The following is a 144,179-nucleotide window of genomic DNA, read 5'->3' as shown; positions in this document are numbered from 1 at the left end:
TTTGGCCACAAAGCTCACCACTGGCATTCCTGCAGGGCACAGGAAGAGAGGGTATGTGGGTGCTTCCCCATGGACAATGCAGTCCACCCTCATGATCCTCATTTCTAAGATAGAGAAGGAGAATCCCAGGGTGGAGGCTGCAGAGGCCAGCTCCAAGCTCACCAGAGGTGCGCCACGAGGAAAAGAAGGCCACCTGCTCAGAAGAATGGGTGCAAGGCCATCCCAGCAGGGACACAGAGGCTCTAGCAGAGTTGGGGAGCAGACCATCTGTGGTGATGGAGTGGCTTATGGTTGCGTCCCTTGTCAGCTGATTCTTAAGGCCTTTCCTCTCCTGTGTGAGCCATCAGTCATGATCTGGAAAAGTGAAGGTGATCTAGAAAGACGAGCCCCTCACCATGGCTGTATGCTCTGGGGAAACCTCTCTCCACTCTGCTTGTGTTCGTTTCACAGGGCTGCCGTAGCAAAGTATCACAAATTGGGTGGCTTAAAACAAAAGTAGGTGGTTCTCTCACAGTCTTGGAGGCCAGAAAATGAGATCAAGGATTCGGCAAGGCCCGGCTCCCTCAAAGGCTGGAGGAGAGAAGCTGCCCCCTGCCTTTCTCTGAACCTCCAGTGTCTCCAGCAGTGTTTGCTGCTCCCTGGCTTTCAGGATGTAACTGCAATCCCTGCCTCCATCTCCACATGGCTGTCTCCTTCCTGTGGGTGTCTGTACCCAAATGTTCCTTTTCTACTGAGGACATGGGCTACGTTGTGTTAGAGTCCACTCGAACAACCAACAGCATCTTGGCTTCATTACATCTACAAAGACTCTATTTCCAAATAAGGTCACATGCACAGATACAGGGGTTAGGACATCAACTTCTCTCTTGGAAGAACAGAATTCAACTGATACAACACCGAAGGGGTGAAAACAAGACAGAGAGAGAGAGAGAGAGAGAGCTGAGGGGCCCGCACATGCCCTGCTCATCTCAGAACTTCTCGAGAAGCAAATCTAACTTGCAGAAACTTTGAGAAAGGCAGGAGAAGCAAAAAAGCAAAATGAAATTGTTTTCATAACTTAAAGAGGCTGAAAATGATGGAATTGGGCTGAGGTGTGTTACAGGAGCCTACACAGCTAGAAGGATAGATTCGAGGTCATGCTTTGAGCAAAAGCCATTAAAATACGTACATAACATTGTATCACACTTTCGCCTCTCAAGCCAAGACTGCCTCTAAACTGACTAGCCTTACAAATATCCTAACAGAAAACTATCCCTAAAACCTAGAAGGCCATATTATGCTTCAGCAATCATCTGACCATGTACAACAAATGTAATGAAAACGGTACACCTGAACCAAGGCAAACCCAACAGTTTAATTTAAAAACTCGAAGATACTAAGTATTCCCTTCAACTGGACATTCAGAAACTTCACGTGGCTATGTTGTATTTCCCCCGACAAGTTGCTTCAGAGTTGTGAAATTCACTGGACTGTGGAGGACGCCTTAAACCTTTGTGGGAGATTGACATCTAAAGTACCTGAGCTTTTCTGGTTCTGCTGACCCTCAGTCTCCCGGACCCTAGGTAAGTGCCTGGGGGACTACACCCCTGATCAGTTGAACTCACTGTGGAATTGTTGCTTGTGAAAGTCCAGGGGTCCAAATTCTATGTCTTTAGAGAAGAGTATTTTCTTACTTTGAGTCAATGACTATTTCATATGCTTTCTAAATATTTGAAATGTGTTTTGTAATATTTTTGTGTATTTCTGCATAATGAATAATCTCTTCCATTCTATTCCTAACTCATCAACTTGAAAAACACAAAAGAAGAATCAGACCCATCCTGCAGTCTCATTTCTAGAAGCCTAGAATAAAATGAAAATTGTACAGACGAGAAGAGAGAAATCACTGTTGACAACACATTTTACCTAGCAGTCCAACATTGTTTATCAGCATAATAAAATGTGCCAATACTCACCAGCATTCTAAAATATGCACTAATAATAAACACAGATATAGGGCATAATATGGCCAATGATGAGATATAAATTTATAGCTTCTGGGGGAAAATGATGGGAGACCTCACAATGGGGAAAGTTGGCTTTGGATAAAACTAAGAACTTTTCTCCTTTGATAAGCATCAGATGAAAATAGCATTGATATTTTTTTAGTTATAAAATCACAATCCCTATTTTGTATGATCAAGAAACAGAAAAATATTTCCACAATATTACCTTTCAGCTCCTATATATTCCATTTTTTCTTTTGTGCTTCCCCTTGATAGTTTAAAATTAATGGTTTTATAGGTAGGATAGAGCTCAGTATCGTACATGCTAATCCTTGACCTGAAACATCATCAACCACAACAAATTCTTTCTTCCATTCCCTAAAGCAAAAAGCAATGAAAGACCTTCAAAGTAAGTTCGCCATTACAGCTTCCTGTAATACCTGGAGTCTCTGCATTTTCCCCAACTAAATGTTCACCCGTATCCGAGGAGACAATGTAAATGTTGCTTATCAGCAACTGGAGACAAGATCATAGGTCCCAGTTTTCCTTTTTGTTTACGATGGCAAGTTAGAGCCCCTGTGTGATTGGTAAGGAGATGATCTAACCATGCCTGACTTTTATATGAACATTTAAGTTTGATGCTAAGTTTCTTTTATGGTCTCCATCAAAACTTAATATGTAAATATTAGTGTCACATCTTCCTTCCCTCTTAACAATCTTTAAAGTCAAATTTGAATTTTTAGAATACTGCAGCTATGAGTTATTTTTCCAAATCACATAAGCAGCATGATCATTTCACATTTTACGTTTTGTTTGTTTTCTTTGTACAGGTGAGCTAACTTGCACCTATATCCACTGAACTTAAGCTTACTAAGTTTTCAGTTGGTTTTCCTTGAAAATGTCATTTGCTAATTCATTATTTCATGTTCTCTCATCCTAATATGGTAAAAAAAATATTCTAAGCAGATAGAGAAATCTATCAGTCCAGTCCAATTGGAATCTTTGTACTTTAATAGTTTCAACATTCAAATGTACAATTATTGGTAAAGAGATCATTTTGTTCCGAAACCACAACTAACCATGATAGAACTAACTCCTTCCTAATCTGAATGTATTAAATGCCTTATTTTATTTATCCAAGAACTAAAATGGTGCCTTTTACAACAAAAAGTAATAGCCAACAAGAATAATAGCTAATTTTTATTAAACACTGAAAACATGTCAAGTGCTCTGCAAGAATTATATGCATTTTTCCTCTTTAATTCTCACAGTAAATGTAGGGCATAAATTCTCAATGAATTCTCACTCAGACAGATGGCACAACGTCATTCTGTCGGTCACAAAGATGTTGGTTGCTGTGTGCTCACAGGACATGGGACTTCAGGCTTTTCTTTTTTTGACAATGTCTGGCTCTATCATCCAGGATGGAGTGTAGTAGCATGATCATAGCCCACTGTAACCTCCATCCACCTCCCAGGCTCAAGCCATCCCCCCACCTGAGCCTCCTGAGTAGCTGGGATTACAGGCAAGTGTGACCATGCCTAGCTAATTTTTGTATTTTTTTGTAGAGATGGGTTTTTGCCATGTTGCCCAGGCTGGTCTCAAACTTGTGAGCTCAAGAGATCCACCTGCCTTAGCCTCCCAAAGTGCTGGGATTACAGGCATGAGCCACTGAGCCCAGCCGACTCCAAGCTTTTCTAATGAGGTTTCTGGGCCACAGAATGGAGACGGTCCCTATCCTCAAAGGATGCTACCATGCATTGTCAAAGACCAATGCATCAAAATATTTATGGAAGAAAGTGCCCAAAAGTTTGAAGACAGTTATCTATAAGGGAGGTGTAAGAAAATCACCTTGGAATACCCATTTCGGAAGAACAGGTGTGAATGCCCTTGAATCACTTGGAGAGCTTCTCTTCGATGTTAAATTATTGTAGTATCACCAAGCTTACCACCCAGAATGATGCAGTCAGCCTCCCCTGGAAGGAATAAAGGTCGTAGTCTCCTCTCCATAGATGTGTCTCATTTTCCACTTAAAAAAAAATGTGAATTCAAGCACTGTGTTTGAAAAGTTCAGCAGCAAAACAAATGTCCAGTCCATGTCCTGGGTCCTAGGGGAGGGCAGCAAATGGGCTCCTGGCCCATGGTGTGGCACACACACGCCCTCCTCTCCTGGCTGCCTTGTTCCCAGGCCCAGCCAGAGGCCTGAAATGTGGCCATGTATGGCAACGTGGACCATGAAGCCCGGAGATCTGCAGCATCAGGCCCCATGCATGAGGGAAGAGAGCACTGACAGCAGAGGATGGTCCTCCCTCTGAGAAACATGGTTCTTATAGGGTTGGGGACAAGAGGCATTCTGCAGCTGGGATCAGCCTCAGCTTGGCAGGAGAGGATTGAGCACCCTGGGGGACTCAGTGTGGCAGGAAGAACTCAGAACTCCATCCTGTGGCTGCTCAGCGGCTGAAGCAGAGGCGCTGCCTTTGGGCTGTCCAGTGCCCTCAGGACTTTGGATACAGTGAGTCTTTCTGCTAATGAGGCATGTGAGGTCCTTGGGCAGTTGTTTAAAATAAGAACAGGTGACCATATTTGCACCCCAATATGAGGAAGGGTTTGCAAAGCCTTCCATTATTTCCACAAAACTGCAGAAACAGGCCTCGTGATTCAGGAAACTGAAGGGACTTGGCGGACAAGAATAAGAGCCAAGTGAATCAAAGGTTTCTTTAAGGGAACAAACATCAGGACGGAATTTCAAGATATGGTAACACAACTAGAAAGGAGCATAAAAAAATCAATGCATCCCGCTCTTGTATAATGAAGACCCTGTAAGGGGTAACAAGACTCAGTCAAGGTCAAGTGAAGCAGATGGGTACAAATGCGAGTATTTTGACTTCTCCATTCTATCAGGGAAATTACCTCATTCTAAACCATTAATGAAGGAAGCATAACATAACCTATTAACATCTAACTCTTCTTTCAGAAGTGCTAATCTCTTACTCTAGAGAGAGAGATTCTAGAATTTCTAGAGATTTCTAGAAGTTAGGAAAATTCTAATAGTCCAATTGTATTCAGGCTTCAGAAAACACATGCACTTTAAAATTTTTTATTTTAATCTTTGTGGGTACACAGTAGATGTATATATTTATGGGGTACACAAAATGTTTTGATTCAGGCTTGCAATGCATAACACTACCTTCATGGCCAATGAGGTATCTGTCCCCTCAAGCATTTATCCTTTGAGTTACAAACACTCCAATTACATTGTTTAAGTTATTTTAAAATGTACAATTAAGTTATTATTGACTACAGCCACCCTGTTGTGCTATCAAATAGTAGGTTTTATTCATTCTTTATATGTTTTTGTACCCACTAACCATCCCCACCTCCCCCTACCATGTACCCACTACCCTTCCCAGCCTCTGGTAACCATCCTTCTATTCTCTATGTCCGTGAGTTCAATTGTTTGGATTTTTAGATCCCACAAACAAGTGAGAACGTGATGTTTGTCTAAGGCATGCACCTTATTTGGCCGACTCAAAGGTCTTCAGGAGGAACCTGAAGGAAATTCTTGGGCAATAGGACTTTCATCATGGCAACCTCCATTCGAATTAGCAGAGAAACATATTAGAGGATATCTGTCACTTATTTTGCCCTAAAACAACTGGACGTCATATCTGTCATGATAGGAAGGAGTGATACTGCAAGGAAGATAACAGAAGTCAGATTCCAGGAAGGCTTTCGATCCACCAAATTCAGCACAGAATTCAGGTGTGTGTGAACCTGCCCACTGTCCGAGGACAAGGTCTATGGCATCCATCCTTCTCCAGAGGGATTTGCAACCAAAAGAGGTCAGCAGAGGGCACGGACCAGAAGCATTTGTCTTATGACTCCCACTGTGCTTGCCTGTGTCTTTACAAATGGGATACAGGCTTTAATTTTTTAATTCCCACTGTTTATTCTGTAATATTAATTTTTAAAAAATCAAAAACAACTAAAAATATGGAAAAGACAATTCTAATATAAAAATTAAGGCTATTCCTAGGGCTATACAAGAAGGTGCCAGTTTTTTTTAAAAAAAAAAAGATTAGGAAATAATAACTAAAGCTGTATGTCTTATCTCTTCAGGTAAAAATATCTTATGAATAATATAATCATTGTCTCTGGTTATTGGGTATGAAAAAGATAAGTGTACCCAGCACAGTGTGATGGAGGGAGACATTAACACTTTCACACGGCTGGATACGGACTCGAAAATGAGTTAGGAATCACCGGGTCATCTAAGTGGAGGATTATTCCGTACAGAGGCCCCTAGGTCAATTTAAATTATTAAATTTATCTCAGTGGCCGCAGGGGCCAAGATGTGTTTGTGTTCGCTCTTTATCTTTCTGTCCTGTTAGCATGGGCTTAGCAAAAGGGGATCAGCAATGACAGAAGGAAAAAAAAGAAAAAGAAAAAGAAATGAAAAGAAGGAAGATCCAAAATTCCTGCTCGGGCCTTTAGATGGTTAATGACTGAGTTGCAAGGGAATCAACCTATATCGTTTCAAGGGCATTTTCCTGCTGAATAGCTTTACTTGTTGCTTTTTACTTCTGTTTTGACCTTGACACACCCATGGTGCCTTTGGTGCTCACAGGCTGTCCATACTTGAGGAGAAGGGATGACGTGGGTCATTCATGGGATGTCACTTAAAATCTGCGATTTCTTGGGATTGCCCCCCGCCTCATTTGTGAAGGTTAGGAGAGCCCTATTTTAGGGTCATGCAGGCTGCTGTTCCGTGGTCTTGAGCCCCTTGACTGGCTGCTTTTCCATACAAGTTCCCATGTACACAGCCCCTTGGGCTTCAGTATGCCTGCGGGGAGCACCATGTAAAGAAGTCCTAACAATTCCCTCTGTGTGTTGCTCCAGAGGAAACCCAAGCTGAGACATCACATTTGCGACCTTGTGTCAGGGGAATTCTGAATAGAATATGCCCATAATCCTAATGTATTTTAAAAGCTTAGAAATCATGATGTTTAATTCTTCTCCTATAAAAGGACACATTTTCAACCCACAACTTTTCTCTGGAATCTGTCCACCTCTCTCTGGGCATGGCGTGGCAGTGAAGGAGGCACCTCCGTGTGTCTCTGGCCCATCTCTTACCGTGGAAATCTCACATCAACCAGCCCTTCCTCGCACCTAGTCAGATTGCCATGGCCTGCAAAAATATGAGGCTTTGTTCCTTTCATTTTAACAGAAAAGTGCAGATTGACTGAAAAACATTTGGCCTCATGTTTTGCCTCTCGCTTTCCTTATCAAGGCTTCTTAGTGGCTCCTTCTGTGCCCTGGACCTGTGATGAGGCCCTCAGATGCACTATCCCATTTATTCCTATAGCAACCCTGTGAGGCCAGGTGTGGGAGCTCACGCCTGTCATCCCAACACTTTGGGATGCTGAGAGGAGAGGATTGCTTGAGCACAGGAGCTTGAAATCAGCCTGGGCAACATACCGAAACTCTATCTCTACAAAAAATACAAACAATTAGCTGGGCATGGTGGTGCACGCCTGTAGACCCAGCTACTCAGGAGGCTGAGGCAGGAGGATCATTTGAGCCTGTGAGGTCGAGGCTGTGGTGAGCCGTGATCACGCCACTGCACTCCAGCCTGGGAGATGGAGTGAGAAGCTGTCTCTAAATAAATAAATAAAACAACCCCATGAACTAGGATTCACTGGTACCATTTCATCCCACAGATGAGGTCCCGAGGCTGGTAATGGTAAGTCAGTGGCCAAAATTCAGAAAACCTGAGCTGACCCATGACAGGGCCTCAGATTTTCGGGGCCCCAGCCAGGTCTGCTGCTCCTCCTCTCCCTCTGTGTGGGCCCAGTTTACCACACGCTGGCTAGAGCCCAGCACCCTATAGAGAATTCCAAGCCCAGCCTACACCCTTAGGGCCTTAGACTGTGCCACCTTCCAGAACCCATGCAGGTTTGTATTTCTGATAAGCCAGGCACCTTGCAACAGAATCAGGAGTCACTGTGGCCTCTCAGACCCCAAGGAAGTTTAGAAAGAAAGTTTGCTTCAAAACTTTTATGGGCTTACCGACACTCAGGAAAGTGTGGGAACAGGCTGGGCTGGGCTGCGATTCTCCTCCAAAGAGCAAAGTTTCTTAAAGATGTTGCAAACCCTGAGACTAGTGGATTTTTTTCCCCAGTCAACTCATCCAATCCTGTGGCTATCAACACCGTCTTCACATCACCTCTCCAAAATTTCATTTTCAATCTGAATCTCTCGGATTGGCATGTCCAACGGAAGCCTGGAAGCTCCTCTCAGATGCCTCCCAGTGCCTTTCACCTGACGTGACTAACTCAAACAAAGCTCTTGACCTCTCGCCTCAGACCTGCTTCAGGTGTCTCCACTCTGATACTTCCAGGCACTGCCGTCTACACGGAAACCTGGTGGTTATCCCGGAAACTGCCCTCACCCTCTGTCCTAGGTTGAATAGGGCCCCTCAAAACGTACGTTCACCTAGAACCTCAGAATACGATCTTATTTGAAAATTGGATCTTTGCAGATGCGATTAGGATCAGGCCCTAAATTCAAGGACTGGTGTCCTTGTAAGAAGAGGAGAGGACATCGTGACCCACACGAGGAAGAACCATGGGATGATGGAGGCAGAGCGCAGAGGGACGCAGCCACCAGCCAGGAGCACCTGCAGCCACGGGGACCTGTGAGAGAGGCGGGGAAAGGAGAAATCTCCGAGAGGCCTTGGAAGGAGCCGGCCCTGCCCACAACTTGACTTTGGACTTCTGGCCTCTGGAACTATGAGAAATTAGACTGCCCTTTCTCCATTGCCATTACCATGGCCACCATCCAAGCCTCCGTGAATCTGGCCAGGACCTGTACCACAGCTCGCCGAGGGATTCCCCACATTTATTCTTGCCTCCACCCAATCTGATCTCTGCAGAGCAGACACTGTGTTCTTGGGAAAACACAAATTGGATGACGCAGATCCCTCGTTTGAATCATTCGGCGGTTTTGCGTTACTCTTAGGCTAAAATCCAAGATCCTCGGCACGGCCCCCAAGGCTCTGCTCGCTCCGGCCCCTGCCTGCCTCTCCAGCCTCATCTCACCATCCCTGCTTTGCTTCTCCTTTGTGAAGCTACAACCACACTGACCTTCCTTCCATTTCCACACGGAGCCGGACTCCACCCTGCCCTGGGGTCTTTGTTTCCACTCCTCCCTCTGTTGGAGACACTTGCCCCATTTCTCATCAGAGTGATCTCCCCACCCTTCAAGTCCGGGATAATTATCACTCCCTCACGGAGGTACTTTACCTCTAACATAGATAAAAATGACAATCTCCATCTCCCTCACGGAGGCACTTTACCTCTCACATAGATAAAAATGACAGTCTCTGTTACACTTTCTTAGTCCTCTGTATTTTTTTATAGTTTATCAAAATTATGATGATCTATGTATCTCTACAATTATTTGGCTGGTATCTCTATCCTCTACCATGCTATACAACCCAAGATGGTGAAGGCTTCAGCATTGTATGTCCAGTACACAACACAGTGCCTAGAATGCACATAGTCACTGCTACAAACATGTCTGTTGAATGCACATTGGTTGACAACTTGAGTCTTCTCTGAATTCCACACTTCTACCTTAATAATGTAACTCCTATCACAAGCAATAGAAGGGGAAATGTTTGCTATTCTTTCCAGAACTTTATTTTCTTTCTCATATCTAAAGTCTATGCCAACCAGATCTTCCACTCTTGGCTGCAGGGTTGTGCATGGAGCCCCTAGGTTTTTCGCAGCTTGCACCCTGGCCCTGGACAAGGAGGACCTACCGACCTACCAGTGATGACATCATCGGCCCCACCCATGCCAGACATCTGAGGCTCTTCCCCTTCATCTCTGCAAGTCATTGTGGTTGGAAAATCTTAAGTTGCCTAAATCAAACCTGGGAGATAGTGTTTCTCAAAGTGCCAGAAGAGACAAGTCAGAACATGTAGAAGTGGTTTTCTAAGGAATTAACTGCAATCAAATTGCCATTACGTAAATACTGGGCACTTCAGCCTATGGCTTTTTTTTTTTTTTTTTTTTTTGAGACAGAGTCTTGCCCTGTCACCCAGGCTAGAGTGCAGTGGCACAATCTCAGCTCACTACAACCTCCTCTACCTGGGTTCAAGTGATTCTCCTGCCTCAGCCTCCTGAGTAGCTGGGACTGCAGGCACACACCACCATGCCCAGCTAATTTTGTATTTTTAGTAGAGATGGGGTTTCACCATGTAGGTCAGGCTGGTCTCAAACTCCTGACCATGCGATCCACCCGCCTTGGCCTCCCAAAGTGCTGAGATTACAGGCATGAGCCACCACACCCAGCCAGCCTATTGCATTTTTAAAATTTTTAATTTTCAATTTTGAAATTATTGATTTGGATGTTTTGCAAGTGGCAAAGGAGAGGCATTTTACGGTTTTCTGCCACTGAGCACCAATGAGCACCACACGATGACTTCAAAGTCCTTGTAATTAACACTCCTAATAAAACTACACACCTAGTATAACCATTAAGCTGTGCCAGCCTGTATTCACTTACTCAACTCATATTTATTCCTACTCTAAACCAGGTATGTAACTGCAATGGGATAAGAGGCAACTTACCTCATCTCATTGAGCCTATATTCTAGAGAAGGGAGGACATGAAAAAAAAAATCAGAAAAGTCATCTTGAAAAGGTGATAATTGACCTGAGGCCTGAAGTCACCAGGAAGCACAGGAGGCTGGTGTGCCCAAGGAGCAGTGAGGAAGCCGGAGAGTCATGGGATGGAGGTCAGGGAAGTGGCTGGGACCATATCATTAGGGGCCCTTGTGCACTGCTAAGAACTCCGGATTTTTAACACAAGTGCAATGCAAGCAATTGAAAGGAATGCCGTGACCTGACTGCCGTGGTTAGAGGACTTCTTGTGCTCAAGCACAAAGAACAGACCATAAGCAGCAGCTGTGATCCAGGGAACCAGATAGGAAGCTATTGCCTGGGCCAGGTCAGATGATGCACTGGAGGAGGATCAGCAGAGATGATAAGAAGTGATTTGAGTTTCATTCTTTCAACATATGTGTGATCACTGATTTAAAGTTTGTGATAAATCCAACATCTGGTCACCCTCAGGGATATTTTCTAGTGGTTGCTTTTTTTCCTATATATGGGCCACACTTTCCTGTTTCTTTGTGCATCCCATAGTATTTCTTTGAAAACTGGACATTTTAGATAATAGAATGAGGCAACTCTGGAGCTCTGATCCTGTCCCCTCCCCGGGGTTTTTTATTGTGGCTGTGTTTTGTTTTGTGTTGTTAATTCCATAAAGTCTGCATTCCCTGTTATATGGGACTACTGAAGTCTCTGCTTGGTTAGCTTAGCATTCAGCTAATGACTGGTCAGAGTTTTCCTGAGATGCCTTAGCCAGCAAGTCTTCCGAGAGCCCTTTAATACCATTGTGTGTGTCAAGCATATCTTCAGTGCCCAGACCATTCCCAAGTCTCCCTTAGCCTTTACTTCCTGCTTGTGCAGGTTCTCAAGGTCAGCCAAAGGTGAGTGGTTGTGGACTCCAGGTCTGTCCTGAGCCTGGCCAAAGCCCTGCACATGCAAAAAGCCTGAAGACCTTCTGTAAGAAAAGCACAGCTCTTCAAAGCCCTCTGTGGACATCTTGATCCCCAGAATTTTTTTTAGTACGGCTCGTTATTTTTAACAAATGCTCTGGAGATGAAACTATTCTCATGGAGCTCTGAGTCAGGTCAAATAACAACAATGCCCTGTGGATAGGGCCTTTCTCAGGGAACTGTGAGATGGATCCAGTGGGGATAATGCCTTGGGGATGGACCTTTTTGAGGTGCTCCAAATACACTCTGCCCTGCCCAGTAGCTGTGAGGCTGTTGGATTTTGTGATTGCTATGATTTTGAGGTTCCTGGTTTTCAAGGATACTGTAGGACTCAGGACAGAAGGAGGGGAGTAGGCCAAGTTAAAACACAGCTCTGCTGTTCTTATCAATGTTTAGTCATTTTTCATGAGTAAATGCTTTTCAAGTTGTTGTAAACCTTTGATCAATTTCCATAGTTCTGGATGTTGTTGCAAAAAGGCTGATGTTGATAATTTTGTCTGTATTGTCATTGCTTTTATGGAGAAATGCATTTATGGAAGTCCTCACTCCACCATTCTGAAGGTCCCTCCTCCAGGAAGTGATTAGATTGTAAAGATACATTTGAAGCAGAGTCTATAGGATTTCTCAAAGATTTGGATGTGAAGAATGAGAGAAAGAAATGAACTGAGGGTAATTTTGAGGCTTGGGTCCTAAAAATTAGAAAAAATTTAATTCCTATTTATTGAGATGGGTAAAAATGGGAAGAAAGCAGATTTTTGCAGGATGATCAAATGTTTAGCTTTGGACACATTAAATTTGAAGTTCAAATTAAGCATTGAGGTGCACAGGCCAAGTAGGCCATTGGATAGACAAATCCGGACTAGACAGACTGGAAGATATTGCCTATAAATGATAGTTACAGCAATAGAATACAGGCCTACGTGAGAGGAATACATGTACACAGAGGTCCTAAAACAAAGCCCTGGGGTGTTCCTACACCCTGGGGCAGGAAAATGAGGAGCATTCAGTAGAGGGAAGTGAAAATAAGTGAGATAAAAAGAGAACCAAGAGGAAGTGATGTCTCAGAATTCAAGTGAAAACATTGGTACAAAGAGAAGGATGTCATCAACCACATCAAAGCAGCCAACAGTTGAGCAAGAGCAAGTCCAACAACCAACCACTGGATTTACCAACATAGAGGCTGGGAAGCACCTTTAAAAAAGCAACCCCAATGGAGCAGTGGGGTCAAATCTGTAAACGGATTCAAGGGAGACTTGTTGGGAAGGCCATGGGGACAGTGAGTGCAGACAGCTTTTCTAGTTGTTCTATCAAAGGAAGCAGAGAAATGGGGTCCCATCACAGTGGTGCTGCTGGGTGAGATAGTCAAAGCAGACCCTGGGCCCTGCTGCCCACACAGAGTATGAGGGCTTTACTCAGGAAGCCTTGGAGAATCATGTGGGACTTGATTTTCACTGATACCCCAATCAGAAAGTGACTCTTCCACATATGGGAATAACATATAACATGGCTACCCACTTATTTTGGCAGCAAGTGTGTTAGTCTGTTTTGCGTTGCTATAAAGGATTATCCAAGATCTGGTAATTTACAACGAAAAGAGGTTTATTTGGATCACGGTTCTGTAGGCTGTACAAGCATGGCACCAGTGTTTGTTCAGCTTCTGTTAAGGCCTCAGGAAGCTTTTACTCATGGTGGAAGGTGAAAAGGGAACAGGTAGGTCATATGGCAAGAGAGGGAGCAAGAGAGACATCAGGCTTTTTTAAACAACCAGCTCTCATGTGAACTAATAGAGTGAGAACTCACTCATTACCATGGGGAGGGCAACAAGCCATTCAGGATGCAGACAACTCCCACCAGGCCCTACCTTCAACGCTGGGGATCACATTTCAACATGAGATTTGAAGGAGACAAACATCCAAACTATATCACCAAGCATCTGTGCAGCACAGCTCTTCAGTTAGAAAGAAGGATAGGCAAATGCAAATAATAAATAAATCTTGTAGACAGGGCTTTAGTCTATGGAAGGATAAAAGCCTTCATAGAAACCAATTGCTGTCACCTATACCTAAAGTGATCCTCAGGTGATTTGTGTGATTAGAGACATGGAATAATCAGAAACCACAATTAGGGCTCGACAGAAGAGGGCTCCAATACCAGAGAAGGTTTCCCAGGACAAGCCTAGTGAGAGACAAGGAAGACGGGCAGCTTTCAACAATTCTTGCCAATCTCCCATGAAGGGTTTTGGGGTTTGGGCCAGGTTTTGTCTGCATTTGTTTGTCTGCGTGAATTCATATATTGGGTGGGCGGTTCCAGCTGCTTAGTGAAGAAGAGTTGAAATTTATGTCAGACCTCATGGTTCCTTTTTTAGAGTTGCATGCATTTGTGATTACACTCATAAATCATAATACAAAGATAGGCCATGTTAGAGAAACATGCACAGTCCCTGTCCCCAAATACTGAGGTCATCTGAAAACACTCTGAAGTTGTAACACCTTCCCCCAACTATTGGGCCCCATGATTACAGTCAATTCCTGGCTCCTAGATTATGCAAAGCAGGAATGTGGACACCCTACGGACATTGTCTTACTACCTTTTTTTTTCCATCTGGATATGCCACATGTTAGAATAACTTAGGGTTCCCTCTTTGTATCAATCATCCTGAAAGCAAATTGCTAAGCCTCTTGCAATTTAGCACTCCCAAAATGTGTTTGATATAATGAACCTTACTTTTTTTTACCTCAAATATTCTTGAAGATGTTTTCATTTATCTCGTCTCTGAAAATTGCGTATCTCTTGCCATGCTGTGAAAGTTTCAGGCTGTCTTTCCTCCTCTCTGCCATCAGCAGACAGAATGGAGGCTGGTAACAACTGATGCACTACCCTCGGTTTTTAACTCCCCAAACACACCTCATTTACTGCCCAATCAAACTCAGTAGTTGCAGCAGTTAGCCAGGCAGGCCTTACCCTGGAGTTTAAAATTCCCTTCCCACAATATATATAGTTAGTCTTAATAAATAAATGACTTGGACCATGCATTATATATCACTCAAATCCACGAGGACACAAATTATGTATAATACATCGGCTGTGTAATTTATTTATTAAGCAAAACGTGAATTTTCCATGCTTGTGTTTGGAGGCACAGTTTGTCACACGCAGCTAAATGATGTATTCTTATTAGTCCCACTCAATTACGAAGTCATCCCTCTGTGCACGGTGTATTTGTTAATGATAGTGCTACGACGCTGCGTCTACAATACCTGTGATTCCAGTGATTCATAACCGCTCACTAAAACTGTGAAAATGATAAATTGACTGCTGTTGATTAAATGCCGCCAACAGTATGTTTCATATATGTTTGTCGCAGTTAGGAGTTAAAGAAACAGTATTGCTCAAAATCATTTAAATATCTAATTAAGCCAAGCCCTCACTAGACATAAAGAACTCATCAGGATACGAAAATAAAAAAATAAAAGAAAGCTCGGTGGCAGAGGAGGGAAGAAACGCCATCTGTAGACCCTCACCAACACAGCCTCATTGATGATAAAGAGACCGTCATAATAACCATTTGAAAGGGGCAATACTCCAATTTTAAAAAGCATGGGAGTTAGCCCCTTCTGCTAACCAGCACAGCTGCCGGGCTATCTGATGACCGGCCCTCATCTCTGGGATTAGTCTTGGGCAATAGTGGATTTCAATGACGTATTTGGAAGCCCTGGGTGATAGCCTTTGAAACTGGAGCACATTCACAGAGGCTTGGAAGGAGGGAGACGCGGAGGCAAGAAAAAGGGAAGGAATATTTTCAAGCAGTTTCAAATCACATCCCTTGGCTTCCACTGCAGTGAAAGGGTTTGTTAATGCTTCCACATGACAAATGGCAGCAGAAAGGAAAATATCATTCCAAACAAAGATTAATTATCCTTATGGCTTTAGCTAATTTTTTTCTCCCCTTAGATTAATCCATATAGAGGTCTTGTTGGTAATATTCAAAGCAGTATAGAACAAGCCCAAGCCCAGAGAATGCTCCAGTGCCGGCACCTCGGCTCCTAATTTAGGCTGCTGGAGTGAGTATTCAGGGTAATAAAAATAGATACCCGGTGAAGCTTGGGAATCTTATTAAGACCAGCCAGGAGGTGTTTATTTTCTTTTTTTGCAATTTTGAAATCAATTGAGAAATGTAAGTGAAAAGTGCATGAATTCTTTTAGAAATCAGTCTTAAATTAGACCATGTCTCCAGAATGTTTGGAGCAGAGTAATAACAACAAAAGTGGACTATTTTTAATTTTAAAATTTTGTTTGTGCCTTATACACTTTTTAAATTTTCCTCATAAAGATAAAACTTAGAGCAATGTCCCCATGGCTTTAAAATTGTTTTAAAATTAAGGTGGAACATTGATTATTAACAACCCAGATCTATAACTGACCATGAAGAAAGAACCATGTCTTATATTGTCTTTGCAAAAGCCAATTTCACTTTTAAAACTTAAAACTCAAGAGAGGGTGGTATGCTGAAATCTTAGATCTTTTGAATGGCTGATAACAACAGTCATGGTATGAACTTTTATAGGCGTGGCAGAGGTCATTTTCAAATTCTACAACAGAACTCAAACCCTAACACATATGTATCAATTTAAACATACTTAGTCTTGAAAGTTGGATGATTTCCTTCATGTCAAATATCCCTAGGGTACCTTTAATGACATATAAAAATTTTACTCTCACATCTGAAAGCAATTCCACAGTGTCCTGACAACTGGCATCTTAAGGACCCATTGAACCCTTACCAGTTGCTTGGATGCCTTGTATGGCAGTCACAGAGAGTCATTCCCTCATTTATAAGGGGTTTGTTTTATTTCTTTCCTTTTATTTCTACTGCATCAAGTACAGTTATTCATTTATTTCCTGACAGAACAAACTGACTTGATATGCAAGTTTGTACAGTGATGGCCAGAGGGCACCCAGATTCAGAATCTCTTCTTCTCAGGTTCACTGTAGTGGGAGTGGAAAGATCCTATGTCCTCATTTTTGTTCTTAATTAACTGCAAAATGTTGGGCAAGTAACTCACTCTCTGCATCTTAGATTCCACACTTCAAAAATGACAAATATTCAGATTGGTGACAATCTGTTTCCATTGATAAAGATGGAATCCTAACCTTTAGATTCGACTCTCCCTCCTTCTCTGGTAGCACCAGGACCTCTGGTTTGCATGTGGCTCAGCATCTATTGGGCAGATCCTGGGTGCAGCCCAGGTCTCCAGCACTCCCAGTGTGTCAGCCCATGCTGGGGCACACGTAGGTGGCACCCCAGGGAAGCATCACTTGGGAATCTTCACCTACCAGATCACATAAATTAAATGGGACCTAGTGTCCATTTCACGTCTGCATGTTCTCTCCCACATCCTTTGCAGATTAAAAGGCCTAATCATTTTGCATAGCCCTGTAGCAGGTGCCCTCTGATTACTCCTTCTCAGGGCTCTTTGTGTAACCACCATACCCTGGCATTTACAGGGATGTTATTATGACCAAGAATAAAACAGACGTGGCATGTTGAAGTCATAGTAGGGAAGAGACTAGAGAAACACCAAGCCTCACAGGGGCTGGCATTCTTTCTCAGCCCCCTTGTGAATTAGATCAAGACCTAGCCATATAGGCATCTTCTAGAAACTTCTGCCCCTTCATCAGTGATGTCATGAACCATTCTCCTTCTTAAGCCTCTTGCTTTCTTTACCAAATTTGTACAAAAACTTTTAAATGTAAAATAGCTTAAGAAAAAACAAACCTGAATTCTATTAAATGAAAACCCCAAAAGCACAGAGTGACGGCGTACAAGAGTGCTGTCATTTTCCACAAATAAAGTTGTTCAGGAGCCCTCCTGTGAGACAATCGCACAGCAAAATGGAAATGGGAAATTTCTGCAGGAGCTGTTCAGCTGTAAAGAGTAAACCTGTGAACAATCTTTTTACCACCAATGGTAGCTATACAATTAGAAGGGGTCTGTTTTATCGAGCAGCTGTGCAGATGAGCAGACATCATGCTCCTGGAATTACGTGCTGATTTTTCCAACAGTAATAATAATCAAAGTCCTTTGGAACAGTCCTTTTGCTAGTCCTGCACTGACGTCTTTAGGTATAACTTTTGAGATGAGCTTTCACATAAAGACCTCTAGTTTCAGACATAAGGGCAGGAAGCCTGGATGGTTTATTATTTCTGCAGTGAACCAGGGTTGCAACAGAGGGGCAGGACTGAGGGTTCTCAGCACTCTGTCTGAAGGGGCTTTGATGCCACCTCTGATGTTTCATGGATAGGGTGGAGACCGAAGCTCAGGTTCTGGATGGCAGCATCCTGGGTACTGCTGGTCTAGGCACGTGACCTGCCCACATTGGAGCCAGCTCCCTCCCCCAGCACAGTGGGACTGACCACACCACCTGAAGCTGGGACTGGGAACAGCTATACCCTGAGAAAGCACCCCTGGTCAAAATGCCATTTTTTTTTTTTTTCACTTCCATGATTGGAAATTAAGCAATTTCTGTTGGTTTGTTTTCAAATGTCTATTTGAAAGTACAAATATTTCTGGGAATATTAGCCTGCATTAGTGGTCATGTATCTCTTAGGATGATTTAGTTTAGAACAAAATTTTCTCCCTAATAACCAGCTGATACGGTTTGGTTGTGTCCCCACCCAAATCTCATCTTGAATTGTAGCTCCCATAATTGCCATATGTTGTGGGAGGGACCCAGCTGGAGATAATTGAATCATGGGGGTGGTTTCCCCCATACTGTTCTGGTGGTAGTGGATAATTCTCACGAGATCTGATGGTGTTTTAAGAGGTTTCCCCTTTTGCTTGTCTCTCATTCTTTCTTGTCTGCTGCCATGTAAGACATGCCTTTCACCTTCCGCCATGATTCTGAGGTCTCCCCAGCCACATGGAACTGTTGGGTCCATTAAACCTCTTTTTCTTCATATATTATCCAGCATCAGGTATGTGTTTCTCAGCAGTGTGAAAATGGACTGATACACCAGCTGAGATCTTTGTACTTGGAGAAAGAAAAAATGTTGGGAAGTATGAGGGGCAAGACAGGGTAATCTTGAGGGATGGGGCTCATTCTAGGGAGGGGACAGAGAGAAGTGGGCAACTGTTCTTGATCCAATGTATCCTATAGACAGAGTTCTACTTATTACCTGTAAAGAGGTATAGTATCACCATTTAATAATTTTAAAAGACAAATGAAAAATAGAAAAACATTGAGATAGAAAAAAAATCAATCAAAGTCAGAGGCAGAGGTAATACCAAATTTCAGGCCTCCTGATTTGAAGGACAATGGTTTTTAATGATAAGTAGAGACTTACAAGGTAATTGTACACGTGCTAGGCCTTTTACAATTGGCAAAAATGGTATCCTCGAATTCCTTGTCAACTTTATGCTAATAGTAATGTACATGATACACAATGCTCTGTATTTTCAAAAAAATGAGAAACAAAACTCAAAGCTGGACTACAAGACCAAGCAATGCGAGCAGTTGGAAAACATCCCATCCATTGAGATAGGCGAAGGATGGGGTAGGCACCTTGGAAAAGCTATCATGATTCATCTTTATTGCTGGGCAAAATAACACAGCATTCTGCATCTGAAATGTAAGAAAGTGAAGAAAGATAGCAGAGATTAAAAGGAAGCAGATCTAGGCATAAGGACAGGACCCTTCTAAGTAAGCACCAGCCAATGTAGTAAGATTGTTTTTCACTTCTTTGTGAGTTAATCTTTGAAGATATGGTGTTTGTAGAGCCCTTGGAGGTCAACTGTACTGATGGTAAAAATATTTTCAGATGAAGCAATACAGTCCGGGATGTATAATAGGGTCAATGAAACTTAGAATTAAAGGGAGACTGTGTCAGAAAATCTGAGTTATGTGATCACTGCCAGTATAACTTGCGTGTTTTCTTCTTATGAGGATTTATCATACCACATATAACCAGCTGAGTGAGGAATAATAGAAATATTAAAATTATAGTAAAGAGAAACAATAAGAGACTGTTTTAAATTCAGAGGAAGAAGAAAGAATGAGAAGGGGAAGAATGAGGGAAAAGAGAAAGAGAAGAAAAAAGAAGCGTTTTTAACAGATTGCTTGTACAGCCATCAGCGGGCCAGATGGGTTATGGCTCATGGTGAGGAAAAGGGGCCGAGATGGAGAAAAGGTGATGTGATTCTGAGGATGGGGACGAGAAGACAACCTTGGGTTTGAAACATGCCAGGCAGGAAAATCTGAAAAATTAACTGAAAGCCAGGGAAGTCCTTGGCAGAGAGGCATTTAGGAACAACCGCACATCCCCACTTTGCTTCCAAGGCCCAGCGACATCTGCTCAGCGTGGAAACAAAACTGCTGGTGGTCAAATAAGCAAGGAGCACAAATTCACTAATTCGAGGAGCAGAAGATCATTTTTACAGGGCATTTAGAGTTGGAAGTGCCTCACAACATGTCAGGCCTGCAGGCATTTTTAGACTGAGAGTGCAAAGGGGAGCATACTCCCTGGTCTCTGGGGCCCAAACGAAGGTGACTTGAAGCTCTTGTGTTATCGAGTAGAGTTCGAAGAACATGAAACAGCCATCCTACAGAAAAGGTTCCTCAAGGACTGTGGTGTCGAGAAGAGATTAGAGGATCAGATCCCCATTAGGGGATCAAAGGGTAAAAAGGAAGGATCCAGGAAGAAGGGTAATAATTTTAGACTTCCACGAGAAAGACTAGAATATTAAGGTGCTAATGGCATACAGCCGGCAAACAAGACTGCAAATAACTGAATGGAGGGAGAATCATCAGGGTGATATTTACAGTGAGAGAGAGAAGGAAACTAGTGAGCTAGTAAAGAAGTAGATAGCAATGAGAGGGGAGGCTTGGGCTGGAAGGAGCTTTCAAGAGACACCTTCCCTGGAAACTGAAGTTTTCTGTACATGGTAACCTTGGGAAAGGCTAGGAGTTTGTGGTGGGATCCAGCAGGAATGAAGGAAGGACTATAAGTGATAAATAGCAAGACAGCTTTTTCTAATAAGTCAGGCTAGCCCATAAGCTTGATTGGCAACAGAAAGCAAGATTCCCGTTCTCACTCCTCACTACTTTTTGGCAAGGTTGACTCTCATTTGCTCTGAATGGCCAATTGAGAGTCAGGTCCACCTCACTTCAGAGTATACTCCACTGCTTCTGCCATTTCTGCATGGATGATGCCAGAATTGAAAGTTCTCTTCAGAGTCTTTCACCCTCTGCTCTCTGGAGGCACTCTTTTATAACCCTCTTATCTGTAGATGTGGAGAAGGCCAAAGGAAACTAAATGTGTTCCAAGAAAAGAGAAATACAAAATAATGACTGCTGTGGTGCACCCTTGACTTAGTGGCTGTAGCTCCCGCTCTCTGGAAAATGCTTAGCAGCCTGGAAAAACATCCTTGCTCCCTAAGGCAGCCGCAAAGCATGAAGTCTGGCAGAGCCAGTCCAGAAAATGGTGCCTTGGGTGCAGTCTTACCTGTCACCCACAGTGCAGCTGAGTCCTCTCTAATGGTATTCAAGCTCCAGGAAGATTTTTTAAAAGTTCTTTCATCCCAACGTCCCCATACTGCATTCACAGACCCTTTAATATTCGGAAAGAGGAACGGCAAAGTGCCTCACCTACTTAGGTGAGTGGAGGGAGATGGCAGATGGAGGAAGAGGTCCTTGTTGGCACTGGCCAGGGACACCCGACAAGGCGACAGCCAAGAAACTGTGCAGTGGAGCAGGCAGTGCTCTGGCCGGTGTGGTCTGCAGGGCCAACGTGGCAGAAGGGAGTTGAAGGCTCAGTGGAAGAAGACCTTAGCCCTGAACATGCTCACGCTCCCCCGAGACCTTTACAGGAATAACCAACTGAAGATGGCAGTGGCTGCCTTCCTTATAGCCTCAACACAGTGGTCAAATGGAGTGAGAGATAGAAAAACACCTTGGAAACAGGTTAGTGCAGTGCAGCTGGGTGTGCGAGCACGACAGTGATGACCCCAACCACCAACACAAGAGGCATGAGAATGGACCCCTCCTCACCTTACACAGTTGTCCGAGATGTGTACTGAACGAATCCAGCACTCTGATGCCCCTCGTCAGCCAGCAGGGACCCTCTGTGGTTCTCTCCAGCAATGTGTGTTCACTTCTCTGGTGGTGATTTTGGTGATTTCAGTGCTTATCAGACTGAGGAATTATTATAAAACTAATCAACATCAAAATTTCTAAAGGGGTTAAAAAATAAGGTCACCAGGCAAGTAGGGAATGTTAGAAAGACAGCCAGCTTCCTAGATAGTGTTAGACCAAGTGCTGGGTGCACCTCAAGCCAGGACCATCAAGGACGAGGACTGGTCTTAACATATCCTAGAAGAGGCATTTTGTCGGGGGCTTCTGAAGATGAGCTAAGTGCCCAATAAGACTCTTAAACCGTCCTGGGAATGTGACTTGATTTAACATACTACAATGTCAGACTGTATCACAGCAGCAAATATATACTACATACGATTTTACTATGCACACCTACACATAACATTCTAATAAAGCTAACAGCATTAACATTACAGATATCACCGTATCATAGAACAGAACAGGTAAAACCTGCAACAGAAGACTTGGAGATTTAAAGAACTTAACTAATACATCAATGTGTTTTATCGCCATCATCACCATCACTAGAGAAAAAGAACGGCAGTAGCCATGCTAACATTTACCTGACATTTACTGTATTTTGGTGAGGGTGCTAAATCCTTTACACGCATATCTAATTTAATCCTCAGAATGACCCTACAAACAGAAAAACTGAGATCTACAGAAGTTTATAGAAAAGCGCCCATGATCCCACTGCCCATATGTGGCAAACCTGAGGTATTCACCGAGGTCTGTCTGACTCCCAAGCTTCCAATCACGGTTTTACACTGCCTCGTACTCAAACGATTGTTTTGTTAAAACAAAGTCTGTGCAAAGTCATCTGTGAAACCAGGTCTTGTTTGGAATTGTAAACCTGATTATGTTTTCTTATCCTCTCCCCATCCAGCTATAGACACCAGGCTTTACAGAAGCAGAATCAGGGTGTGGTTGCAGAAAAAACAAGAATAGCAAAAGACACGTGTGGCATCACATCTCCATCCTGCAGGAACTGGCAGACATGGTTCAAGCCAATGCCTCTCGAGGTGGCCTCCTCCTCCTCTGATGTGAGGGAAGGACTCACCAGGGGCTTCCCTGCTGGCAGGGCTCAGAGATGTTACTCTGATGTTATTTAATAACAGAGTTATTTATTTGAGTTAAATAACAGAGATGTTATTTAACTCCAAACCCATCGCCATCACCCGAGCCTGAGATGCAGTCTTGTGTGCGGGGCAGATGGGCAGCTGTCAGGGAGGACGTGAGCACTTCACTTACAGGGACCCGTTCTGACCCTGGAGCACGCAGGGTGCGGCCTGGCGCGGGGTCCTGTGTTACTCACCTCAACATGTTTTCACGCTGTTTCCTCCTTCCCATTTGATAACCCACCTCTTCAACAAATGACCTTCGATATTTGAGTGGCAACAGAAACAGAGCCACTGTGGCAATAAATTGCTCAGAAGCTTGGACAGAAACATCTGCTGACCGAGTTAGAGCCTTGACTTTCCCCACGTCAGGGAGGGGAGATTCCACTTCCCATACAATCATCAGTTGCCATTCTCAGCACAAACCTGGGAGACTTATTTACAAGACCATTATTTGTTTTTCCTATATATTCTGCAAAATGACTCAACATAAACCAAGTGTGCTGCACCCAGAGGAGTTTTAAGAAAGAAAAGCCCCAGTCTGGATTCCAGGGTGCAGTCCTCCAAGAGGCCCCGGTGGCAAGGGGCCCACCCTGCACCTTCCCACGAGGGTGGTCCTGTTGCAGAACCAGCTACAGGTCATGCCTTCTTTATTTTCTCCTTCTTGCACTGCTCCTTGCCTTTGAAGAAGGGACTAAAAAGAAAGGAGAAAAGAAGAAGCCGCAGTGGCAACGAGAAGCGCTTCCCCGCGCCTGGGGCGCCGCGGTGGCCCGTCCTCCCGTGTCCTCCGCGTCCTTCCCAGGCCCAGAGTCACGCATCACTCATCTTGTCACATTGAACTCCGGATGCTCCTGCCCTAGAGAATGCTCTGACTCCGGCAATTTTTCTTCATTCTCACTAACAATTTGGTAATGAAATATTGATTTTTAGTTAGATTCATATTGATGCTATTAGGTTTGCATTGATAAATCATGCTGGCCTCCTGTCTGGAAGGCTAGAGAGTGCCACACTGAGCCCTGGAGATTACAATCAACTCATTGATGTGTTAATTTGATGGATTTTTTCGTTCTCTTAGAAGGAGTGGGAGGGTAAAGGAAGATTTTTCAGTGCGGCGTTGTAAAGTTTTCACAGTGAAATCAGGGACAGTAATTGCAGGCTTCACGGGATACATTCGCCTCTGAAGAATCCTTGGGCTGATTTGGCCAGGATGTTAAAAGCAGGACAGGTGTGGGGCTGGAGGGGGAGCGTGGGGGGATGTGAGTGAGGGCTGGGAAGATATGACACACCTTGTAAACACTGTTCTAGATCCCACACGGGGAGGGGAAATCGCGCGGTTAAATCCTAATTAAGCCATTTACAGGAGTCATGAAGAAGCATCTCCCATCTCCAGGACAGCTTTGCACGTGAAGACTGCCCCAGTGCCAGGCAGGTGTGCCCTGGGCTCTGCCGCCGCCCTCCATACTTGCTGGCGACACTGGTGCGGTTCTGGGGGTGTGTCTCTCTGCTTTCTCCTCTGCAAAGTGCCCCTTAGGAAGTTGATGTCCTCTGCATCTGCAGCCTATTTTAAACGGCCTCTAGATGTGATTTATGTTTCTGTGCAAATGTAATGCCTGTCATTAGAGGACAACACTTGCCCACACCCAAGGATCATACTGTGATTCCCTTCAAAGGCCCAGCACTGGGGGGGGTGCTGCAAGCAGCCCAGGAAAGAAGGGGCTTTCAAAATGCTTAGGTAGGAATGCATTTGGTTGTTTTTTTTTAAGCAAACCTATTTCATGACCAAGCATGTGTGTTTCACCTCTGCGAGCTTTACATCCCCTTTCTTCTGATGAGCACAAAATGACAACTGCACAGAACCAAGTCCATTCAAGTAAATTCACCTATGAGAGGGTGTGCGTGTGTGTGCGCGTGTGTGCGCGTGTAAAACTGCACGGCCTGCTTTCTAAAATAGATAAAATGCACACAGAGACACACGCACATGCACACGCACACACACATGCGCACACACACATGCGCACACACGCATGCCATGTGTGCTGAAGGGAGCCTCTGGTGGAGGGTAATGGGATGAGGAAGGGATGTTTGCATCAGCTTTTTTCCTCTTAGCAATTTGAAGAGCTCGGATGACCAGCCAGCCACACTGATGGGCCGCATCTTAGCACACAAGCTTCCCGAGCGGCAACCCGGCCTCTGCAGCCTGCCAGCAGGTACTGCCGGATGATGGCACGGAGGGGAGCCTGTCGTTAAAGCACAAGGCACGGAGCTCCCATGGATGGAAGGTCATTGTTCACCTCTTGGCCACCCTCATAGGAGTTGGTATTGTCCCTTCTCAAGGTTGAAACTTTCTATATACTTGGCGTATCTGGCTGTCTGTCCCTGCAGGGGGAGGGCGGGGAGAGAGAAAGAGGTGACTGATTGTAGCCTCCTCATTATCACTCCAAAGATATTTTTGGCAGCAGTCAGTAAGGCTTGGGAAGGCAAGAACTTCATATAACACAAAGCTTTTCAAGAGCACATAAGAAGTCACCGTGGTAAGTTTCCTGCGTGTGGTCACCCACTCCTAAGCTCTCAACGGCTCACGTGGCCAGTGCTGTCCTTCCTTTCTGAAGATTCATCCCATGTCACCCCTGGAAGGAACCAACTCCCTCTGGGACAATTCCTGCACCCAGGCCCCATGACACCAGGGTCACAACTTTGATTCCAGCCCCCGGGTTGAGTACGGAGGAGGGAAATGAAGTCTCCTATGTGGAGAGCATTTGGTCCACTCTAAAACCTTAGGCAAGCTGGAAGCTGTGTCCTAATCAGGGAAACCCAGACGGTGGGGAGGTGGAAGCCTTTCTGGAGCACGGGCTCCGGCAGAACACACAGTGTTCGGTACCAGGCATTTGGGCCTCATGTCACAGGCCGGGCCCTATAGGATTCAGCAGCTTATGTCTCAGGTGGACCACAGGGCGCATTTACCCCAGGGAGGACCCTGAGTCAGCCATGCTCAGGACAGTGCTTGGACCGTGGCTGTGGGCATCCAGGTATTGGGGCCACTTCCCATCAAGTAATTTTCCATCTAGGTCGCAGCCCTTCCCAGTCTCAACAGATCTTCCCTTGAATCTATGAGTAGCTCTACTTAGACATCACCCCCACCTTCACAACTACAACCCAGGCCTACTCCAATCCCAGCCAGTCCAGCCCCACAGGGTGGCCCAGGAGAGCAGGGCTCACCATGTAGGAGCTGCCACTCAGGTCTGCTGACTTCCAGCTGCCCAAGTCCAGCTGACTTGAAACCACAGAGGCCCCAGCAAGGAATGACATTCAGGTTAATCTCCATGAACCTCACAGTCAAAAAGAACTCTCTAGTCAACCTATGAAAGGCTCCTTCATTGACTTTTCTGTCACATCTTAACAGTGATGCTAAACACACACACACGGACATAACCCTGACCTCCAAATTTAAGATCACTGGGGAGATGCACCGTCTACATCAATAACCCCAACTCAGTCTGCCCTCCCCCAGGTGAGTGCCCATGCGGTAATTGCAGCTGCACACCTGCGCTCCTCCCGTCTCTCTACATCCCCTACCTGCTCTTTGTGTTGAAACTGAGCTTGCCTGTTAAGAGACCATCTGCTAGCCTCCCACCCAGGAGTCTTCCCCAACCCTCTCAGGAGGGTTATCCCCATCTGCCTGGGCCCTGCAAAATCAGTGTGGTGCTTGCTGCAATTCTCCAAAGCTGCAGGGATGCCTCATGTGACATCTCCACTCCTGGACTTCCAGTGTCCCAGAGCGGGAAACATGGGGGACCCATTCCACATCCCCAGGGCTCAGCACACCACAGGGCCTAATCACGCTGGTTGAGTTGACAAGTGATCCAAAGTGTGGTGCCCCTTCAAAGTGGAGGGGTGACCACACCCAGAGAGGTGGTCTGAGATCTACATAACAGACAGGCTCCAATACTGGGGAGCAGAATGAGAGGAAGGTGGGTGGGGCAAGCAGAGGGGCTGGGGAGCCCATGCCCAGGGAGGAAAACGCACACTGTGTTTTGGGGCTATCAGTCCCCATGGGGCTGGAGCACAGGAACTCAGGGAAAGAAAGTGTGACTCAAAATGTGGCCTGCTGGTGTGTGGCACAGCTGAAGCATGGGTGCAAAGCAGTAGTGGTGGGAAATTAGTGGAGGGCTTGGAGTAGAAGTCGTTTGCTTAGAATATTGTTTTAAGAACAACTAACTTAGTATTGGTTGTAAATGGATTTAGGTGCAGAGGAGAGAAAAAAGACAGGCAGACCATTGAAAGATGACAGGATCCTTCTGACAAGAAACATTGAAGGCCTGAGTTTTTAAAAATTAAGTTAAATCAGAAATCGAGGCTTTCACATGTATTTCTTATGTCCCCTTCCTCATAGCCTGGGATAAAGCATTCCATAATCCTTATTGAGACTTTGTTGTTTCTATGCTTCTTATGAGTGTACGGCTTTGCAAGAACCCAATCTAAGAGAGAAGAGCTCCTGGGAAGACATATGCAAATCCATGTTCAGGGAGGAAAGAGGAAGCGTGTTTTAAATTTACCACAGGCATTTCCTGCTTAAAAGAATGTGGTAATGCTTTTCTATTCACCATGGGTTTCCTTCCCTTTCCCTTCCATCCTCTGCTGAGCCAATGCAGAAGTGCGGGGAGAAGATATTTTCTATCTAGAAGGTATTTCCCATCTAGAAATGACCCAACATGGAGGTCTCCAATGCACTCATAAAGCAAGTGTTCATTCAGAAACTGACATCCTGCGTACACACAGGCACCCACAACATCAGTGATTTTACTTAAAAATTCCACGTTCATCACACCACGTTCAAAACACACTCTGTTTTGACTTAGTAACCAAAAGCTGAAAGGGTGCTTCCTTTCATTTATACTAATGATCTTTGGTGTGATCAGGAGCACAAACAGAACATGTCAGCTGGGACTCTAAGCCCTTTGATACGCAGGATGAGTCTGATAAAAAAAGCCTTGTCAGCGCTTTTGGACCACTATTCAGTTATTTCATATTTTGGTTTAGAGAAAATAACACACTCATATCTATGGAGAAAAAGACAACATGTGTAGTTTAAGGCTGTCTGTGTTATAACAGACATCTTAAACACACATCATTATTGTTAAAAGAAATCCCCAGCCAGATTTTAAGTCAATTTAACTTCTCTTGTGTCTAATTGAATCTGACTTTGAAGTTATGAAATCTCCAGATTCTGACTAGGAGCTTCACAAGTACTAATAAACTAGCTCCACGCTTCTCCCAGAACATTGACGAGCAGAAAACATTCCAATAAAAGAAGCGGAGAGGAGAAAATAATCCAACGTGAACTCACACTTCCCACATTGGTTAATTCCTTTCCCTCTTTAAAGACACTACCTTTTAAAGGGAGGCAGACAACACCATCACCTTCATACAGCACACATACTGGTCTGTAAACATTGTGTACCCAGAGGCATAAAATATTGGTGCCATGGAAGGGTCTCTAAACACCATGCTCCTTGATCCGGTGAAAGCATGGTTTCCTGCTTCCTACCAGGGTTAGACACACACTGGAACTCAAACATTAAAATCCTACATTGCTTGTCTCTGAAGGCATTGCACTATACAGAAGCCAAAGGCAAATGAATATTTTTTTGATATTGGAAGCAGTTTAAAAGAAAAACATTATGTCACTTACTTAAAAAATATCTTAAATTCCCTTGGATAACAGCTCTAAGCATAAGACCACCATGCCTTCAGGAAATACCTTCTCTCGGAGACTCGTGCACTGGCTCAGCAGAGGACGGAAGGGAAAGGGGAGGAAATCCATGGTGAATAGAAAATCATTACCACCTTCTTTAAAGCAGGAAATGCCTCTGGTAAATTTAAAACATGCTTCTCTTTCCTCCCCGAACATGGATTTGCATATGTCTTCCCAGGAGCTCTTCTCTCTTAGACTGGGTTCTTCCAAATTCAGACTCTCAGACAGGACTTAGGATCCCAGGAAGCAAGGGAGGGAGGAGAGGAGTGAGTTGGGGAGGGAAAGGCAGCCAGTGGCACGTGAACAAGGAGGTGACCCCTCCCGGGGCCCCTCTGAGTTGACCATGGAGGGAAGGCCCACACAATTGGGCTGGTATCTAACAATCCCCACCCTCGGGTTGAGGGCTGCTCCCAGAGCCTTGCTCCTTTGCATCTCCAACCTCTTCATGCTAGGCCAGAGAACCCTAGAGGAGAGATCCTGTACAGTGGGTACCCCAGGGGTGGGCCAGGTGGTTGGGAGAAGGCACACAGCATCTGCAGTGCCCACTTCCCCGACAAGTGGACTCCCTATCCCTGCTCAGTTGTCCAGGGAATCACCCTTCACACTCCTACCTCAGTGAGTCCCTACACCCAGCGTGTCACCTGGCTGCTGTCTTCCGGCTGCTTCTCCTTTTCCATCACCATTACAGGCCCAAAGCATCTCCTCACCTATATCACAATAATTTCCTCCTCGCTGTCTTCCAAACCTCACACCTCCCCTTTCCCCATTACGCTTATACCATGGGTGCATCTTTCTTAAACATGTTTCATATCTGTTTTCTCAAAAGTACACATCCAAACCCCTCCACCTGCCTTTAAGACCCTCATCTTAAGGATGCCCTATGGAGGGGCCTCAGTCAAGCTGGGCTGAGGGGCTGACTGAAGTGGGCCCACTCTTGCATTGCTCTTTGGCTTTGTTTCTTTAAAGGGCCTGAGAAGTGTCTGCTAACCTCCAATAATTAACCTTCCGAAGTAACAGAACTGGGCTTATCCTAATATTCCTATGACTGGGGAAGCCTATAATGGTAATAGCTACTTCTTGACTCACTGCTCTTTTTCAAGTTATAGGGAAATCACTTTCTAAGAAGCTTTAAAAAGAAACAAGAAAAGAAAAGTTCTGCTAGATGGAGTGTGCACTTTGACACCACAATTCAGCACCCAAAAGTAGACATGTAAGAGATGTTGATGTCTGCAGGTCTTGGCGGACGATGTCAGAGGATAAATCATGAGCAAACAGGAGCTTCCTTGGAACTCTGTTGGATCAGCAGTTCACAGAGAGGGGGTTGTCCAGGGCTTCTACAGACTCTCCATAGACACCACATGAATGAACCAGCCTCAGAGGGGCTGCCCGTGCTGGCGCCTAACAGGAGAAGAGCTAGAGAGGTAGAGGCAAGTGCAGAGTCCTCCTCTGCATCACACGTGTGAGGCTGAAGACTGGAAGTTGCACTGATTCTCTTGTGGACTGACCCTCATGGTTTAGGACCCAGGTGGCAACTCAGGGCCCATGGACCGAGCGTGGTCAGCCATGCTTTGTTTCATCTTTTAGTTCAAATGTGTAGACACTCATCTATGTGTGAGCTATGATTTATTATATCTTTTTCTGACAAGGTAGATCAACGTTCCTACTTGGAAACATTTCTAAAGCCCCAGATTCTGCCTCCTTTAGATGAACTGTGTTCTTTCCTCCCCAGTACGGTGTCTACCACTCCTGCCATACCCAGCCAGGGCCACCTATCAGCATTTCTCTCCCAGCTATCGTAGGCCATGGAATACGCTACCCCGAACGTTATAGGTGAGGCTGAAGGTGACACCGTACAATGTGACTCTGGTGGGAATATCACACCAGGTATTGGTCAGCAACCCAGTGGGTTAAAGAACAAGGCGTGGTGGAAATGGAGGTGACAGGGGCGGTGACATGGGCTAGTGCAGACACAGGCAGGGAGGAGGCAGAGCCTGGCAGAGAAAGAGGCAGGCGGTAGCAGAGGTCAGGGAGAAAGGCAACCTGAGCCTTTGCGATATCATCCCACACTGGGTAGAGAAGGCAGCAGGCGGTGGAAACGTAGGGAGCCGAGCCAGTTCAGAGATCTGAGAATCAGGAAGAGGAGGCACCAAGAGAGAGAAGGGCCAGCCCACGGGCAACCTGGCACCAGGGAATGACGCACAAGGCCCACAACTCAGCCCCGAAGACACATAGGAGTAAATCACCAGGAGAAGGTCAGGCCCCAGTGTTTTGACCACTGATCACAGAGCAGGGACAGCCTGCCATCCCCCTGGTTTTATGGTCCCTCCTCCCGGGATAAGCTGGCTGAGAGCGAAGGCCAGAGGAGGCCACCACCCCGATATAGGCTGTGCGCTGGGGCCGCAGACTCAGGACTAAGGTTTATAAAGATTTATAAAAGCATGCCTACCTAGCAGACACCGCACAGATTAATTCAGGCATCTAAGCGATTTCTTAATCAGCCACAAACAATTCCCAGGTCTGAAGCACTTATTTCTTCTGAAACACAGCAACAATTCCAGCCAATGCATTTTTTTTTTTTCTAAATGGAACAATGAGCAAATACAATTGCTATTCAAGTCCTGGGGCTAAATAGTGGTTACCAAAATAATTGACCCTCCTTAGAGCACATAAGAAAGTCATAGAAATTGCAGGCGATTTTGTGTTCAGTGGAAAAGCAGGATTCCTATTCCCCCTGACTTTTGGTTTCACCCACACTCCATGAAGTTTCTAACTAGGTGAAGGAGGATAAAGTCTCTCCAATAAAACTTTTCTAATTGAAAATCATTACCAAACTGCTTTCTTCTAAGACAAATGGGCTCCTGTGCTAAGATCTCCTGCCCCTTCTTCAATCACGTCTTTCTGCAGCGTCGCTGGCAGGGCCAGGTCAAAGGAGAACAACAATGGTGGATTTGACTTCAAGGACCCACTTACAATTCCCTCTCTGACAAAAATAACTTCTTTCATGGGGAATTTGAGAATCTGAAAATTGGTGAGCCTTCTCTGTGGGAGACCAGCACAAAGCGAGGGCATCCCATGAAGGCTCTTTCTTCTAAGGGCCATAAAACCCAAGAAACACCTTTGGATATTTCTGCCCCCACCTTAGAGCTGTTCTTTAGGCAATCACAAGAAAAGGACTTTGTCCCCGAGAACAAAGTGTCTCTCCTTCCGTATCTATTGTATTTGGCCCCTGCACGCACCTGTCAGGATGTTGACAATATTTCCAGTGAGGCATTTTCCTAATGCATTCCCTCCCTTGGAAGGAACCCTCTCCTTGACATCTGTGACAGCCCCATAGGTGAATCATTTCGTGAAACAGGGCCTTCAACGTGAAGCTTTCACTCTGATCCTGACCTCACTTAATTGTCTATGTTTTCAAACGTCCAGGTTGCACTGGGGCCACAGTGGCACATGAAGGCCCCCCGTGGGCAGCTGGGGCGGCAGGTTATTCTGCAAGTTGTGTACTTTCCACAAGTTCCTTTGCCTCCTGGGAACTAAGTTCAAGATGGTGGTGAGCAATTCAAATCCCCAGACAATTTGGATCTTGGCAGCCTCAGCAGTGAGTTCTTTACCTGGTAATTTAACGGCAATTTTCTATCCCCTAGAGAAGCCTGGCTGTGGATGGAGGCACAAGTCTGTACCTAGCCCATGGCCCACCTGACATGAGAGAAAATAGGCACTGCTGGTCACCTGCTGTCATCACCTTCCAGTCCACTGACCGCGTTGACTTCCCCCAGCCCCTGTGCCAGCTCTCCTTTGTCCCCTGGAATTCTTAATGCTGAAATTCACCAGAGCCCTGTCCTTAGTGCTCTGCTGTCTACTCTACCCTCTTGGCCTTCCAATCCCATCTCAATGGGTTTAAACGCCATCTGAAGGTCAGTGACTTCCAAATCTCTCCCTCCAGCCCAGACATTTCTCGTGAATTCTAGGTGAATTTAGCTCATTGCCTACCCTCCATGGCCACTGGAATATCTAATTGATTTGCAAACTGAAGGTGTCCAACCTGAACCTGCTCCTCACACAGACTTTCCTAAGTTGAAAGAAATTCAATTATTTAAGTTGCACAGGGAAAAAAATAATAACCTGTGCATAATCTTTGGCTCTTCTCTTTCTCTTGCCCTTCCTTAAATCCACAAACAAATCAGATTGACTCTGTTTCAACGTGTATCCAAAGATCCAATCCCATCTCACTGTCTACCCTTCCAACACCCTGGGTGCATCTCCAGCCCTCTCTTCAGGCTTGCTGCTGTTGCCTTCTCACTGCCTTCCCTGCTTGCATCTTCATCCCCACCCCCAGTCTAGACTCAGCACAATAGGTGGTTAAAGGGACTCTTTTAATACCTATTTCACTCCACAGCTCTACTCTGCTCAAAACCATCCAATGGCTTCCCGTTTCATTCAGAAAAAAAAAAAAATCCAAAATCTTCATAATGGCAAAAAAAAGAAAAGAAAAAGAAAGGCCCTGCTTGCTGTGAACTCCCATCACTTTCTAGGCCATCTTTCATCCCTCTGCTCTCTCTCTCTGAGCTCCCTCCACACTGGGATCCTTGGGTCCTAGGACACATCAAGGACATCTTGCTGGGGCGTCTGGACTGGCTCTTCCTGCTGCCTGGAAGGCCCCTCCTTTCTCTATCCCCAGCTAGATACTCATGTGCTCACCTCCCTTTCCTCCTTCAAGTTTCTCTGCATGATTTACCACCTCACAGAGACCTCTATGACCATCCTACTGTCAACGTGCTGTCACACTCCTCAGCCCCTTTCCTGACTCAATATCCTATCTCCATTGACCCAACACCTTCTAACACTCTATAGCATATGTATTTATGGCCTTTATTATTCACCAACTGTCTCCCTCAGCGAGAATCCAAGTGCCCCCATGTCCTTCTCATGTAGGGATACGTCCCAAGCACCCAGAAGATGTGATACCAAGTGGGTGGTTATCAGAGGTTTGTTAACTGAGTTAACTTTTTTCATTCTTTTTTCACTTGTAAGTTCAGGTAAACTTGTGTTCTAGGGGTTTGTGGCACAGATTATTTGGTCACCCAGACGTTAAGCCTAGAACCCATTCATTTCTTTCCTAATTTCTTAATTTCTTGCTTATGCCTACCACACTGCTAAAAATGAACTCGATGGTTTGTGTCCAAAGCCTCACTTCAATATTTTTAAAAGTATGACTTCTGTTGTTTATTTTGTAACAAGAGGATGGGAAGCATTTTATTCATGTCAGAGAGGATAGGCCCCAGTGTGTGTTGTTCCCCTCTTTGTGTCCATGTGTTTTCATCATTGAGCTCCCACTTATAGGTAAGAACATGCAGTATTTGGTTTTCTGTTCCTGCATTAGTTTGCTAAGGATAACAGCTTCTAGCTCCATTCATGTCCCTGCAAAGGACATGATCTTGTTCTTTTTTATGGCTGCATAGTATTCCATGGTGTATATGTACCACATTTTCTTTATCATTCTTTACATGTTCACTTCTCCTTCCACCTTGGTCTGTGAGCCCTGTGAGGAAAGAAAGGAGGTCTTAAACTGTGTCTCTGCCTTTAGTAAAGGGCGTAGTTCAGAGCAGGCAGTCAGAGTTTGATAAATAAGTGAACGAATAAACAAAGAAACTAACATGCACATGCTATCTCCAGCACTGACATCATCCTCTTCTTCTCTTACATACAGAAACTATTCTGCCTCCCATTCTCTCATTTCAAAAGAACAACAAAACTCATACATTTTTAAAATATTGAACTGAGGTTTTGGACACAAACATTGAATCCATTTTTAGTACTGTGATAAGTACGAGCAGGGAATGAAAAATAGACCACTACACTGGAGTTCTACCGTAGGGTCTTACTTTTTGGTGGTTTGCTATTTTGCAATGTGTTATGTGTTTTCAGCTGAACTGTGTCTCCCTCAAAATTCATATATTGAAATCCTAATTCCTGCTACCTCAGAACACAATTGTATTCAGAGATAGGGCCTTCAAAGATATAAGTTAAAACAGGCCCACTTCAGGAGAAACCAACCCTACTGACGCCCTGACCTCAGACTTCCAGCCTCTTAAACTGAGAGAGAGTAAATTTCTGTTGTATAGGCCACCCAGTCTATGGTATTTGGTTATGACAGCCCTGGCAAATGATACACAGTGGTGCTCCCAGCAGAGCATGAGATTTCAAAAATCACACCTTCAATTATTGATTGTTCAGAAATCAGAAGGGTTCGCTTTTGCCTTTCTGGTGATACCGTCACGAAGAAGACAGATTCATGCCAGTAAAGGACATCCCATCATGCCAAACCCTGGTAAAAATTCCAAACATGGAGGCTATTTCCATTCTACGGCAGATCATTTGTTTCAGTCATCATTTCTACCATAAAATGGTTTTATCATAAATGGCCATTTCTCCTCATAATTAATCAATCATTAGATAATATTTTGCACTATATGAGTTCTAAATTTTATTTATTTATTCTTTTATTCATTACTTATTTACTTTTCATAGAGAAGCCTGGCACACTTTTTGAGTTAAATTCCTGACCTTTATATGACCCTTGCCAACTATTCAAACACAAGAGGCCATTTAAAAAAATTATTATGAGTCAATTTAACAGAAATCCAAAAATTCTCTTCTTTTTTTGTCCTAGCCACTGAAGAAATACCAGAATGACATATATAAATTGAAAATCATTTCCCACCTGCAAGCATATCTTAAATTGATATGGCCAAGAATATTCCTTGTAATTGTTAAATTAGTTTAGATATTCTTGATGTATTGTTCTTTGCATGAAAATCACTCATCATCCTTCTTTGGCTATTTGCCTTTTTCGCAGAAAGAGAGAAAGTTCCACAGGACACTCCAAAGAACGTCTTCAGCAGATAGGGTCTAAAGCATCTCACCACTTTCTGTCCGGTCTCACAACTCAGTTTCCTCTTACTGCAGCAAACACTTCACATCCAAAGCACAACATTAAGATTTGCTACTGGAGTCTTAAAGTACCCGAGAGAGAATGAATTTTCCTTGAAGGAAAATCAAGATAAATAATTATGCTTTTTGTGGGTAGGCCTCCTACAAAACCTCCTCAAAGGCCCAATATCTGCAGCTTCCCTGACTGGCAGGCATGTAGGTATATGAAGCAGCGTTGACTAAATGTCAAGGCAACCCACAAACATTGTAAAAACCTAATAAATCATCTCCTGATTAATTTTAGCTGAGAGCACAGAATCACATTAGGCTCAGCTTAAATGTTAGAAGGAAACTAGAATGATTCTAAAGAAACCCAGCTCTGCAGATTGTTTTCCATTTAAAAACTACGTTATCAAAGCCTGTATTCTAAATACCCTTTCTCATGGCTGCATCAGTTCAATAAATGCTAACCAACCTCAAGTGGTCTGCTGCGGTACTCCGTGACACAAGGGTTAAAACAGAAAAGTCACATTTCCAAAATTCTGTTTGTTAAGCTTATCTAAAGAGTATCTATTATTTTTTGAAATAGGCCATGGGTTTAGATTTTTTAAGCAATTTGATTCTGACAGATTTTTACTTATTGAATTAAATGAAGTTTACATAAAATGTTTCATGCAAATCATAATTAAATTTCTTTCCTCTTTTGTACTCCAAAGCACTTTTGCATGAGCTATTAGTATCTTAGTCATGTATCTTTATGGGGCATGTTTGGTTATCAAACCCCAGTGGAAGCAGAGCAGTGGTTTACAAGCCAGTGATGCCTCTGATTGGCACCTCTGCCACACCAATTGTCAAATGTTTAGAATTTCATTCCTGTATATACACACACAATAAATATAATTACTTCTTTTTTACAAGGAATTTTATTTATTGAATTGCAATTTCATTGTCTACCTCAAAGAGCATATTTGTGTTTGTTGGATTCATTTACCCATAGAACTCGACTTCCCATGGATGGTCTGGCAGCCAGCAGTGGTTTTTCTGGCTACAATGCTAGACATGTCACATCTCCAGATGAGGGGTATAAGAATTATTCCAAAGGGTACCATCTGCACACTCTGTACTGAGATAGGTTATGCTCTAGGCCATTAGGTAATGGTACGGCAGAGTTCTTTTGTGAACCGGGAACCCTAATGAAAGCAGAGTTATCAAGTATATCAAATTGAAGAGCAGTATTTTTACTTCAAACCAGGTGAGTTTTGACAGAAAGGCCTTGATAGCAAATGGACCAAGCTTGATTATGGAATTATAGATGAGCAAAGAATCTATGATGTTTTCACATCATCTTGGCCTTCTAACACTCAAGAGTAATTTAACCAAAGGAGTTTCCAAATCCCGAGGGATCTTCTTGCAATTAAGGAGGTAGGGGAGGAATGGACACCTAATTTTGACATCTAACTACTTGGGGCATGAGGACACATGGTGAAACCCACACTGTATGCCTCTGGGGAAAGGAGGTTATTTCACTGTAAATAAGTTTATGGTTTCCTGCAAAGCAACCCTGAAATTTTCATGCTTATTTCAAAAACTAATGCTGCCCCATTTCTTTTCTTTTTCATAGACTTTTTTCTATTACCCTGATTCTTCACAATATAATATAAATATGGATATATATTTACATGTAGTTCAAGAAGAATTGTAAACATCATTTGCATTAATTACATATTTCGTGGTATTCTTAGAGTCTATGAATCCCTGCCTAGATTCTTTAAAAGTTTTTTTTTTTAATTGGATTTCACTGGCAATCTACCCATTCTTTAATTCAAATTCCGTCTCCTCTCCATACCCAACCACATAGGTTCTAGCATTATCGTGTAAATGTTAGACATTTTCCTTAAGCACAGTTCTAAAGGGCTTCAACAGAATCACACGATCCAGATTGCATAGTTCTGGTCAGCAATGTTCACCTTCAAAAGGAAGAAGTCCCCGTAGTTTAAAGTTTATCAAGTCAGGGTAGAAGTTATTGCTTCATAAAAGCTGAATGGAACTGCCATTATCAATGGAGCATTTCACACAGGTTTAATTATAGAGCAATAATTCAAATGTTTATTTGAAGAAAAAGATGGATGATAGTAAACTTTATAATCCACTAGCTGTTAAAATCTAATTGTCATTTGACCGTCTTGCCTTATAGTACATATTGTGATGGAATATTGCTAAAATAGTTCAAAATAAAATGTAGAACTCCATTAGATCATCCAAGTGCTCTTTTATTGGAAATTGTGAGCAGAGCAAAAGTGACTTGTTGTTATAACATTTATGAAAGAGGAAAATTAGTTATTAACAACTGATGTTCATTCAGCCCTTATAGTGTGCCTAGCACTGTTCTAAAACACTTGAAATTTATTATCTCGTTAAACTCTCTTAAGAATTGTATAAGGTAGGTGTTCTTTTTATTCCCTTTTCATAGTTAATGAGGTAGGTGTTCTTTTTTATCCCCTTTTCATAGTTAATGAGAAAAGGAACAGAACAGATATAACTTGCCCAAGCTCACATAGCAGGAAAGTGATGGGAAAATGACTTAGACTCTGGCTGTTTAATCCCATATCCTGCATTCTAACCACTGCATGACATTTCATCAGAAACCACCTGAGCACAGGAGGTGCTGCCTAGGAGCCTGTGCTGAGATCTGGAAGCCAGCAATCCTCATTTTCCTTTCTCTGACTCCAAATCAGGTACTTCAGGATAGGTTCTTCCAACCAGTAGTGGAAGGGAGAAAAAAACTTTCTCCTTGGTAAAACAATATACAATATGTTTTATCTCTCAAAAATATTGCACTCTATCAGCAAAGCAGATTCAAAAATAAGAGTTTGCATAAGTAGCATATAAAACAATGAGGATTCTACATCATGTCGTTTCTTTTTATTAATTTTTTATTAATTATATGTTTTGTTTTTATGAGAATGTTTTAACAAGAACTCTGGATATGGTAGAAACAGAGGCTACTTTTCTGAGTAACAGTGACTTGATCAATCAGTTTATGATATTGACAAAGAAATAAGAATGACATTATTAAATATAGGTTGACCAATGAAAGTGTAGTCATATATATAGAAATTGGGGGAGTAAGGCTTTAACCATACAATTTATAGGAGCACCTTGATAGCATTGATCTTTTATACTTATACTGAATTAATATTATTCTAGTCTCAGACAATAAGCCAGAATGCTCAAAATTTCTCAGAACAGTTTAGAAGCATCCTTTAGTTAACCTGCATTGGCCATTGGTTACGGTTATCAGCAGATGGACAGAGAATGACCAAGTCATAGATTACCTTTCAAAGAGTCAAATCTACGAGTTCTACCCTAAATCAGCACCAAGGGATGCCAAGAACAAAAGCATTAATATCGATACTTTGTGCCCACAAACATCAAGTATTTATTGATCATACACACTGCATGCCAATAACCTCTACAAGTATTTACTGATTTAATCTTCACATCAGTCCTGCAAGGAAGATACCACTACCCCCCACTGTGCAGATTTATACATGCCTTTATTCAACGACTTTTCCTTCCTTCACAAGCTTCATGCAGTTATGTCACTTGCCCAGGGTCACACAGTTCAGTAGGCAGCATACTTCTTTAAACCCAATCAGTGTGACTCTCCAACTAGCACTATTTCTGGTACATGTGTGGTTTCTAGATTTTGTATAGCCCAGACCCCATGGCCTCAGTTACAGAAACAAAGAACTTCCTTCTATTGGCTCCTTAACTCCAATAGAAGGAGGTGTATTTGTTCATTCCCATACTACTATAAAGAACTACCTGAGACTGGTAATTTATTAAGAAAAGAGGTTTAATTGGCTCACAGTTCAGCAGGCTGTACAGGAAACATGGCTGGGAGGCCTCAGGAAACTTACAATCATGGCAGAAGGGTGAAGAGGAATAAGGCACCTTCTTTGCATGGTGGCAGGAGAGAGAAAGAGAGCAAAAGTGGAGGTGCCACACTCTTTCAAACAACCAGATCTCGTGAGAACTCACTTGCTATAACCAGAACAGCAAGAAAGAAATCCATCCCCATGATCTGATCACCTCAGACTAGGTCCCTCCTCAACATTGGGGATTACAATTCAACATGAAATGTGGGTGGGACACAGAGCGAAACCATGTCAGGAGGCATAGATGAATAATTAGCAGACAGGAAGTGTGTACAATGTCCTTCAGTACACAAGCCATGACATAGCAGGATGGCTTGTCCATACTTCTCCATCCATACCTTCTAGGTGTCTCTTGGTGACTTCCTTGCATTCACCTGCCCCTTGCTTGAAGGAGGTATCCCAGGCTCATGGACAGAAGTGCATGACACTCAGGGAGGGTCCAGCAGACCACTGACAGCAATGGTGCTGAGCAGCCACTCATTCTTTCATTGAACAGATTTCACTGAGTCCTGTATGGGTCGGGATGAGCAAGACTCTGCTGTCAAAACTAAGCCCTTATGAATCTTCAGAGGTTTAAATAAAGTGGAGGTTTGTTTTTGCTTGTGTCACAGTCCAGAATGACTCAGGAAGCTCCCACTGGAATCTCCTTCCATCCTCTTGTGGTGCTGCTGCCTCACCTACCTGGCCTCCGTGATCACAGTGGAAAGGTGGACAGAGGAGGAGAGTGGAGCAGAGGTTTCTTTGGCCAAGCTAGAAGTAGTGTCTGTAACTTCTACCCACACTCCATTGAGTAAAGCTGATAACCTAGTCCCAACCTAACTACAAATGCAGCAAGAAAATGTATTCCTCCTATGTTCTCTAAATGGGAAAACTATTTGATGAGCGTGTGGTCCATCCCTGTGATACATGTCTACCGCCTGACTGCAGTGTAACTGGGAATATTATAGCCCCTACATCCAGGCCCCTATAGCCTACAGGGAAGTCAAGCAGTGACAGGCAGTGACAGCTCAGTACAATAAATGCTCTTATGAGAAAGGTGTTTTAGGGGCAACTCCACCAGACCTTGAGGGTCCAGGAAGGCTTTCTGGAGGAAGAGATATTTATCTACAGACCCAAAACATAAAGAGGAGTTAGCAAGGCCAGAGAGAAGGAAAGATTTTCCAAGGAGAAGAAAGTGCCTGTAGCCAAGGTTGGAAATGAGAACACCTGGGTGGTGCTCACAACCAAGAAAATGTCAGTGTGGCTTGAGCACAGCCCCGGGGAGAGTTTTACAAGGTACTGGGGGAGACTTGATTGCTGTGAGATGCTAGTGGAAGCATTTAAAATTATTTACATGGGCCTGCAAAGTGTTAGTCTTCAGTACCGGAACTGTAGACACTGCATATGTACAACTGGATCAAGGGTTCTTTGTTTAATTAGATCTGAAGCTCCTCATATATTTTTCCTTTGAATAAAAGTCCATTTTTAGCTTCAAGTGCAATGGCTCCTTCCATGCAATTTCAAACTTCCTTGTAAAATACTTTGGAAAAGATGTATTGACAATTTCCTCTTCTGATGATATGACCGTCTGGGACTCTGATCTCAAGTGTGACAAATCGGCTCACTCTGATGAGACTTGAGCATGGTTTCCTGATGGTTATGGATGAAGGAGCTGTAGCTCACACACAAAGCAGTTTCTAGCCACAGCTCTGCACTTTGTTCTCTGAAGGAACAAAGGATGGCCCCAACAGCTTTGGATCAACTCTGCAAAGCTACTGGTAAAGGCTTCAGCAATGTAATAATTTTACTTTTGAAATCAAAATATATGAATATTTGATCTGCTTTGCTTCTGCAAATGTACCTTCAAGGACTTCATGTTCTCCAGTTGGGTGGGACACAGTGAAGCACGTCTTTGAGCCCCACCATCAGTCAGTGGCTCAATGTATTTGTCAATGCCCTCAGTGTTGTTTCTCTCAAGATATGGCAAAGGCCCCTGAGCACACATCCATCAGGAAACACGTTGACCAACATCAAACTCTTCAATGTAACCCCAACAGCCTAGTTAAAGGTAGCATTCACTCCCACTCCTAAGTGAAGCTGCCTTTACGTGGGTACCAGAAGCATCTGAAGGCGCAGCTTCACTGCTCACTTGCTGCTGTTTTCTGAGTGAAAGGACCTATCCTCACCAATAAAAGTGAGCTGGCAATGAGCACAATTTCAAACTGGCCTTAATTGTCCCTGTATTCACTTCTATGAGGGTCAGTGGAAACCCCATGACAAGCTGGAAAGGGCACATCCCAGAAGGTTACCTGCTTCCAGAGGCACACACCTCCTGGGATGTTTCTAAGCTGATCGTTTCTTCCTAAGCCATGTCATCCTAGAGTCAAATATGGGCACTTAGTAGGACTAAGAGGAAAGAACCCCTCAAGGTTTCTCATAATTCATCTATGGGAGGATCCCAGGCAGTGCTCAAGAACAAATGTTTTCTACATTTTGAAATAAAGAGTGTAATTGGATTGTTTGTAACTCAGAGGATAAATGCTGGAGGGGATAGATACCCCATTATCCATGATGCGCTTATTTCACATTGCATGCCTGTATCCAAACATCTCATGTACTGGCCAGGCACAATGGCTCACACCTGTAATCCCAGCACTTTGGGAAGCTGAGGCAGGTGGATTACTTGAGGTCAGGAGTTCAAGACCAGCCTGGCCAACATGGTGAAACCCCATCTCTACTAAAAATACATAAATTAGCCAGGTGTGATGGCCAGTGCCTGTAATCTCAGCTACTCGGGAGGCTGAGGCAGGAGAATCGTTTGAACCCCAGAGGCGGAGGTTGCAGTGAGCCGACATGGCATTCCAGCCTGGGTGACAGAGATACATTTGGTCTAAAAAAAAAAAAAAAAGACAAGAAAAAGAAAAACAAACAACAACAAAAAAATCTCATGTACCCCATAATATATACACATACTATGTACCCACAAAAATTTTTAAAATAATAATAATAAATAATAACTGTTTTCAAGATGCACCAATTTTCAAGAGTTCTGCAGCCTTGAAATCTGTGGAGGTGTCTTGCAGTGCTCTCAATAGCCACCGTGAACTTGTCTTCCTCTGGGCATCATAATTTCCCCCAGGACTCAGCCCTGCCCTCCTCAGCTCTGCGTCACTGAACCCCACTGCTGGTGGTTGGGCTGTCACCACAGGAGCTATGGAGAAGGCTCATCCCTTGTCCCTTGGATCTAAGTGGCTAAGAAACAATGGTTCCCTGACTCTCAATGGATTGGAGCCATGGAGTGTTCCATGTAGGATTTGGGAGAATGCCTCTGCCTCATTTGTAACATGGTGTGATATGATTAGGCTGTGTCCCCACCTAAATCTCATCTTGAATTGTAGCTCCCATCACACCCGCATGTCATGGGAGGGACTTGGTGGGAGGTAATTGAATCATGGGAGGCGGGTCTTTCCCATGTTGTTCTTGTGATAGTGAATAAGTCTTACGAGATCTGATGGTTTTATAAAGAGCAGTTCCCCTGCACACGCTCTCTTGCCTGCCGCCACATAAGACATGCCTTTGCTTCTCCTTCACCTTCTGCCATGATTGTGAGGCCTCCTCAGCCATGTGGAGCTGTGAGTCCATTAAACCTTTCTTCCTTATAAATTACCCAGTCTCGGGTATGTCTTTATTAGCAGTGTGAGAACAGACCAATAGATGGTGTCAAAAAATTCTTCCCCTCAGGTAAATTATTACATTCTTACACATTCTTGCACTTAAAAGTATTTTAATGTAAGTAACTTTCTTGAATTTTATTAGAAGGATCCTACCCTACTTCAAGCTCAGAAACAAGTGCATGGAAGATGGCAGATAACCCTGAGTCACAGACACGCATCTGTGTTCAAATGCTATCTTGTGTCTGATGACACCAATCCAATGTATGTACCTGACTCCTCCTTCGGAAAGCGTTGGGATGGACCATAAGCCAGCCCTCCTGCTGTGTAGTTATATTGAAATCCAATGTGGAAAACTGCTCAGATTCCCTCACATAAAAACATGTCAGTTTCCTGAATCCTTAGGTCTACACTGGCACTCTATCTACTTAGGTCAATCGGAACCTTAGTACTGAAGCTGGGTTTCTCAGATCCAGCTTTAAAGCATATTCCACCATCTAGAAAGGGTAATTACTTTACAGCAGTTGATGGTAACACCATAAGAGCAAAAGGAAAATGCAGAAAGCAAACTCAGTATCCAGATTCACTGATAAGTCCTACGGGAAAGAGTCTCCCAGACTGAAGATGGTAGCTCACATGCAAGTTATCGCAAGGTACAACTCTTCGCAGCAATTAGCAGGACAGTGGGTGACTCCAAGTGCAGCCTCTCTTGGCCAGAACCCACAGAGGAAGTCTATGTTTCAGCATCTGTTTCCTTTGCCTTTTTTCCCCTCTTCATCTGAGCCTCCTTCCTCCCCCATAGATGTCCATCCTCAGTAGGAATCAGCAAACAACCCGTAGTAGGTATTTGTCTCTAGCGGTGCTGACACTTTTTGCTGAATTCAGTTTTACTTTCATTTACTGCCTTAACTTAATGTGTATTTTAATTTTTTCTTTTTATTTCTGTGGAATGAAATAAATTTCTTTTTCTGCTATTGGTAAAAGAAATGCTAGGAATCTGTAAATAAGTAGATAAATATTTGTGGGGGAACAAATTCCTGCAGTAAGTTTGGATTTCTTTTGAGGGAAGCTAATGGTCTTGCATTTCAGGACCAGCAGACGTGGGTTCAGGTCTCAGCTCTCATTAGCTGTACCCTAAACCTCTTGTGTCTGTCCCCTACACAGAACACTGTGGTTCACACTGAAATTACGTGATTGTTGAGACAATGCAATGAGATAACGTGTTTGATGCTTAGAAAGTACTTAAATGTTATTTGCCTCTCTGGAGAACTCAAAAGGACACCAGTCCTGAAGTGAATAGTTGAAAGCGACTTTGGGGGGAATTGTGAAATGAACCAGCTCTGCACAACCTCACCCCAGGTCAGATGAGCAGGAGGAAGGCTATGTCCAGGGCTCCAGGAAGGCGACATCCATGGCTTGCTGAGGGTGGCAGAATTGATGAGCTTCTCATTGGCTTTTCTCCAGTTTCAACAGCATGCTCATGTCTAAACACAGCTCTGGGGCAGGTCAGTTCCAGTGATGGCCTCTCTGTGACCCCTCTCCATACCTGAGCACAGGTTAGAGCTTCCAGCCATAGGTGCCCTCCCGTGCACCCATCTGGACCTGACAGCAGGCTGGCCCTCTGTTAGTGGGTTCCTCATGAGTTTTCAAGTCTCTGTCCTTGGCTTCATCCCTTAATTGATAGGTGTGACGGTGTCTCTCTGCTTTCTATGTTATTTTTACTTCTGTAATATGACTTCAAAAAAGTCATGACTCATTAGAATGCAGTGGTTTCATTAATAGAAGCATTGCTGTATTTTCAATGTGCATTTACACCAACTGATCTAAATGGAGTTTAGTGTTAGAAGAAAGGGAGGAAGCCATGGCTGGAAAACAACCAAAGAGGAAAAATGACTGCCAGATTGGGTTTCTTTCACTAGTGAGGGAGGAAAGTTGCAGATGATCGGAGCTGCCTTTTACATTTCTTTTCTTAGATTTATATGGTGCTTCTACTTCAAAGAGCTCCATTCAAGTGCCCATGTCCTAAACATCTTTTAAAACAGAACAGACATAAGTAAGCTGAGGTGTAGCCCTGCAGAGAGGAAAGAAAATGGTCTAAATTGGCTGTGCAAGTTGGCCTGGGTCTGTGTGCCTGCTTCTAAGGGAAGCCATCAGCAGATGCAGGAGACGAACCTTCCAGAGTATTTGTTTAAGTTTCCTTACCTTATTTATTTGGGGAGTGGAAAAAGAAGCCATGTTTGAGGCCAGGGGAGAACGGCAGTTTGACCAACGGAGCTGATAAACAGTTGAGAGCTGTTTAAAAATGGCCAAGTGCCCCAAAGTGCTGTGGAGCCCGGGACCGTCACAAGGACTTGCCTGCTCTTCTCTGCTGTGACTTTTGCAACAAGCAAAGATATGAACTAAGAAAAACTTGACTGAAGGCCTAGTATGACCCAGGAACTAGAATAAGGGACACGCAAGTGGCAAAGATTATCTTTCAAGAAGTCAAATGGGAAGGTCCCTCTTTAAAAATCAAGCAGCTTAGTGCCTCTCCCACACCCTACTCCAAACCCCTCAGCGGAATGCAGGTAAAACCCCTAAGAATGGAGTATGGTTTGAATGTGTAACATCACAGCATTAGACCCATCTCAGCGAAACTGAGTGTGACAAGATAAACAGTAAACGCTTATTCATTTGACAAACACTTACTAGTTGTCACCTTCTATGTACCAGAGATTAAAAAAAGGTCCCTTCCCTGAAAACAAAACAAAACAAAAAACAACCAACCAACAAGCAAAAGCAGCCAAACAGCAATAACAACTCACAGTTTCTGGCCTCAGTCTCAGCAAATTAGAACCCATTATGATTGGTGCCACGCTGGTTTTCTGCACGAGCAGCAACAGGAAAAGTGGAGAGACGAACAGACAGTGCATCTTTCCTGTGGACGTCATGCTGAGGAGACGAGCAGGGGCCCATGCATCAGAGTCAGATGCACTGGGACATATGTACGATGACAGATTTATTCTAGGGCTACGACCTTATGCAGTTGTGAGCACTGCTTATGCTGTGTATGAAGCTGTGGCTCCTGATGCACCTGAGGTCATAGGAAAGATGGCCAGAGGTGGGAGAGCAAGGACAAGGTGGGGCCGCAGGGACGGGAGAACCTGCAACAGTGGACTGGGGCCTTTGTGGTCTTTCACACCTCCTGGCCCCTGACCACATGGGATATGTGATCTGAAGGGGACGTTGGCCTCCTTTCCCCCAAGCATGCACCCAGCTGAGCAGTGGGATCTGAAGGGGACGCTGGCCTCCTTTCCCCCAAGCATGCACCTAGCTAAGCAGCGGGAAAAGCTGCAGAGGAGCCTGTCAGGGAGGAGGGACTGGGAGGCCCACTGCTGACACAGGAGCATGGTGAGCAGCAGGTCTGCTGCACCGCAGACACAGCAGCCGCGCCACTGCCACTCTCCAAACACTGCACACACGCCTCTTTGGGCCCTGCTTTCTGGGAAAGATGCAGCCAAGGGGATTCCAGGAAGAGTCCTCCCAGCTTATCTGAGGTGACCCAGTCCAAATGGACCACACCAAGCACAAGGGCCCACCCAATATGCTGACCTGCTCACAACACAGGGTGTGGGATCCCCAGGTGAGTGGGACCAGGTCCAGCCTCCTGCTGGCACAAAGCCTGCACTCTGGAGCTGTGCTGCATGTGTCCAGGTGGAGGGAGTCCTGTTTCCAGGGCACTCACAGGCCCTGCAGGGGCTAAATGCATGCTACAGGCAGAGATGGCCACGCTGAAGAACTTGTGGGATCATTGTTTCAAAGCAGAGGGAGCACGTGCTGGAAGACACCCCTTCAGGGTAAGGCCAATGAAAAAGGAAGTCCTTTGGACATTGTCCAGTAGGCGTCACTAGTTTGTGCACAGCTGCCTTACAGGAAAGTGACTTTAAAATGTTTCTGTAACTTGGTTTCATTTATTTCCACAAGATTTTTAATACCTAACTGCCCTAAAATCAATTGCAGAAACACTCTTCCAGATATCCAGTGGGCAATTTATATGAGCAGAAATAATTTACATTAAAAAAAACCATTTCTGTTTTTAGAAAATGAGACTGGATACTTTTCAAAGAAAGGGCACTGGAATTATAAGCTCCTTAAAGGCAGGACTCTGTTTTTGACACCAGGACTTCTCCTGCGTATTAGAATCACCTGAGGAGACCAATTAAAGCAGAATATCTGGGGGTGGAGGGAGGAGTGGAGCCCCCGGGGTGGAGCCTAGGCATCGGCATTTTCTAAAGTCTTCCTGCTGATTCCAAAGTGCAGCCACCAGACAACACATTTTAGTTGAATCAAATCGAGGCGTCAGAATGTCTTAGACAAACTGAAAATGCCAACTCAAGATTTAGTTATTGCACAGTTTTGCTCTTTTGTTCCAGCACTACTACCATACAGTTCTGCCAGTCAAAGGTACAGATCATATTTACTTACAAAGGGTAATCATAATAGTAATAAAAACAACAAGATAAGGCCAGGTATGGTGGCTCACACCTGTAACGTTGGCACTTTAAGAAGTTGAGGTGGGAGGATCACTTGAGGCCAGTAGTTCAAGACCAGCCTGGGCAGCATAGCTAGATCCTTAAAAAAAATTAAAAAGAAAAATTAAGGCAAGTTGGATTAAGCCCTACTTAAACCCACATGACCTCAGTGTTTCAAAGTAATCAGAAGTATGGAATTTACTCCCTCTCATCTGTGCCCTTTAACCTCACCTGTTAAATTCCTGCCTCCTAAAAAGATAGTCAAGGACCATAAGGGATTGCAGGAAATCTCACTGGAGGTGAACGAAGTCTATTTCCTTCATCCTTCACTGAGAACCTCTCACTCTTAAAACCAAGAACATGCACAGGCTCTGAGGAGACCAGCTTCAGTACGAGTGAAGAACAAAAGCTATGAATTTCAAATCCTAGCTTCTTCAATAACTTAACTCAGCCAATAAGCATCACGTAAAATTGATTCCTAATAAGGAAACAAATAAACACTATTTATTAGCTTTGGTACATATATAGATGTGGAGAAATTATGGCCTAATCAATGACTTCTGTGCCTTCTCCTCCATATTCTTCGCTGCAGAGAACGCTACCCACATGGCAGTTGAACAGCCTGCCTCTAACAGAGCCCACCAGTGACCCGCCTCTGCCTCCTCTCGCACAGCAGCAAAGGAACAGCTGCACTAGGTGCCAGCTCTGTGATCTTTACAGATAGGTTTCCATGTCCCTTCTGTAAAACGGGACTAAAACTAGTGCTTCCATCACTGTATTGTGAAGATTAAATGAGATCATCCCTGTTGAGTCCTAACACACGGCATTAAAATGGCAGCTGACACTTTTCCTTGCAATGTTGTCTATGAATTTCATGTTGCTCCAGCACACCCTTGCAGGCAGACACTATTTCATACTTCTTATTTTTTGCATCCTCCCTGCAGCTACAAAAGAGGTGTTCAGTAAATCTTCATTGCATTGAATTGGCACTGAATTTTTAACTAACTAGAGATTATTGTTTTAAATAATATATCATTTTATTTTCTAAGGGATTCAAGCACTCAAATAGTTTAATCAAGTGTCATATTTTTTGTTATTTTTGTGTTACTTTGTAAAATTATTAATAATACAGTACAGAAAGAATTAGTCCATATCATCTCTGTTGCTTAACCTTCAGTTAAAACATTTTTGGTTTAATAAAGACTGGGACTAGTAAAGAAAGCCTGCAGTTTAATGGGGATTCTGGTCTAATGAGAGTCCTGAGCATGCATCTGTTGACCTCAGTGCTCAGACACAGCAGAAAACGGATGAATCCCCAAAATCAAGATGTTAAGGCAAAGTAAGTCGGGAAGAGTAAAGAGAAAAGCGAGAGAGGTTTCTACTCCTTATGGAAATAAACAATGCCTAAAAAGTGAATTAAAGCTTGTCGTCAACAGCTTCTTCTCCCCAGGGATGGATATGTGTATAATAAAGACTTCCAGAAACATCAACCCATATGGCTTGGTGAGCATGTTCTGAATAGGCTACTTTAAATTCTAGTAGGAATAGACCAAAGTGATTTCAACTTTTACGTTCCTGTTGTAAATGGGTGTTTCATTTTCTGTGTAAGGTCATATGATTTTTCTAGATTTACAGGTGTATCAAAAGACAACAGTAAACATTTATTAGTAAGATGTCTGGGCTGAGGTTTAAAATGTTAAGAATGTTAAAAATGTTGAAGTGTCAGCCTTCTGCCTTTGCCTGAATATAGTCATTTCTCTTACAACATAAACTTTCATCAGGCAAATTGGATATAATTGATCTAATAATTAGAGAACACAGGTTGAATTATTGCAGCCCTTTATTGATTATGAAGAACCCATACCTAGTGCCCAGCTGAGGGAAAAGACATTCCAGGCTGAGGGAAGCTCTGTTGGAATGGCCAGTGCTTTGTTTGAGGCAGGCAAAAAGCTGTGAAAAGCACTGGGTTCACGAGAGTTAGGAAAAGCCTCAGATCTTGAGTTATGAACTAAAATGAGAGCTGGGAAAAAGATGTAAAAAGCATTTTTCCTAAGAGTTAGGGGAAAAAAGTACTTTCATTGTGTGCAATGATTTTATTTAAAATCTACTCTAAATATTCAGAGATATTTATGTTTTACAGTGTAACACTTATAGCTATGGAAGGGGCAAAAAAACCTTTTTTATTGAAATTCCTGTAGAATAAACCAATTTGTTGTATAGAGTTTGAAATCCATTGTGGCAAAACCTCTTTCCAATAGGAATACATTTCATGTAGGAATTGTACAGGGTTTTCCAAAGAAAGGCAACTAACCAGCTACAAAAGCAAAAATTTTTTAAATAACAGATTTTACTGTTCTTTATTGAGTTTGATTCAACAGGCCAAACATTTCCCACAGAAACAGGAGTTTGTGGTTTTTCAGAGCTTGGCCTTAGCACCTATTTCTTTGACTTGGCCAATATCGGGCAAAAATCTTAATCTGCAGAATGCAATGCCCCAGACCTTCCAAAAACTAGCCATTTTGTCTCACAGAGAACCGAGTTTAAACATCCTTCTGAGTTTAAACATCAAGACACACGCGTGAGTCAGAAGGAGACGAGGATCGCCCCTTCATGTGCCTGGTGTGCACCAGCTTCTCTGGGTGACCGCAGTATCCAATCCACACACAGAAGAGAACGAACAGTGATAGGAAAGGCCTCGTCTGAGGCTAGGAGGCAACTTCCTGAGAGAACAGCCTCTTCCTCCTGTGCTTCCCCCACCTGGAGATGCCACGATTGCTTCTCCCATTTGTCATTCTGGAAATGTGCCCACCATTTTTCCTGCCACCAGCAGTTCATCTGTGCTTGGAGTTCTGATGGCCCCTTCCTCCGCACGAGCTCCAGCGGCCACTGCGTCTTCTTCCATGGACTTCAGACCTCCCCTCAACACAATGACGTCCCTGCAGAATGGTGTGGTCATGTAAGCAGTTCAAAAGCGTGTCCTCTTTTTTTACTTCTAGGTAAGGAGTAAATTCTAGAGAGATTTTAGCCAAAAAAAAAATAAGTGTATCTCTAGTTGGCCAATGACCGCTTAAGCTCCATGGCATAAATTAATACAGAATATCATATTTGATTATCTTCAAGAGGAATGATGCAAAGAAACCACTCTGGTAAACAGGACAACTTAGTGCAATTCAGAGACATTATAAAATCTCAGTAACTTCTGTCTCCGTTGCCTGAATTTGGTTATTTTCTCTAATTGCAAGAGGTAGACGTAAACTATTTGAAATACGATGAGTTTGGAACTTACTATGCCTTTACCCAGATTTCTTCTGAGGAAATGTGTTGGCCATCATTTCTTCAAAGTACTTGCAGTATATAAAAAATCAAAATGAATGATTAAGAGCTAAGGCTTAAAATCATACAGACCTGGCCTTTCTGCTGTTTATTCTTCCTTCAGAAATAATGATTGAATTATTGAACAGTGATTGAACATGCCACCTATCCCAGTTCTGACACTCAGTAGATCTTTGATTTGGGGAAAGCCATTTAACATTTTTGAACTTCACTTTTATTGATTACAAAACTGAGAAAATAACACAATCTCCCTAGATTGTGGTAAGGATGCAGTGAGATAATGAATGTAAGCATTTGGCATAGAGCAGCACTCAATAAGTAGTAACTATTGTTATAGCTGTGACTAATGAGCATTTCATGAAGAAAATATATTCTGTGCTCACATTGGCCTAAGTGTGACTTCCTAGTAAATGTTCTAAGAACTTGATCAGCCACCCTCCTCTCTAAGCCCTGCATCGTGCAGACTTAAATAAATCACTCATACATCCAGACTAAGCTGACAGATAGCCTTTAAATTCAAGCCAAAGAATTGAGTGCATAATTTTACAAAACTATTCCTCTGTGGTCTGGGTTTGGTGTTAGAAACATTTGCAAATGCATGTTTGGCCTTTTGGTAGTATCCTTGGAGAAGGAATGGACAAATGAAGGGGTGTTGGCAGTGGCTTAAGTCATTAGCTCTGTAGTGTACTCTGGTGCAAACGCATGGGGTGACGATGGGAAATCCAGGCAGAGAGCGCATGATTTTATCCCACACATCAGCTTATCAGATTACAGGGGATGGGGGCAGCAAAAAAGGCAGTGGGAAATAATTTAACATTTTTCCTCTTATCCTGTCCTGTATACAGAAAGATACAATATTATAAGCTAAATTGGTTGGCTAAAGTGTTTCTGAAACTGCTGACATAAAATTGGAAGTTTTCGAAGGCCAAGGATTGCATTTCCTTCAGTCTATGTTAATCCATGCCACATTACACACACAATAATAAACTTACTCATGAGGAGAATGGCATGAATTTCACACACCGTTTCACAGACCCACAGATGTGGAGTTGCAAGGGTGTTACATGCCATCAGCCCAGCACATCCTTCTTCCCTCTACCTTCCATCCCTCTACCCTCCACTATTCTACTGGACCTCCTCACAATAGAAGAACAATTATTGCTCCTGAGAACATGCATTGAATCCCACTGGATTCCAGGCACTGTCTGATCTGTCTTCAGGGATGAACTTATTTATTCCTCCCAAACTCTTATGAGGTAGCTACTCTGACCCCCTTTTTAGATATGAGTAAACCAAAGCAATAGGAAGTAATTTATCTCAGGTCATTCGGCCTCTACAGAGCAGACATGTACTCTGCACCCTGACAGCCAGGTTCTGGAGCCTGTGCTACAGTTCCTATTTGAGGCTGTGATACCACCATGAAGGACCCAGTCAATCAATTATTACAGCATTTCCTTCAAAACTTAGTGAAGATCATTCTATGAGTCAGAGGTTCTTCAGTGTCCAACAAATGGGTGCAAACTGGCCCTTTTCCTCTGAGTCACTACTTTTCCACGCAAAGTTTCTGTAGTTGCTTTGATTGGTCTATATTCATGCCCACCCCCAGACTCCTCTAAGCTCATTTGTAAGCTGATAAAGTCAGTTTGAAGATCCTCATCTAAATAGCCACTTTTACCTGTGAGTATTTAATGATGAAAAAGAGAATGGGTAGTGGTGTTTCACTGTGACCAGTCATCTGGGAAAGATATCTGGAGGTTCCATTAAAAAGGATGAAGGTATTAAAACTGAGAAAGAAACTGAAGTGAAAACAGATTTTGAGAAAGAATCTGAAGTGAAAACAGATGGAACATATAAATTTTCTGCAGATGATGTGTTAATAGTGCTGAGAAAAAAAGGGGGCTCTGATCTAAGAGGAGTAGTCACATATGTACTGCCCAGGACCAAGCACATAGCTCAACATGTGCTGGAAATCACAACTGGTGTAGGAGGTACAACAGGAAAATTAGTGCTTAGCAATTAATGCACCTCCACCTTCGCTCAGATTGAAAAGTAGTTTTGCATAATGAGAAGACTGGGGACTTGAGGCAAACAGACCTCAGTTTGAATCCCTGGTGTAGCACCTCATAGCTGTGTGGTCACGAGCAAAGGCCTTTCTTCCCGAGTTTCAGGTTCTCCTCTGCACATTACAGGGCTGGTGTGATGCCTTCCGGGCAACATCTCCTAGTTACCATGAGCTCCATTAAGAAGAAACCAAGTCAGTCTTGTTCCCTCATTAACCATCCATTGGCACAGTACCACGTCCTGCGCTCAAATATGTGAAGCTGAAGGATGTTAAGGCTCCTAGAATAGAGCCCAGGGTTAGGGCTCCATGAATGGTAGCTGTTACCATCGTAAGAATAGTGGGTTTTATTCACAGTTCAAACTCCTTTCATGTGTGCATGGCGTAGTTTTCTGTATCTATTATAATAAGTAGTACAGATTTGGATTTAAATTTAAAGTCAAATCCTTTTTATAACACAGGCTGCTTCTTTTTTCAAAAGATCTTGTCATCTGAATTAATGTGCTTGGTCATGCATACATGCACATATGTGTGCATGGGACACTGTGCATGTGTGTTTCCATGATGTGTGTCTGTGTGTGTGCATGTGTGCATTCATGTGTGTGTATGCATGCGTATGTCTCTGTGCGTGCATGTATGTAATACTGTCAATCTAAATAACAATAGACAAAGGATCTCTAAAAATCCACGTTTACTTGAAATTAGGAAATTGTAATGGAAATACAAGTACCATAGTAAGCTGTATGTATATTCAGGGAGGTAAACGAAGACAAAGGTTTCTAAAGGAAAAATGAGGAAGATTATATGTGTTGAGATAATTATCCTTGGCTATGAGGATCAATAGCAAGGACAGAACCTTTCTGGGATTGGACAGGAAGCTGCTGGGCCAATGTCCTCACAGAAGTATTTTTTGTATGATTTTGGGGATGGCCTTTGAGCAAGGATGTGGTTTTTACAGAGTCTTTGGTGATAGTTTTGTTATCAGGCATTTATGCATGAGAATCCTCCCTTCATGGCCTTCCCCAGCTCCACTGGGCAGGGATTTTTTTCAACACAAGTGATCTCTTTCAATTCTGGCAACTTTCACATTTCCTCCTTTCGATCATGATCTCTCTCCAGAAGCACCGATGATCAATCAGTGACAGGCTTTGAATGTCCCTTGTCCTGGTTGCTGGTCTGGTCTTGTGTTGGGAGTACGTGGTGGCTAAGAGTCAGTGTCAAAGTTGTTTGAGCTGCATTCAAGCAACAAAGGATCTTTAAAGGGAAGGGGTCTCAGGCCAAGTCTACCTGGAATCCATTATTAGTTCAATTTTGTCTATTCTGTAGTCTTTTGCTATCATCTCAAAGTACTAGGTCAGCATTATTCTGTTAGGAGTTGTACTTCTACAAAAAATAAAAATGTAACAAGTAACAGATACAAAGTTTAAAAGGGGAAAACACAAAATAAAACTGATAGTAATCTGATAATTCCAGTTTGCCTAATGGTTTTCAGCCATTCAACCTAGTCTTAAAGGCAAACAGGTGAACAAATCAGATAACCATTATTCTTTGCAATGAAAAGAGTAGAAATTAAAAGGGGTGAGTACCTTATTATGATTTGGAACCTTGTTCTGACATCTTGGAAAGTGTATGAAAGCATCAACTTCTTGTCCTGGCGTACCTTATTATTATGATTTGGAATCTTGTTCTGGCATCATGGAAAGTGTGTGAAAGCATCAACTGCTTGTGCTGGCTTGCAGTTCGGATACCTGTGGCAATGGCTTTGGGTGATTTGGTGAACTTTCTGTGCAGCCCATACATCAGACACTTGCTCATAAAAACTTCATCTAGTCTCAGCTTATAGTGCTTTAGGAACAGAGGAGTTCCTTTTTTTAGTAATTCCATGGAAGGAAGTTGGAGGAATCTAGAACTCAGAGATCTAAGTTAGTCTATAAGTAGATAATCAGAACTCAAAAACAGTGCACAGAGCTACAATCTGATAATGGGTGTACTAGAGCATTTTTTTAGAAATGTAACTTTATCTTTCCACATTAATCACATAGGAATCTCAGATTTTAAAACCTGGTGAAGCCAAATCGAGGCAGACTTTAGATTTCATCTACAGTTTTAAGATTTCTGGTGCTGCTAAGAATTGACAATTTTACTCTAAGACAGGGAGAACTTGAAGCCAGGCATTCTATGCACATTCTCAAATATGTCATTCCATTCAAAGCATTGATAATATAATCAATGTTTTTAATTGTTTCCTGCTATAAATACAGGACTTTTTATAGAACTTATGAAAATAACTATAGTGTTATAAAAAACACAAATAGTTTTTGAATTTTGAGAAATGATGTAGGAAGAAATAGCAAATGCTTTCACCTTTGTTAACAAAGTATTTTTGACCAAATTATTGTTAGCTATAGATTACCTTAAGAGAAAACATTTTCTTACATCTGAAAAATAAAACATTTAAGTAAAGAACCAATAACGCATCAAATAAAATTCATAAAAACAATAATCTTCATCAGCTATTTAATCTCATATGATACATTTTTGTTCCACTTGATTTTCATTAGCAGTTTTATGAATTTATTAGATTCTTCTTTAGCATATTTAAAATGTTTAATTTAGCCCATTGATCTTTAAATTATTAGAGACTTGTATTTAAAAGTGCTTGTTGGTGTCTTTTCCATGAAACTGATTGCAAGATGCCTTTAGAGAAAATCGAAACTGTGGAAGACAGAGTCTTACAGTAACCACAGTTAAGAATCGGATGGAAGTTCATTATCATCAGTAATTAACAATAAAATATGGTTATTTTGTGGCATATAAGATAATCAGAATTATGACGGATGATATATGAGATTTATATGAATTATATACAATTTCAAACATTCATATCAATAACATATGATAAATGTAACTGAAGACACAGTATCACTTATCATTTGACAATATTTTTCTACACAATTTACCAGATAAGCCTTATCACTTCATATCTCTATAAGATGAGAGCTACATTCTTTGAGACCACCCAGGGATCCAGTAGGAAAACCCCAAAGTTAATTTTAGGTCACAAAGACTTAATTCAGAATTTTGATATTGGAGAAGCCTGTCAAAGATGAAAAACGGTTAAAACACTTGATCAAAACAGGATTACAAATCACTGTGAAATCACACTCATTCATTTAGCCAGAGTGATAAGAGACTTCAAAAGTAATACAGAAGCTTACATGGATGTAAAAACCTTAGCCTTTTAAAGCTCAATGTTCCTAAGTTGTCGAATACCTAATAAAAACAACACAGAAAATTATCTTGCTAAAACGTAAAATATTTGTTTCTTAGGCCAGTTTCCAAACAGGGAGAGAGAAACCTTCATAATGTGATTGCTTTTCCATACAGGAAGCCTGTTTCAATAAGCTGAAAGTTGAACCTGATGAAAACACTACTTGGATTTAATCAGACACAGGAAGAGTGCATCCAAGGTTATGAGTGTGCCCCATTCTAGAGGAAAACTAGTACTCTGAGCAGGAGAATGCATGGCTTTTAGTAACAGCATGGGACGTTTCCTGGTTACATGGAACAATTCAGACACAATGAGAAAATCCAAGTACACCCTCAAGTTATACTGGATAAAAAGGTTGCTTTTCTAGGCCTTCAATGTAAACATTTTAGCATCAGGCCATCACAGCAGAGTTAGAAGAGAAAAAAGTTAAAAGACAGAGTTATCATTCCAGTCCTTCTCAAGAGGAAATAGAGGAAGAGCAGAAGGCAATGATGTTCTATTAGTCAGAGTTCTCTAAAGGAACAGAACTAATAGGATGTATGTACATAGGACAGAGTTTATTAGGAGAATTGACTCACATGATCACTAGGTGAAGTCCCACAATAGGCCATCTGCAAGCTGAGGAGCAAGGAACCCAGTCTGAGTCCCCAGACCTCAAAAGTAGAAAAGCCAATAGTGCAGGCTTCAGTCTGTGGCCCAAGGTCTGAGATCCCCTGGAAAATCACTGGTGTAAGTCCAAGAGTCCAAAAGCTGAAGAACTTGGAGTCTCATGTTTGAGGGCAGGAAGCATCCAGCACAGGAGAAAGATGAAAGCCAGAATACTCAGCGAGTCTCCTCATTCCACACTGCCAGCTGATTAGATGGTGCCCACCCAGATTGAGAGCGGGTCCCCCTCTCTCAGCCCACTTACTAAAATGTTAATCTCCTTTGGCAACGCCATCCACACCATCACACACACACCCAGGAACAATACCTTGCATCCTTCAATCCAATCAAGTTGGCACTCAGTATTAACCATTACAGTTGTATAACCTGCAAATTACAGGTGATGAGATACAGCAAACATTGAACTTCTGAAATACGAATCTGAGAAGTTTTAAGAGGAAAACTCTACCTTGAGAAACGAAATTACAATTTTAAATGAAAAAGACAGTATTTCTAACCTGAAACTAAGGAAATTAGTGATTATGAAACAGAAACACAGCTACAGAGAATTAAAAATCAAAACCTCTCTAAAGAACTTTTGACTTTTAATTGTACTGAAACCAATATTTTAAGAAAATCTCGTTGTTCTTATAGAGGGAGCCAAATTTTTAGTTTTGAATTACTATATTTTCAATATCACTTTTTAGAAAGATTTATAAATAATTCCCTTCTAATTATAGCAACTTGAGGACATAACATTTTTTATCAGTTCATCTTTCACAAACCTTTTGTGACCTGCACAAAGCCTTGACATGATGCTTAGGCTTTCTGCTTTGTTCTGTCTTCCTCTTTCTTAAAAAATAACCAGTCATTTTACTTTAAGACAAACATTTACTACACAAGATTATTTACAAGACAAAATTATTCTCTTTTATTTTTAAACTTTCTTAACAAATATATATCTTTATAATAACTATGACTTCCTTATAACTCCCTCCTTCACTCATTCCTTTTTATATTGTTTCCATTTTCTTTCTAATTTTAATTTTTGAAACAACCTTTAAACAACCTCCAAATTAGAAAAAAAAAAAAATCTCAATAAAGAACACATTTTTGGCCGGGCACGGTGGAACGCCTGTAATCTCAGCACTTTGGGAGGCCGAGGCGGGCAGATCAAGAGGTCAGGAGTTCGAGACCAGCCTGGCCAATATGGTGAAACCTCATCTCTACTAAGAATACAAAAATTAGTTGGGCATGGTGGTGCACACCTGTAGTCCCAGCTACTTGGGAGGCTGAGGCAGAAGAATCACTGGAACCTGGGAGGCAGAGGTTGCAGCCAGCCAAGATTGCACCATTGCACTGCAGCCTGGGTGACAGAGGGGCATTCCATCTCAAAAAAAAGAACACCTTTTTATGTCTTTTTAAAATTTTTCTCATCTTACTTTTTTGGCACACTTTGTATACATAATTACATACACTAACAAGAATTTTAATTCTTAGTAATCTTGATTTTTAGTGAAAATCTAGGAAGCAAGAAATTTTGAACTGTCTGTCACATACTAGTGTTTTATAGGTGAGAATCTGTTAATAATTTTGAGAAACATCATTTTCCATAACATAATTTTTACATGTATTAATAGACCCAAATATATGTATCTATAAATTTTTAGAAGCAAAGAACATTTATGTTCAGTAATTTCAGTTTTTATCTTATTTCAAAATGACCCAGACATTTAATAATTTATCATTTTAACACAACAAAACCTTAATATTTAAAATTACATAAAAATTTTATCTATAAGTATTCCATTTATATTTACCTGATTTATTTTTAACAATTTACCCAGATTACTTATAAAAACTGAGATATTAGATAAAGCTAATCATTATTTCAAATTATTTCCCTGTTAAGCATTTTTATAGCCTGTGAATATTAGGTGTTCATGTAAGCAGAAGACTTAAAGTTAAATATAAGAATATGCTGTTAATAACTCAGCAGATACAGCTGTTTTTATTAAACTACAATATTAAATTAAGCTTATATATCAAAGAGTTACACAAACAAAGATTATTCTGCTTTTAGACTGGGTTTATCATTTTCTGACCTTGAAACATCTTGAAGAGACAAATATAAAACTGTCTAGCCAGTAAACCCAGGCAAAAATGTATGCTGACAACTTTATTTTACTAATTACAAAACAGCTTCTTTATTATTATATATTTTATATGAGCGCTCACTTACCTTTGCCAATTTGAATAAAATTATTTAAGGGATTCCTGGCTAACTATGTCAGATTTTATAATATAGACACAATATGTAACAAAATTCAATGTACACATGTGTAAATAGACCTAAACATATATCCACACACAAATACAATCGTATAAATTTCATTTTAGAATGTTGGCCATGAGATAGTAATACAAACTCACCAGTTTATAAAAGACTATTGGATCAAAATTACATTTTTGTAAAAATAAGCCTTGTTCGAATGGCTCCCTTGTTCAAATGGTTATTTGCCCCAATAGGTATCCTAATGAAGGCTATGGACCAATGTTTTGGGGAAAGTAAGTTGGTTTACAAAAACTTCTTTTGCCCCTTTTTGTTTGTTTTCTTTTTTTAGCTTTAAATGGGTTTGACGTTAAATTTTAAGTTTACATTTTAGCCAGGATTGGCTGAATTGTATAAGAAAAAACAAAATCTCTAAGTAGCCTTGAATTAGTAATAAATCCACAATTTGTTTGCTGGTCTGATTACCAATTGAGAGTAATCAATGTAGGTGGAGAGGCATGTTGGCAGGGATTTTTTGTTTGTTTGTTTGTTTTGTTTTGTTTTGTTTTGTTTTGTTTTGTTTTTTGAAGTGCAGTCTCACTCTGTCACCCAGGCTGGAATGCAGTGGCACGAACTCGGCCCACTGCAACCTCAGCCTCTCCAGTTCAAGCAGTTCTCCAGTCTCAGCCTCCCAAGTAGCTGGGACTACAGGCACACACCACCACGCCCAGCTAATTTTTGTATTTTTAGTAGAGACGGGGTTTCACCATATTGGTCATTTTTTCTGGCCCCCACATGGCAAACAAAGCAATTTTTATGCATGAGACTGCTACCTTTTATTATTGTGCTTAGCTCAAAATTTTGACCTGTTTGATCTGACAGCCCCACTTCTATAAACATTTACTTAGTTTAAGACTAGTAATACTTGAATTAACTATTCCATAAGCTTAAGCAATTGTTAGTCAGGCAAACCTAAATTTGCATTTCCAAAAGACGTTTAAGATTGTTGGTTGCCATGAGGCCATTGTAATTTGCAAAAGCATTAATTTTAAAGTCCTTTAAGACATTTTTTTTAATCTTACCTGGAATGCCATAACAGAGTTTTATGTCAACATCAGTAGAAAAGTCAACAGGTTCAGACTAGGTAGGAAAAGAAGCAGAGTGCTAGGGGATTTAGAAGCCTCTACGTGTTGACTCTACCATTGTATTCTCTTAATTTGGTGCAAAGAAGAAAACAAGCTTGAGGAGTTCAAATGATCCCTGTGATTGCCATTGATCAAAAAACATGCATGAGGAAAAGCCATGTAGCTGGCTGGAGACTCAGAAAATCTGATATGTCTAAATGTTTGAAATTCCTATTTTATTTCTTTTTAATCTCTTCAAAGCAAAGAAAATTCTATCAATCCTATGAAAGAATGTCAGGAGTTTGGATGAGTGTTTTAGATGCTGGAGACTGCTCAAATGGATTTTAATTAACCATCTTGCAGCCATCATTTAGAATGTTTATTTTTTTCTCTAAGAAGATTTTCAGCAATCAGCATGGGAAGAGACCCAAATCACTTGCAGACACGCAGAACCAAACCAAAATGAAACCAAGATAAGAGTGATCACAAAAATGTTAACCCAGGCATGCAGATCAAACAAAATACTAAATTAGGCACACAGAAACAAAAGTGAATTCACCAGAAAAGACATTCTTCACAAACAGAACGTAAATTCTGTAAAAACCAGGGTACTCAGGTGAACAGACACTTGTCCTTATACAGTAAGGGCTTTCCAGAAAAAAAAAAAAAAAAAAAAAAAAGGGCTTTCATCATCCCAAGAGGAATGCAAGGTCCTTGACTCAGTTGGCCTTATAACAAAACAAAAAGTGAAGCTAATGAGCCTATACCAAAAATAGGGAGGCCTAACCTGAGAAAAGACTCACCAGGACAGAAAAGGTGAGGCCATGGAAGCAGAGAGCTCTAAGGACCTAAGTGAGTACTGTACACCAGGTCCCAGAATTGTCAATTTCTTTCACAAGTGATCTTTCTTCAGGTCTGACTTCTGGACATGATTTTTATCAATGTAAATAATAAACAGAGAGGGGGTCTCTAAAAGACAATGACAGTTATTTGGGAATGAGGCATTTCAATGGAAATATGTGTGCATAGTAAACTAGGTGCATACTCAGGGAAGTAAAAGAAAACGACAGTTTTTAAGGGAAACAGGAAAGAGGCTATATAACTGCTTCTGAGTGATATGGTTTGGCTGTGTCCCCACCCAAGTCTCATCTTGAATTGTAACTCCCATAATCCCCACATCTCGTGAGAGGAACCTGATGAGAGGTGACTGAATTATGCAGCGGGGTGGGTCTTTCTTGCACTTTTCTCATGATAGTGAATGGGTCTCATGAGGTGATGGTTTTAAACACAGAAGTTTCTCTGCACAAGCTCTCTTTGCCTGTCACCATCCATGTAAGATGTGACTTGCTCCTCCTTGCCTTCAGCCATGATTGTGAGACCTCCCCAGCCACGTGGAACTGTGAGTCCAATTAAACTTCTTCCTTTTGTAAATTACCCAGTCTTGAGTATGTCTTTATTAGCAGTATGAAAATGGACTAATACACTGAGATTATTATCATTAGCTACAAGGATGAATAACAAGGGTGACACCAGTCTAGGGTTGGAGAGGAAATTGCTGGGAAGATGCCCAAACAGAACTATTTTTTGTTTAAAGTTGAGATGGCCTTTGTGCAAGGTTGTGGTTTCTGAAGAGTCTTTTGTGATATATTTTATCAGGCATTAATGCATGAGAATCCCTCTTTATGGCCTTTCTCACCTCTGTTCATCAGGGTTTTTTTTTTTTAACACAAGTGACTTCATTCTGATTCTAACAACTTCTACAACACCAAGACCATTTTTAGAAAGGGAAGAGGAACATTTGTCTGTGCTGGCCAAGCCTTCAATACATGCAAAGCTTTCAAACCCCAGGCAAGGACTGGATCTGGAGGCAGAACAAAAAAGCAAAGGAACAAATTTCTAATTTAAATGAGAATAATGGCTGCTTTTTCTCAGAGCTTCTCAACATTTCTGTGTCTCAAAATAGGTTTCTTCCTGGTATTTAATGTAGTTATGATATGAGAGTTTAACTTCATATTTTGAGGATCATTAGAAATCTTCCAAATGAATTGATGTTTTCATTGGCTTTACATTTTTATTAATTATTTTCCAAAATTGGTATGACCAATGAGCCAGTTCCCAAAAGATCTATGTGTATGCATACTATTCCATATTTATATTTCTACAAATTTATTTAACATATACTTGTCATGTGGAGTATCATAAGGAGTACTCACAATTTAGAGAACCTAAAATTTGGTGGTGGGAATAAGACATAATGTGAAGAAGGTCTTTTGATCCTGTAATGCAAAATTGCTTATAAATGTGAAGAAAATGTTAAACAACCATAGCAAAGAGAATATGATTAGCAGTGGGGAGACAATGTGGCAGGTACTGCAAAGCTTAGGAAGAGCAGCTTCATGGGCAGGTGCCACTCAGACAGGGCTGTGTTTTCACGAAGTCAGTGCCAGAGGGAGGTCAGAGTCTGAGGGACAGCCCCAATGGACCAGCCAGGAGCCAAACAGCCCCACAGGAAGAGTTCAGCTCTAATGGGGGGAGTGTGGAAGGCAGGACTAGATGAGAAAAATTCCAGCAGGCAGGCAACACAAGTCCCAGAAGAAAAGGTGTTGACAAAGTAGACTGCTTGTTGGTTAGAAGTGACCATTCAGAGGTGCCCAGATTCAAAATCAGTGCCCTGAGGCCTCCAAAAATAGAGCTGAGAAGAGCAAGTTATTGCAGAACCAAGGCATGGGGCATGTTTCTAAGAGGGATCTGCACAGGTGCATTCAACTGGAGCACAGTTGCTGAAAGAGATGGTACATTTTGAGAATATGTAGCCCAGACACTACAATAAGGGCTCAAGATAAGAGCAGAACCTGCCTCCAGTGTAGACCTGACATTAGATGCCTAACCTAAGCCCCTAATCTCCTCTTAAATCCTTCTGGAAGGACAAAGAAGAGATGTCAGACCCAGAGATGCATCAGGGAGCTGAGGAGGTAGCCAAGTCCATGGTGCTGGTAGATGGTCAGGACCCAGGTACATCAAGAACATGGTAGATGACACCCCAAACACTCAGCCCATGGGCTGAGCACTTTAAACTCTCATTTTAAATATTTTTTTCCTTATTTTTTAGGTTTAAAAATTATGTGGAAATATTGCTTACCCTAATTTCCTAAAGCGTTAATAAGGAAAATTATTAATCACATTTATTGTTAGTTCTGATAGGGTTTCAAACTTTGTATGATACACATATGCAGACTATGAAAGGGTTAGTGAGAAAGTCCTGCAGGCACTTTTGTGTTTCATGTCATGCAGTTATTCTAAAGCTCTCTTCCTCCACTACACCTGGCAGTCCTACAGAGAACAGTTTTAAAGTGAGCAGTGTTCTAATCTACCTCACTTCACTAGCTTCATTCACATGCTCACCTGATCCACAGCAGGCTCTAGGATTGTTGTTGGATATGCTCACTCACATCAGCTTTGAATGATTCATCTCAAGTATGCAAAGCAGTTATCATAAGTAAAAGGACAACAAATTAGAAAATTAGAATTTGCACCACATGTAATCAGGGTGTTGTTCAATTACTCTCTTATTGCATGATGCAATGCTAAGTTTGTCCTCTCACAGGAATACTGTGTGTCAGGTTCTCTTTCTGTCACATGCATGTGTGTGCATGTGTGTATGTGTGTATATGTGTATGTATATGTGTATGTGCACATGTGTACGTGCCTTGAATGTGCACATGTGAATATGTGTATATGCACATGTGTCTTTGTGTTTATACATAACTCCCAAATTGGTCCTGTGAGGTTGGCATTTTTCATCCACGCTATTGTGATTTTGAAATGTTAGGTGAATATCCTGCCATTAGTAACTGACAGAGACAATTTGAACCCACAGCTGCTTGATCTCAAATCCCATGTTCTAATTCCAGAAAGTAGCTGGGACTAACATGCTTCTGAGTATGGTGAAGAAAAGAGTGTAGGTCAGACACATGCTCAGGATAAAATAGGCAAACCTTCAGGAAGAGTTAGCAGTCACCCTGCATCAAGAATCCCTGACATCCTGGAAAGACACAAAAAGGCAGTTAGCCCAAGATCCAGAATGTGCTCACACCTCTTCAGCACTTCTAAGCGTGTGTGTGTGTGTGTGTGTGTGTGTGTGTGTGTGTGTGTGTGGTGTGTCTGTGTGTATACACTTGTTATGGTTAATGAATCACACACAATTTATTCCTGTTTGTAGATTTAGCTCTTTCAAACCCATCCTTTCATTTTTTTAATAAGTCTAAAAGTAAAATAACCCTTTAAGGGAAAAAAAGAAGTCTCTATGTTTGTGTGTGTGCACACATATGCAACATGTATGGTGAAGCAACAGAATTTTTTTCTGGCTTTATCAAGGTATAATTGATAAAACTTGTACATATTTATGGAATAAGATGTGATGATTTGATATACATGTACATTGTGAAATAATTACTACAATCAAGTTCATTACCATGATCACCTCACATAGTTGCCTTTTGTTTTTGCAGTAAGAATCCTTAAGATCTAGTCTCTAAGCAAATTTCAAATATACAGTTGAGCATTATTACTCATAGTTGCCACATAATTGTACCTGAGATCTCCAGAATTTACTCATTTTGTAACTGACCATTTGTACCTTTGACCAGCATTTCCCCATTTCCCTCCCCCACCACCTCAGCTCCTGGTGACCATTGTTCCACTCTGTTTCTGTGAGTTCAACTTTTCTAGGTTCCACATATAAGTGAGATCATAGGGTATTTGTCTTTCTGTGTCTGGGTTATTTCACTTAGTGTGATGTCCTCCAGGTTCATCCACGCTGTTGAAAAAGGCAGAATTCCCTTCTTTTAATGGCCAAGTAATATTCAATTGTGTATATGTCTATACCACATTTTGATTACCCATTCAGCTATCAACAGAAATTTAGGTTGTTTTCGTATATTGGATATTGTGAATAATACTGCCTTGAACAGGGGGATGCAGATATCTCTTCAGAGCACTGATGTCATTGCCATATTGGGTATATGCCCAGAAGTGAGATTGCTGGGTCACCTGACAGTTCTATTTTCAGTTTTTTTGAGGAACCACCACGCTATCTATTCTCTAAGAGCTGTACCAATTTACATTCCCATCAACAGTGCACAAGAGTTCCTTTTTCTCCACACTCTTTCTAACACTTGTTACGTCTTCAATTTTTGATAATAGCTTTCTTAACCGGGTGAAGTGATATATGATTGTGGGTTTTTTTACTTGCATCTCACTGACGATTAGTGACGTTGAGGCCCTTTTCATATACCCATTGTTCATTTGTATGTCTCTTGAAAAATGTCTATTCGGGTCCTTTATCTCTTCCTTTTGCTATTGAGTTGCATAGTTGCTTATGTATTTTGGATATAAAACTCTTATCAGATATATGGATTACAAATAGTTTCTCTTATTCTATAAATTGCCTTTTCATTTTATTGAATGTTTCCTTTGCTGTGCAGAAGTTTTTAGTTTGATGTAATCCCATTTGTTTATTTTTGCTTTTGTTACCTATGCTTTTGAGGTCTTATACAAAAAAATTCTTGCCCAGGCCAATGTCATGAAGCACATCCTCATATTCTCTATGTTTTCTTTTAGTAGTTTTGTAGTTTCAGGTCTTACATTTATCTTTAATTCATTTTTAGTTGATTTTTGCATATAGTGAAATAGGAATCCAGTTTCATTCTTCTGCATATGGATATCCAAATTTCCCAGCACCACCATGTACTGAAGACATTCTCCTTTCCCCAACTGTGTTCTTGTAGCCTTTGTCAAAAATCAATTGGCTATAGATGCAATGGACTTATTTCTGTGCTCTCTATTTATTTTCATTGATCTATGTGTCTGTTTTTATGACAAAACCATGCAGCTTTGGTTACCATAACTTTGTAATATGTTTTGAAATCAGGTAGTGTGAAGTCTCTAGTTTTGTTTTTTGGGTTTGCTTTTTGTTTTGTATTTTTCCTCAAGATTGCTTTTGATACAGACAAGAAGCAGGGAAATACTAGGTAGAAAAGGGTGGGGTCCCTGGCAAAGGTTACACCCTCAGGCCTGGACCCGTGGTCCTAAATGAGAACTTCACCTCCCTGTTTTCCTGCCTGAATGTTGCTTTTTGGCCCGCCACAGCCCCCATCCTGTGCCCATAAGAACCCCAGACTCCAGACTCAGGACACACACACACAGAAGAGAGAAGTGCCGGAACACCAAGAGAAGAAGCAACTGGACATCAGAAACTGCTCAAAGAGGAGTTTGCCCAGGGATGGTGCTAGAGGAGATTGGCCTGGGACAGCTAAACTCCAGGGGAAGACTGCCTTCCCACTCCATCCCCTTTCCAGCTCCCCATCCTGCTGAAAGCCATTTCCACCATTCAATAAAATCTCCACATTAATTGTCCTTCAAATCCATGAGACCTCATTCCTCTTGGGCACTGAACAAGAATTAGGGATGCACTGGGTGCAGGAACCCAAAAAGGTTGTCACACTGGCCTTCTGCCCTCACTGGTGGAGGGCAGCCACCCCATACCACAAGGCAAAAGGCCCACTGAGCTGGTAGCACGTCCTCTGGGGCTCCAGGTGTTGCCAGCACCCACTCCCAGACAGCAGAGCTAAAAGAGCATTGTAACGTGCTTGGATGCTGCCATGGGCCCACACAGGGCCTGCTCCTACCAGAGAGGAGCAACTGGCTGGTTCCAGCATTCATTTACTTTGGTTCCCACACTTGCCCACTCGTGTGCTCCCTCCTGTAAGGGATTGAGCATGGCAGCTTAGTAAATGAATCACTCCCTTTGTGAGTCCCAGGAAGGGGTCAAGGGAACTCTCCCATCTCACTTTGGCTATTTAGGTCTTTTGTGGATTCATATAAATTTTATGTTTTTATTTTCTATTTCTCTGAATCTGTAGATTACCTTGGATAGTATGGACATTTTAACAATATTAATCCTTCTAGTTGATAAACTTGGAATATCTTTCCATTTTTTATGTCCTTTTCCATTTCTTGAATCAGAATTATATAGTTTTCAGTGAATAAATCATTCACTTTCTTTGTTAAATTTATTCCTAGGTATATTATTTTTGTAGCTATTAAAAGTATGATTGTTTTCTTGATCTTTTTGAGAATTTCACTGTTAACATATATAAATATATATATGCTACTAATTTTTATAAGTTAATTTTGTGTTCCACAACTATACTAAATTTGTATATTAGTTCTAATAGTATTTCGTTGGATTCATAAGGTTTTCTATATACAAGATCACGTCTTCCAGATAGACAACTTAACTTCGTCCTTTCTGATTTGGATGCCTGTTATTTCTGTATATCACACCTAATTGCTCTGTGGGATAAAAGTGTTGAGAGTGAACACCCTTTTGTTGTTCCTGATCTTAGCGGAAAATATTTCAGCTTTTAATCAATCATTGAGTATGATGCTAAATGTGTACAGTCTCTCTACACCTAATTTGTTGACAGTTTTTATCATAAAAGAATGTTGAATTCTGTCAAATGCTTTTTCTGCATCTATCAAGATGATTATGTGATTTCTTCTTCACACTGTTATTGATTTGTGTATGTTGAACCATCCTTGCAACCCAGCAATAAATCTCATTTGATCATGACATATAATCTTTTTAATGTTCTGTTACATTTGGTTTGCTAATATTTTATCAAAGACTTTTTCATCTGTGTTTATCAGAGTTATTGGCCTATCATTTTCTATTCTTGTAGTGTAATGTCTCTATCTGTTTTTGCTATGAGGCTAATGTTGGCCTCATAAAGTGAGTTTGAGAGCTTTCCTTCCTCTTCAATTTTTTGAACAGTTTGAGAAGGATTGGAATTAATGCCTGAGAGTTCACCCATGAATCCATCTTGTCCTGTACTTCTCTTTGTTGGGAGGTCATTTCTTTAATTCAATCCCCTTACTCATTATTGGCCTGTTCAGATTTTCTATTTCTTCATGATTCAGTCTTGATAGGTTGTGTATTTCTAGGAATTTATTCATTTCTTCTATGTTATCCCCTCTGTTGGCATATAATTGTTCATAGTAATCTGTTTTGGTCCTTTGTATTTCTGTGGTATCAGTGGCAGTGCCTCTTATTTCATTTATAATTTTATTTATTTGAGTTTTCTCTGTTTTTTCATAGTTAATCTAGCTAAAGCCTTGTCAATTTTTATTTACCTTTTCAAAAAACCAAGTTTGAGTTTCATTTGTGCTTTCTATTGTCTTTCTAGTCTCTATTTCATTTCTTTCTGCTTTCATCTTATATAATTGCCTTCACTCTGCTGACATTGAGCTTAGTTTATTCTTTTTCTAGTTTCTTGAGGTGTAAAATTGTTTATATGAGATCTTTTTTTATTAATGTTGGCATTTATCACTTTAAACTTCCTTCTTAGAAAAGTTTTGGTTATATCTTGTAAGTTTTGGTATGTTGTCTTTCCACTTTTGTTTATCTCAAGATACTTTTTACTTACCTTTTCGTTTCTTCTGACCCACTGATTATTCAGCAGCATATTGCTTAATTTCCATATAGCTGTGAATTTTTAGTCTCCTTCCGTTATTGATTTCTAGTTTCATAACATTGTGGTCTGAAAAGATACTTGATATGATTTTAATATTTTAAATCTGTTAAGACATTTTTGTCACCCAACACATGATCTGCTCTGAGGATATTATGTGTGCACCTGAAAATAATGCATATTCTGCTGCTGTTGGATGGAACGTTCTGTGTGTTCTGTTATGTCCTTTTGAACTATAATATTATTCAATTCTTCAATTTCCTTATTGATTTTCTGTCTTGATAATCTCTCCATTGCTGAAAGTGGGTAGGTATTGAAGCCCCTTATTATTATTGCATTACTATTTTCTCATCAATTTTCCTAATTTTGCTTTTTCTTTTGATACTTCCATGTTGAGTGCATATATATTTACAATTGTTATATTCTTTTGAAAAATTGACCCCTTTGTCATTATACAGTGACCTTCTTTTTATCTTGTAACAGATTTTTGACTTAAAGTCTACTTTGTCTGATAAAGTATAATCATCTACACTCTCTTTTGGTTACCATTTGTATGAAATACATTTTTTCATCTCTTCATTTTCAGCCATTATGTATTTTTAAAATCAGAGTCAGCACCCTGTAGGCAAGCTGTTGTTGGATTCTTTTTCCATTTGGCTACTCTGTGTTTTTTTTTTTTTTATTGTACTTTAAGTTTTAGGGTACATATGCACAATGTGCAGATTTGTTACATGTGTATCCATGTGGCACCCATTTACTCGTCATTTAGCATTAGGTGTATCTCCTAATGCTATCCCTTCCCCCTCCCCCCACCCCACAACAGTTCCTGGAGTGTGATGTTCCCCTTCTTGTGTCCATGTGTTCTCATTGCTCAATTCCCACCTAGGAGTGAGAACATGTGGTGTTTGTTTTTTTGTCCTTGCAATAGTTTACTGAGAATGATGATTTCCAGTTTCACCCATGTCCCTACAAAGGACATGAACTCATCATTTTTTATGGCTGCATAGTATTCCATGGTGTATATGTGCCACATTTTCTTAATCCAGTCTATCGTTGTTGGACATTTGGATTGGTTCCAAGTCTTTGCTATTGCGAATAGTGCCGCAGTAAACATACGTGTGCATGTGTCTTTATAGCAGCATGATTTATAGTCCTTTGGGTATATACCCAGTAATCGGATGGCTGGGTCAAATGGTATTTCTAGTTCTAGATCCCTGAGGAATTGCCACACTGACTTCCATAATGGTTGAACTAGTTTACAGTCCCACCAACAGTGTAAAAGTGTTCCTATTTTTCCACATCCTCTCCAGCACTTGTTGTTTCCTGACTTTTTAATGATGGCCATTCTAACTGGTGTGAGATGGTATCTCATTGTGGTTTTTGATTTGCATTTCTCTGATGGCCAGTGATGATGAGCATTTTTGCATGTGTTTTTTGGCTGCATAAATGTCTTCTTTTGAGAAGTGTCTGTTCATGTCCTTCGCCCTGTTTTTTGATTGGATAGTTTAACCAATTTACATTTAAAGTAATTATTGAGAAGTGAGGACTTACTACTGCCATTTTGTTGCTTGTTTTTTCACTGTTTTGTAGTTCCTGTGTTTCTTTCTTTCTCTCTGGCTATCTTATTTTATCATAGGTTGATTTTTTTTGTAGTGGAATGAGTTGATTCCTTTCTCTTTATCTTTTGTGTATCTACTAAATATTTTGCTTTGTGGTTACCATTAGGCTTACATAAAGCATCTTAGAGTTGCAACAGTATATTTTAAGCTAATAATTTAAATCACATACAAAAACTGTAGTTTTTCTCTCTCTCCCACCACATTTATGCTATTTATGTTACCCTTTATATCTTTTTATATTGTATATTCATTAACAAGTTATTGTAGCTATAGCTTCTTAAATATTTGTGTCTTTAACTGTTATACTAAAGTTAAAATTTATATACTACTATGACAGTATTAGAGTATTCTGAATTTGGCTATATATTTACCTTTACCAGTGAGTTTTATACTGTCCTATGTTTTCATATTTTCATTAGTGTCCTTTTGTTTATACTTGAAGAACTTTCTTTAGCATTTCTTGTAAGACACACCTAGAAGTGATGAACTTCAGGTTTTGTTTGTCTGAATATCTCCTTAGCTCTTCTTCATTTTTAAAGGACAGCTTTATGGGTGTAGTATTCTTGGCTGCCAGTTGTTCTATTAATTTTATAACTTTGAATGTATTATCTTACACCTTCCTGGCCTGCAGAGAAATCCACTGACAGACTTATGGCCACTGCCTCGTATGTAACGACTAGCTCTTTTCTTGCTGCTTTCAAAATTCTCTTTGTCTTTCACTTTTGACAATTCGATTATAGTGTGTTCCAAGGCCATCTTCTCTGCATTTATCTTGTTTGGGGTCCTAGGAGCTTCATAAATCTGGGTATTCATATACCTCCCAATATTTGGGACGTTTTCAGCCATTATTTGTTTAAATAAGTTTTCTGCTCCTTTCTTTCTCCTTTCCCATTCAGCAACTCCTATAATGGATATTTTTTGCTTATTTGATGGCGTTCCATAGACCTCACATGTTTTATTTATTCTCTTTCATTCTTTTTTCTTTTTGTCCCTCTAGCTGGCCAATTTCAGCTGATCTGTCTTTAAGTTCACTGATTCTTTCTTCTGCATGACCAAATCTGCAGTTAAAACTCTCTATTGCCTTTTTCAGTTTTTTCATTGTTTTCATTTCAGCTCCATTTTCATTTCAGCTCCAGAATTTCTCTTTAGTTCTTTCTTATTGTTTATATTTCTTTATCAAACTTCTCAGTTTATTCATGCATTGTTTTTCTGATTTCATTATTTGTCTGCCTGTATTCTGTTACATATCATTGAACTTCATTAGATGATTATTTTGAATTTTTTGTCAGGCAATTTATAGATTTCTATTTCTTTAGGGTTGATTACTGGAGCTTTATTAGTTTACTTTATGGTGTCATGTTGGCCTGACTGTTTATAATCCATGTATTCTTGCACCTATGTCTTTGCATTTGAAGAAACAAACACTCTTCTTGTCTTCGCAGACTATTTTTGCCAGGTAAAGACCCTCTCCTGTTAGATCCCCAGGCTGATGGAATTGCCTCTGAAACTGCAGTCAAGTAGGTTTGGATCTAGGTCTTCTGGCTGTTCCTGGGTCTACATTTTATTTTGTAGTTGGCACGCCTGTTACTGGATTCTGTCTGGTCCCTGAGTGGACTGGACGACTTCCAGGACTTTGGTCAGTAGATCTGGCACTGGGACAAGGATCTGTTTTCACACCTATAGTTGGGTCCACAGACAGCAGGCCTGCTACTAGGTGTGCAGATGAGTGTGGATCCTGTTTATCCATGGGATGATTCAAACCAGGTCACTAGGTGGGCCACTGGATGAGTAGCACTGGCCCCAGGCTGTGGCTAAGAGGGACTGGAACTGAGTCACAAGGCCATTTTAGGATCTAAACTCAGTCCAAAGTTGGTGGGCCTGCCTCCATGGGCATGGACATGCAAGTTTTCTGGTTGGTCCCTCTGTTAGCAGGACTGCTCCAAGACTGTGGCAAATGAGGAATGGAGCCAAACTAAAGGGCTGTTTCAGAATCCACAGTCAGACAGCCTGTCTCTAGGGACATAGACAAGTGTGTCTTCTGCCAGGTTATTGGTGGAGAGGACTCCTCCAAGACCATGGCTGGAAGGCCTAGAGCTGATTCATGAACCACTTCAGAGTTTATAACTGGGAATGAGATCAGTGGGCTTATTACCAGAGGCACAGGTAAGTGTGACTCCTCCTGGGTCCCTTGGTGAATGATCCTGGTGGAAGACCAAGGTCAAATGGGGCTCTAGCTGAGTCCACAGGGAAATACAATGTTTCAAAGTCTGCATATTGGACCATGGAGAGTGAATTTGCCACATGGGTGCAGAACTGCCTTCTCAAAACAGCCCTCTTTGGTTGTGGACTCCATAGGGATTTCAAAACCTCCAGTCTGGATCTCAAAGCTCACACACAGACATTTTTGTCCATTTAGGTAGCTGCCAATACCTGTTTCTGTTGGAGGATATGAACAGAGAACTTTCTGTTCTGCTGTCTTACTGATGTCACTCTCCACAAAAGAATATTCCTAATATTTAAAGAGTCATTACGAAACAATAAGAAAACTTTGAATACAAAATACAACAGAAAAATGTAAGTTAACAGACAATTATTTCACATATATGCAAATAAACATATAGTAAACTCATGAAAAAATAAGCCTCACTACACATCAAGGAGGGAGAAAATATGATGAAATCTCACTTTTTATTTAACAACCTGGAGTTATGAGTGACTTTATCATATTTTATTTATCTAACCTATTTCTCTATGTTTCAAAGTTTCCATCATGACTATATTATTATTGTTGTCATCGGGGAAAAAATGGCATCACTTTAGGGAAGTGTTTTAAAAGAAGTTAACATTTTAGGTACTAAAAGGTAAACTTATAAAACACTGTAGATCAACATGATGTTTTCTGAATCCCCGGGTTCAAGTGAAAAAAGAAGAAAGAAGTAAGCCACATCTCTGTTAGTGCTATCTGAACACAAAGTGCTTCTTGGTGGGTCAATTCCAACATTTCTTTAAAATTGCCAGAATTAAAGTCACAAGAGATTCTGTAACTTTAGACAGAGATTTTTTTTTTTACTTGTACTTTCAGTGTTGTCAGGACAATAATTTTCCACTGTCTTTCCTCAAAGAGTTTAACTTAAAATTTCCTGTAGCCACCAAGATCACAGTCAAGGTTACAAAATCCAAGTATTCTGGGCTGAACACTCTTACAAGCATCCTATTTCTTCCTGGAACTTTGCCATAAGCAGAGGCCAAGGCTCAAGCAGGATTTCCTGCCTTCACCTAAAATTTCCAGACTCTTTGGAGTTGAATTCCCATGCTGCAGCTTTTTACTTAAAAATAGTTTGAGACAACTGGATGAATTCTAAAACCTACTTGTAGGGGGAAAATGAGAGTGGGAAAGAAAGAGGAAGAGGAAATGCAGAGATAGAGGAGAAAAAAAGAAGAGAGAGAGATCCTTTAGCCACTGGATTCAATCCAACTTCTTTATCCACCCACCCACTCCAGAGTAAACACATCACTATCTTTTTTGGAGGGAAATTTCCATGTGCCAATGTCAAAGCTTTGAGAACTCAACCTCTAGACAATAATTGTGTCTTAAAGCAGGTAACTTGGCAAATCTATGAGACTCTTCCAATCCCACAAAAGTTACAATAGCTAGTGCATTTTTTCAGGTCTGTGACTGAGTAGACATATATTTATTTCCCAAAACATTCAGCCTAGTGAGCTTAAGGAAGTTTTCATGTTTAAGACAGTGCTCTACCAAGAATCAAATACTCCTTAATTCAAATCCCTGGAAGTGTAGAAATGTGTATAGTGTTCTGTTTACAGTCCTTAAATATAACCTAATTAATGTGTGACCAGTAGCTCCTATCTGCATCCTTATCGAAATCAAAAAGTGTTATAAATTTCTTATTCTCCCTAGGTTTTGAAATCATTTAGAAGGAAGGAAAAAAGATGAAAGAAATGAGTAGAGGAAGATAGACAGAAAAAAAAGGAAAAGGTGATAATGAGAGATAGAAATACTCCCCAAATTGAGGGAGGAGAGTTTCCCTACACAATCCCTTCTATAGCAAGTGCTTGCTTATCCTACCGTGTAATTTGATGATATGCTCTTCTGTCCTTTGATATTCCATAAGATCTTGAGACTCAAATATAAAAATAAGGGATGGAACTTCTCTATTGAATTCAAGACCTTTTCTACAAACATTTATGAACAAAGTCTCCAATTTATCAAATAAATTACCAGTAATATTTTCCAAGACAATCTCCAAATCTTGCCTTAAAATAAACTCTTATAAGTAATATTATGGGAACAATATATATATAAAGGTTTTTAAAGCTGTTATTATATACTGGTACATTTTCCCCCTTTGTCAATGTTAATATTAACAGTATCTTATCTCTGAGATATTAGGTCGTCTTATTTAGAAGCAATATTTATTTGTATATTTTTTAGAATGTCATTGTTCTTCTTCAAGAGTTGAATTTTATGTGATTTAACTTAATCTGAAGTAACTTCCAAAAGAATTAATTCCCAGTGTCATAATGGGTAGCAGTGTCAAAATATGATTCACTAAAATGAAATGTTCCTGGAAATTTTGGCTGCAAGCTGAGTCCTAGGAAGTCATACCTAAAAGAGACCTGAATAGCTCCATCGATTTCATGCTAATGATTTGCATATGGGGTTGTTTTAATAAAGCTTACAGAAAAGACAAAACATAATTCTGGCATTGTTAAAAATTAATCTACCACATATTTAATTCTATGAAAATTATATTTAACTTTCATTGCATCTGAATGCTTTGAATTTTTCTATATTCCAATATTATTCACTTCCTTAATTTAGTAAGTCTGCCACAATGAATCAAATTATGTGTTCCTGACGATTTGTGCTATTGTATAGTTGATGCTTCTTCTGCTTTGGTTCACCCATCACAGCCTTGAATCCAGAGCCATTGTCTTCCTGGTGCTATTTCTGCACTCCCTCAGTATTGTCATGGCTTATGTCCACCTAAATGTGAGGTAGCCATTTAGAATTCTTAACTACAAGAAATTTAGGGAAAAAAATATTCTAAAGATCCTTCAGCTTAATATGCTTAATACTGAATTGATCTTTTAACATCTGACTAACCACTCTCTACTATTCCATCAGTGTTGACAATCCCTGTTAATAAAGCACTGACAGTTCACCCAATTCCCTCTTTCCTTGCCTTTCAAATCACACTCATTTTCCTCATTTCTGACCCACTGTCTACATCATGACCAAATTGCTTTTATTTATTTCCTTCTCTCACTATTTTAGGAAGGACACTTTTATTTACTGTTACATCTGAAACCGCCTTTCCCCACCCAGAGACAAGAGAAAGCATAAGTGAAGGGGATCTCCCCATGACAATCAGCCAGAGACTCTCTTTACCTACTTAGAGGCACCAGGTGGGCCAGCCTGAGGATGCCCCTTCTTCCCCCTCAGGAAGCACTAGCAGGAACTAATCTGAGCCCCAGAAATACAAGATGAACCACACAGACCAAAATGGCACCACAGAGGCTATGAAAATTAAGTTTTCACTGGGACCAGAGCTTAAAAAGTAGGCTAGGCCATACATACAAAGCCTAAATAAAGTGACTGCATTAAAAAAATAAAATATTTTAAAGAGACTCAGAGACTTCTAACATAATAGTCAAAATGTCCAGGATATAATAAAAAATCACCTGCTTATCATACCAAGAAAAAAAAATTACAAGTTGAATGTGAAAAGTCAACCTGTTGATGCTAACACCAAGCTGAATCAAGATGAAACATCAATCATAAAAAAAATTTCAATAAGCAATTACAATATCTCTTAAGAACAACCTCAGCAAAGAAGTAGAAGTCATAAAAAAGAACCAGAGGGAAAATAGAACTGAAAAGCACAACAATAAAATTTTTTACATAGTAGAGTGAAGACAGAAGATAGAATCAGTGAACAGGATTGATCAATAATTTTTAATAAACTTACCCAGGCTGAGCAACAGAGAGAAGATAGAGTAAAAAAAAAAATGAACAGAAATTCAGGGACTTAGGGCGGATAAAAAAATACCCAACATTTTTATCACATCCTCTCAGAAGAGGAAGAGAAAACCTGTGGATCTGAAAGAATATCCAAGGAAATAATGGATAAAAACTTCCTGGATTTGGTGAATACTCTAAACCTACAGATTCAAGAAACTGAATAAAACCCCCATAAGATGACCCCAAATAAATCCAGGCCCAGTCACATTATAATTAAATTGCTGAATACTAAGGACAAAGCAAAACACATAAAAGTAATCAGAAAGAAATGTCACGTGGCCTATAGGTGAGCATTGTGGTTGTGAATGTTAGTTCTTCCAAAACTGATGTTGAAACTTCATCCCCAATGCAGCAGTATTGAGAGGTGGGGCCTTTAAGAGGTGATCGGGTGATGAAGACTCTGCCCTCATGAATGGATTAAACCAGCGATGGATTAATAGATTAGCATTTTAGTGGATTAATGTGTTGTTATGAGAGTGGGGATGCAGGCTTTATAAGAAGGAGAACTGAGCACACTCAGCCCCCTTGCCATGCGATGCCTCCTGCTGCCTTGGGAATCTGAAGAGACTCCCCGGCAGCAAGAAGGCCCTCACCAAATTTAGCCCCTCAGCCTTGGACTTCTCAGCCTCCACAACTATAAGAAATAGTTTTTTTCCTTTATAACTTACCCAGCTTCAGGAATTCTGTTATAAGAAACAAAAAGAGGGACTAACGAAGAGAACAGGAGTTCAAATTACAACAGATTTCCCAGTGAAATCATGGAGGCCGAAGGGAAGTGGCATAACACTTTTCAAGGCTAAAAGAGAAATGTCAACATGTAAAACTATCCTTCAAGGGGAAGTATAAACATTCTCAGAGCTACCTGGGAGGCAGATACAGGAAGATCACTTGAGCCCAGGAGTTCACAACCAGCCTGGGGAACACAGTGAAATCCCATCTCAATAATAATAATAATATTAATAACAACAATAATAATAATAAAGAAAAAGGGGAAAGGAAATTCTGATTATCAGATACACTCTTCAGACATGAATAAAGTTAATCTTTCAAACAGAAAGAAAATGTTAAAAGGAAGGAATTTTGAGGTATCAGACAGAAAGAACAATGTAAAAAGCAAAAGTATGGGAGCATGTAACAGACTATCCTTTTTCTCATGAGTTTTCTAAATAATATGTTATGGGTTAAACAAAGATTATAACACAGTCTGACACTCAAGAAAATGATATTTAAATGTGGAGAAGGTAAAGAGACATAAATAAAAATAAAGTTTCCTCATCTCATACAAAGTAGTAAAACGTTAATACCAGTAACCTGTGATGTCACACATATATATTCTAACATTCAGAGCAATCCCAAGACAACTATACAAAGAGATACACTCAAAGATACTATAAATAAATCAAGATTGAATTCTATAAGGTATTTAAATAATGCTCAGGAAGCAAGAAAATACGACTTGATGGACAAAAAAAGGAAACAGAATATAAAATACGAAATGGTAGATCTAAATTTTATTATATCAATAATTACTCTAAATGTAAATGTTCTAAATATAACAAGCAAAAGGCAGAGATTGACACAGTGGATAAAAAGCATAGGACCCAAATATATGTTACTTAAAAGAAATTCATTTACAATTCAAATGCACAGATTAAAAGGGTAGAAAAAGATAAATCATGCAAACATTTATCCAGGAAAAGTAGGAATCATTATATTAATATCAGATAAAATAAACTTCAGAGAAGAGAAAATTACTAGAGACAAAGAGGAAATTTACAAAATGATAAAAGGATAAATCTACCAAAAAGATATGATAATCCTAAATGTGTATGCACCAAACAACAGAGCCTCAAAATATATGAAGCAGAACCTGATCTAACGGAAAGGAAAAATAGACAAATCCACAATTTAGTTGTGGACTTCAACACAACATTCTATGCAAATGATAGAACTACTAGACAGAAAATCAGCGTGGATATAAATCTAAGTGATACAATCAAGCAGCAGGACACATATAGAAGACTCCAGCCAACAACAGCAGAATAATACACGGTTTCTGTATGCTTTGTTTTGTTTTGTTTTGTTTTGTTTTGTTTTCAAGCACCCATGGAATAGTTACCAAGAAAATGAAAGAAAATATATATATCCCTAACATGCTAGACCATAAAATAAAACATAACGAATTGAAATAATGGAGTGCATTTTCTTTTCTTTTCTTTTTTTTTTTTTGAGACGGACTCTTGCTGTGTCGCCCAGGCCGGGGTGCAGTGGCATGATCTCGGCTCACTGCAAGCTCCACCTCCCGGGCTCATGCCGTTCTCCTGCTTCAGCCTCCCAAGTAGCTGGGACTACAGGTGCCCACCACCACGCACAGCTAATATTTTGTATTTTTAATAGAGATGGGGTTTCACCATGTTAGCCAGGATGGTCTCAATCTCCTGACCTCATGATCTGCCTGCCTCAGCATTTTCTGATCATATAAAATTCCATTCATAATTTTTTTTAATACTCTCAGACTTACATCTATACTCCCAGACTTACATCTAACATCATACTTAATGATAAAAGGCTCAATAACATTCTCCTAAGATCAAGAACAAGGCAAGGATGTCCACTCTCACCACTCTAATTCAACATAGAATAGGCAATTCTGATAACTGCAATAAGGCAAGAAAAAAATATATAAAAAGCGCATCTATTGAAAAGAATGAAGAAAACTAGCCCTATTTACAGATTACATTATTTTCTACATAGGTAATTTCAAAGAATATACAAGAAAACACCTAGAACTGAAAGCTGAGTTCATCAAGCCTGCAAGGTACAATTTCAATACCAAAAACAAAATCAATCATATTTTGAAATATTAACAATATGCATATGAAAATCAGAATTAAAAACCTAGTATCATTTGCAATTAAGCCAAAGAAAATGATATATTTAAGTATAACCTTAAGAAAACACATACAGGCTCCACATACTAAAAATTTTTAAATACACATGAAAGAAATAGAAGAAGACCTAAGCAAATGGAGCCCTCGTGTTCTACAAGAATCAACATAATAAGATGTCAGTTCTCCTCAGTTTGATCTATAGCATTAATGCAATTTCTATCAAAATCCCAGCAAGGTTTTGTGTAGACATAGATAAGTCTATTCTAAAATTTACATGAAAAAGTACAGGCTCTAGAATATCTAAAGCAATCTTGAAAAAAAAATAATGTAAGAGTAATTGCTCTTCCCAGTTTTTTTGGTAACTTTTCCCAATATTAAGCTTCCTCTACAGCTACAGTAATCAAGGCAGCACAGAATTGTCAGAGGGATAAACAGATCAATGAAAAAGCAGAGAACTCAAATGCACACAAACTTACCCAGTGATTTTTGACAAAGGTGCAAAAGTAATTCATTGGAAAAAGTATAGCCTTTTTAACAAATTGTGTTAAAACAATTGGACCACCACAGGCAAAAAAATAAATAAGCCTCAATGTAAACTTCATACAATAACTAAACCACCTCCAACAGATCATAGACTCAAAAGTAAAACATAAAACTATAACTCTTTTAGATAAAAATAGGCAGAAATTTTCAGGATCTAAGGCTAGGCAAAAAGTTATTTGACTTAACACAAAAAGTACAGTTCATAAAAGGAAATATTGACAATTCATAAAAGGAAATATTGACAAATCAAAATTTTAAAATTTTTGCTCTGTGAAAGATCTTGTTAAGTGAATAAAGAAAATAACATACAGGCTTGGAGTAAATATTTGCAAACCACATATCTTTTAAATGTCTAGTATATATAGCATCTCAAAACTCAAAAATAAGGAAAAACAATGTAAATTGAAAATGGGCAAAAGTCATGAACAGACATTTCACCCCAGAGGATATGCGGATGGCAGATAAGCACATGAAAAGATTTTCAGCCTCAGGAGCCATTAGGGAAATGCAAATTGAAACCACCATGAGCAATCTCTGCACCCTATCAGAATGGCTAAAAGATAAAAGAGTGAAAACACCAAGGACACAAAAAAAACCTTGATCATTTATACATTGCTGGTGGAAATGTAAAATATACAGACCCTCTGAAAAACAGTTTGGCAGTTTCCAACAACACTAAACATACAATTACTATGTTGCCCAGCAATTACACTCTTTGGCATTTGTCCCAGAGAAATAAAAATTTGTTCACGTACAAACCTCTACAGGAATATTCCTAACTCAGATGTCCTTCAGTGAGTGAATGGTTCTGCAAACTGCAGTACATCCATACCATGAAATACTACTCAGTCATGAAAAAGGAATGAATTATTGATACATGCAACAACTTAGATGAATCTTCAGGAAATTTTGTTGAAAGTGAAAAGCCCATCCAAAAGGTTATAAACAGCGTGATTTCATTTATATAGCATTCTTGAAATGACAAAATTATAGAAATAGTGGGAAGATTAGTAATTGGCAGGAGTTAGGGATGCCAGGGGAGAGACGCTGCAGTGACGTAGGTTTGGTTAGAAAAGGGCAACATGAGGGAGCCTTGTGCTGATGGAACTGTTCTGTAGTTAGTCTGTGGTGATAGATACACGAACCTATACATGTGGCAAAATTGCATAGAACTAGACACGCACACACATCACACAAAAACTAGTACAAGTGAAACTGAGAAATCAAATTAAGGTCTGTAGATTGTGTGAATATCAATATACTTGCTGTGATATTGTCCTATGGTTTTGCAAGATTTTACCATTGGAAAAATTGCATGATGAGTAAAAAGGATAGCTATGTTATTTCTCAGAGCTGCATGTGCATCTACTGCTTTTGTAAAATAAGTAGTTTAATTTGTTAAGAAGATATTGCAAAAGGGAAGAAATAAAGAGAAAATTAAGAAATTGCCAGTAGGATTAGAGAATTAGTGACGGTTCAAGTAATGGAAAGAAGATAGTATCATTAGGTCTTAATTGATTTGGACACGGGGACTAAAAAGGAGGGAGAATTGAGGATGGAGTCCGAGTTTCACAGCCCCAGAAATGGGTGTCTGCAGTTGCCACTAACCAAGAAAGAACAGCCTGAACACGTTGGATGGGGACTGTGCATTCAGCTGGCAACTGTAGGACAGTGTTTTGAACCCACATTTCTCTATCTCTGATGTGTCCCACAGACTCCATGAGTCAGCATAGCCACAATGGAAAGCTGGTACACCACAATTATTTCATCCCACTCCCTCACCTCCCATAACCCCTTCTGATCAATCACCCAGTCCTTAATTCTCCTCCCCAATGCTTCTTTAATCTGCCCATGCCTGTGTCTGTTCAATCACATGCACTCCCTCAGTTCACACCATCACCCATCATGTAGAGTACTTCAAAGATTCCTGGCTATTCTCCTGATCTTCAGATTCAGCCCCTTTCAATCCATTATCCCAATAACAACTAGAGTGATCTTTCTAAAATGTAAATTGAACTGTTGTCCCCATTGGCTTTAGGAAAAAATGGGAAGTTCTTAGGTCAGCCTATAAGGAAAGTACTAATAGAAACCATTTTTGAAATATGTGAGCCCCTCTGTATCTATTCCCCTTTCTTGAAGCACCCTAATTTCCTTTTAGGGAATCCTTCCCTGCATTGTGTGCATTTGGGGTAGGACATTAATCCAGGCACCTGCTCTTTTGCTGTGGAAGCTCAGGCATCTCCTCCAGGCTCCACTGGCCAGATTCTGACCCTCACTGCCTGGATACATCAAAGGGGCAGGCACTTGGCTGAGACAAACTTTGCCAGCCAGACTCTCTCTCTCCTAAAATATAGCATCTATGGAACAAATGCAAGAAATGAAAACCTAGTGGGCATCAACTCATTCACTCCACCCAGAAGCCCTGGGGGCCATTGGACAATTCCTGCTACAAGACCCTCTGGAGCTGCCTGGTTTTTATCTTACCTTTTCTTTAGTCTTCCCTTTAATCCTGTGAGCTTCCCCATATACTTCCAGCAAATACAATTTTAGCTAAGTTAGTAAGAAGCATTTGCTGGTGCTGGTGACCAGAGAACCCTAACTAATATCATAACCCCTGCCCTGGCCCTTGTAAAGCTCCACTGCCATATTTCATGTTCACTCCCAGCACCACCTTCCCTCAAGTCTGTCTTGCCACTGTGCCAGACAGTTTGCAGCAGTTCTTGAATTTCCTGGATTTTGCAAACACTATGGCTTAACATTCCAGTCTCAGCTCAGATATCACCCTCTTTGGATAGTCTCACCCGACTAGCCCTCCCACTCCAATCTAACCTAGATTGTATATACTTATCTTCCTATAACATCCTGTCACCATCACCATCATGGCCATAGGCGACTGTGTAATTTCTCGCTTCCTTGTCAAAACCCAGCTGCCAAATAGGAAATCCTTGGGGTCAGGGACTGTGTATTTTGCAACATTGTTTTCCAGGGCCTATCCCAGTGTGGACACAGTGCACATTCAGCACATATTTGTTAAATCCATGTGTCAAGCAAGGAAGAAGGTGGGACTGTCCTATGGACAACTGGGCTATAGAAATCGGAGTTTCAGAAAAGTGCTCAGAGCCGGAGATGAATATTTAGGTGTCATCAGAGTCAGAAACTCAAAAAATAGAAACAAAAGAAAGAGGGGGCAGGGAGGGAGCAGGAAGAAGGAGAAGTCTTCCGAGAAGGGCGGAAGGGAGGGAGGGAGCGAGGAAAAGAAAGGGTAATACCATCTAGAACAGCAACATATGAAGGACAGGGATGAGGGGAATGGTCTAAATGCCTGAGAAGAAACATGAGAAGATAAGGCAGGATGGGAGCAGAGTGCAGAGCTCAGGGAAAGCTGGAGGAAGTCAAGCATGTGTGGCCCTTCAGATGCTCCCTGTAGGTAGAGAAGACTGGGTGTTTGCTTGTGAGGAAAGCATTGCCTTAGCAGGTTGGGTTGGTGGAGGCAGAAGGAGAGTTGAGGAGTGATATTTCACTGTCAAGGACAGGAGAGAAAGAAGGCAAAGGTCATGGGGCTAACAGGGTTGTGGGGATTTTCATAGGATGAGAAAACATTGAGGAAACTGAAATGCCTGGAGGAAGGAGCCAATAGAGGACGAGAAACTGAAAATAGAAAGAAAAGTAAAAGGGGATGGTATTATGAATGGAAAAAGATCTGCAAAAAGATGGGAAGAAAATGGATTCATACACAAACGAAAGGGAGACACTTCACTGAAAAGAGAGTAAGAGATGAGAGTGGACGTGAACTTGAGGATTGTTGAGGGGCACACACTTCCAGGCATCAACGTTTCCTCTGTGTGATCAGTCATTTGTAGAAAGACTGATCTGGGCAAGGTGGCAATGCTTCAATAGATTGGCAAGGTGTTAAAGTTTCAGGGTGAGTAATGAAGATATTGTAATCCAAGGAGATTTTTTAAAAGTTGCCAGGTATCCCTGAAAGTTGAGCAAAAATGCTGTGCCACTCAGCAGGGCTGGGTCATTCTCTCCAGCAGACTCCAGAAGCCCAGGGCCAGGCGTGCAGGCAGCAGAGTGGACTCCCGAGCCCTCAGGATGAGCCGGCACAGGGACGGGCGGCAGACTTTCTGACCCCCCTTCTGTGTTTGTAAGGACTTCTGAGCTCTTGGATGTCAGCCAACATCTAGCCAAACCCCCATTTTGCTGTATTTTTGATTCTACACAGTTTCCTACAATGTTTCTAGTCTACTAACAAAGCTTATTCATTGTCCTAGCAGCAGAAAAGATTCCAAAATTCATGTTCTCCATAACTCAGACCAAAGTCAGCACCATGGCAGGTGCGGGTAATTTGGCCAACTCGCTGGCCATGATTCCGCACGTTGTAATCCATCATCATTATGAGCTGCATTCACGTTTCTTTCTTTGGCATAACATTTGAAATGCAAAGGGATTGTTAGGACAGAGAGAGATGAACCAATGAGATATCAAGACTCAAATATGTGCTTTGTTAGAAATGAAAATGGAAATATGATTCCCGGGGAAAAAGGACTTTGTCGCAACGTGGTCACACACTCCTTTCAAAACATGAAAAATAAATTCACCCTCAAGAAAAAGAAGAAAAATGAATCTGACAGATTCATTCTCTCCTATCTTGAGGTTTCTCCTCTGAGCCTATGCATCAAGGATCAGTCTGAACAAGCAAGGCCGTGCCATCAGGAAAGATAGCCTGCACTTGCATTGTTCCAACTGTGTCCTCTCTTGGACAGTCAGTGCTTTTAACTCAAATGTGATTAAGTGGCTTGTCCCAGAAATGAAAAAAAGTCAGCTTCCAGCCTAAACACAAATAGATTATAGACTCTGTGAGTACCACTCTCATTCCCTACGTTCACTACAAATTTGAATTTTCATACCTTTGATTATATTTCTAATGCAGAAGGGAAACAAATATCCCACAGTCGCCCATTAATTACAAATTCTTTCTTGTAGTCTTTTGACGTGTGGCAGAATTATGCATTCTGGACTGCAGTAGAATTATAGAATATGGGCAGAGATTTTCCAGATTATCAGGCAAACGCCCGGAGATCGTAGATGAAGGAAGGGATGCGCACAAGGCCCACAGCTAGGTTTTTCCTACCGGGACAGTTTCCACCACATCACACTGCCCATTAGCTAGAACACAAAGAAATTCAAGCACCTCGATTTAGCTGACATCTGTCTTTGATTGCTTTCATCAGGTAGATTTTTCACGTACCAAAATGTACATGTGGATAAACCATGAATAGGACACAGGAGCCACTCAATAAATACTTGTTAAATGCTTCCTGAAATCGGTGCACATGAGAACCCCTTTGATCTCATTGGGAGTCTCAATCACAAATGACTTTCAGACATAAAAGAAATCTTCACAGCATCGCTAAGGATCATAATACAGTTTGTCAATTTGTTACAGAATTATCCTGACCATTTCTGAACCAAATTTTGGAATACTAGGTCTAACAATGGACTTTTCTGATTTATGAACTAATTTATATAAATATTCATCATTTCATTATACTGTTAGTCAATCATTTTACTGGAAAATTTTTAAATTACTTGGAGCCAGAACTATCTCAGAATGTACAAAATATCTATAAGGCAAGATCACAAGATCCAGTCACAAGTCAGAGTTAAACAACTTGAACTTCATGATGCTCATTTTTGAGTCGTACTCATCTCCAAAGGTTTATGATTTGAAAAATTGCACAGTACTCAAATTTACCATGTAATGTATAACTCTCCATGCATAGACCAGTTTAAAGAGAGAGATCAATGATATAATATCATTATCCTAAGCCTACTATAATTTGTCATTAATTTCATCTTTCTCTTACATATGGAGAGAAGTAAGGTCCATTCATAATGTCATAGCATTGTTTAATCCCTTCTCATTAAATAGTTTTTAGCCCACGGATCCATTTTTGAGTATTTATCTTGTAATCTTCCAGGCTACACAAAGACTGTGAGGTTTTCCTGATGGATAGCCAGGCCACCTTCTTACCTACAAAAATCAAGTGTCACATTCACTGTTACTCCCCAAATGGAAAGCTACAATACACCTTAACAATTTTAGATAGATTCCCAAGTCAAGACTGTATCAAGATGATATAAAAAGTTTGAAGATGTCTGAAGAAATAATGAAATCACAACATTCTTCTTTCTTCCAAGGTACACAAATCAGCTAATTATTACTGTGCTGAACTCACTGCCCGGTAAGGTTGTATGTCTAGAAACAGAAGCCAGTCACTTGTAACGTAGAAGCTACAGAAAGGATGACTGATTGGGACTGGGAATGGGGGTACTTCAAGCTTATTTTCCAAAAGAAACTCAGGAGGAAGCATTTAGAAGAAGCCGGCTCCACCTAGCTTTGCTACTAACCTGTTACTAGCTAGCTGCTTAAGTCAGATAACCTCCCGCCATGCAGGAGAGTGACGAACTCAGAAGGGAAATAAAATTACGGCGAACTTCCAGCGCCAATATTCTATGGTTTGCTATGTTTCAAATTTAGTGCACAATGTAAAAATGTTATGTAAAACCGATGTTGGTGAAGACGCAATAATGGCTGGCGGAAAACAGGCGTCCCACACGCCCGTGTTGGAGGAGTAGCCAGTGTGGACGAGACAGGCCCACAGACCAGGGTGTCAGCTGCTGAGGAGACCCTGAGTGGTATCCCCTGAGTACACAGAGAAAACCCCGGGTGCCTCTGGAGATGGGCCCGCCCTACACGACGTGACATAAGCGAGCATCAGCACATGCTTTCGTCTTTATGAGAAATGCCTTCCCCTAAAACACTGTGGGGACTTCTACAGGGCTTGTATTTTTGCTGCCAAGCTATATTCGTTCTGTTTCAAATGTTTCCTTCCTCCTCTCTTCTGCCCCCTCCCCCTTTTTTAATTTAACTAGAGAAAATGACATGTTAATTTCAGCTCCACCTCTGCTGGGTCATCGTCAGGTCAGCAGATTAGAGACAAACGGGAGAAAGGAGGCAGCGGCTCCGACGGCAGGGCAGCCTGGCCCGCATCCATCATGCTGTGAGCGCACAGCAATGACAGGCATCTGTCAGAAAGCAGGGGGGCGCCTCATTAACAGCTGCTCACCTGCCCTGAGCTACACCTCGCTTATAATAATATCGATCATTCACTCTAAGGTGTTGCTTTTTTCCGCTCGGTGGAGGAAATAGCAAGCACTCGGTATCCCCCACTCCCCACTGGAGTTCACAGGCTGAGTCTCTTGGAGAAGGGAAGAAGGGGTGGCTGGGGTCGGGAGAAGACAAGAAGAAGGCAGTCCTGGAAAGGGAAGGATGACATCACAAATGAAAAGAAGGCGTCTCAATCTACTGTCAGAGATCAGCCGATCGATCGGATCACCTGGATGTTGAGCCATCCACATGCAAACCAAGGAAGGAGAGTGTGAGCTCCTGGCTGGAGAATTCTGTCAGGAACCAAGACACCTCCCCACTGTCCTTCACGAGGGATTCCCCTGGACAGAAAGATTCTAAGATCAATGCTTAGCTTTTTGCTTTGTTTCTTGTAAACACGAATAATTTAAAAACAACAAAATTTTGATTTTGATGAGCTTGTGAATCTACCACTACTTGTCTCTACTAAACACAAGCATTTTTTCTTTCATCGTGTCTGTCTCTAGCTCACAAGGGTGACGTGATCATCTTACATGTAAAAGAAAACCAAATTTCACTTCTGGTGGTGACTGTTGTCTGATTTATCATTACAGTAACCACCCAAGGAAACCCTGCCCACAAAAAGCATTCTTCTGGAGAAGGTTGGTTATTCATACAAAACTAAAGTTAATTATGTTCCCCCAAAGAAGCACTGTCAGGAGAGGTGTGTGTGTGTGTGTGTGTGTGTGTGTGTGCGTGCGTGCGCACGAGCACATGCCTGGGCAGTCTCTGGTTCTGGGATGTGTGCATTTCCCTTTTTTTAAATTAAATTTGTTGAATAGGTTTTGGGGGAACAGGTGATGTTCGGTTACATAAGTAAGTTCTTTAGTGGTGATTTCTGAGATTTTCGTGCACCCATCACCCAAGCAGTGTACACTGTACCCAATGTGTAGTCTTTTATCCCTCACCCCACTCTCACCCTTTCCCCCAAGCTCCAAAGTCTCTTGCATCATCCTTATGCCTTTGCATCCTCATAGCTTAGCTCCCCCTTATGAGTGAGAACATACAATGTTTGGTTTTCCATTCCTGAGTTATTTCACTTAGCATAATGGTCTCCAATTCCATCCAGGTTGCTGCGAATACCATTATTTTCTTCCTTTTTATGGCTGAGTAGTATTCCATGGTATATAGATACACACATATATACCTGTATACATGTATTATATATATGCATCATACATATGTATTATATACATGTATTATATATGTATTGTATATATACATGTATTATGTATACATATTATATATGTGTTTATATATACACACGTATGTATTATATATCCATATATATATACCACATTTTCTTTATCCACTCATTGATTGTTGGGCATTTGGGTTAGTTCCATATTTTTGCAATTGTGAATTGTGCTACTATAAACATATGTGTGCAAGTGTCTTTTTCATATAATGACTTCTTTTCCTCTGGGTAGACACCCAGGAGTGGCATGTCTTTGATGGGCAATGAATAAACCCTTTACAAAGCTTTAATGATAGGCTCAGAGCTTAAACCTGGGCCACCATCCAGAGTTGACCACAAAAGACAAAAAATTATTACCCTTCTACTGTAGGGGAATTAAAAACATGGAGGTGTATGCACATGCACACGCGCGCGCACACACACACACAATCAGCCCTTTTTAACTCTTGAAAAAGGAAGCTAACAACATATCTTTTTTTCAGATTGAAAAAGCAACTAAAGACCACTGCAGTTCAAGAGGGTATAGATGATAATACTGGGGCTGAAAGCAGCGAGGTGACCTTTCTGCATTTGTATAAACCAGAGGACGACAGAGCTGAAGTTTTAGCAGGTCCACAGCTCCTCGGTGTCCGACTTAAAAACGAAAGAAAGATACACATCTGTGGCAGTAAAGAGTAATAACAAAACAAGTTGGTGGCAAACACATATGAGAAGGGGATGAGTTCAAGTTTCTCTCCTGGTGACACGGCAAGGCCAGGACCAAACACAGCCGTGCTAGAGACAAGCTTCCCATATCCGGAGCCTGCAGAAAGAATTCCCAGCATCTTCTCACACTTTACCTTCCTATGGAGCTGGAGGGGTGACTCACGTGTCCTGGGGGATCAGGTCACATAAAGAAAGGTGCTCCTCTGCTGAAGGGGTTCAGCCCTCGAGGGGAGGCTCCTCCACTGAGGGTAGGAGTTCTTCCCTGGGAGGCCACTGCCCGCAGAAACGGCAGAGCAGCGTTTCTCTATCGAAAAAAGAGCCATTCAGAAGTGCAATCCCTTATCTGCAATTACAAAACCCCAAAAGATTCGAAAACTGAAAATCTTCTCCTAGCCCTTTTTGCAGCAAAATCTGACCTAACCTTAGCTGACGGGAGATTCTTTATTTGTAGTTTTTATTTATCCCAATTAGAGTGACCATTCCTACATTTGACTGCAACTATATGCGTGTATTTGACCAGAACTCTGCCTCTGACTCAACTGGAAGCATGATTTAGGATTCAGTACATGCACCGCATCATTTTTCTAAAATCAAAAAGATTCTGAATTCCAACACTGGTATGGCCTTGATGGTTTTAGCTCAGGCATTGGAAACTCACTCTCTCCGTCACCTCGGATCTGAAGGGATTCTGCACATTTCTGTCTAGACATCCGCTGACATCCCATCATTCCTACAGAAGACAAAACAACTACAAAAAAATACATGGTTTGCATCATCGTGTCTATTTTGTGGTTTCTGGTACCCCCACGTTGGAATTGCCCATCAATTATTGTTGTCCCTTCTTTTCCAGATAACAAATGAAGGTCTTGGTTAATAACATTTCTGCCAGGAACACTGTGTTAATATAAACTCAGACGGAACAAAAAGCTTCCTCTGCAAATGAGCTAGCTCCTAATGACGCCACCATCGGTTACTTCTGTGGAAACTGCTAAGCTTATTTTGTGGATAAGCTTGTGGGATCCAATGGGAATAGTATCCCCAGAGGAAAGGCAAGAAATTGCATGGATATTAGCTTGGCCAAATCTTCTTGCTTCCTTCTCTGATTTGCCAAAAGTCACTATCACAGTTGCTCTAAGGGGAAAAAATAAAATATAGGCCTTCCCCAATTCTGGTTCCTGAGAATTTAATCTATATCACATAGGATTAAAATATTGATTTTCCAGGAGGCTACTGGAAGATAAGAGGTGAATTTTGATGCAATAGTCTTCTGTGTAAAAGAAAGCCAAATTCCACTCTGGCGACTATAGTCTTATTTACCATCTCCATATTTTTCCCTGCCACTTGCCTCATCCCTTTATGCTTCACAGAAATTATTTTCAAAACTTCCTATTTTAAATCAACCACCTGGATGTCTGAAAAAGATTCTTTCCAATCGCAGGGGGGAATGATCCTTTCTAAAACACAATCCAGATTCATTATGCAGCTCTTTATGTCTTCTTTATGTACAAAAAAAATCGAAAATGAACACACTACACACTTTTTATTTTTTTGATAAGTGTCTCTCTCTCTCTCTCTACATCTTGTCACTCACTCTTCCTTCCTCTCTCCTCTCTCTCCCCAGCTCCCTCTCTCCCCCTCCTTCCCTCTCTCTCTCCCCCACTATCTGTCTCCCCATCTCCCTCTTTCCTTTCTCTTCCTCTCTCTCCCCTTCTCCCTCTCTCTTTCTCTTCCTCTCTTTCACTCTCCCTCTCCCTCTCTCTCTCCCTCTCTCTTCCTCTCTCTTCCTTTTCTCCCTCTCTTCTCTGTCCCTCCCTCCCTCTCTCCCTCTCTCCCTCTCCTTAATTGCCAGGCCTTTACAAACCCATGCCTGCGAAAGAAACACCCGTCTATTGCCTGTCAAACAATGCCTGGCTGGGAAAGCTATTGGGTTTATAGAAGAGACAAACATTTCAGGCATGCCATTCTGGGGTAATGAAGCATGGCAACAAAATATACCTGTGCAACATTTGATAAAGATGAGCTGACATGCCAGTCCAAATAGGCTCTTTTGTGTGTCTGCACGTGTCTACCATCATTGCTTTCATCTTAAAACAGGAAGGTAGCAATAACCGCAGCAGCTGGCAGGGACCATAAGGGGGAGAGCAGCTCACACAATTAAACGTCGTTTACCTCTGGCCTTTATTTCACTCCCACTACCTTTAATTTATTATATGTTTTCTCCCTTTCTATGCAAAAAAAAAAAAAAAAAAAAAAAAAGTGGCTCAATTTTTCTTTCTTTCTCTTGCTATCTCATTCCTTTTACAGGGCATTGGAGAAGACAATAGGCAAAATCCCTGGATGTTTAGCATTGGATTTTAAGTTAAAATGCTTCTTAGAGGGGGATTTTATGGTTTTTATTGTTGTTTGATTAATGCAAACCAAAATTAAATCCTACAGTTACACATGGTACATCAGCCAGAGAGAAGGCCAACTGTACTTGCTGCTTGAGTACACAGAAAACATCTTCGGTTGCTGAATCTTCAGACAAAGGGTTGGGGGAGAGAAGGAGAAAGAAAGGGAGAGGGAGGGACAGAGAAACAGAGACAGAAAGATTGGAGGTTGATCTGCACACCAGCCAGAAAATGAGACAGGAAGATGCAGAAAATTCAGTGGCCCACATATGAGCTGGAGAATCATTTCTGGTCACTCATCTTATCTGAAGCCAAAACACTGTTCATTCTGGGTTGGATTCTTTTGTTTCTCCGTTCCTCCTTGGGGACAGTCATGGCCACCACCCGTGGTATCCCACACACAGGTGCCTAGCATTGAGTGACCACCGGCCTCGGCAGGCAGGACTCAGAGACCACAGAAGGGGTCTTTCCTGCCTCCCTGGCTACTTTCTATAAAGCTGACTTCACAAAGGCCTATACAGGATATTGCCTTTCTCCTATTTTACAGAGAAGCACATCCTATTTATAAAAGCAATGCAGTGAAACTGAAAGGGCATAATAGCCACTCTGTATTATAAAGCTCTTCTGTTGAAAGAGCTGGACAAAGTGCCTTGGGTTATTTGATTTTTTTCTCCTTCTTCTAATGGCAGTAACAGTTTTTGGTGACACACATGATGGCAACAATGAACGCTTTGTGGCATGATGACCTCTACAAAAACGAGAGATATACAGGTTTTGCTTTTGTTCACTCAACTAATTACCAACCTTTCATTATACCTCTACTCGGACATCTAAACTTCAGTTAAGCTCTATGTTTAAGTGGGATGGATCTTCAATTTGCCTACCTAAGGATAAGATGTCTCTAAATGGCAATTACCATGCAAAATAATTTGGGGTAAGGAACATTTTTTATTCCCCTCAGACCTTGTACAATGATAGTTTGTACTCAAGACAAAATCTTGGCTAGAGAGATTAAAGAGCAGGTGCTTGGAATCTGGGCACAATGGCTCATGCCTGTAATCCCAGCACTTTGGGAGGCTGAGGAGGGCAGACCACCAGGGCAGGAGATCAAGACCATCCTGGCCAACATGGTGAAACCCCATCTCTACTAAAAATACAACAATTAGCTGGGCGTGGTGACAGGCACCTGTAGTCCCAGCTACTCGGGAGGCTGAGGCAGGAGAATCATTTGAACCAGGGAATTGGAGGTTGCAGTGAGCCGAGATTGCACCACTGCACTCCAGCCTGGTGACAGAGCGAGACTCTGTCAAAAAAAAAAAAAAAAAAAAAGAGCAGGTGCTTGGGATTTGCTATTGAAGAATCTGGGTCTGAGTATTTGCCCTGATACTTGTTAACTGGGAAAAGTCTTAATATGCTTGCACTCCTGCTTCCTGTTCTATAAAATTAGAAGAAGACTCTAGACCCATCATATGAGATACTGGAGAAAATCAAATGAATAATGAATATAAAAACACTTTGTAGCCTGCAAAATGCTATACACAGGTTCATTTGTTTTTTACAGTTTTTAAAAGTAGTTTTATAAATAAAGGTAAATTCCAGAAATGATTACAGAATTAAATCGTGTTAAAACTTGAAAACTTAATGATTAAAAAAAAGAAAAAAGGCAATACACCTACAAACTGCAATGCTTTAGGCCTTCTGGAGTCTTCACTTTTATAAAATTCCCCGTTATTTAAGGCTTCTGTCTTTTCAAAGTCATTACATCCACTCCATTCTTTTAATTGGCAAAGTCATGGTGAAGAAATCCCTGGAGATTTACAGGAATGGAAACCTAATGGAAGTCATTTAGTGAGTTGACTATTGTTTTATTGGTGATAGGAAACACACTCCTGACAGGAGGAGATGTAGTTTGGGGGAAACTGCATAAACTTATCACAAAATTAGCCCATTTCTTAACCATAAGAAAATAGTGGAGTTAACAGAAATTCCTAAGGTAAATTAAGAGGCTTCATTATTTCCTTTTGTTTCAGATTTGAAGTCAGGTTTACAGAGGCATCATTTGACAATTATCAACTTTGATAAATGCAGATTGTCATGGAACTACCACCAGAATCCAGATAGAGAACATTCTATCATACCTGTTATATCCCTTTGTGGCTAATCTACCACACTGTTCCATCCACCAAAGTCCCTAGAAGCCACTTATCTGTTTTATGTCCTTCTGGTTTTGTCTTTTTCAAAGTCTGAAATAAATGGAATCATGGAGTGTGTAGCTTTTGTCTTCTCTCACTTAGAGTAGCCCATTTGAGAGTCATCCATGTATTACACTATCAGTCATTTATTCATTTTTTGAATAGTATTCCATAGTATAAATATTCTGCAGTTATTGATTTGATAGATATCTGGTTTGCTTTTAAATTTTAGCAATTATGAATAAAGCAATCTCCACATTTATGTAAACCCTGTACATTCATTGCTCAAAGTGCAACTCCTTGTGAGTATTCTGCCCTGAAACTCAACATGGACAGGAGTTTGTATTAATACATACTTTCATTTCTCTTAAATACCAAGGACTGGGATTGTGAGTGATATAATAAGTGCATGTTTCATTTTAGAAGAATCTGCTAAATTGTTTTCCAAAGTCGCTATGCCATTTTGCATTCCCTGCAGCCATGTATGAGAGTTCCAGTGGCTCCACATATGCACCAGCACATGGTATTGTTGTTTTGGTTCTGTTTTGTTTTGTCAGCAATTTTAATAGGTGTGCACTGATATCTCATTGTGATCTTCATTTGTGCTTTCCTAGTGACCAGCATCCTTTTATGTGCTAATTTATCACCAATATAGCTTGTCTGGTGAAAGTGCTTTCAATCATTTGGCTGTGTATTTTATTGAAGTGTTTCTTTTATTATTGAGTTGTGAGTATTTTCTATGTAGTCCACATACAAATCTTTTATCAGACATGTGTTTGGAAGATATTTTCTTACAGTGTGACTTGTCTTTTCATTCACTTAACAGGGTCTTCTGAAAACCATAAGTTTTAATTTTTATAAAATCTAATTTATCCACTTTTATATTCTAACTTATGCTTGTGGGCATGTTTAGTGGTTAAAATTTATTAGAAAGACCCACTTAAACAATTAGAGCATCCTTCTTAAACAAAAGTGACCATGAGAATTCCTTAACACAACATTCTTCCCTTCTTCTAGTGAATGTGAAATTCACCAAGGGCACATTGGGATCATGCCGTTTTAGCTTCAACTGGATACCTGATGGCTTAGGGCTCAGGATTAATAAAGCTAACGACACTAATCCTCACCTAATTATTAATTCAAATGTTCAGAATTTGGCAAATTTAAGAGTAACACCACTGCATAAGATTTGTATTGTTCTACCTTTTCAGTTCCTGACTGAAGTTTCTTAATGAAATTTGAAAATAAAGAAATTGATTATAAACGATCTACCAATGACCCATAAACTTATTTAATGAACAATTCTTATGTACATATATATCTCATTGATACATAAACCATGATAAGGGTTCATTTTTATTTTTATTGCTCTTTTTTTTTGAAGGGTTCAGCTTACAAGATCCTCCTCAATTAAAGTGTTAACGTCTTGTTTGAAACACAGGTGGGTAGATGCCCAATTTTCTTGTACGACTTTCTGGGTTTCCTCTTTGTACTTACCAACCTGGCCTCACCTTCCCTCACTGGAATTCCCTGGAACCATGCTGGTGCTGTCTCAGAGTTCTCGGGCCTTTCTCCTGTAGGTCTCCCATCTCTGCTGCTGCTGATCTTTCCTATGTTGTTACTCTTAACATTTCAATTCAGTTTCGCTATGCTTCTCATGACACCTTTACGTACACACTTTCCTCTGACTACTCAGAAAATAAATGGCATTTTTCTTATAATCCATTTTGCATTTTTAATGCTTGTGTAATCCTTGCACAGTTCCGGTACCTCGTGCCATGATGCCTACTGCTCTGTGCCATTTGTATTCTCTTAATGGTATGGTTGGTCCCTTGAATTTCTCTAGGCAAGTCTTGTGAGTCATTCACACCAAGAACAGGCAGACCTGAGCTCACCCATCCTCCATGTGGTGGAGCATTCGTGACCCCATCCTCAAGTCTCCTTCTTGTCCTACAGGCTGGCCGGCCACACACACCTGCTGCTGCACTCCATGGCCACAGGCAGGTCTTGGCAATTCACCTGCTCTCTGCAATCAAACCGAGTGCTATAGAAAGTCCAAATCCCACCAGGCACGGTGGCTCACGCCTGTAATTCCAGCACTTTGGGAAGCTGAGGTGGGTGGATCACCTGAGGTCGGGAGTTAAAGACCAGCCTGATCAACATGGAGAAACCCCATCCCTACTAAAAATACAAAATTAGTCAGGCATGGTGGCACATGTCTGTAATCTCAGCTACTCAGGAGGCTGAGGCAGAAGAATCACTTGAACCTGGGAGGCGGAGGGCAGAGGTTGCAGCGAGCCAAGATCACACCATTGCAGTCCAGCCTGGGCAATAAGAATGCAACTCCTTGAAAGAAAGAAAGAAAGAAAGAAAGAAAGAAAGAAAGAAAGAAAGAAAGAAAGAAAGAGAAAGAGAGAGAGAGAGAGGGAGGGAGAGAGGGAGGGAGGGAGGGAGGGAGGGAGGGAGGAAGGAAGGAAGGAAGGAAGGAAGGAAGGAAGGAAGGAAAGAAGGAAAGAAGGGAGGAAGAAGAAAGTCCAAATCCCAAGAAACACCTGATGTCTCTGCTTCCTACACCCTGTCTCCCTTCATCTCCCACACTCACAGCTGTTTAGCAGAGGAATCCCAGTGACACCCGGGGTCCCAGAGAAAAGCCTGCCCTACATTCCAGTTCCAGTGTGTGAGGTGTGAAGCCGACTGTTCAGGAAGTCAAGACTTATTTGTGAAAGGAAAGGCGGTGGACACCTGTGTTGCTGCTGGTGAGGAGCGCAGTAGGTGGGATGCTTGTCCAGCCCCTTTGGCAGTGGCGGATTCTCCAGATGGACTTAGTCACCTGATGCTTGGCAAGACTCGGCCCCAACTACCCCAGTGGGAGGGGGTTGTGGACAATGGAGACGCTCAGAATGATTGACCAAAATGGTTTTGAAACCTCTAGACCAAGGACCATTAATCTGAAAATGGCTCTGACTCTATTTGATTTCAACAGAAAGAAACGGCTCCTTTTGAAATGGATAGTGACAGCCGAGCTCAGAGATAACAGACTGGCAATGACAAGACTCTACTTTTTAAAACAAACAACAGAAAACCTTCCCTAGCTGTATTTGGACTGTTTCACTCTGTTGATTTTTAAACCATCATGAGAGTTGATCACATTCACTTCCCCACCTGCCCTTCCTCCATTAGCACCCGGACTTGCCACCCAAATTCCTGGAAAGTCAGAGGGATACCGACCAGGGGAGAGGATGCTGGAGCATGGGGGAAAGCAGGGAGAGGGCGCACTGGGTGCAGAGAAACCAGGGGGACCCCAAGGGGACACAAGCTAGGCAGTCCCCACAGGCCCTGTGCCCTTCACCCCTTCCACATGCTAGGGAAAGAAAACGTGTGAACAGAGGCAATACTGTATGAAGGGAGGAAGGGCACCGAAAAAGAATTTTACATGGACCTTAGAGAGGAAAGGAGGAAAGGAATCTGGTGTGTGTGTGTATGTGTGTGTGTGTGTGTGTGTGTGTGTGTGTGTGTTCGTGTGCATGCACAGGTATGCGTGTTTTAGCCCCAGACACATGGCCTATCAGAAGGACATGGGACAAGGTCAGGAATGAACTCCCCTTTGAATCACCCTTAAGCAGGCAGACGAATTAGGACTGATTTATGAATGTATTTCCACAATTTACTTGAAAATTTGTAATGTCTGTGCAGCCTGGCAAGAAAAAAAAAAGGCGAGGCACTGTAAAGGAACGCTTCTGCTCCACTTCATTGTAAAATTATCCCATGCTACCTGCTCTAATCCCCTGAAAACAAATTAAATCCTCACTAAGCTGACTTTAAATCAATAGTTTCATTTAAGAATAGTGTGACTTAATAAAAATAAAAAACTAACTGGTCCAGCCAATTTAAGAGGGAAATAAATCATTGCCCAAAGAAAAATAGCAGATTTGACTTGTATATGGGCCCTGGCTCTGTTTAGAAGGGAGAGTTGGCATCTAAATTAACTCTGGCTGGGGAGGAAGTTCATCGACCCATTCAGAAACTCACTTTACCATGCACATCCCAGGAATAAGGAGGCCAGCCACCCCCAAAATGGGAAACAGCATCTCAATCTATATTTTGAAAAATGTAACCACTAAAAAATAGAAGATGGCATCCTCGGAAGCGTCCTGGCAACCCTGAGACTGCAGTGCTCACATGTGAGGACCAAGAAACCCATGTCCGGTCATGGCAGAAGCCACAGGGTTGCTCTTGAAGATGCACTGGTTAAGGAAATAGTGTCCTCAACGAGCCAGGACAAAGGCAAAATTAGGTGTGCTGGATAAACATCAGTAATTATAATAGGTGCACAATCTATTTGCAATTATTCTTTGGAATAAATCTAAGTGTGGGGTAGACATATTTTTGGCAGTATACAAAGGCCTGACTACCATTTTATGAATAAAGAAAGTCATCTAGAACAAAAGACTAAGATTCAACACAATAGGGCAAGTAGTTACAAAGAAAACTCTGAAATCACATAATTCTAAACTAGCACTTTATCCCATTTAGCAGAGTACTTCTTTACTAATCATATAAATTAGAAAAATGCTTAGGACCCGATGCTTGCTTACTTAATTGATTATGTATTGCGGATATATAAACATTAAAGTGAGTGCCTTCAGAACACGACACATCAATATTATCAATGTCACTATTGCCACTAGCATATTTTAAACATTTCATAATTATACAATGTCAATTCAGTTACTTACTGATGTTCATTGCAATCGGGCAATTTTATTTATCATTTTGACAATAACAAATAATAAAACATATTCCTTCTAGTAAAAGATTTAAGCCTAAAGAAGCCAGGCAAGACCGTTTGGTTCCTTACCATAGTCCCTCTCTCAGAGACTACATTAATTTTCATTTGTTGGCCAGAAAACTACCTGGCCAAATACCTAGAGAAATCAGTGTATGAAGATGGCACAGTTCGGTGGAAACACTCTGGCTTAGACTCAGGCTCTGGAGGCTCAAGCCATGCCCCCACATTTAGAATCCTGTATTGTTTACCTAGTTATTTGACATTCTGGCCTCAGTTTTATCATCTATAAGATGGAGGCAGTAATACCTGCACAGTTTATGGAGTTATTAGGAGGTCCCAAGCAGGCAATGGAGGGTACTTTGCAAGGTGATACACAAAAGTGAGAAATGACCGGGCCTCCCGTCTGTCCAAGGACAAGCATGGTAATTAATTCTAACTTAGAAAACACTGGCTTCCTATACATTCTCCCAACATAACCATCCCATGGATGATGGCTCCAGGTAGGACCCTTGCAAAATGTGGTAACTCAAGAGTTTCTTACTGTAGAACTAAGTAAGGGACACGCACAGCTATGCCCACTTTATGTCAAGCCCATGGTTCAGAACGTTGGGTGGCAGGCACAGCTATGCCCACTTCAATGTTGGGTGGTGGTAGCAAGGCATCTGGAAGGAATCGTTCCAAAATTGGCCCAACCTGAGCAGTTGGTGAGATGAATTAATGGCTATTTCATGGCGTCAATCTTGGTCCTGCTGCAAGCAAGTGACCTGACAACTACAAACTAACAACGTATTTGTTTCTATTTGTAGTAAATTAGGAGTGTTTTCCTTTTCTGGAAGGTCAACCCGTTGTTTTCAATACCCACTCAAGTGAAAACTTTCACTGTTATGAAGCAATTCCACAGTAGCCGCTCCTTGGAAAGCAGTTTAAAATCATTTTGTGAATGACTTCTCTCACTTTCTCTGGGAGGGAGGTGGGCATTTTATAAATGAAAACGCTAACCATGAGCCAGAGGCCTGGCCAGACTACTGGTAAACGTGATCGCACAACCAAAAGAACAGCTCACCACCCCTTTCTGGGATTCCCAAACTTTCAGCTTCTGGCAGGGTCTGCTGTATGCACAGAGCACCCATCAGCCCTGAGCAGACCTGAGACATTAGCACAAGAGCTGTCATCTGGAAAAGTGTCACCTCCTGTCCAGCTGAGGTTCCATGAGGCTTCTGCCAGGAGCCTGAATAAATATTACAGAACAGCCCAATCTCACTGTCCTCATTTGTCTTCCAGAAGCCCTTGCCCTGTCCTGAGCTTACTGACATGGCCAAAAGACTGAAAATGCTAACAAGACAGGGAGCCCCCATCTGCAAATCCTGTTCTTACCCATCAAGCTAAGCCAGCACCTGTACTTGTTCCAGGTTGAGCCCAACAGCAGCCTCATATCCTAAGGCACAGCTCACTGAGTTCTGAGCCCTCCCAAGAGAAGGTCTTAAGGCACAGCTCACTGAGTTCTGAGCCCTCCCAAGAGAAGGTCTTAACCCTAGCTCATCCATTTCCAAAGCTGAGGCCATGAGCTGAGTGCCCCAGTATGCTCTCCACTCTGCCCACAGAGTGAGGTCGCTGGTCTCTGAAGCATGTCCGAGGTTTCCCACACTTCCCCCATGAGAAGAATTCTGGGGTACTTGTTAAACATCCAGCTCCCCAGGTTATGTACCCTGAAGATTCTGTTTGAGTTGGTCTTGAGTAGGACATTGGAACTGGTGTGTTTAATAGGCACCCAGGGGATAACAATCAAATGTGACTCAAAGCCAGTGCGGTAACCTTGGCTCAGAAACAAGCAAATCCGGCCAGGCGCAGTAGCTCACACCTGTAATCCCAGCACTTTGGGGGACTGAGGTGGGTGGATTACTTGAGGTCAGGAGTTCGAGACTAGCCTGGCCAACATGCTGAAACCCCTTCTCTACTAAAAATACAAAATTTAGCCAGGCGTGGTGGCAGGTGCCTGTAATCCCAGCTACTCGGGAGGCTGAGGCACGAGAATCGCTTGAACCCAGGAGATGGAGGTTGCAGTGAGCCGAGATTGTGCTACTGCACTTTAGCCTGGGTGATAGAGAGAGAATCAGTCTCAAAAAAAAATAAAGAAACAAGCAAGTCAGTCCAGGCTCTTAGACAATTCACCATGAGTTTTGCCAAATTCAGTCCATATGCAGAATGGTGGTACACATGTGGATTCGGTGTTTCAGGGCCCTTGTGCAAGCCATCAAACAGGGCAAACCTGCCACCCTTGCAAAATGTGGTAACTAAAGAGCTTTTTATCAATAAGGGGCATCTATACAGGTCAAGATTTCACATGCGACTATCCCATTCCTAAGGTGACTGTCCAGTGGAGAGCCTCCTGGTTCTTTCATGGCAGGAGTGTCCCAGGAGACCACGCATCCAGAAAACATGACAGAATCAGGTGGGAAAATCAAGCTAGTCTCTGAAGTGGTTTAAACGGAGAAGTTTCCAATCAGGTTTATTGGATGCTGACACGCTTCTGCACGCCTGGCTTCGCTGGACAGCCTGGGGTGTGGTTCTCTCTGCCAGCGTGGCTACTGCACACCTTTGCTATTAATTTCCAGAGTAAAGAGATAAGGTTGGTGGGGCCACCATGACTTTGTTTCTTTTCTTTTTCTCTAATAAGAAAATTGCTTTCCAACCAGTAGGGAAATTCAGAGACAACTGGTGAGGAGGCTCGGTTGGGGAGAAGCGCGCTCCTCCCTTTCATGTGCTCCTTCCCCAGCACTGGCGAGGCCGGTGACCTGCTATTCAGTGCAGCAGCCCGAAGGCAGCAGAGAGCAATGCTCGCAGCTTTCACCTTCTCTAATGTGGTTGGCCCACATTTTGTAAATGAATCTGTTTCACATTCAGTGCTACACATACTCTTTGTAAAATAATTTTAAAAGCCTCAGGATACATTGCATAAAAAACCAAACAATTAAAACATTTTATGAAACACAAACAACAACAGCAGAAACCCATAAAAACAGCATCTGGGCTTTCATATCTCCTTCAGGGCCTGTAAAGTGGCCGGGGTTTTGGATCACAAGCCGTGGAACCCAGCCTGCTTGTTTCTCCAAGTACAGCTAGGCCAGGTGCATCCACCCTCCCTGACAGGCACATGCCAGCAGGCCAAAGGTCCTGACACCTTGCACCCTGCTCAGCGTCTGGGAGCCCTCCGCTGGCAGATAGTTTGTGGGTGCTTTGTGTTCTCTTCACATTGACCGGGAGGGCCTGCCTCCCCGAGGCCATGTCCCTGTGGCCTCCAGGCTCCTTCCCTTTCCCATCCCATCGTCTCTCACTGAGTCACAGGGCCTCAGAGCTCACTTGTTTCAACCATGCCTTAACATTGAAACTGAGACCAATTGAAACCCCCAGTGCAACAGTGCTGACCAATGGTGGGACATTGAAGAAGCATTTGCAACAGAGGGCTGGCTCTGCCCTCATGGCGGGATTAATGCTCTTTCTCCAGAGTGAACTCTCACTCTTGCAGGACTGGATTAGCTATCTGGAGAGCAGGAGGTCACAGAGCAAGGCCACCCCTTGCATTTTGTCTCTTTGCACACACCTGCTCACCTCTCTCACGTGTGCTCTTGCCAAGTAATGTCATCCGCCATGTTGTAATGCACACAAAGCCCTTGCCAGATGCAGCCACCTGATCTTGAACTTCGCAGCCTCCAGAACTGTGAGCTAACTAAGCCTTTTTCTTCATAAATTACCTAGTCTCAGATCTTCTGTTATAGCCACAGAAAACAGACCAAGACATGACTTATCCAAGAGCTTTCAGGGAATTAATGGCCAAGCAAAGGTTTGAACAAGCAGCCCTGACTCTTGGACAGAAGTATTCCTGACACACCATACTGGAGGCTCAGGAGTGAAACCACCTGGCACAGGTGCTTAAAGAAAATGCAGGTAAACAAGCAGCTGTCACTCCTAGTAGGCATAACAGGGAAGCATTAGGTGGTTGGGCCGAGGTGTGTCCCATATGTGTCTAGACACAGTCACGCAGTATCTGTGATTGATGGCTAGACCATGGCATGTTGCCTGTGTCCAGACATAGTCACTCAGTGTCTGTTTGTCTTGCTGCAGTGGGTCATGAGTGGCTTGTCTGGTGTTGCTCTTCAGTGATGTGTTGTGTTAGGGAAAATGCCAGGCCCAGCTGTGTGGGCTGGGCTGGCACCAGGGAGGGGCTGCTATTCTCTTTCTCAGAAATGCTCCCATTTCACAACTTTGTTCCAGTTGGCTTCTGGCACATATCGGTCCTGTGGGACCTGCCCAGCAGTGTGCATACCTGCGAGTATCAGTGTCCCATCTCCACAGAATCAATCACTTTTTGGTTCCTGTGAAAGGTCTCAGCTTCACAGTGGAGGGGCTGGGACAGGACCATTAGTGAGAGCCTCAGTGCTCCTGATGTTCCTAATTGCTAAATCCCAGCATAGCCACAGTCAGAGGCAGATTTTTGTAAAAGTCCAGGCTTCAGAATCAGGCGGACCTGGGATTTTGCTCAGGCTCCATCTCTGACAGGTTGTGATAATGTTGAGGAGGAGATGAAATCTCTCCAGGCCTCAGTTTCCCATCTGTAAAGAGAGGGTAAAAACCCTTACCTTCCATATTTATTGTGAGGATTTAATAAGATTATATGGGTTTACCATATGTGAAGTATTAATAAATGTTTAATCCTCACTTTACTGCCTTTTAGTAGTTACAATTTACTTAACGTCTCCCATGTGATTTGACATTTGAAGTTCTCTCATCTTCACAAAAATACATAATTGTCCCTGTTTTACAGAAAACAAACTGGAATGTAAAGAGGTTTACTAAGATATCCTGAGGTTAAAAGGTGAGGAAGTCTGAGGCAGGGTTAAATCTTATCTGTCTGTATCCACAACCCATAATCTTCCCAATGGACAAGGGATCCCTACCAGGGCTGTGGGCCACATGCACAGATGGCCTCAGCAATCCTGACGCAATATTGTGGGGTATGAGCTTTTGTTGGAGAAACAGTTTCATCACATCTCAAAAAAAGGTCTTGCACCAAAGAAGGTTAATAACCCAGCATTGTGCCAACTTTTCCTGACTTTCCCACTGCAGGGACTTTCAACATGTCTTGGCATCAAAATCTTTCTTTAAATAACATCTTATCCAAAGCTTTATGATTTACAAAAGGTGGGGATAAGGGCACATAGGGGGTGGGAGAGAAGGGATCAACGGCTCTGATCCTTACCAGCTCAGCCTCCTCCTCCTCCCAGTGCTGCCCCTGCCAGGAGCCGAGGCTCCAGGGATCCCAGGTGGAAAGCCACCATGCCAACAGCAACAGTTACCACAATAGTTTTCCATATTACCTGCATTGCAGCAGCCACTAACAATTCCATCAAGAGACACTCAGAGCAGAAACCATAAATTTCTCCAAGATGCTGTGTGGACCGAGGCAACACTCAGCTCCAGTGTGACAGGTTCCACTTTAAGGACCAGGCCTCAGATGGTGGCGTGAGGAGGTTTCCTGAGCAGACAGCGCAGGGAATGGAGCACAAAGTGCTTGGTGGCCCTCCCAGAGTGCTCACTGTCCTGCCTTCCGGCATGTGAGGAATTGAACTCTGAGTGGAAGACGCTTAAGCCTAGCAGTCAGAGGAACGCAGGACAAACATCGGCCAAGAACACCCTCTGGAGGCACCTGGACAACCTTTTTCTGAATGATTCAGAGACACCAGGAGGAACTTCCCAAGAACGACACCCCCTACCCAGCCTGATAGGAAGTCTGAAATGAACCCTGAGGTTTCATTATTCTGTATCCTAAAGAATGTTCTACGTTCAAATACCCTGGCTGGAGCTGCACACACAGAAGGAGAAAGGTCCCCGGAGACCACAGAAGTCACCACTCCAGCGAGACTGTGGGTCTTAGCCTCTATCATGTGACCTCCGTGTGCCTCCCCTGCTACCATAAGCTCCTTACGAGTAAAAGGTGGGTTTTAGAGTGAGATTGTTGTGCCATAAAAAAAGTGCCATATGAACAAAGGATTGTTATATTGTAACACGTGCTTCCTCCAGTGAAATTTTTTAGGATGGGGACCTTATTGTACTGATTATCATTTTTGTCTTTTAATTTTTGACATAACATTATTTTCTTGGACACCCAAGAAAGTGTTGATGGTTTTTGACACATGAGAAGCCAAGCTTCCCATTGGCTCATTCGCCTCCTGCCTTTTGAAATTGCTGTTCCTGCTATTTACAGCCGTGCTCATCTTGTTCCAGGTACTGGACCATGCACATGTGTGGTCCCAAAGCCTCCACACAGCAACCCAATGCCCAGTTCAGCGAAGCTGTCAAAGACCTTTAGGAAAAAAGATTTCAAGACAAGCAAAAAAAAAAAAAAAAAATACATAAGGCAAAAAGAAGATTTGCCCATGAGGCAGTAAAGACCTAGCATGTAGCATAGCGCCTGGCAGCTCCAGCTCCAGCTCCAGCGAGGCAGCGTGGCTGTGAAGCCCCTCTCAGAACGCCTGCACAGGACGCTGCGCTCCACGCAGGATGCTGGGAGGAGCAGTGGGCCGGGCTGTGGAGGGTCACAGCCTCGGAATGGGTGGCATGCAGTTTCTGGAACTCGGTGAGCTTCCAAATGACATTTCACACCAAAATTATGCAAAGATTAGTTTTTATGAGTGGCAAAAGCACAAGAACACAAGACAACAAATGAAGACAGCAGCTAATGTGCCATCACTAAGCTTATTTTGTCTACTTCCAAAAACACTTCTCTAGATCCTACAATTGAAGAATATGTATACACATGAAAATGTTTGGAAAAAAATTAAGAAAGAAGTCAGGTAACTGAAAAATGGAAAGTGAGTCAATAATTGTATAAGCAGCTAGGGATTATACGCTTAACCATAACTGAGTTTTGAATTTCCTGGCAGGTCAATAAGTGAAACCTATGGCTTTCTAAGGACATTACAGTTCTCAAGAAAGACAAACATTTTTCCCAAGGTAAAGTTCTGTGCTTAATTCATTAAGCAGATATGTAACATAAAAGACACTGAATAACATCATTAATAGTCTTTAACAAAATTCAGAATATAGAAAAATGTGGAATATTTAGCCATCTCCTTTAAGATAAAATCAAAACCTAAATTTCACTTGTTTTTGTAGCTTCCAAAATTAGTACATCTTATTGTAAAGGATGCTTACACTGCACAAATGGGTAAAAATGTAATCGTTTTCATTTCTAAGACAGAATTTTTAGTTTTCATTCACTGAAGATATTTGTATTGCGGCTGTGCTTCTCATGAGCCTAGAACGTGGGAAAAGGGACATTTTCAAATCCTCTATCCTTTCTCTCTCAAGTGTCAGCTACCTGCTTAGGTTTCTGCTGAATTCTTAGTAGGAGTCAATTCAAGATGCAGCTCTAGACAGCTCTGTCCACAGAGCTCTCTGTGCAAATAAAAATGCTGCCCACCTGCTCTGCACAATGCCACTGCCACTGACCCCGTGTGGCTCCCGAGGGCTTCGACTGTGTCCAGTGCACCTGAGGGACTACAGACCACTGAAGTGTTCACTCTAAAAACAGTAAGGCAGCAAATTTTATGTTGTGTATATTTCATCAAAATAAAGAATAAACAGTGCATACAGCAAGCTGTAGCAAGTTCACAGAGATTCTGAAAGGAACACAAATTTGTGTGAAGATTTTGCCAAATCTGGGTCAGCTTTGCTGGGCGCACTCACAAGATTTCCAAAAATGTCTCTTGGTTCCTTTAGACTCAATTTCTAGAGTGACACAAACACAGGATCTGGTTTTCTGTCTGTGAAAAATGCAGGATTTGGTTTTCTCTCTGTGAAAATGACAGTTTCTTTTAAAAAAAGGTTGCAAAACTTGGCTCTTTGCCTAATAGGGTGATCTATCCAAAAGCAAAGCCTTCACCTCTGACCAGAACTACCTTCTGTACTTTGGTTCTTTGTCCCCCCCGATCATTCTCCTTAAAATAAAAGAAACAACAAATACAAAACACATATAATATAGGCACATATACATATGTAATAATATTATATATAATTAACATACTATACTAAATATTATAAATATTTTTCTACATTTACATAATTAAACCCTTTTTTTTAATAATCCTGATCGAAGTTTCAGCTCACCTTCCACACGAGAACACATGCAAATTAGTACAGACCCAGAGTTCGACAGACACACAACTAAGCCTACGAGATTTCGGATCACCAAATATTTCAATAGATTCATAAATAAAAGTTGGTAGTAGGTGTGGGGCCTTCTCAGGTATGGCTTTGAGACAAGTGTTCTAGGTACAGGTGAGAACAAATTTGCAGTAGGTACATTTTCTAAAATGGTTTCTTTTAGGATCAAGCCAGCCCACTGTCTCAATTTCCTACTGACTGGAGGTGCAAGAGCTTTGCCTCCAAGTTGCCATAGCGCCTTCACAAATCTTCCATTCACACAGGCATCAGATGCCCACACATCATGTTTTGCAATGACAGGATACTACTTTTTGAAATATTGCCCTATTTACTTTTTCTGGTAATTCCTTTCCTTCCTTTCTTCTTACCCCCTTCAAGCACCTCTGCTGTCCTGCATTTATTGACTCAAGGGAATAATTCAGTAGAGGAGGAAGGAAAGAATCTTGAATCTCCTGGCTTCTGGTTCTCATAAATGTAGTCCCTTGGAGGAACAAATAAATGCTCAAGCCAAGACATATGAAGGTTTTGAGGAGAGACGTGCTTGTCTCCCCAGTTGCCCACCCCAAACTCACCCTTGGACTAGATTAAAATGTACTGGCTTGCAGGGAAAGAGAAGAAAGGTAGATAAGAAAGAGAAGTCCAGTTGCAGGTAGGATCCTGGGAGGCTGCAAAACCTGACATAAGTTCATAAGATCCGGAGTTCCCACGCCCAAGAGAGAACATCTGTAGAGTAAGTCTGGGTCAACTGGCCCATGAGGAGCCCACAAGATTTTTGTAATCTAACACAGCAAAAGCACAAAAGGCAGATTCCCAGGCACCGTGAAGTGCACGCCAGCAGCAGCAGCTACCAGGCATGTGCCGAGGAAGGGGAGAGCGACCTGAAGGCCAGGGGGCCAAGGACCAGCTCACTGCTCTGGAAGGGTAGGGTCCCAGACAGAGAGCAGCAAAAACCCCGGGCTTCCCTGAGCATCCCTGCAATGCTGAGTAATCAGTGGTGGGACATTCGAGGAGCTGATTGACTTTTATTAAGGTTCCATTACCCCCAGGAAAAGGGAAACTTGAATTCGAAATTAAATCAAGTTACTAAAAACTGAAGATGCATATTTCTTGCACAAGAGTTTAGGCACTAAGAATTTTACCTCCTTTAAGTAACAATCTACAGCCTTCACACGGAGGGTGTCCATTCCCTGGGGCCAGTGGGCTTTCCTGATTCATCTCTTTGCAGAGCAATCCACAAAAGAAAGCCTGCTTTGGCTGCAACGCCAGCACTTACAGACCAGAGCATCCTGTTCTGCACACTTTTGCCTTATTCGAAATGTGTGTATATCATGTTCAAGTATCTAGAGCAGGAAAGTGCAGACAGAGGGCAAGGGTCGCACCTGCATCACAGCGTGCTCCCCTCAGAGTCCTGCTGTAACCTCTGCTGTGGATTTTCCCTTCACAAACTATTTTATTAACAGTTACCTCTAGGATTTAACTGGAAAACTAAGCAATGTCACAAGAAGGCTCTGGGGAAGACTAACCTTCCCAAAGATCTCCTTTCTGAGCCAAGAGTTGTTGAATTCTCTAAGCCAGAAAGGGCAGCTCTTTCTCTTCTGAAGGCACCACTGCATTCCAGTTAGGAAGCCTCCCTAGGACAGGCTGCCCAGTGACCAGTGGCCATGCCAGCCCCCAGGGATGGATGGAGAGCTCTGAGTAAAAGTGATCTCTTCATCTGTACACGGAAAGCCTTTTGGAAAGGGTATGCATGTTGTCCTTATCCCTCAGTGTCCACAGAGCCCTGGGGATAAGGAATCATTCACAGAAATCTTCAGGAGAGCCTTGAAAACTGACTTAGTCATCCACACATGCTTCAGAAATTATTCACATAAGTTAGGAACCCAGAACATTTGGGCTGATTTTGTTATTTGTTGTATTTCTCTCTACGTTCATTTTTATCCTCCAAGTTCCTTTCCTCTTATGCTAATAATTATCTGCCTTGAATGGATAAAAAGTGAAGACCCATTTCCTTCTGATTAGTCTGCCAGTCATCAATGGGTCTTCTTGCCTGATCTATGCATTCCTTCTTCCCTCCAGCCTCAGGGCCAACTCAGGTGATCCAGGTGATCTCACACTTGGATTCCCGCAGTAACTTCCAGTCCAGCCTCCAGACACACCCCAGCCTGGTCCGTTCTGCTTTCCGCTAGGTCACTCTTCTCAATCACTTCCTTTCCCTTCTCACCCTTGACTGCCTGCCACAGGTAAATCAAGCTGGCAGCAGTGATACAAACCCCACTGCAACCAGACTGGCCAACGTGTTTCCTTTCCCCTGGCCACAGAGAGAGCATGGTTCAGGCTGACCACAGCCTCCCACTCAGCTCTCTAGAACTTAACCTTGCAAGTTGAGGCCAGCTGCTCACCCTCTGTGGCCTCGGGGTCATCAAAACTGGATGTTCCCTAAGGCCTCTTTCAAACATGCATAAACAGAGACATTATTTGGAGGAGCCTATGCTGCTGGAGCCGAAAGGGGTCTTAAGTGCCACCATGACACCTCTGTTTATGCAAAATCCACATGCAGATGCCCTGTGCCAATTTCTCTGCCTCCATTTCCTCATTGTAAAATGGGTATCACAACAGCACTCACCTTGAAAAATGATGAGACTTAAACAAAATATCCATATTAATATTTAGAACAGGGCCTGGCTCACTGTGAGATCTCAGTAAATGATAATTTCCTTCGGACATCAGCCCACATCCACCACCTCCAGGAAGCCTGCCATGACAACTGCAGTCCTTAGTCATTTCTCCCTCTTAGTAACTTACAGCATTTCTTCTGTCTTCCCTTCACTTGACACACAGTCATATACACTCTACAAATGCTGTTTCTTGTATTATTTTATTTAACTTGTGATGCTTTTCCCTCAACCAGATTTATGGAGGGCGCCCCCTATTGAGCTTCTCTGTAAATACCATGGTAACTTCACAGTGTCATGCCTCTTGCTGAACACCTGGAACTACAGATATTGGAAAACTCCAACAAATGCCCAATGTCCTAGTGTGCCCAGAAAAGGGCCTGTCCAGGAAGCTGAGAGTCAGCCAGCTTCGGGACCAAAATCTTCACTTCAACAAAGATGAGACAGTCATTGACACATCCACTTCCGGGGAAATTGCTCATGGTGGATGATCTGTGACAAAAATAAAAATAAAAATAAAAAAAAACTCCCCAGCGGTTTGATCCACTTACAGGGCTAAGGAAGCCCAAAGATTTGGGAAAACTTCAGGTTTGGGGGTTTACTTTAAATTTTGCATGTTATTAGCATAGTTTACTTTTCCTTATCAGTGAATATTGTATCCTTTGCCAATAACAACATATCTCCACACATAATGTGCCTAAAAGAAAAAAGGAGAGAGCAAGACCAGAGAGTTCGGGTGGTAGTAGTTCCTTTAAACAACACAAACACACAATGCTCAATATGTCATAATGGAGATATCAATCTTAAAAGAATTTCATCAGTCTCCAAAGACACCATTGCCAGGAACCATGCCACACCATACCAGTCAGTGAGCCATGCTGGTTCTTCTTATGGCAAAAGATCAAATGCCCAGGAACATGAGTCATCTGCAGATTCCTGCTAATGAGCAGAGCCCTGCACGAGGGATGACAAGACTGAAGCCCAGAGTTCTTTGTCCATGAATGTTGGACAAGAATGAGCAGCACCTGCTTCTCTTAACTTCGAGTCTGCTTTAGCAGAAAGAGCTTAATGGAAAAGCATGCCCTGCACTTCTGTTATCCATGAGGAGCCAGAAGTCATCAGCAAAGCTGCAGCCCGAGAGGAGAGAAGTCATTCGCCTCCTGGGGCCTCCATGCAGTGAATGCCTTTAAGATGACAAGAGCTGGGGTGTAGAAGAAAGGTCATTTTGTGAGTGTGTCTTAATTTTGGTAGATTTTCTTGCAGATGTTTCCAGATGATCATGTCTTTATAATGGTCTTAGTAGACTGGCAGCCTTAATACTTTAAAATAGAAAGAAGTTACCACCTCAGCAATGCTATTAGTGTCACAATAGGTGGTCGTTTGTAATAAGAATCCTTGTACCTGGGATAAAAAGACAACTCTGCTTTTCTACCATGATGATAGATTTTCTGAAGCCTTGGCTGAGCAAGTGGTTTAAATTTGGGTGTAGCTTTCTGGAGAGGAAGCCTTTGGCCATAGAACAAAAGTAATCTTATTCTAAAACAACTCCTGTGAGGTCTCCTTAAACATGGGAGTTAACCAGGTCTTCTCAAATGATCTAACAGAGATATTTCAAAAACAGAATGCTCTCAGCAACCTGGAATATTAAGTCCTTAACGGTAAGATCAATGATTTGCAAAGAAGCCCCTAAATCAGGGTCTTCAACCTTGGCACGATTGACATTTGAAGCTGGATAGCTGGATAATTCCCCACTGTAGGGGGCTGTCCTGTGCACTGTAGGAGGTATAGAAGTGTCCCACTAAATACAAGTAGCAGGAAGATCTCCTGTGTTTTGTCACCAGATTTCAGCCAATGCCTGATGCTTCACTCAGTGAACCAGCAAATTTTACCATATCACACTTTAGCATTTAGTAAGGGAACGTAAAAGACACCCCTTCATGTTCTTCCAGAAGATTTTCCAATAGAAGCAACTCAGAATGAACCCAGGTGATTCCAGTGGTTTCCAGGAATTCTCATATTTCATGCACGGGACGTGGCCCCATGGTGCTCAGATCCTGCCTTATGAATAACTGTCTCATCCTCCTCAGGGAACAAATCCTCCAGCTTTCGAAGGACACCCAGACAGGTTGCTTAATGATCATTGGGACATTGTGGCACCGACTTTTTAAATGAAATACACATAAATATCCTGAGCCTGGGGGCTATTTCTCACTAGTCCTGATGGCCTCTCTCATCTTAAAATAATTTACAGGAATTCTGCAATTATAGTAGGTCCCGGGTTGTTTTTCCTTGCATCACTTTACAGAGATACTTATCAAAAGCCCAAACAAGGCACCATAAATCGTTCACTTCCTTGGTAGGCTCATATAGTTCTGAGTCCCATGTGGTCTATCAAAAGGTCACTTGGTGAGAGGCCAAGCTGCCAGACGTCTTCTCTCGTTGCTTTTTAATTTCCTCTCTTCCTTTCTTTATTCTCAGAGATACTACATCTTTAAATAAAAGACAATGCACAACTTTAAGGGAATTTCATTTTAAATAAAATGTTCTTGAATTTAAAAAAGAAGAAGGAAAAGGAGAAATGAGGGGGAGGAGGAGAAAAAGAAAAGCCTCTTCTTGATAACTTGCCTGGACTTCTTGGCTCGGGGTACTGGCTGGGTTCCCACTCGTTCCATTCCATACAATCGGTTACTTTCAGACAACTAGTCAATGGTACCAAAGCCAAACAAAAAGGGAGTGCTCTCATTGACTATTTTTCTTAAGCCTTGCTATTTACAGAAGATGAGCATCGTCTGCCTTCGCTAGCTGGTCTTTCTCCGTTGGGTGGCTGGCTTCCTTCGTTGAGTCCGTTGTGGCTGCACTGGGCTTTGTGCAAGGGGCTCATTTCTTGCAGGTGGCCAATTTCCCATCTCCCTGATGTCCCCCCTTTCTCTGTGAATGGTCTTATTCCGGCAAACCTCATAGTCAAATGAGTGGGTGGTTTGGGGACTGAAGCACACCACGGAAGACTCATTTGTTTTGCCATTAACTCCTGAAGCCCCATCCATAGTAATCAGAACATTCTGTCCAACAGATGACAAAGTCTGCATTTTGTATCCTCTTTTGATCTATGAAAAATCATGCATCTCACGGCTGTATATGAAAGCAATCTGAAAAAGTGGTTTTTTCCTCCTTTTGACAAATGTTACTGGAACAGAAACTCTCTTGTTCCTCTCACTTCTGTGTTTTTTGATATTTTGAACTGGATAGATGAATGAATCAATGAATAGTTGCAACACAATTCTGAAAGAGAAAGTTTTATTTTAAAACACAAATTGATAGCACATGTGTGCTTCAGTTTGTTTTCATTAGAGTGCAATTTCCCTGAGGACAAGTATTTGCATGGAGCTCTCTATCCTTTGTTATAATGTAATTGTGGTATTATCAGTATATATATTTTTTTCTTAACTTAGGATGTAGTTGTTAATATGCTTCATTCGTACCCTGGGATAGGCTCCAAAGATACAGCAGTCCCTAAGTGAGGTTGCCATTTTGTACATGTATTTGTAATGTATTTTACATTAATCCTATATTAGGGTGGGTTTCACACACCAGAAGAGAGGACAATCTCTGGTCCCAGCTCATGGCTATGACATGACATGACTGGTTTGTGTCTAAAAAGAATGTAAGCATTTCCTCGCCTGCTTGCTGAAACACCTTGGATGGACAGACTATCCAGACTTAAGCTTGAATTAAAATGCAAGAAAATTCTTAGAAAATCACTAGGCAGGTAGGGGAATTAAATGATGTGCCACAAAACTGGGTGGGAGAGAAAGCAAAGAGTCCCATATCAAAATCCTACCTGCTTAACCTTATTTATCACCTGTGATAAATTCAGTACTAAAGTAATTCCTATTTCGCTGGGCTGATGTTATCTCAAGAATAAAATAAGTATAAATTCCACATCTAGAAGTCCCTCATTTACTCTTAGGAAGGAAAGCGTGACACAGAGGGGGATGGTTGTGCTTTATTGAAGGGTGATGTGCATGGGAGTGATGATTTTTAAAATGCTAAAAATGAAACCTACTAAGATTGTTAACATAAAAATAGAGTCAAAGTAAATCAATCATCATCAAAAAACAACAACAACAAAAGATTCCTTGATTTAGAAGGTGATCATTTAATCAAACCTTTATTCTTTTTCTGTTGAAAGCTCTCCAATCTCACACTAGGAAAACAACTATACATCCAGGTTATTCTGAACCATGGAAAAAACCGGAGTAAGATTATTTTTTATTATTTAGAAAAATGGAAACATTTTTAACTTTAAATTTAAATAGTAGTTTTATTAGTATCTTTTGTTATTACCTGTTCTGAATTCTTTTCAAAGAAAAAATACAAAGGAAGCAAAGGAACAACGAAAATTGAGGGATGATAAGAAAAAATAAATCAAGGGAAGGAAGAATGAAAAAATAAAGGAGAACTATAGGAAGAAAGGAAAGAAAGAAGGAGAAAATATTCTTCTAACACTTACAAAGACAGGTACACTAATATGGAAGTACTGACATAATCAGCAGTTAATATAATATCATAAACTACTCATTTAAAATTACTTTTGAATATTCCACTTGTAGAAATATGAGATAGTCATATTTTTTATATTCCTCCTGCTAAAGCAGATAAAATTCCTGCACATTACATATAAAGCAAACTTCAAAAGACTCTAAAAGTTGGACAGAAAAAAACAGACCACCAGCAGGACCTTAGAACCCCAGGAAACACACAGTGGTGGTTTTTGTTGGTGGTGGTGATTTATTTATTTGGTTTTTGCGTCGTATATACTAGACTTGTTACTAGAGAAGCCAGAAACCCAGAAATATCCATGGGCACATAGAAAGGAACAGACAGGAAAGCTTGTTCCCCATGGACAAAGGACCAGATGAGGCACTGCTTAATAAGAGTGAAAACTCTTAAGTGAAACTCATTTTATTCCAGCCAAATACCACAAAAATCCGCAGCCCACTCCCACCCCTGCCAGCACATGGAAAGTTTGGACTTCCATCATGACAGAGCCATAATGAGGCACCCAGACCCTGTTCCATGGTGTTGCCTAGGAAGGCCAAATGGTGAGTCTGGACTTCCAGTTCACCCACGGTAACAAAGAAACCTTCCCCTCCCCACAGGCATGATATCAGAAGTGACCTCCTGGACAGTCAGGATTTTTATCACTAAACAATACGAACAAAACCATCCCACCATAATGTCAGTGAAGGCCATATAGTGTGCAGAGACAAGCACACTGCCCCTCCCAGCCAGGTGGTATTAGCAAAGACCTAGTAGGGAGTTTGAGCTCCCAACCACATTCAGCACTAATGAGATGCCTTTACCTCTTCCTCTATCAACAGAGACCAAGTGGGGAACTTGGACTTCCATCCTACCTGGTTGTATTGAGTGGCGTCCCCACTCTTCCTTCCTGTACCATACAAGTTCAGAGAAGGTCTGCTAAAATAGAAGACTTAAGTGAGATCCAGAGACTCAGAACATACTACACAAATGCTTAGGTTGTAACCAATACTTATTCATCATAGGAAAACCAAGAATATCTCAATTTCAATATGAAAATACAATCAATAGACACCAATATTGAGATGGTACAGATGTTAGAATTATCTGTGAAAGATTTTGAAGTAGTCATCCTAATAATACTTCAATGAGCATGTACACTTTGAAAAAAATTAAGAAAGTCTCAGCAAAACAACAGAACATATAAAGAAGGACTAAACAAAAACTGTAGGACTGAAGAAAACAACTAAAATTTTAAAACTGAATGGATAGGCTCAACAGCAAAATGTAAGGGACAGAGGAAAGAATCAGTGAACTTTAATATAAAACAACAGAAATTATTCCACTGGAACAACAGAGAAAAAGCAGCCTGAAAAACAAACAGCCTGTTGCTATGACTAAACAGCTAATAGTCATGGCGCCAGGGTCAGGAAGGAGAGGAGAGAGAAGGTAGAGTTTACTCAATAAGATAATAACTGAAAAATATCCCAAAGTTGCACAGACATAAACCTATGGATTCAAGAAGCAGAGAAAATTCCCAAACAAGACAAACCCAAAAAAATCAATGAGAAGATACAGTCAAAATCTGAAAACTAGAGTTAAAAAAAAAAAAGCAGCAGGAGTGAAATGACATCTTACATAAAGGGGAAAAACAATTGAAAAGATAGCAGATTTCTGATAAGAAACCATGTAGTCCAGAAGAAATTGCTATGACATTTTTCAGGTTCTGAAAGAAAAGAACTGTCAACTCATAATTCTGTACCCAGGAATGAAGCAGAAACTAAATACTTTCAGATGAAAAATAGCTAAAAGAATGTGTTGCCAACAGATCTCTCCTAAGAAAATGTCTATAGGAAGTTCTTTTTTTTTTTTTTTTTTTTTTTTTGAGACGGAGTATCGCTGTGTCGCCCAGGCTGGAGTGCAGTGGCGCAATCTCGGCTCACTGCAAGCTCCGCCTCCCGGGTTCACACCATTCTCCTGGCTCAGACTGCCGAGTATCTGGGACTACAGGCACCCGCCACCGTGCCTGGCTAATTTTTAGTAGAGACGGGGTTTCACCGTGGTCTCGTTCTCCTGACCTCGTGATCCGCCCGCCTTGGCTTCCCAAAGTGCTGGGATTACAGGCGTGAGCCACTAAGCCCAGCAGGAAGTTCTTTAAATAGTATACAATGTACAGTTCACTCAAACTGGTAATATGACATCACCCGTAGACTTTAAGTTATGTATATAATGTAATGCCTGGAGCAACCACTAAAGAAGGCATGCAAAGAAATCACTAAAAAACTATAAATAAATAGAAATGGAATTCTAAAGAGTTTTCAAGTTACCCACGGAAAAGTAGAGAGAAGATAACAGAGAAACAAAACCAAGAGAGACAAACAAAAAATAAAATGACAGACATATGCCCTAACACATAAGTGATTACATTAACTGTAAGTGGTCTAAGTATACCAAGTAAGACTGAGATTTTCTACCTTTTATGACATTATGAACGGACCTGGACGACACTATGCTAACTGAAATAAGCCACATAAAGAAAGACAAATACTACATGACCTCACTTATATGTGGAATCTAAAATAGTCATACTTATAGAAACATAGAATACAGTGATGACTTCCAGGGGCTAGAAGGAGGAGGAAATGGGCAGGTGATGGTCAAAGGGTACAAAGTTTCAGTTATGCAGGATAAATAAGTTCTGAAAGTCGATTATATAGCATAATACCTACAGTTAGCAATGCTGTATTGCATACTTAAAATTTGCTGTAAAAATTATAATGATAATAAAGGGGGCATGAAGACATTTTGGGGGGTGATGGATATGTTTATAGCCCTGACAGTGATGATAGTTTCACAGGTGTGTATTTATCCCCAAACTCACTGTGTTGTATACATAAAATATGTAAGCTTTTTACATGTCAATCATACCTTAATAAAGTTATTTTAACAAAAATGACAGAGATTTCCAGAGTAGACTAAAATACATGGCCCAACCATATGGTGTCAACAATGAATTCACATTTAGTAAAACAGTGTAAGCAGGATGAAAGTAAAAGGAAAGATATGCCATCCAAACATCAATCAAAAGGAATCAGGAAGTGGCTATATTCATATCACATAAAGTAGATTTCAGAATAAAGAGAATTACTAAGGACAGAAAGGGACACCACCAGTAAATATGTAATGATGTACTAATGTATACTGTGTAATATACTGATAATTTTCCTGGTAATTATATATATGTGTGTAATGTGCATTACATGTGTGTATATATATATATGTTATATATGTATATACACACATATATGTATATATGTATATATAAATACATATATGTATATATAAATACATGTATGTATATATAAATACATATATGTATTTATACATATGTATGTATAAATACATATATGTATATATGTATTATGTATATATATTCCATATATACATAAGGTATATATATAATGTACATGTGTATTATATATGTGTATAAGAATAAAATATTGATCCACACAGAAAAATAGAAATTGTAAATGTGTATACATCAAACAATAAAACTGCAAAATATATAAAACAAAAACTGATAGACTTGAAAGTAGAAATATACAAATCCAAAATTATAATTGGAGAATTCATCATTTCACTCTCAACAATCGATAGAGAAACAAGACAGAAAATTAGTAAGGATATAGATGAATTCAACATTATCAACCAATAGGATCTAATCCATATTTATAGAACATTCCACCTAATAACAGCATGCACATTCTTCTCAAGTGCCCTATGCCAAGATGGGCTATATCCTGAACCATAAAATAAACCTTGCCAAATTTAAGAGAATTAAATCACATAGTACATGTTCTCTGACTACACTCAAATCAGAAACTATAATCAAAATAGAAAACAATCAATAGAATAATAAAAAGAAAGCCTCCAAACTCTTAGAAACCAACAAATAAAAATATTTTAAATAATCCATGGATCAAAGACAAAATCTCAAGGAAAATTTAAAAACACACTGAACTAAACAAAATGAAACTATACTAAAATTGATGAGATGCAGCTAGAGCAGTAAGAGAAATGTATTGCACTAAATGCTTGCATTAGAAAAGAGGAAAGTACTTTAATCAGTAATCTAAGTACTCATGTCAAAAAACTAGAAAACCAAATAGCAAAATAACCTAAAACAAGCAGAAGGAAAGAAATAATAAAGACAAGAGTGGGAATCCGTGAGATTAAAAACTGGAAAACAATAGAGAAAATTAGTGTAATTATGATATAGTTATTTGAAAATATTAAGAAAAATGCCAAAGTTCTTGCTTATTGAAAAACAGAAAAATTATTCATATTAAATGATTAATATCAGGAATAGAACAGTGGATAGTAATACAGATTCTGCAGACATTAAAAGAATAATAAGGGAATACCACATACAACTCTACAGCATAAATCTGACAACACAGATAAAATGGACCAACTTCTTCAAAATATACAAACTGCCACAGCTCATCCAATATAAAATAATTTGCATAACCCAATAACAATTTAAGAAATAGGATTTCTTATTTGAAACTCTTTTTTTTATTTTATTTTATTATTATACTTTAGGTTTTAGGGTACATGTGCACAATGTGCAGGTTTGTTACATATGTATCCATGTGCCATGTTGTTTTGCTGCACCCATTAACTCGTGATTTAGCATTAGGTATATCTCCTAATGCTGTCCCTCCCCCCTCCCCCCACCCCACAACAGTCCCTGGAGTGTGATGTTCCCCTTCCTGTGTCCATGAGTTCTCATTGTTCAATTCCCACCTATGAGTGAGAACATGCGGTGTTTGGTTTTTTGTCCTTGCGATAGTTTACTGAGAATGATGTTTTCCAGTTTCATCCATGTCCCTACAAAGGACATGAACTCATCATTTTTATGGCTGCATAATATTCCATGGTGTATATGTGCCACATTTTCTTAATCCAGTCTATCGTTGTTGGACATTTGGGTTGGTTCCAACTCTTTGCTATTGTGAATAGTGCCACAGTAAACATACGTGTGCATGTGTCTTTATAGCAGCATGATTTAAAAAGGTAACTCCTGGCCCAGATTATTTTACTAGCAAAACCTGCCAAGCATTTAAAAAATTAACACCAATAGTACACAATTTCTTCCAGAAGATAGAAGAGAAAGAAACCCTTCCCACTTCATTTTATGAAGTCAGTAGTGTCTTGATACTAAAATCACAGACAGTGCAAAAAAAGAAAACTATAGACCAATATCACTCATGAATATAAATGTAAAGATCTTTAAGAAAATATTATCAAATAGAATTCAGAAAAAAAAAAAAATCTAAAGTATGTCTGTGTGTAATGATCATGAGAGGTTTATATCAGGCATTCCAGGAGTTTCGTTTCAGAAGTTTATTCTAGTTTAATATTTGAAAATCAATCAATATAATTGTTACAGACTGAATGTTTATATCTCCCTCAAAAATCGTAAGCTAAATCTTAACACTCAAAGTGACGGTATTTGGAGGTGTGCCTTTAGAAGTTATTAAGTCATGAAAGCAGAGCCCTCAGAGTGATGGTATTTGGAGATGGGCCTTTGAAAGTTATTAGGTCATGAGGGTACAGCCCTTCTGAATGATACTAGAGATTCCAGAGAACTCTCTCATCCCTTCTACCATGTGAGGACACAGTGAGAAGATGCTTTCTATGAACCAGAAAGTGGGCCCTCACCAGTCACTAATTCTGCCAGTGCCTTGATTTTGGACTTCCCAGCCTTCAGAACTGTGACAAATAAATTTCTGTTATTTATAAGTGACACATTTACGGTATTTTGTTATAGCAGCCCAAATGTACTAAGACAGTAATCCACCATACTAACAAGGTGCAGAAGAAAGATCACACGTTTATATCAATTGATGCAAAAAAATTTTGACAAAATTGGACAACCATTTACAAAAAAGCCTCTCATAAAACCAGGAATAAAGAGGGTCTTCCTCAGCTTCATAAATAACATCTACAAAAAAAAATGCAATTAACATTGTACTTCATTTTGAAATACTGAATGTTTTCCCTGCTAAAACTGAGGGCAAGGCAAGAATGTCCGTTTTCACCACTGCTATTCAACAATGTGCCAGAAGTTCTAACCAGCACAGTAAAGCAACAAAAGGAAATAATAAGCATGCAGACAGAAAAAAAAAAGAAATAAAACTGCCCATATTTGCAGACTTTCTATGTAGAAATCCCAGAATATTGACCAAAAAAAAAAAAAAAAAAAAACCCTTTAAAGCTAATATGTGAGTTCAGCAAGCTCACAGGATACAAGAACAGCATACAAAACAATTTGTGCTACTATACAGTAGCAATAAACATGTGGAAACAAACTAAAATTATACTACCATTTGTAATCATTCAAAAAAGAATGATTTTTTTGAAATCATTGGTAATGAATAATAATGAAATACTAACTGTAAATCTATCAAAACATACACAGAACTTATATGTTAAAAACGAGGAAATACTGAGGAAAACATTTAATCAATGTCTAAGTAAAGGAGAGACATCCCATATTCATGGATTGCAAGACTTAATATAAATATACCAACTCTTCCCTAATTGATATTCACATTTAATGCAATTCCTGTCAAAATCTCAGCAGGATTTTTTACAAATATATAAAAGATTATTCTAAAATTTATAGGAAGGCCACAAGCCCTAGACTAGTGATAACAATCATAAAAAATAAACTGGATGGAAACACACAAAATGCTATCAAGACTTACTTTACAGCTACGATAATCAAGACTGTGGTATTGACAGAGAAACTGACACACAGATCAATAAAACAAAATAGAGAATGCAGAATTACTCCCAGGAGCATGGCCAACTGGTTTTTTACAAAGGTGCAAAAGCAATTCAATGGATAAAGAATAGTTTTCCCAACAAAAGGTGCTGGAGAAATTGGATATCCAAAGGTTAAAAAAAAAAAAAGACCTCAAGCTAAATCTCACATCTTATATTAGGTTGGTGCAAAAGTAATTGCGGTTTTGCCATTAAAAGTAATGTACCGGCAAAACCACAATAACTTTTGCACAAACCTAATAGAAAAAATAATTCAAATGTATCATAGATACATAGATGTAAATGTAAATATAAAACTATAAAACTTTTAGAAGAAAACAGGAGACAATCTTTGAGATCTAAGGTTTCTCAAAGAGTTCTTAGACGTAACACCCACACTTATAAAATAAAAATTTCAATAAATTGGACTTGCATAAAATTAAAAACTCCTGGGATTAATTCTGCATTCTCTATTTTGTTTTACTGATCTATGTGTCAGTTTCTCTGTCAATACCACAGTCTTGATTATCGTAGCAAAAGACCCTTTTAAGAGGATGAAAATACAAGCTATAGACTGGGATAATATGTTTGCAAATACATTGAACTACGGGGTCATACCTAGAATATATAAAGAACTCTCAAACTCACCACTAGACAAAAAAAATTGAAGTAGAAAATAGGCAAAAGACATTAGGAGACATGTCACCAAATAGGATACATGGGTGGCAACTTAAGCACATGAAAAGTTATTCAACATCACTAGCCAATAAAAAATGCAAAACAAGACCATGATGATATATGACTATATTCCTATTACAAGAACTAAAATAAAAATTAGTGACACCACCAAATTCTGGTGAGGATGCAGGAAAACTGAATTCCTCATACATTGTGATAGAGTAACTATAGTTACTCTGGAAAATAGTTTGGCAGTTTCTTTAAAAACTGTATATATACTTACCTTATGCTCCAGCAATTGCACTTTTTGCATTTATCCCAGAGAAATATTTATGTTTCTATAAAAACATATACAGAATTATTCATAGCAGCTTTATTTTCACTAACCAAGAACTGGAAACAACCAAAATGTTCCTTTAATAGGTGAACAAACTGTGGTACAGCTATACCATGGAAAAGTACTCTCCTATGAAAAAGCACAAACTATGGATACACATAACTTGAATGATTTCAAGAGCATTAGAGTATTATGCAGAGTGAGAAATAAAAAGCCAATTTCAAAAAGCTGCATGCTATATGATACCACTCATGCAACATGCTCAAAATGGCAAAATCATAGAGACAGAAAATAGATTAGTGGTTGCCGAGGTTAGGGATTGGAGAGGGAGGGGTAGAAATGATTATAAAGAGGTGGTATTAGGAAGTCTTCACGGTGATGGAATAATTCTGTATCTTGATGGTGGCAGTTGCATAAATCTATATAAAATGATAAAGTGACAAAGTGAAATGGAACCACACACACACGTTGTGCCAACACAGGTTTCTTGTTTTGATGTGATGGGATGTTACCACTGAGGAAAGCTTGGTGACAGGTACATAGGACAGTTTGTATTGTCTTTGCAACCTCCCGTGAATCGTTCTTATTTCAAAACAAGAGTTTTTAAAATTATTCTAGCTTTTACTTACAAAAGCAGTGCATCCATACGGTCAAAAAGTCAAACAGTATGTGAAAACATAAAATCAAAATCAGAATTCCCCTTTCACCATGTCTATGCCCAGATAAACATAATAAACAGGCTCTTCATTCTTCCATGTGAAATCGGCACCACTGTTTGTGTAAGATTCACTTTTTTTTTTTTTTTTTGAGACGGAGCCTTGCTCTGTCGCCAGGGTGGAGTGCAGTGCACGATCTTGGCTCACTGCAACCTTCACCTCCTGGGTTCAAGTGATTCACCTGCCTCAGCCTCCCAAGTAGCCGGGACTACAGGCACGCAGCACCATGCCCAGCTAATTTTTGTATTTTTAGTAGAGACGGGGTTTCACCATGTTGGCCAGGATGGTCTCGATCTCTTGACCTCGAGATCCACCCGCCTCAGCCTCCCAAAGTGCTGGGATTACAGGGGTGAGCCACTGTGCCTGGCCAAGTTTTACTTTTTTAACACAAATGAGATCATATGATACATGTTGTTTTACATCTTGCTTTTGTTTTTTGGGTTTTTTTTCTTTTCTTTTTATTATTATTATACTTTAAGTTCTAGGTTACATGTGCACAACGTGCAGGTTTGTTACATATGTATCCATGTGCCATGTTGGTGTGCTGCACCCATTAACTCATCATTTAACATTAGGTATATCTCCTAATGCTATCCCTCCCCCCTTCCCCCACCCCACAACAGGCCCCCGTGTGTAATGTTCCCCTAAAATCTTTCTTGGAGATTTTTCTTCCAATCAGCTTAGTCTTTTCTTTAAAGGCCACACATCATCAGTTGTGTGTGCGTCTCATCACCTATTTCACCATTCTCCTCCCCACAGATGTTAGGGCTGCTCCTAGACTCCTTATGCATTTTGCTTTGCTCTGTGTTGCTATTGCAAACAATGCTACAATAAACAAATGAGCGTCATCTACATACATCTTTGCGCCTAGCAGTGTATGAGAAAGCTATTTCATGAGAGTCTAACCAACACTGGGTTTTATCAAACTTTTGAAATGTTTGACATTATGCTGTTTAAAATGCTACCTTTGTACTTCTGGATACAGCCTTTCTTTGACTTCAGCAACAACGCGCCACCTGTTCCTGGTTCTCCTGCCTCGCAGGCCACCCCCGATCTCGTCTCCTCCCCTGAAGGCCCCTCCTGATCTCTGTCCTCTGGTGGTTTCTTTTCTTTGGCTCAAATTTTAACCATTTTCATCTGGAGGGCTCCGTGCTGGATCCTCTTTCCTCTCTACATGGGCTCCTTGGGGATACGGTACCAATTCCCTAGAATTTAAATACCACTGTAATGCAGGCAAGTCCCAAATTTGATCTTAAGCTCAGAGCTTTCATCCAAGTCCCAGATTTGTATCTATAACTGCTTACTTGACATATCTAATTAGACACCTCAAAGATATCTCAAATTTCTTAAGTCTAAAGCAAACAGAAGTCTTGGTTTTCCCCCTTTAAACTTTCCTGGTATCACCTGAAGTCAATTCCTTTTCACTAAAATGCCTCGAACCAATCACTCAAGGAGAACAGAGCTGCAGCCCCACAGTAACCCTCATGTACGCCTTCTCCTGTCCATCTCCAATGCCCCACCTAAACAAAACCCCCAAACATGTTTAATCATAATAAACCTTGCTGCCTGCTTCCTTCCATTCTCTCCTCAGCTGTAAAAGTTAACTTTTTACAACACAAACCTGTAAACTAGATCAAATTACTTATTTGCTCAAAATCCTTCTATGGTTCTTCACCAGGCTTCATTCCTCAAATTCCTACATGATTTCTCCTACCCATTCTGTTAGAAACCTGTGGCTGCCATAACAAAACACTACAAACTGGGAGGCTTAAAACCACAGAAATCCACTCTCTCTTACCGTTCTGGAAGCTAGAAGTTCAAAATCAAGGCATCAGCAGGGTCGCCCTTCCTCTGGAGGTTTCAGGAAGAATCTGGCTCTCCCAGCCACTGGTGTTGCTGGCAAACTTAGCATTTAAATTTAGCAGCTGCATCATGCCAGTCTCTGCTCATCACTCTGTGGTGCTCATCCACGAATCCTCTGTGTCTGTGTCCAAATTCCCCTCTTACGAGTGCACTGCCCACTGGACTCGATCCCACCCTCATCCAGCATGACCTCATCTTCACTTGATTGCACTGTAGAGACCCTAGTTCTGAGTAAGGTCACATTCTGTGTGGGTTGCTGGGGGTCAGGACCGGAACGTATCTTTCTGTGGGACAGAGCCCACTACACCAGTATCCCAAGTTCTCTTTATACGTCTCTCCTCATCACTCATTGGCTTCATACAGGGGCACCCTCCCTTCCTTAAAAGCACCCAGCAGCTCTGTCCTATTATAAGGCCTTTGGACATCCTATATCCTTCCTCTGGAAGGGTTTCTCTCGACCTCCCATTCTCCATGTGGCTAGCTCCTTTTTCTTTGGGTCTCCATTTAAATACCATCTCCTTGCCCACCCTAAGTCAGTAGGCCTCCTTTGCTGCTTTCCGCCTCAGCCTCTTAGAGTGCTTGTCAGCCTGGCATGGTGGCTTACGCCTGTAATCCCAGCACTTTGGCAGGCCAAGGGGGGTGGATCACCTGAGGTCAGAAGTTCAAGACCAGCATGGCCAACATGGTGAAACCCCATCTCTACTAAAAATACAAAAATTAGCCAAGCATGGTGGTGGGCACCTGTAATCCCAGCTACTCAGGAGTCTAAGGCAGGAGAATCACTTGAAACAAGGAGGTGGACATTGCAGTGAGTCGAGATCGTGCCAATGCACTCCAGCCTGGGCGACAGAGCAAGACTCGTCTAAAAAAAAAAAAAAGTGCTTGTCATGGAATTTATGATTGCATCTTAAAATTATTTACTTTTCTTTGCTCCTTCCTTGAGTTGCTCTTTGCTGGATAAGTGGTGGCCAAGAGAACCACCTGTGCTGGTGGAAAAGCGCTGGACCTGCTGCCCAGCACCACAGCCGACAGCAGCAAATGGCCATTAAACACTTCGAAACGCAGTTGGTGCAACTGGGAAACTACATTTTTAATTTTAGTTCCTTTACATTATTTTAAATTTAAATAGTTACATGTGGCTAATGGCCCTTGAGTACTGGACACAGGCAAAATCTAGAATCTCAACTTTGGACCAGCAAATTCAGTGTCAGTCTTGTTGACATCTGTGTACATAGCAACTAGCTCAGGACAAGGTATGTTTCTGTTCAATGTGTATTTTAAATGAATGGTAATAGAGTTTCGTTTTTATTCGCATTTATTTAATTATAATGAGGTTGGGTATCTTTTCATGCATTTGTTCACCATCATTTTTAATTCTTTTATCCATGGGCTGCCCACTTTTCTGTATAGCTCTTTATTATCTTCAGCATTTTTGCATCTTAGGAAATTCACCCTATGACTATCGTATGTGTGGCAAATGTTTTTGCAGATTGTGCTTGTCTTCTTACTGAGGCCTCTGCCATGTGAAAGCTTTAAATTTACATGTAATCAGTTTTATCAGCCTATTATTTTATGGTTTCTGAGTATAAACTCTTAGTAAATTGTTTTTATAGTACATGTAAGTGAATTTAACAATAACTGGATAGCTTTATATTCCTTTTTATCTCAGCATTTTTCAGAAGAACAGACAACCCCAGCTATAGGTTAGTATTACAGTTGCATCATGTTATTTTTTCTCAGAAGATTCATAAATTTCCATGAACCAAATGGCCAATAACAACTATAGAAGAAGTAACAGAAAATGAATGTCCACTGAGACTTTTAAAAAAGAAACATTTCTAATTCATTGAATTAAAATGTTATTTCAGAGTTGTTTGGCTTGATGTATAATTAGAAAGGAAAGTATCTCTTTTTTTTTTCTTTTTTGAGACAGAGTCTTGCTGTTGCCCAGGCTGGAGTGCAGTGGCGCGATCTCGGCTCACTGCAGGCTCCGCCCCCCGGGGTTCACGCCATTCTCCTGTCTCAGCCTCCCGAGTAGCTGGGACTACAGGCGCCTGCCATCTCGCCCGGCTAATTTTTTGTATTTTTAGTAGAGACGGGGTTTCACCGTGTTAGCCAGGATGGTCTCGATCTCCTGACCTCGTGATCCGCCCGCCTCGGCCTCCCAAAGTGCTGGGATTACAGGCGCGAGCCACTGCGCCCGGCCAGGAAAGTATCTCTTAAGAAACCCCATAAACTACCACAATAAGACACCATCTCACGCCAGTCAGAATGGTGATTATTCAAAAGTCAGGAAACAATAGATGTTGGCGAGGCTGTGGAGAAATAGGAGCGCTTTTACACTGTTGGTGGGAGAATAAATTAGTTCAACCATTGTGGAAAAGTGTAGCAATTCCTCAAGGATATAGAATGAGAAATACCATTTGACCCAGCAATCCCATTACTGGGTATATACCCAAAGGATTATAAATCATTCTACTATAAAGACACATGCACACGTAAGTTTATTGCAGCACTGTTCACAATAGCAAAGACTTGGAACCAACCCAAATGCCCATCAATGATAGACTAGATAAAGAAAATGTGGCAAATATACACCATGTAATACTATGCAGCCATAAAAAAGGATGAGTTCATGTCCTTTGCAGCGACATGGATGAAGCTGGAAACCATCAACCTCAGCAAACTAACACAGGAACAGCAAACCAAACACTGCATGTTCTCACTCACAAATGGGAGTTGAACAATGAGAACACATGGACACAGGGAGGGGAACATCACACACTGGGGCCTGCTGGGGGGTGGGGACAAAGGGAGGGAGGACATTAGGACAAATACCTAATGCACGCAGGGCTTAAATCCTAGATGACGGGTTGATAGGTGCAGCAAACCACCATGGCACATGTACACCTAGGTAACAAACCTGCACATTCTGCACATGCATCTGGGAACTTAAAGTAAAATTTTAAAATAAAATAAAATGAAAATGAAAAAAGATGTAAAATGAAAAGAAACCCCATATACCGATACAGTTGCTCACAGGTATAACCAAAAGTAGGGTGCCAAGGGACAGGATACTCATGTTGGGCACTCCCATGCACCTAAAGAAGCAAAATAAAAACTTCACATCAACACTGCCTCGTGGGCAAGTGACTCACTGACCTTCTATTCCTCTGTTTCTTTCCTAATGCAAGGGGACTCTCACCCATTTCCCACAGACCTATATACCCTGTCTGCAAACCTGGCTGAAAGGCCCACACACCACACCAGAGAGATGTGGAGGGACGGAGCATTCGTCATAGACAGCACTGGAGCCCCCGTCCTGGAACCCTGAGCATGCCTGCAGGTAGTGGAGGGTTTGCCTTCATCAGCAAACACCAGATGCCTTTCACATCTTACCCACAGGGCTCCAAATTATTGTATTTTTCATCGTCGTTTAATCAGTGTTCCTTCTGTTGTGACACCTGACAGACACTGCCAATGATGGTGGGTGATCCCAAATTTGAACAATTCATTGTTGACTGTAACAAATACCTGTCAATTTCAAACTGACAATTTCTACTTATGTTAAATTGCAGAAAAAAAGATAAAACACCCTCTCTTATGGCATTATGAAAAGAAATAAGAAAATATTTGATATGTGCTTTTACAGGTTTGAACAAAACCTAAAAGCTTTAGCTTTCATATTTTCCAAAAAAAAGACAAAGAAAAAGAAGAATGAATAGAACAAAGCTGGCATCATATTGTATCAGATTGATGGTTCCATCACAAAGTTTTCTCTTCGTACAAATGCACATATGTCTACATACACCCTTACATCTGAATATTTGAATTTAGATTTCATCGCACCAAAATTTTAAGAGTAAAACTCATTATCAATAAAGTGAATTAGGAAAATGTTTCTGGCTCCAAAAGTCTCTACTTCTTAAAAGGAACATAATTATAAGGGCTATAAACATTTGAATCATTTCCTCGAACATGTACAAGTATGTGCCTGGTGAATCTCTTGCATAGGAAACTCTAGCCCTTTCCCTAATGGCACATTTTCTTAATGGCTTTGCTGTTCCTGAGTTCATTTCATTGCACGGTTACTTGTTATATCCGACATGAGTTAATATTGCAGTAAAAAGTATTGAAAGGCATTTCTCCACCACATCAACTCCCTCCACCTGCAGAGGAAGGGATGGAGAACGAGACTGAGAAGAAGGAAATTCACTGGTCCCAAAACTCCTGGGATCACATTTAAAACTCAAATTGGAGGAAGAAGATGAGAGATGAAGGGAAGCTAGAATAAATACCTCTCAAAACAAAAAAGAGAAATGCCCCTCTAAAAACTACACCCTAAAGGTAAACAGAGGAATTCGACATCCACGGTCTGGACTCAAAGATACATGTGACAGGCCCCTACATGGACACACCAAGCCAGCCCTTCCAAGAGTGCAGCCTGTGAGCTGACTCAGGAATCATATCTCCCATGATGGATGCTCAAAATAGAAGCATGTTTGCAAACACAATGATAATAGAAAGCAGGCCCCAAAACTGGAAACGGGCAATCTCCAAAAATATGCACTTTTATTTTTGCATTAATCGTCTAGACTGCGTTGCCTATAACAAACTCACTAATTACACTTTCATTCATTTACAGGTTATCAGTGGATGCCTCACCTTAGAAAAGTCCCATAAAACTGAGGAAGATTGTGGGAGGTATCCTTGGGGGTCATCTAGACCAGCACTCCAGCCTGCCCCAAATCGACAGATGAAAAAAGCAAAGTCCAGAGAAGTAGCATCTCAAGGTCACATAAGTCAGTCCCTATCAATGTCAGCACTAAAATCAAGGCCTCCTAAAACCAGTCGGATCATTGTTCCATTACAGCATATGGTAATTCTTGTTAGAAGGAAAACAGAAATATTTAGAAGGTCCTAGAAGGGTCTTATTTCTTGAATGGAAAGTGAAGATTTGACATTCTTTAAGACTGCTGGTCAACTCCAGACAAGCTGTATTAAATAATGAAGTGGGAACACAGACTGTGAAAAATCTAAGGGGAGGAAAAAAAAGAATCTTTAAAAAAATGCTATAGATTTCAAAGCACTTAGAGTTACTATTTTCCTTTCATATCTTTGGCTCCTTCTTCTATTCTGGGTCCTAGTCAAATGTTGGTTTTACTGGAGTGTTCTATCGAGGCCAAATTAACACCCAAACTGGAATTAATACTCACCTTTGTTCTGCAAATTCAGACTCCCAGACGTCACAGAGGTGCTGAACACATTTTAACACTCAGGGACATTCACACCAGAGAAATGCATCAATTTACAAAAAAGTATGAGCCTCAAACGTGTACACCCAATCCATATTGGCGGCCAGAAAGCAGTTTCCCTCCACCCGCCTCCTCTTCCTCCACTCCCTCCATCCTGCTGGACCTCCCTTGCACTGGATTACCCGACCCACTCTGGGACTGTTGCAGCACGAGCAACTTTGTTGCCATGCTCTAATTCCTCAAACGCCGTTACCTCTCTTTATGCTTAGCCCCAAGGTGGGAAGAAGGAAATAAATCTTGTTCCTGGTGGGATGTCACATCCTCAGGCGTTCTGGGGCCTTCCATGCCAGGCCTCCAAGCCCTGGTGCGCCAAGGCTCAACATGGCTGAACACAGGGTTCTATTTAATCTTGGCAGAGACACGGACTTTCCACACACAAATTAACATTGTTTCATCTCATTTTGACACCATAATGTCTTTTCCACATACCTGCTCTGACATTTTCATGAAATCGTTGCATCCCAATCAACTGAGTAGGGAATTAGCATTGTTACACCAAACATTCTGAAAAGTGTGGGTTATTTTTCATATCTAAATATCTCATCCCCATATGCTGCTTTGGAAAGATAAATTCAAGATCTAACATACTGCAAATTTAAAATTCTAAAATATGCATATTTGATTTTACAATCCCCTTATTGGCAACGTGTGCCATGCAAAGCTGTATTCATGCTTGGGTAAATGGGTAAATTTTAAAGTAAATCAAATCTAGGATTTCATAGGAAATGAACCCCCTTTTAATGTTTCCGCATTTTAAAATTAAGAAATATTCCTGGATTGTCATTCCTGACATTACAAATAGTAATTATTCTTCTTGTGATTAATGGCAATGATAGTATTTCTGGTTTCTAAGATGTTTCTGCATACCTCCTAGATGGAAGTATAATAAACTCAATACAATTGGTTTATTATGGATTTCATTTCCATGCAGAAAACTGAGGCTCACAGATGCTGCATGTGGTATGTAAGGCACCAGCTCTAATGGGGAAAGGAGGGAATAGAACTTCAATCTTTTGATTTCCAAACTTCTATATCATAAAGCACATGAGAAAATACCCCTCTCAGAAATAGTGACTTTGCATACTACTATTCCTACTTGTTGCTTAAATGAATCTTAAATAATTTTTTTTTTTTTTTTTTTTACTTTTTATCAGTGTCTTGTGATCCAAGAAATAGCTAACCTAAATCAGCTATGCGTGGGCTCTGGGCAGTTAATTGAATGTTTGGAAGGGCCCACGTTAAACAGATTTTTGTCAAATAATGTTGCCACCACATAAGGTGACATGAAAAAGGATTTTACGTGAAGTCTCAAACTGTAGTGCCCCCTATGTGTGCTGTGTGGGAAATGCCTAGGATTTGCTGATAAAGAAACATGAAAAGCAAACACAGAAATTGTTCTCATCCGTGTAAAATGGCAGGAATACTTAGTTTGCCAGGGTAAAAACATGCATTTAACAAATTTGAAACCAATGTTCCTCTATCTAAATGCCTAATTATTTACACTTTCTCCTCATCCCCCTCAAACGATTCTCACTCTACAAGACCTTAGCCAAATGCTGTTTTTTCCCTATTAACTCTTCCGGACGAAATGATAAATAACCTTTATGAATTCATTTTAACCAAACACACTAAACTATTATAACACATGACAATTTGTTTGATATCTGTGTTTATATTTCCACCTTCCCCACTCCCAAAATTTAGCCTATTAAATCCTTGAGGGCAGAGATAGTATGTTATAATTTTCAAACCTCCAGTAATTAGCACTTTTTAAATAAACAAACTTAAAAAAACATCTTCCTCACTTCCAAATATCTCCCTCAATTTATACTAGGCATGTAGAAAAACTATTAAATCAATATATATTCAAATCAATTCAACAAATACTGATTTGCACATCTAGTTTAGAGATGCAGTGTGACCTCCATACTTTTTCTCATAATGCAATAGCTTTTCTGCATCTTACAAAATACTTTAAGATATTTACCTATTTTGAAAACAAGTTGATATGGATGCACCTGACACTTAGACATAAGACATTCTGTAAAGAATACCAGAGCGAGAGGTGGATTCATTCTTCAAAGATCATTCCAACCTTAGTTTCTCCTCCAAGCTCAATTAGTGGAATTTTATGGAGCTTAAGGTGTTGGCCCTCAGCAGAACAAGCATGGGGAATTTTGTTTCATTTTGCATATAACCCCATTCAGGCCTATTTGCTCTGCTGAGCAGTTAACTCCTCATGCCTCTGGTAATTCTAATGGGTGTATACTTAATAGAATTAATATTTTTGTGATTGTAAATGGTTCCACCTTCTTAAAGTTTGCCATAAATAGCCAAGTACTGAAGAAAGGAACATGTTTTTCTTTAGGTGCTAGACTTTTTAAAAAATCGTGGATATTAAAAATGGAACACTCACCAGTGAGTATCATCGATCATTCTCCCAATTCCAATGAGATTGTTTCCAGATTCTGGTGTGGACAACAGGTTTGGGGCTGAAGGAAGCACATAACCTACATTTTCACACACACCTTGCGGGAAGATTGATCCTCAGCTGATCTATGCTTGCCCTAGTGACATCATGTGATGCATCGTCAGTAACAGTCCCATTGCTGGCCAGGTCCACCCAAGGTCCTTAGGCTGTACAGATACCCCCCACAATCTCATACATAAGGAGAGAAAATAGGATGTCCAAATGAGTCATGATGAGCCTACACTGAAAGCGTTTTGTGGCCCCAACCATCAGTTTCTCCAGAAATAAGTCTGCTACAAAGCGGAAGGTCCTGCTTCATTTCCCAGCTCCGTCGTCATGTGCTCTGAGGGCTGTGAATGCTTTAACAACATCCCAGCCCCGAAATGCAGCGGAGCCAGTTTCCAAGGAAGAACAGCAGCAGTCGACCCCTAACAACAGGGCACAGGTAACGGATAAAAGCTCACCCCGATTTCCAAGTCGCCAAAAGAGTGATCACTGCTAGGCTTTTACCTCTGCTCAGGGTTCCATTTCCATGTGCCTAAGAGGTTATCGAGGTTTTTTTAATTCCAGTGGGTTGGCGGGGGAAGTTGTCGGGCTTTTGAGTGACGAAAACTCCTCTACATGTGTGCCCATAAAACATTAAATGAGAAATACAGATGCTAGAATGCCCAAGTTAGAAGCTGAGAGCTAAACATCACAATGCGGATGTTCCCCATGCATTGGGACGAAACCTCTTGGACAGGACGCTGCGCTCAGGAGCCTCAGTTCTTCTGCGGATACTCCACCTCAGCCACTTCCGACCCGCCGGTCTATCAGCGTTACAGGGCTAGGTTCCATTAGTTAATATTTAGTGAGAAAAACTCTAAAAAACGGCGACGAATTGGAGAAAATCTTCACAATCTATACCTCCAACAAAGGACTAATATCCAGAATCTACGAGGTACTCAAAGGAACGGTGAACAGTTTTAATCACCATTATTACGCCTGTACTTAGCCGGAAGTGTGTCTGTCCAATTCCCATCCGGCCGGACTTCAGACTGACTTCCTTTCAGGCGTTCTGGAGAGAATGCACGTGGCCTTCTCTCCGGATTCTGTGTACCCGGAATCTCATTAGTCTACTGATTGGGAATTGCAAGCATCAGCCAGGCACAATGGCAGGTGAACACTGATTTGGTATCAACGTGTTTGTGCTGAATCCCGCATAAAATGGGAAGATGTTTCTTTCTTAGGATCCCTCGCAGACCACAGCTTCCTCACAGGTACCCGATGGGGAGACAAGAAGTGTACACAGCTGACATCTAGCCTTCTCTCTGGCTGATTCAGGAGCTGAAAGCCACGTGGTCATCACGGTCTTCTGAAGATTATTCATGAGAAAGCCACTCAGAACAAAGCCGTCCACAGTTATAGTTCTTTCATCTTGAAAACTAACAACACATGGTCACTTCCCTGGAGGACTCCTTGGAAAACTGACACTTGTCCATTATGCAAATTCTTTGTTGATTGTTGTTGGGTCCAGAGTCTAGCTGTGTAGGGAACTAGAGAGAAAAAGAGAGAGAGGAGAGAGAGGGAGACAGAAGAGAGGAGAGAAAGATTTGAAACCCATCTCACACCCTAAATGCGGGCAGGCTTGCAGACAGATATCTTGGAACTACGAGGTAAACATGGTCTAAATCCTCTGTTTTGGGAAGATAAGTGCTCAGAGTTCTGTAAGCTAAATGCACACTGCTGAAATGTGATTGAAAACTTTGTGATGTGAAGACTAAAAATCACAAGAAGGAGGCAGGCAGTGTTTAATCTTCTGTTGGATGACAACTCAAGATAGACTGATAGAGATACCTGCTGCCTGATAAACCAGTCAATATTGTAGATGGTAGATATTTGCAGTCAACAGGCCCTGGGAGCAGGGAGTGGGGGTTGGGGACCACGGCATTACTATACTGCAATTCTGCTCCCAGCTCCTTGCTAAGGAAGGCAAGACCTATAATTTGCTGTATTATGTTATCATACGATGGATCGAAAAGCATTCAAATTCTTCCAAGTAGACCATGTTAATCCTGTACATAGGCATTCTTCGGCCACGTCATTGTCCATTGCAGACGGCACATGTTAATCTATCCTAAAAGTGAAAGTGAAGGGTGGTCTTTGAAAGAACTCCCTCTACTTCTAGAAGAGCCAGGTTTTCAGGCAGAAATTTTTCTGGTTTGTCTGTACTTAAAATTCTTAGCTTTTTTTTTTTTTTTTTTTTTTCAAATACACTGGCAGGAATATACACCAAACACAAAGGAACCAGAGAAATCACTGGTTCTGGCCAAATGAGTAGAACACACACACACACACATACACAGTGACTAAAGCGGGATAGTAATGTGTCTAGAGTAGTTTTCAGAGTATGTGTGTGTATGTGTGTGTGCGTGTGTGTACCTACATGTGCATATCCCTGGAAGTGCATTACTGCTGCACTTATTTGGAGGAAATTTGAGAAAATATCTTTGAACATGGTTGTCTTACTGAATTTTATTTATTAAATAATTCACTAGGCTTTTCTTCTGGAAAAATGTCCAACTGTAGCAGACAGAAAGGAAGCCAAGAGAGGGTGTTTACAGCAAGGAGGGGCTATGAAATATCTTCACTCCAGGTTCTTTATGAGGTAAAACAGTGTCACACCACACCACTATCCCTGTTGCAAACTATTCATCTAATTTCCCTCATTTTTGGGGTATTTTGTTTTCCCCTAAATGTCAGCGTTTGCTGGGGGAAAAAATATTTTTGGTTGTTTCTTTGGAAGCTTCTTGCAGTATGCCTCCACCTGCTGGAAGGAATCAGGCATGTTGTTAGGTGCAGCTGCAGCCCTGCACGTTCAGAGCTGCCTATTTCTATGTCACTGAAGAAAACAGAAATTATAAATCTATAGAAGAGATGTTTACTTATAAATATCACATGTAAATTAAATGCTATGCATCAACCTACCGCAAAGTTGTATAATCAATGTATTTTTAATATAGTTTGAAATGAAAATAACTTCATTTTAAGGGAAACAGAATTTATAATGATGCAAGTAATCCAGGATGTCGATCAAAATATACCCAATTAAAAGTAAGGTGAAATGTAAATTGTGGCGTTAAAGTTCCCAATGTTAACAAGTATTTTCATTTCCCCAGCTGCAGTGTATCATTTTGATCAGCACTTGGAAGCATGCTGCATTTTGGACTCTGTGGTCGCCTGCTTTACACAACAGAACATTCTGATGGTGTGCATGTGCCATAATACGTATAGAAATTCTAAGAATTCACGTAATTTACCTGCTAAGTCAGGGACTGTTACAGTCCGCTGTGTAAATTCACATTTTGGCACTCTTTAAAAAGTGGATTATTATTGACCAACAGACCATAACAGCTCCAAAGAAGCCGTTACTGTACATCGTGGAAAGCCTTCGTGGTGTGTGTTTTATTGAAGCTCTGTAGCTATCAGGATCTGCTTGTCAATCTAGCTGCCATGCGCATGCACCAAATGCATGTGCTAAAGATGCCTTGTAAATTGAAGCTTTAGTCAAATTACCCTTGTTCTTGTCCAATAAGCCATGGTATAAAATTGGATATTTCCACTGCAGTTTCTTTCTCCACCTCCAGAATTCTATTTCCCTGTATTTATAGAGGTTGAAATTTTGAAATGTGGATAAGGGAGTGGTGATTTGATTTCAAGTTTCAAGAAGAAAAAAAAAGCAGGAAGAAAATTGAAGACAGTTTTTGCTTTGCATGAAAAAAACATCTCAAAGAATGCATGAATTTGCCAGCTTCCAGGAGGCTGGCAATGGTCACAGTGAGATTTCTCTACTTTAGGCTTTTGGGAATCCAAATAAGATTTTTATTTAATTTTCTATGTGCTAATTTTGTGTTTTTCCACCTGTCTGTCCTCTTCTTTCATTTAACAAAAAATGAACATTGAAACATTTGCCAGGAAAAAAAAAAAACACCTTTTTAGTTACTTGTACCTTCAGTAAAAATAAAATAATACTTCAAGGTCGCAAGCTGTAGGTGCAGTACTTTCAGTGTGTTCCTGGGCTGGTGAGAGGTTTTGGCAAAGCCGTCCTGACACCCACACAGCATACACAGCGTGTTTGTGACGATGATTAAGCCATTTGTTTGTCTCTTCCTGATATGGCCGAAGCCATGCAAATCAGCATGGATTCCCAATCCTCAGAGATAGGGTATGTTCTAGAAATCAAGCTATGAACAAAAAGTTCAGGCTGGATTACCTGAAGGAGATCCAGGCTTAATGTCACTAGGTATATGTCCTTACTTTCTGGCCGAGAGCAAACATTTCGTAAGTTTCTGAGCTAGGAAGAAAATGCTTATGGAACCGTGGTTTTAAAAACATACAGTCAGCAGAACATATCCGCTTAGAGACCAATATTTCTTCAAGTTATAGAAGAAAAAAAAAGAATAGGAAAGGTGAGATTAAGTGCTGTACAACTTTGTTCTTTCCCGTAAGAAACAGTAAAAGCTCATATTTTTATACTTATGTTATTTCAATCCATAATTGTTATAATTGATAGCTTAAAATCCTAAAGTTCAATGGTAATGTGACAAATGGGAGACAGAGCTAGAGCGAATTCAATGAGGTATTTTTTTAGTTCCATATCACGTCAGATAAATGGATAGAGAGTTAAGAACCGCAAATTTCTAAGAAATCACTAGCGCAAATTCTCTTGGGGAAATATAGTTTATTTTCATTTTGCAAATATCTGCTAACCACTGCATCACCCCTCCTGTGCTCAAGAGAAAGGAACACAGTGTGTGCCCCTAACACTTTGGAGTAAAGCATGAGAAAATTCTTCACGCAGCCCTGCCATAACAAACCTCAGCTGGTCCTCTGCTGTCCTCTGGGGAGAATGCATTTGAACTCATCCCAAAGAGCTGGCTTTCTACCCTGGAGGTCTCCCATGGCTACTGCAAGAAGAGAGCCATGTCCCGAAAGCAGTGATACAGATTGGCAGCCACTGCAGAGATGCGGAATGTCGAAGAGTGTGTGTGTTGTAAGGGATTCTTAACCCCTCCCTAGCACCCACAGGGGCCGTCCACAGCCTGCAGCTTGGCCGGGAGGGGGTTAATGCGGGGCAGCTGCCTGGCGGGGACCAGCTGAAACAGATCAGCTAGGAACCAGCCTCCCCTCTGCATTAACCCTCGAAGGCATGCAGAGACCCAGGACAGAGGCCAGCCTGCTGTGCTGCACCTCTGCCTCATTTATTCAGGGGAGACACACACACACACACACACACAGGGTTCATTTTATCTCCTGACCTCTTCTGCCTCTTCTCCTGATTTGAATGAGAAGTTCTATTTCTAAACACAGTGCTTTCTCACTGGGCTATTTTTGTAATATAGTATGCTGAGTTGCTGCCTTAAAATATATATTTATATATATATATATATATATTTGCGCACACACATGCACACACACAACAGGCGTGCAGACCTTACAGGCTGATGATTCTGCCTCTTGCCAAGGGAATTCCTGGACAGACACTGCTCTGAAAGAAAAACCCTCTGGTTTTGGAAGTCTGGCTGGGCAAGGCAGGCGGAGGTCATGGAGGGGCCGGCGTGATGGAATCCTTGGTGCAGCGGCCTGTGCAGCCCGACACTGGCGTGGACACTGGGACGCGTCATGCAACATCCAACCAGAACACACTCACGAGGACAAACGTGGGCCCACCTATTTACCATCAGAAAAACAAAATCACGCTCTTTCACTTTGAAAGAAGGGGGAAGCTGGAAAGTTATTATTTGAAATAAAATGGAATTTTAGGATATTATTTTATTTAATATCCCTTTTATTTCCCTGTTTTTCATTTGAATTCTGGTCTAGCCCGCATACAAAGAAATTGGCATTCTCTGCCACCAATCAACTTTTGAGTATTTGGCAAAGTTATGATTTCAGTTCCATACACGACAGCTGAATAAAGGAGTTGCAAACCCAGAAGAAAAGCAGAGTCCTGGGTGCAGGGGGGAGGGGGTTCACAGAATGGCATTTCCAAGGGATCCAGTGCCCGGAGTGCTCCATGCAGCACACAGCCACCCTCAGCACGTTACAAATGTGTTTGCACTATCAATAAATCATATTTCTAGCACTGTACTAATTACAGGGGCGGCAATGCATATAATAAAAAGTTTATGCCCATCATGCTCGGCACACACCCCCTCTGGGATACTGTTTAGCTCATTCGTGATTTCTCCTTGTGAAGACATTCATCCAAAACATGCCTTTAATTGTAATGTCAAACATGAGAGCAAATCTTCAGAATCAGAGAGGCAGCATCCCTTCACATCAATTCTGGTCAGATTCAACTTTTTTTTATTCATTGTTATTAGTCACTGTATTTCTGGCACAAAGCGGGATTTGGTAGCCAGAGAAACTGAAACTTGGGTGGCAAAAAGCAGTTGTGGTGGCTCCTCTCTTCCCCAGGAAAGAAGCAAGCCTTTAAAAGATATTTCTCAGGAAGAAACGAGCGATCCATATAGTACAGCCTTGTGTGGAGCAGAAAATGAGGCTGCGTGCTCGCTCATGTCTGGTTACTGCAAACTTAGCATCACAATGCCCGTACTGCCATGCCCTGAGCCTCCCGGGAGAGCATCCCTGAAAACCCCAATGGAACAAGAACAAGAGCTGCTCTCTCTCGGAGTCCCTGTTCCACCGCCGTGCGCAGGGAGCAGGGCAGAGGCTGGCATCGCCTCCCGCTGGGGCCTGTGTCTCCGGGGCTCATATGAGGAGGGAGATTTGTGAATGATGGGTATGGAGAGGCAGGACTTATGTTGAAAAGGAATGTAAAAGGAGCGAAACAACTTGAAATTTAGAATCAGAATCTTGATGTTCTTTTGTAGACACTTTTGTACGTTGATTAAAGGCTTTCAAGGCACGTCCTTGCAGAATGTGGAGAAAGTTAAAAAGGAAAAAAGCAAGTGCCTCCCTCATTCGCCTCTGCTGAGCCTGCGTGGGAGGCAGCCCACCAGCGACACACACCCTCAGGATGCCTGGCTCTCTAAACCCATAGGAGAGCTGCCATTTGCTCTCAGACGCATTTGCTCTCTGATGTCTGAGTCAGGGAAGGAGAGAAGGGCTCTAAGCAGGATGCAGAGCTGCACACTTGGCTCAGAGAGCCTCCGTGCATGGTCTGAGGACATGTTCATGCTCAGAAGGGAAGAGAACAGCTCTGTTTCTGGAATTCTGTGGGGTTTTCGGGGGGCCAGTGGGAGCGCTGGGAGGGAGGGTGGCAGGGCCAGCCATGTATGGCAAGACTGGGGACTTTCTGTCTCATCCCATGCTCCCCTACACTCGCAGAGGTGCTCTGTGAACTCTGGACCCCCAGACAGTGCAGCCATGACATGGCTCCAAGGTCCCAGAGCCAGGCCTCCCTTTTGGGAGGCCTCCCATTTCCCGAAAGTGGGCGTGGGGGCAGAGCACATCTTAATGATCACAAACAGGGGCAATGAGGCATTTGATCCATGGCCTCTAATTATCTGTACAACTTTAATAGTCTTCGAGTTCATTATCTTGGAGATGAGAAAAAAAGGACCGAGTCATAGGCATCCATATTTTAAGTTTATTTATTGCCTTGCTGAAATCAAAAAGCAGGGGAAGAACTCTCAAAACTTGGCCTGTGCTAGACAAAAAGATTTTGCTCCATTCCAGGACTGATTGTTTCAGGACGCAGAGGAGGACAGACAAGTCCCAGCTCAGAACAGGCTCTCAAGGGGTTCCTGGGGGTCTGCAGGGACAGGACACCAGGATGGCCGGCAGGGAAGGTGGTGGCCTTGCCCGGAGAGCCCACTGGAAGCAGTGTGGAAACAAGCTCCTATGGGTGGGCGACTTGCTGTCTCTCCACCCCAGGCAGCATCACGTATGAGCCATTAAGTAATGACACAGGGTTACTACATTGAAAAGATGTCTTGTAAAATGTTGTACACAAACACTGCTGAAGAACAAACAGGAGGCCGGAAACGTGGCGCTGAAGGCTGGAGGCTGAAGGCTTCTGGCAGGGCAGCCCTGGGAGGGCCGATGCTTCCCACTCCCTCTCTTTTCACGATGTTATGAACAACATGCTCTGCTTCTCAGGAAGAGTTGGAGGACGGAAACAATGAGGAAAGGGGCAGAGAGCATGCTCGGGGAGCGGTTAGACCCCTTGACTAGCTCCAGCCAGGGAGCGGTGGGCCTGACTTCAGGGCAGATGCCCACTGTTCCTCCACAGTTGCGTCTCCAGTGTTCCAGTTTAATTACCTTCTTCACTGCTGCTTTAAATGAAGACTCTAAACACCTTCCCCTTGTATCCGTGCTTATGCAAGAAGCCAGCAGTCAAACGGCACCGTTTATTATGTCTCGGCTCCTATTCCGTGACTTCTTCTCCCCCTTTTAACCTGAATCTCTAACCTATTTTAAACATGCCATCCCCCACCCCCCCATTAACAGAAGGGATCCTTTTTTCTCTTTCTGTCTTTCCCCCTCAGTAGATGAACTTTAAATGCAATCCTGCGCTCCTCCTGGCTGACCCGCCTGCTGTGAGTAATTGTCTAGAGAGAATAGGAGAATCTAAGAGCTTTTGTGAAAGGGAATAGAGAAGACAGACATTATTATGATTTTGAATCCGGAGCTCTCTTCTTTTCTTTCTTTCCTTTTATTTTTTTTCCTGGATCTAACAGCTGTTTCCCATCACAACTGGTGTTTGAAAGACATTGCAAAAATGACTGTATCCGTATCACAATTAGTTTCACAGGCAGCTAATAACTTACTTGCCAACCATGCCTGATTTAATCAGGACAGCCCTGATTTACGAGTGTTTGTCCCAGTGTCCAACCCTCTCTGCCAGTTCCTCGGGGTGGGTGCCCTTTGGGGTGCTGATGGAGGGAAACGCCCCCTCCAGGGCTGCCTGTCCGCCAAGCAAGGCGAGGATGGGACCCTGGGCTTCTTCCCAGACAGGAGAACCCCAGACCCAGAGACCCAAGAACTGGGTGGGGTGAGGCAGCCTCCCATGGCCACACCCACCCCTCCTGCCCGCGCCCCACTCACCTGCCTCCCTCTCCTCCCCAGCACACAGCCCTCTCACAATTTAAGGTCAAAGATAGTTCCAAGCTTCATATTCGTTCAGACATAAAAGCCCCAGGCCTTTGGTGGGGAGGCTGCTGTCAATGGTGCCAAATTATGCGTGTCTAGTTTTTGTGATGTGATCTACTGCCGTTCATTAGGGACTGAGCTGGGCGCATCGACTCATTTTTCTCAGGGCAGCGAGCTGGTCTGTAGGGAGTCCCAGTGCTGAGAGGCCAATCCGTCCTTTGCTCACTCAGCAACTTTGCTCTTTGAATTTTTTTTAATGAAAAATTTTAATGCAGAATAGAGGAATCAGGCCTTGGACATAGAAGTGAATGAATCAGATCTTGCAGGAACCAAGCCCTGGAATACATTAATATATAGTGGGTGCAGTAACAACTTTGAAACATTCAAAAATCTGTCTGGCAGGGCATGTCTCCTATCTTAAAGTGTCACTGCTGGGCCTTAATTACACACATAAGAATAAGGTAAGGGGGCGTGTCACACTTCGGAATTTTAGAAATTCACATTGTATAAAACACTGCACCTCCACGAGGCTGTGCAGACCACACTAACGTGTCAGAACTTCCCTCTTCGGCAAACATACAAAAGACTCGTGCAAAGAGTAACGGAAGTTAAATACAACGGGCTAAAAGCAATGCTTTTGTGTTCCTAAGCGACCAGAACTGGGCCAAGGAGACTCAGAAAGCATTTAAATATCCCAGTAATGGATCCGTGAAGGAATGAAGAGGCTTGTCCTCCATTCAGCTGCTCCAGCTGCTTCAGCCCATCTTGGCAACTTCTGGTGGCAGGGAAGTCACAGGCATCGGGGCGGAGGGCAGGGCAGAGGGCAGGGCAGGCGTCCTGAGAGGTGGGCATTGTGGATGCACCAGCTGGGCCTTTGAACAGCCATCTCCTGTGCCGTCCCCTCAGGGAGACCTCTTCCTAAGGCTCTCCATTCTAGGGAGCAAAGTCCTGTCCCAAGGTTTAGAAAGCAAAGTCCTCAAGACTGCTGCCAGTCAGGCAAGACCAAAACCAAGAGAGTTTCCCAGAGCCCCCAGGAGGGCAGGAGATTGGATGGACGAGCAGGCGTCTTGCAGAATGCTTTTCATCCCAGCACCCTGTCCACAGCATCCCCATGGAGGCCCAAATGAAACAAAAGTGAGGACAAATACCTGCCCTGTAGTACCTGAAATGGCCATTTCACCCAAAGCCAGGGACGCTGCCTGCTGTTGTACAAACTAAACACACACACGTTCCTGAAAATATGGCATCAGGTGGTGACTGCGTAGACAGCGCACTCCAGCCTGCACAAGAGCCCCTCGTCAGCTCACAACTATCTCACAGGCTCTCAGGCTCGGCAGTCACCACGCCTGGGAAGCAAAAGCCTCCGTTCCCGACAGTCATCACAATCTGTTTCCAATTACCAAGAAAAGAAAGGAAACATCCTAAAGATCCATCCTCACGGTGTTAAATGGAGCCTTTGGTTTTATATGTGTGTTGCTGATGAGCCCATATTTTTGGAGAAGCTGTAACAGGAACTATGGGGGACTTAAGTCCCCTTTTGTTTTGTGTTTTTGTTTATCGGGCGTTTTCTTTTGTGAAGAAAGGTCAGAGGTGGGGGACAGTATTCCCTTATTTGTTAAGAAGGCACTGAGCAGAAAGAAGTTTCGTAAGAGGTTATTTCAAAAAAATTATTTAAAGAGAAAACAAGACTGCCATCCAATGCCAGAGATGGACATCTGAGATGCTTACCAGCGTCCAGCTTACATTTGGCATTATTTCTTACATTTTTCTGCATACTTTTTTTCTCCATGTGCAAACACAGGCCAAGTTTGGTTGTTTTGGGGCAGTGCTAGGATTGGACTCTGCACAAGTACTGCAGTCAAAGAGGAGAAAATGCAAGAGAAAAGTGACCACCAATCCATCTCACTTGGCATGTTTATATGTTCTTTTAAGCAAAAAAAAAAAAAAATCCTGTTTACCAAATGGAGTGTCAGGAACATTGTGTAAAAGAACACTTATCTGTGAAACTTTGATCTTTCTCTGAAGCACCATTAGCAGAGACTCACAGGATGATTGCTTGGGAGCGGGGGCAGGCAGAGGGGAGGGTGGAGGCAGGGAGTTTTCCAAGGGGGAAATAAAGTTATTGTGCTACCTATGGTCACATTTATAACAGAAATCCTGTGAAATCCCAGGAAGCAAGCTGAAGCTGGGCCACTGGCTGGGCAATGCCACCGCCCAGGCCCCCCGCACCCACAGAAACATGGGCCAGGGCCCAGCTTCAGTCAGCCCCTCACTAAGGCTGTCTCCAGGATGCATAGTCCAGCAGCTCTGGGGCAGGGCGGAGGGGCAGCCCAGGCTCCAGCCTCCTTCCCCAGAAGCTGGAGAGCACTGCACGATTTGTTACCCAGATCAGGAAATCAGAGGCTTATGAAATTTCCAGTTACTTTCTGTTTCATCTAGGCCTGGCAAAAACAAACAGAAGAAGAAAGAAAAGAAAAAGGAGGGACGGAGAAAAGGAGGAAGGAAGGGAGGGAGAGAGGGAGGGACGGAGGAAGGAAGGAAGGAAGGAAGGAAGGAAGGAAGGAAGGAAGGAAGGAAGAAGGAAGGAAGGAAGGAAGGAAGGAAGGAAGGAAGGAAGGAAGGAAGGAAGGAAGAAGGAAGGAAGGAGGAAGGAAGGAAGGAAGAAGGAAGGAAGGAAGGAAGGAAGGAGAAGGGAAGGGAAGGGGGAGGGAGGAAACACTCTCATATGATTAGTATTTCCATATCCAGCTTAATTCGTTAATTTTTAAGGAAGGGAAGGGAAGGGAAGGGAGAAACACTCTCATATGACTAGGATTTTCATGTCCAGCTTAATTCTTTAATTTTTACCTGTAAAGGAACAAACAAAACCTGTATGTAGAAAAGAAATCTTAGTTTGTACTATATATGTTCAAATTGGAAATGTTCAAGGAAGAGCAAGGAAGAATTAGG

The 144,179-nt window shown here is 41.5% G+C and overlaps 1 long non-coding RNA gene across 1 annotated transcript; it reads right to left on the bottom strand.

Moving 5' to 3' along the window:
• Positions 1-34,084: 34,084 nt before the first annotated feature.
• Positions 34,085-133,100, bottom strand: LOC134734575 (uncharacterized). Its single transcript, XR_010117733.1, has 3 exons — positions 132,078-133,100; positions 50,476-50,602; positions 34,085-34,173 (listed from the first exon to the last, which is right to left on the bottom strand). It is a non-coding gene; the product is annotated as an uncharacterized lncRNA (long non-coding RNA).
• Positions 133,101-144,179: the final 11,079 nt, after the last annotated feature.

Source organism: Symphalangus syndactylus, chromosome 1 (genome assembly GCF_028878055.3).
Source record: "Symphalangus syndactylus isolate Jambi chromosome 1, NHGRI_mSymSyn1-v2.1_pri, whole genome shotgun sequence".
Classification (NCBI taxonomy): domain Eukaryota; kingdom Metazoa; phylum Chordata; class Mammalia; order Primates; family Hylobatidae; genus Symphalangus; species Symphalangus syndactylus.
Note: the sequence above shows the minus strand (reverse complement) of the source record. Positions and strands in the feature narration are given on the sequence as shown.